At 43.2% G+C, this 135,134-nt stretch overlaps 6 protein-coding genes across 7 annotated transcripts; 2 read left to right on the forward strand and 4 right to left on the reverse strand.

The window, feature by feature from the left end:
• Positions 1-6,516: 6,516 nt before the first annotated feature.
• On the reverse strand, positions 6,517-9,105 carry LOC142951270 (NADPH oxidase organizer 1-like). The gene is made up of 7 exons (XM_076092765.1): positions 9,031-9,105; positions 8,862-8,934; positions 8,439-8,622; positions 8,143-8,351; positions 7,921-8,034; positions 7,470-7,587; positions 6,517-7,213 (listed from the first exon to the last, which is right to left on the reverse strand). Exons 1-7 carry the CDS (start codon positions 9,103-9,105, stop codon positions 6,517-6,519), a joined length of 1,470 nt encoding a protein of 489 aa, XP_075948880.1.
• Positions 9,106-15,776: 6,671 nt separating this feature from the next.
• On the reverse strand, positions 15,777-20,743 carry LOC142951663 (glucose-induced degradation protein 4 homolog). Of its 2 annotated transcripts, none has more exons than XM_076093358.1 (6): positions 20,354-20,743; positions 19,848-19,907; positions 19,397-19,504; positions 19,204-19,305; positions 18,977-19,107; positions 15,777-17,380 (listed from the first exon to the last, which is right to left on the reverse strand). In XM_076093358.1, the coding sequence occupies exons 1-6, from the start codon at positions 20,543-20,545 to the stop codon at positions 17,317-17,319; spliced, it is 657 nt and encodes a 218-aa protein (XP_075949473.1). In that variant the 5' UTR covers positions 20,546-20,743; the 3' UTR covers positions 15,777-17,316. The 2 variants fall into 2 exon arrangements, with proteins under 2 accessions (XP_075949473.1, XP_075949474.1); XM_076093359.1 differs by lacking the exon at positions 20,354-20,743 and adding an exon at positions 20,042-20,330.
• Positions 20,744-20,907: 164 nt separating this feature from the next.
• On the forward strand, positions 20,908-24,662 carry atpaf2 (ATP synthase mitochondrial F1 complex assembly factor 2). Its single transcript, XM_076092873.1, has 8 exons — positions 20,908-21,309; positions 21,424-21,468; positions 21,590-21,738; positions 22,021-22,118; positions 22,556-22,636; positions 22,772-22,884; positions 23,144-23,259; positions 23,787-24,662. The coding sequence occupies exons 1-8, from the start codon at positions 21,165-21,167 to the stop codon at positions 23,922-23,924; spliced, it is 885 nt and encodes a 294-aa protein (XP_075948988.1). The 5' UTR covers positions 20,908-21,164; the 3' UTR covers positions 23,925-24,662.
• Positions 24,663-24,923: 261 nt separating this feature from the next.
• tom1l2b (target of myb1 like 2 membrane trafficking protein b) lies at positions 24,924-37,248 on the forward strand. The gene is made up of 15 exons (XM_076093360.1): positions 24,924-25,015; positions 25,418-25,502; positions 26,201-26,279; positions 26,524-26,673; positions 27,471-27,605; positions 28,017-28,163; positions 28,757-28,873; positions 29,167-29,300; positions 29,472-29,523; positions 31,382-31,553; positions 32,264-32,390; positions 32,477-32,552; positions 33,436-33,495; positions 34,327-34,363; positions 34,509-37,248. The coding sequence occupies exons 1-15, from the start codon at positions 24,964-24,966 to the stop codon at positions 34,655-34,657; spliced, it is 1,572 nt and encodes a 523-aa protein (XP_075949475.1). The 5' UTR covers positions 24,924-24,963; the 3' UTR covers positions 34,658-37,248.
• A 6,770-nt stretch (positions 37,249-44,018) lies between these two features.
• On the reverse strand, positions 44,019-46,366 carry foxl3 (forkhead box L3). Its single transcript, XM_076094220.1, has 4 exons — positions 46,101-46,366; positions 44,759-44,927; positions 44,265-44,492; positions 44,019-44,222 (listed from the first exon to the last, which is right to left on the reverse strand). The coding sequence occupies exons 1-4, from the start codon at positions 46,253-46,255 to the stop codon at positions 44,019-44,021; spliced, it is 756 nt and encodes a 251-aa protein (XP_075950335.1). The 5' UTR covers positions 46,256-46,366.
• Positions 46,367-51,385: 5,019 nt separating this feature from the next.
• Positions 51,386-96,020, reverse strand: fam20cb (FAM20C golgi associated secretory pathway kinase b). The gene is made up of 11 exons (XM_076092890.1): positions 94,769-96,020; positions 94,350-94,525; positions 90,825-90,903; positions 58,463-58,555; positions 55,444-55,559; positions 54,572-54,752; positions 54,066-54,175; positions 53,833-53,914; positions 52,875-52,934; positions 52,524-52,674; positions 51,386-52,022 (listed from the first exon to the last, which is right to left on the reverse strand). The coding sequence occupies exons 1-11, from the start codon at positions 95,278-95,280 to the stop codon at positions 51,906-51,908; spliced, it is 1,677 nt and encodes a 558-aa protein (XP_075949005.1). The 5' UTR covers positions 95,281-96,020; the 3' UTR covers positions 51,386-51,905.
• Between the last annotated feature and the right edge of the window lie 39,114 nt (positions 96,021-135,134).

A 135,134-nucleotide genomic window follows, 5' to 3' on the forward strand; every position in this document is an offset into this window, starting at 1 on the left:
AAGTATCAGCATGTGATCAGTTGAGATGAGAATGCGTTGGCTCTGTAGCATGATGGTGTGATAGCGGAACATTTTTGTATTGCTTGCCAGTTGCTGGGTGGGTATTGTCTTGAAATAGCCTTTGGGCTTTTTGCAGGCACCTCACCTCACCAATATCACGGATGCAAGTTAGATAGGTATGTTCTGGGTGGTTTTAGTTGACAAGAGCTTGGCACAGGATTTTGGCTTTCTTGGCTTTTCCCTTCAGAAAATTCCAAACCTGGGTGGAGATGAATGATGACTATGTCAGGCTCTGAGTGATGCTGATTTCCAGGAACCCAAAACTGTTCACTTGCTCCACCTCAGCTCCATTGATGTAGACAAGGGTCTGATATCAACGATCAGCTCCTTCGTTTTGCTGATGTTGAGCAGTAGCAAAGTAGGAGCCAGGTATAGCCTGTGCCATTTTGTACACCCTTTTTGGTCACTTACGGTAATTGAGTCATGTGGGGTTGGGGATAGCAATGGGGATATATGCTGTTCCGTAGTTTAGTTTAGTGAATTTTTTTGCTGACCGCTGTTATTGCTATTGTTGCTATTATAGCTATTATCACTATTATCATTGTTTGACTCTGTTGATCGCCGTCGATTACCTTTGTACACCAAACAGAAAGTATTTTGAACGTTATTGAATGTGTGTTAGCCAGCACAAGAATTTGTTTGTTTCCTGCAAATAAAACTACAAAACTCAACCACTGGATCCTTGAATGATTGACGGCCAGCGCGTCCGCAGGTTGATCTCCCTTACTCAGCTTCTCGGTGACTAATTTTAAGTTGCCGATAGCCACCTATATTAATGATGGCTCTGCTCTATTCAAGTGTCCCAGTGAGTCACTGAAGCAGCAAAATGGAATTCAGCCATCATTCATTTTGTTATTTAAATCTTTGTTTTTCATACTTTTACAAAACAAATTTCTTCATTAAAAAAAGGCCTATGCCATTGAAATTATTTCAATCGTTCAAGTATTGTACATGGTCTCTGTTCATTGTATTTTACAAAGAGTCCGCAAAGCCCTCCTGTCCTTGGCAGTGCACATGCCATGCCAGTTTGTAATGTTGCCAGTCGAGATGCTCTCTATCACTCCGCTGTAAAAGTTGACAAGAACTTGGCACAGGAATTTGGCTTTCTTAAGTTCCCTTCAGAAAATTCCTAATGTCAGGCTCTGAGTGATGCTGATTTCCAGGCACCCAAAGCTGTTCAGTGCTCCACCTCAGCTCCATTGATATAGACAAGGGTCTGATATCAACGATCAGCAGTAGCAAAGTTTCTGGGAGCTGCTGGCGGCCGCATCTGCATGTGTCGCTGTTATTGTATGGTCATGCGACTTCTGAAAATACAATCAAACTAAGCTGCACCATAACCAAGTCATTGTTGATTATTATGTCTGATTTGATCCAATGTTTACGTTGATGAGCGGTGGTGAGACTTTAAAGCAGTTTGAATAAAGAATAAGTTTCCTTCAGGCTGCATAGCAGGATGTTAGAATGAGGTCAAATTCACAAGACATGATCCTACACCACCTAGAGTCCATTAGAGGGCAGCACCTGTTAATCATTTAGCAGGGACTTCAACAGCACTGCTCCTGCCAACAGCAAACGACTACCATCTCACTCTTCATCCTTAAATGTATCTGTTCAAAGTTTTGTTTAAATCTATTTAAATCCAACACTCACATACACCTATAAAGTATTATGCTCATTCTGTCCACAAAGAAATCCCTTCTAGTTCGTCCCTTCCCTTCTAGAGTAATTTTGGAAGATATCTACTTGATTTGTTCAACTGTCTAACTTGAGTCGTCAAATAGACAAGGACTGTTTTGCACCACCTGCATAGACCTGTGTGGACAAGGGGAACAATCACAGCGACAAATAATCCTTTTAATGTCCATGTTTTGTCAATTGTGTATCTACCCTTTAAATCCCCCACAGTATCATTTAGCATACTTGTGACGTAGGCGCGGTTGCCATTCAGCTGCAGGAGAGAGAGGTGTTGGGGAGGCTCATGAGAGGACCAGGTGAGTTGATTGGCACACCTGGCGCTCGTTGTCTAATCATTCTCTCGCCTTTAAATGCAGCAGCGTGCTGGACCTTTGGATGGCAGAGAAGCTGAGCTACCAGAGGCGCTTGGGCTAAAAAGAGTTGTATATTCGTGTTAAATGCTTACCAGAGTCTGCCATTAACAACATTAATCATTGTCGCCAATGAGGTCAATCTAACTATATGCCTCCGCGTACTTCACTCATGCGTTTGATGTCATGATGCAACTGTGGATCGTGCAATCCAGGAGACTCCAATGGATTTGTTATGTACCCAAGACTGTTTTTCTTGGAAGTGATATCATTCTTTCTTCTTCCTCCTATCTTCTTCCTGAAACTTTATCTACTGTGTTTCTTGTGTTGCTATAAAAACTTTCTGAAGTTTAGGATAAATGAACATTGGCTGTACCTGTAATTTTCATTAAATGCCACAGTAAACATGTCTATCTATCTATTTTTTTGTGAAATAACTTTGGTGAACAAAGACCATGTACAATACTTGACTGAAATATTTTCAATGGCATAGATAGGCCTTTTATCAATAAAGACATTTTGGCATGTCACAGTATGAAAATCACAGGTGTGAATAATAAAATGTACAAATGCTCACACAGTCAAAAATAGCCATGCACCGTTTACAACTGGAACAAAGTGCATCTCAACAGCTGTGAACTGGATCCAGGAAATATGGATATGTATTTATATAAATATAGACATATTGGTCCTATTTTAGCTGCCCTCTACTTGCTCCTAGTTACTTCTAGAACTGTTTTAAAATGTTATTCTTAACCAACAAACCCATTCATGGTCGTGCTCCATGTTACATTATTGACCTCTTGACTCACAAGGCTTTGGGATAACGTGCTAGAAGATCTCTGGTTAGCTAGCTCTGTGTCTGCTTTTAAATTACATTGAAAACACACACACACACACACACACACACACACACACACACACACACAAACACAGTCATGATACCATAGAGCTGGTTTGGTGATTGTAAAAAATCAAACCAGAAGCAATATATTCTCCTCAGCAGCGCTACAACGATGTACTGTTTGATTGATGATTCACCTCAGGGTTACTTGTCTTTCTCACAATAAAGCAATAAATCCTTTCTTTATGACGATAATGTCCCTCCTGGAGTAAACAGAGGAGTTACCGTATCCCCTAACTCTATTTCCTTTTACTGTGTGATAATAAATGATGATAAAAGTCATAATTATTTTCATATTTTAAAAAAAAAGAAAGAAAATAGCCACATTTTATTGAGCAAACAAGAGTAGGATTAAATGATGTGGTTGCACGAGCTAGTTCAACTAAATCTTCATTATTGGCAAAATGTAATTCTGTTCTGATGTATTGCACAATTCAGTTTCAGGTCACAGAGTTTGTGACACAAACAAGAGGCAAGATATCACAGAGGTTCAACATGGATTTTGTTGCCTTTATCAGATAAGAGCTAAAACAATCCCTTTTGGGAAAGCCCAAAACGCTGTGTCTGACCTGAAGCTCAATCAAACATTTACACATTTTCTTTAATCTAATTCCGCTTACATGCATTGTGTTCAGTGGTGAATCATCACTAAGGGACTTTTGGTAATGCTTTGATTGTTAAAACATTGGGATGTCACCTTTCAGCTGAGCTGATTCTTTGTTTGACTTTTTAAATCTCAAAAACCCCTCTGTTTCTATTCAACTATTGTGGATGCTGCGTTCATGCATAACTAAAGGGCTGAATTCTGAAATGCTTAAAGGTTGAATAGACTAGTAGGCAGGGTGTCCCAATTGTTGTGCCAGAGGCACACTCGAAAGCAAGTGTTATTAAAGAATGAAGATATTTTCTTTAAAGTTTAAAACAATTATAATAACATTGTCTTGTAAAACAAAAAAATCGCAGGTATGTCGATGTCTAACGTTACAATATTGTTTTAAGGCTGATTTGTGCATGACAGTCCCGCATTCAACGCAATGCTCTGTCCCATTTCCTCCTTGTTGATGGCATGTGACGCCCAAAATTTAACTTAAAACCAGCAGCGAAGTTGCTGCACTTGTTACTGCTCCTCTTGCCGGGTAGGAGCACTGGTTGCTAACCACTTTTCTGTCATGAAATGGCCCAGTATGTTTACGTAAACGCCATCAAAAACTTCTGATGATATATCAGGGTCTCATTGGGTTGTCTCATTTCATAGGGGAAGATTTCAACCACTACCCCTTTCAACTCTGTTCCACGGGGCCAGTCGAAAAGCGAGGGGCACTCAAAAACGAGGGGTTGGGGTACAAATAAGAAATGGGATTGGCCCTAAGTGTCTACGGACTGCCAGCAGCTCTAAGAGGCTGTACCTATAGGCACAGTAGTGCTTTGAAACAAGTTATACCATCAGTATGCTGACAAGTAGATGTTTACTCCCTGCAGCTTTGATCTTAGCAGTAAATCCTGTTGTGTTTCGCTGCTCAGGCCTCACCTAAACATACTTAAAATACATGTTGTTCTGCCAGCAGCTCTATGAGGCTTTACGTAAATACATGTTGACAAGGTGACATGCGTCACAGTTTTTGTAGCTCCAGTTCACTAGCAAGGACCACACCATCAATTAGAATTGTTTAACAGATTTATTGAAGGTAAACGGGATTGAGATGCGAGGCTTGAACTTTGTGTAGCTCGTCCTGTTAGCCGAATGAGTTGTGGGGAGCTTCGATAGGGAATCCGCCAAAGCACACGGGCACGGCAAACCCCCAAAACCCCATGTTACTTGAGACTAGATCAACCTGAGTTTAGATCTTTACAATGTGGGCGAATGTAGAGGAGGTAGCTATTTGTCCGAGCTCTACAAGGAAAGGGGACAACATTAATCAAAGTGATGGTATGAGGCGGAGAACTCGGAACATCTGAGGCACGCAAAAAAGCGGGCAAGAATGTAGCTTCTAAGGTTCAAGCAATGTCAGGATTATTGCATCCAATAGCGCCGAGGATTTTTGAACAGGCTCTTTGCTCAGAAGACCTGTGACAGTGATGTCATGGAATAGGTTAGATGGTAGAGATGACTGGAGGCCGGGCTCGGGTCACCGCATAAAGCTTTAGAGAAGAAGCCCATTCCACATAGGTAAGTTTGAGTTTTCTATGGCTATCCCTGAATGGGCCGAGGTAACGAAAACAGGTCATTGGACGCGATTGAACGACGGGACGGTTATGATGTACTGGTTGCGTCAAGGAAGAAGAGGACATTTTTCCGAAGCTGACCATGTGAACGAAAAGATTGTGGGTTATCGCCGATGAAGTTCTGTTGATCGATGACCGGCGCAAACGAGGTAGGATTTACGAGTTTAACGACAGCGTTGAATATGGAAGAACCGATGTTGGACAGGTGTCTGCAAGAGGGCTGACCTTCTGAACTTCTGGAATGAGAAACGAGATAGCAATGGCGTTGCAGCAGCCCGGACATGAGCTGCATCGAGAACGCACTAGTATGTATGAGGGTGCTGGATTAGGCAAAAATAAGATTATTTCTTCTTCAAGGACACTATCAACACAGTTAAATTAGCCAGTTTTGTCTCATCTGCATTATTGCAACACCTTATACTCGTGTCTTAGCAAAAATAGCATGCACCGTACCCACTCTTCTATATTCATTAAACAAGGACTTCTTGTAACTTAAGTGTAAATTGGATTTTATTGACATGTTGATGTTAAACTTGTGAACAGGTTATAATGCAGCAAATACTGTACATGAATATAAATAACAATACAATAAGTAACAAAACAGAAATGGAAGGTAATTAAATAAGAACATGTCCTTCCCCATCTGCTGACAGCTTGTTTAATACACCCATCATTTGACTACCTTCATTTGGAAATGGATCAAGAAGCCTTCACACTGGCATTCAGTCTATTCATATAAACTATAACATAGTGTACCAGTTAAATTACTGCTGTGAATGATGTAACAAATAAAAGGTGCATAATAATAAAGTGATAAATGATTGTTTTTTTCACCAAACAGGTCAGAACTTGCAGAACTGATTTCTATGTCTTAAAAAGTCTGATGAATGGTAAAGAAGGATACATAAAATACAGTTTAGTAAAACAAAACTTCTACTTCCTCTTCAACTCCAACAATCCACATACATTAACCCTTAAGTGGCATCAAAGTTATGGAGAATATTTGTTTACTTTTGCACGACAATGTCACGTACATTTTCTGGTTCTTGCTCCTTCTGACGCTTCACTGAAGCTACATTATTGTTATTATGGTATCTTATGTTTTTCAACATATATTTATCTTGTAAAGGTTACTATCTCTTCAATCTCTGGTCTGACAAAAACTTTTAAATAGAGATATAAACAATGCTGCACAAAACACACTTCACTGACTGACCCTATGGGGTCAAACTGGTTAAATCTGTTACATGAATACTTCATAAATCAAAGACTTGTGAATCCCTAGCGGCTGTGGATCGACTCTGGCTGAATGTGAAGCCGGGTCTTGGTGGCCAGGGCTGCCTTGCGGGTCATGGTGGTGCAGCGAGTCAGGATCTCCTCGGTTTTTGGTCTGGGTGGCATCCTGGGAGCCATTGAAGCCGTCTCACTTCCTTTGGAGCTGTCAGATTCAGAGCTGTCAGAGCTAGTGTTGGAGCCACGGCGGTCAGAGAGGATGAGATCAGGGTTGATTCTCCCACTGTCACTGACACTAGGCTGGGGGGAAGCTGCAGGACTGCCTGTGGGACTCTCACACAGCATGTCATCTCTTAAAGACGATTGGCTTTTTGAGTAGAAGCCGGAGAAGCTGATCTCGGTGCTTGTGTCGCTCTCGGTGCTTGTGTTGCTTTCGGTGCTTGTGTTGCTCTCGCTGCGTAAGCGGCCATCTGAGTTTGCGGTATCCCTCTCCGCCTGTACTTGCGACCAGGTCTCAGAGAGGACGTCCAGAGATCGGGCCTTGTAGAGACGCCCGGCCGCAGAATCCCGTTGTGGGCTGTTTTCTTCGTTGATGCTGGGTGGACGAGGAGCCTGAGGTTCCCTGCTGGTTGCCAGGTTCAGAGTGGAACTGTGCAGCTTTCTCTGCAGGCTGTAAAGGCCTAACCGTGGGTTGTTGTATGGTTGCAGGTTCATGGAGGGGACGTAACCTGCCTTGCCATTGAATCTGCAGAGGATGGCAAAGAAAAGGGAATTTATTTCAACTTTGTTCAGCAATTGCCAACTATGGCAACTCGATTAAGTTCAGAAATAACATTTCATCTTAACGCACGAAGAAATATTTGATACCGTGTATCATAGTGTGTTTTCGTGTGAAGATAATGAAGAGGCATTCAAGAACACTTCACCACAACACTTTGTAATGTGCTCCTTGTTCCTATTCTCTACTGTTTGCAATGTTGACAGATAAGATTGGGGTATACCTGATGAACCACCAGCCGTTGTCAGACTTCCTCAGCACCTCCACCACAGAGCCAATGGGCACTGACACCTCGTCATCCTTCTTAGTTGAGTAACTCCTCACGGCACAGTACAGGGCACCTAAAGGTCACAAACAAGACAACAAGCTCAGGAACTGCTGTACAGATACATATTGTCTTAATAAAAGTGAGTTTTGGTAGAAAGGAATAGATGCATGTTAACGTCCAGTGGTTAAAGAGAACTCAACTGTGGTAGTTGTTTTTAACAGCTAATCTTCATAGTAATATGAAGTAGATGCATCTGACATGCATTGATTTTCACAGTAATGCCAGATGATGTCACACCACTGTCAAGCTTACAAAGGTTCACTTCTGTAATCCAGCTTGTTAAATGAGATCAGTCTGTTCTACGTGCATTCTTGCTCATTAAACTACAACTGTGACTACAAGCAACACACACCTGCAAGCTGGAATCCAGCATCATCATCGTCCTCTCCTTCCGATAACTCCAGGTAGGGAGCAGGAAACCAAGCCAAACGCTTATCCTCGTTCTCCACCAGCCACCAACCTGGAGAGGAAATAAAACATACTTTCAGCATGACAGAAATGGTTTTGGGGGAAGCTCAAGGTTTTTGCTGCTTTTCAGGAAGGAACTGCATGAAAGTGAAGCACTGACCTGCAGGGTCTTTGATCAGGACATCCAGCTTCTCGTCCACAGCGACCTTAAACGGACGATTCTTGGTATCCTTTGTCTCGTGAGCAGCCACGCAGCGGTAAGTCTGGGTGACAATCGGGTGAGTGATGCTGCCTGCATGCTGGTGAGTCATATCACCGCCTCCTCCACCTGAGCCATCGGGCAGATCATCAGACATCAGGATCATGATGCTGTGTGAAAGAGAAGTCAGAGTAAGAATCAAGAGCTTCTATTAAACTATCACGTGACTTGACTTAAACACTGGCATGACAACCTACCTGTTCTTGGTGAAGTCTGGCTGCAGGTCGTGGTCTTTGGGCATGAAGAACTGAGTCACCTCTGAGCTCTGAGTCACAGTTTGGTCGCACTTCAGCAGCTTGTCGCAGTAGCTCTCCAGGAACTTCATGCGTTGGATTGATCGCTTGGATCCTTTCTGCTGGAGGCTGTTCCTCCTGGCCTGCCCTGGAGAGAGGAGAGGAAACGGTTTCAGGATTAATACTAGATTTGCTGAGAAGAAGATGAACATCATCTTTAAAGCATTTTTCTTCAAATAGGAGGAAAAGCAAGCTAAAACAAACCATGTTTGTACAGATATTAAACTGTTTTGTGTGCTATTCCTCTAATTAATTGCTATAAATACACAGTTGCTCACAGGAGACCATTTATAAACACCTTGTAACACAGAGTTGAAATAATCTTACCACTAAATTTGGGGATCACTCTGTCGTTTTTCCTGAAAGCGTTCATGTGAGGGAACCTCTTTTTCAGCTGCCCCTGTTTGGAGAAAAAAAAACACATCTGAATTAATAATTATTCCTACGATATAAACAGCAGACTGAGTACACCAAGTGGGAGTTTCTTTGGTCTTACATGAAATTTCTTGAAATTCTTGAAGGACCTGTAGACAATAACTTCAGTCTCGTCAGACCACAACACAGATATCATGAGCATCTGTGGAGAGAGAAAAATAAAAGATTTCAGACCAGAAACTTTACCACAAACACAGACATATTTAACACCTCACATAAGTAACAACTGAGGTCTTGACTCACCTTCATTTTTGGTGTGTCCCTGTGGACGGCTCCGATAATACGGGCACTGATTACAAAGCGTTGTTCACCGGCCATCGTCCACTTGTTTGTGTCTGAGCTCTCAGGATGAAAAGCTGCTCTATTGACCTTCAGTGTCTAGCTGAACTGCCTCTGCTGCTCTGCCAGATCAGAGAGTCTGCTGCGGTTTATATGTGCTTCACATAACGGAGGCGGAGTCGGAGTGAGCAACACCTGAGGGCTGGAAAAAAGGATGCACACATGCAGAGAGGAGTGGTCAAACAAGTGTAGCTGGATCTTCTGGCAGTCAAATTAACATCAAAGTCAGATGTCATGCAGGAGAATGGGGAGCTGGGAAAAGGTATCTGTCATGAAAAGAATAGATACTCGCACTACTAGTCACCAAAAAAACCCAGCTAATTATAAATTAATTGATTATTTAAACAAATGACTTACGTTAAATGACTGATAATATAGTTGTATTTGTTCATAATTTCATTTTTCATCATCAGTTGAAATTATGCTACATTTGATCCAAATGTGCCCCTATAGAGACTGTAGCCTAAATATAATAGTGTTATGTTGTTATACAAATATTAAAAACATATTTTGTGACAAATTACCAAAGTAACAGTGCATTCATATAAATAGGTCGAAATTTTGGAAAACCTGCTAATTCACTTTCTTGAGTTAGCTAACGACGATATCTGTACACTAAATATTAGATAACATACAGCCAGGAAGTTAGCTTGGCTTGGATAAAGAATAGAAAGAGTCAGTCTGACTACTGCACTGATGTTAGCTGAATGCTTTAACATGCTTTAAGTCAGCCTGCTCCTGGCCAAGAAGTCAAGTAGGCTACATAACCCTTCCTAAAAGCAATTATTTTGGCACAGAGCCAGGGTAGCTGTTTCCCTGTTTACAGTTTTTATACTATGCTAAGCTAGCAGTCTCCTGGCTGTAGCTTCATATTTAACGGACAGACACAAGAGTGGTATTGATCCTCTCATGTTACTCTCAACAAGACAGCAAATAAGAACATCTCCAAAAATGTTGACAATTCCTATATGATGTCAGCTGATCCATGGTTGGGGGTATTTTACTCATTTTTGCTGCGACATTTTTCAAACTTTTAATTTAATTTTAAATTTCGACGCACCAGTTTTTAAAAAAAAAACAGCTTTTGTTCACCCAGTAAACATGTTTACCTTTTAGTTTCTGAAGAATTTATTACATCAGCTGCTGTCTTTCTCAATCACTTCCCTGCATCTCCAGCATCCTCAACTCCCATAATTAAAAACTTTTTACACATGCAATCATTCACACTTGTCATCTGCCAGCAATATCCCTTATCAGGAAATAGTGTGGAGAGCCGGGTGTGTATGCGTACGTCTGTTGAGACTGACTAAATGGGCAAAGGTGAGCACGTGCCCATGTCTGGGGGGGGGGGGGGGGGGGGGGGGGTCAGGAGGAGCAGGTGTTTCTTCAAAGTGAGGATTGCAGGGGTGGACTAGAGTCGGAGGGGGTTATCCCGACCACTCATCAGATGGACGTGGGTGTGGAGTCCTTGTCTGAAGTGATGCCAGTATTTTATCGCACACACACTCACACAAGCACACACAGTGATGTGGTGTAAAAGGTCAGGACTGTCCAGCTTCGTGTACGACCCGAGGAGATGTCAACACCTGTGTGTAAAGCCACAAGAGGTTTCCACACTGAACAAGAGGACCGTGACTCTGGAATTTTGACTCTGGAAATCCCCACATCTTAAATATTTATTAATATATATTACATACAAACATACTAAGGATATAAGAAATCTTAAACATACTATATAATATTAAATTATGTGAGAATAAACCAGCATTTTGTCAGAAACCTGTACATTTGCATGAAAGTAATACTTTCTTTAATGAAATTGTCATGATTAACTTCAATTAAGAACAATAATAAGTTGTAAAAAAAATGAAAACATGAATTGTTTTAAGTTTTGGTGTAATCTAAATATTATATGGTGTCACCATTTCAAAATGTTTAGGTCTAGTTTTTGGGAATCAGGAAACAACTTTAATAATTTGTGTATGTAATGGGTTGTGATTCATTCTGAAGGAAGAAAACAATACTTATGGAATTATCTAAAATCTAGAGTCTTGGTTTAGCACATATAAGACTCTGTTGTCTGAGGCCGCAAAGAAATGAGACGCTAAATGAGATTTGATTGTGTGCATTCCTATGGGCATCAACACAGATCACTCATGAGGATCATTTGTAGGCTCAAAGATAATAACATTTTTTGTGAGGGTCAGTTCAGAGTTTAGCTATGCAGTGGGTGTCCGTGTGCCAATCATTGTATTACTGTGATAAAAAGATCTGTTTCCCAAAAAGACCTTCCTTCCTTTCCAAGAAAAACAACAACTTCCCACAAAGCACCCCAGGCACAGAGCATCATTTAGTTTGCTTTGGTCTCACTTCACAATCCCTTCTTTGTTTAGGTTGCCTTGAAACTGACAATGGAACTGACAATGGAATTGTCAGAAACTTCCCAGGTTCGTGGCTCATAGTATTTGTTTCCCTGTACGTCTGCCGGGCATTTACACAACACACAAATGTTAACATCTTGCAAAATTCACTGGCTGAAAACAAAAACTTTCCTACACTTTGACCATTTTAATTTAAACGTGACTAATTACAAACAAGGAGGAAGAGGCAAAAGCGCCTTCCTCGTCGTCACAAGGAAGTCATTTGTGTTGTGTGTTTGATTATATATGGACAGGTAATTCTTGCAAACTCAGCAACTCAGTTAAATGGAAACCAAACAGATGAGGACGTGACTTAAAACACGCTTCCTGACTTGCAGCACAGCCTCTAGCAAACATTGCCAAATTCTTAAGAAAGTAATAAAAACACTGCATGAGATGGAGTAAGATTGCCCAGCAACCTTTACACAGACATTAAGGACTGAACAATTTGGTGTTTGCCTTTGGTGCAGTTCTCAACTGGTCTCGCTGCGGGACCCACCATCACCCCTTAATGACAAGCCGCGAGCCAAATTTTCAACTTCGTTTTCAGTTTATCCGCTGCGTATTGATCCAACAAATGCCGCTTCAGTTTTGACGGCTTCCTACTTGCTTGTGCCAGATCCTCGCCGCAAAAAAACACACTGAGGTGTTTGCCCTCTTTTGTCCTCAATGTAAGAACATTCATATCTCATGTAGTCGGTGTCCTACTTGCGTTTCGCTCAATTAGCACACGAAAACAAAGTGTGTGGGTGTTCTTCTATACTGTGAAATGGCGGGTGTCTATTAGCATTACAAGGCATTAACGCCAAATACTGTTAATGAGTGTGAATAACTCCGCTGCATAAAAACAATCCCCTCCAATCCCCATCGCGAGCCACCAGTTGAGAATCACTGCTTTGGAGAACCATATCAAATCCAATAAAAAACAAACAGTTGATGGTGTTACATGTAACGGACAGGGCATATTTTTAATTAACATGCTTTAAAAAAAAAAAAAAAACATGCTGCAATCTGTGATCAAATAAACACGGACATATGAAAACAGGATCTGTTTTGGCGCACAGTTTGCCTCTTGTCAAGGGAATATATGATTCGATCACATGGGTACAATCTAACACAAGGTAATCGAGCCTGATGCAGCTGCTACAAGGAAGCTGCAGTCTTGGCACTAAACGTGCAACATGGTGGGAAAGCTTTTGATCAATGCCAGTATGGTAAAGTCTTTGGTAAATAGTGGTGAGGCGGGGTTGAACGTCGCCCAGTTGCACAGCAGACAGTGGGGCGTAAAAAGGGTGTGCAGCTTCTGAGAAGTGACGGAAGCAGTTGTGCGGCACTGAAGAGACCAGTGACTGGTACTCTATAGTCAGTGCCAGGAAATCAGATCTACAGAGATCTAATAACGTATGCACGACAACACCCAAGGTAAAATCTACTTGCATTATACACCCTCTCCGGAATGTGACTCACCCAAAATGCAATAGCCAAGGGATTCACAGTTGCTGTAAAAGTTTTGTATAGTAATGTTTGTTTTACTGTTATTTTTGATCTTATTAACCTTGTAATTTTTTTGGGCACATTCTTATCCTCTGTTAAAAGACAATCTTAATCAGACATCTGCATGTATTTTTTGTGTGTGTGTGTTGTACAACCTCTCACTCAAATGATTTCTTTTGTGTGCGACACCACACAAATATGAATCACTTACTTTTTGGATTGTGAAATGAACACACACACGTACTTACTTCCAGAAGAGGGTATACCTGCTCTTCTGGAATTTGTTTTCCTCAATTGAACTCGGTAGTAAGAGGGGGAAAGGAAAGTATGTTGCATGTTCAAAATGAAATAACTGCCTTAGTTTATCTGAGCAGTTCATCCAGAGATTGTTGAGGTGTGAAGATTCTCAGAGATAGGCAGGAGTAATAAAGACACGTGTCTTTGTGTGACAAGGCTCAGAATATGAAGGGGATGACTGGAGGGGTCAATGGGGACCATGCAACTGCTGATCAATTGTGATAATGTAAATACCTGATGTTCCCCCACCCTGTGAGCTGAGATAAGCAAGAGAGACACTAGATTCTTTGCTGATTCTTCTGCAGACTCTGCAGTCTGTATGACGATGAAAGCCTTCTCTGGCCAGAGAATAAATACTTTAAAGACAAACTTCTTTCCTCAATGTTTCTTGTTTCAGTATTTTAGGACTCACTCTGTACTATTGAATAGTTTTTTTTTTCTCCCCACCACAACAGTTCACGCATACCACATGGCTGCAACGTTGCCAGTTTGATTCCGGCTGGGGACTTTTGTTGCACGTCATGATGCTTATCATATTATTCATCATCTTGAATTAGCATGTTGGCAGCTGGCTGGTTAACACTAAGCACAGCTAAGTACAGGTGAGGGATTGTCATTAGTTTTAAAGGTATTTGCTCATATTGCATTGGACCAACTGAAAATGTGACTTGATAAGGCCGCTATATGAAAAGTTTAAGGATCACAAATTCAATTCATCCTAAAGGGGAACATGAATGTCTGAACCAAATTTCAAATCTTTCAATAGTAGTTGAAACATTTCACTCAGAAGTACAAATTCCGATCAGGGTGGCGCCATTATAAATTATAATTATAAATGTTAGAAGATCACCAAGGATTCATCATCTGGGAACCATGAATGTTTGTACAGAATTCTTTAGAAATCCATCCAATAGTTAGGCTAAAAACCCACAGGACACTTTCAATGTTAAGCGTTCAATACATTCATCAAATATGGCAACTATTGCAGAAAATTTAAATAAAGTACCTCAAGATTGTACATAAGTACAGTACTTGGCAGCATTACAGAAATACTTTACTAATCCCAAGATGTTCCTTTCTCTTCATTGTCTATTGCTTGTGACACTAGTGACAAGGAAGCAGCTGTCTCTGTGCCTAAAGTAACACTATGGAACTGTTATGTCAGATACAGGGTGTTTGGGGGGAAAATCGAAATGACTTATTATGCATTTAATAATCAGTGAATGTTATACATGTCCTCTGTACGTGTTTGAAGCTGTGTCCTCAAATGGTTTCGTGTGAACTCTCTGTGACACCAGGTGTCTCAGCAAATGTTTATTCTATTGACGGCCGAAAGAGCACTTCAAGCGGTTTACCCTAAACAAGCCATAATAAACCCGAAGAGGCGTCAATACTGACGCCTGGCTGATTTGCGATCACGACTTCCTGATTACGATAAAAGTGACCTTTGTTCTACAACGAATTGTTAAAGTGATGTTCCAGATACTCTACGCAGACGCCTGTGTGAAACGCAGCTAATGTGTTGTCCTTTGTGACGTAAATGACCCTGTGCCAGCCCTCTGCATGTTGTTTACTCAGTATGCATATCAGAGACTATGGAGACAGATCTCCGAGCAGCCTTGAGCTACATTTCGTATGTGATTCCACTTCCAACTATTATATGGATTTGCAACTCCATTATATGTAGTACAAATATATCCACGGTGCCCGAAGAATGAATCCTCACCAAACAACTTTGGTGATCTCTTGATTTTTTTTTTGCACAAAACGACTGTGGCTGCTTTATCCTCTGGCGCCACCATGTGGTTGACTTTTGTAGTTTTGAGTAAGGTGTCACAACTACTGGATGAATAGCAATGAAATCTGCTACATACATTCATGCCCCCTTCAGGGTGAATTGTACGCCTATTAACTAAACCAATGACTTTTCTTCTAGCACAATCGTTAGGTCAAGATTTCAGTTTGTTCAACACTTTGGTCACTGGTTTTAAATAAATGACTAGTAAAAATGAATGGCTTTCTTCCCAACAGCCTCAGATGTATTTTGTGTTTAGTGCTATTTAGCAGATTTACAAATTGATTAGCATGCAAGCATGCTGACCTAGGATGGTGAATATGGTCAACTTTGTACCTGCTTGACATGAGCATGTTAGCATTGTGTCATATTGTGTCGGCTTCATGCTAAAACAACAAAGATTGCGTGAAAGTTTCAAAACACCAGAGGGCGGTGCGGGGTAAAAAGGATTGTTATCGACTCTTCTTTTTGCATTCAAGTACACAATCAAGTTTATTAATTGACAGTGTTGACAAATACTTTGAATTGTTATTGAACTGCATACAATGTTTTAGACTTTAAAATGAGTAAATAATAATTAACTTGAGGTGTGTTATGAAAATATCACCTAACCACATTGGTCAAACAAGCAAGACACAGTGAAAAGGTATTTTGATATGATTTTTTTTAAATCCATTCTTTACAGCCACACCGTCAATCAAATCCAGGCTTATTCTCAAAAAAAAACACACTGTTATAATACAACTCTGATAAGCTTTAGAAAGATGGCACAGTCACGTGGGAAGGGAACATGATCAGGTAATGTTTTCACAGGCAATTTAACAAAAATATTTCCTTTTATTAAGATAGATTCTTTTTCTTTTCATATACTATGAGGATAGAATAAAATTCTGTCTCTGAAAACTGCAGGTTTTATGTTTAAAGAGCTCTATGTTGAAAGTGTTGCATAGTCGAGGGGACAGAAACGTGGGGATAGAGGGGATCTTCATTTAAAATGACAAATGAGGGAGTAAAAAGCTCTTTGTTAAATGCAGAGTGCAAAGTAAAAATACTTTTTTTTTTTTTTTTTTAATACTTTTAAGTGATTGTTTTGGCTCTGAACTCCCCCGTGCAGTCAAACCCTTAAAAAACGAGTTAAAAAGCTTGTCCTGCCACCTTGTGTACGAGGGCACGCAAGTGTAAATCCTGACTGCAAGCATTAGTAACATATAGTCCATGTTTGTGCAAATGTAACGCAATAGAGCAAAATCCACAGCAATCACATGTTGATAATAATCTCCCATGGAGTTGTATGAACAGGGGGGGGGGAGCTCGTTTTGCTTGTCACTCACATTGCAGCCTTTAAAAGTGTCACTCTGCCTCCATCATTTAGAGTAAAATAACAAAATATCATCTTGGCAGGCAAACAAAGACCCAGCTTAGCTCCAAAAAATACTGCCATTCTAGCTTATGGGCTGATTAAAGCTCCAATCAATCATGAACCCAAACTACTCGTGTTTTTCTTCCTCACAGACGCTACTTCTTTAGAGGTCGTGTCTGTAGGAGCAGACTCCTCAGAGGAATCCTTGTCCAACGTAGACGCTTCTAGTTGCAAAACAAGAAGGGGAATTCCCAACTCAGTTTATAAAGTGTCTCGAGATACTGCGCCAAGGGTTTTTTTTAATACCAGACGTTAAAACGAAAGGAGACCGGGGTACACTATGTGAGCCACACCCAGTCTCTGCTGCTGGTTGGAACTTTACAAGCTCCAGCCAGGGAGCACAACGGCTCTTTCTTCCTTTCTTCTCAACCATACATTCATTTGTCCGCTATCCCCGTCCACCGGTCAATCCACTGTCCGTCCACTTATTGGGAACATGTAGGAGTTTGCACTTCTCCACAGTCCAAAATTCTCATCCCTAGTCGTTCTCCTTTTTTTCCCCCATTCTCGGTAGCATCTGCAGACCTCCGCTTTGCCTCAAGTCTGTGTCCATCAAGAAAAGATCCACGATGCCGGCCGGGGTCACCGGAACTCATAGATGGCTGCACTGTGCTCGGGAACGTGGGTGAGGTTTAGAGACTGGTACCTGCAGCATAACAAACACAGTACATGTTAGAGGTACATGACATAAGCCCGTTTTCAGCTGTGTGACAAAGCATTTATCAGATAATCCAAATAGTTTGTGGTGGTTTATTATGTTTAAAAGGCATAATCCTTAAGATTTGTAATGAAATCAACCCCCATTTTTCTTACTTTATATTGTTCAGCATTTTCTCTGCATTGGCCATTCAGCAATTGCCTCCCTATATACAAGTTATCACTGTTAGTGGCGGACTCCGCCTCTCCCCTACTGGATTTAAACTGCCTTCATTATACGAGATGCATGTAACCCAGTGTAGTTTGATCTCATTTAGCCTTACTGGTTACTGTTTGCTTACTTAACACCATATTACAGCATTAAAAACATTCAACATTCACGGCGGGGCTTTTTTTAGTGGTAAGCCACCGGAAACACCATGCATTTGTTATCGTTCATCAAATATGCTTCTAAAAAAAACAAAACAAACCCTTTCAGCGTTTTTTTTGTTTTTGCAGAGTAACAAGAAGAGCAGCTACAGTAGTTAGTTGAAGAGCTGCTGTAAAAGGCAGACCACTGACCGACATATTCATTACAACTATGATAGTTTGTTTGGCTGCACAGTTAACAGATATAACAGGTGCTCTTCAGTTGTGTTTCTGCAGAGTGTTTGCTGCTGAATTAAACTGCACATGGGCTGTACAGAGGCGTCACCAAAACAACTGAACTTTACTTCTTAAAGAAGTCGCATTCAGTCCAGTTTGTCAAAAACAACCCCGAAATCAAAGGTTTTACTAGAATAAAAAGATGGACGTCGACATTTGAAAGCCATTAGTCAGTTATACTTGAGGAACAGAATGAATTGAGGGCAAACCACAGTCTGGACTGATGCTCATATTCAGCCTTTTCTTTATGTGTGGTTGGCAGAGTTCACCCCGGAGTTCCTCTTTTAAACAAGCCCTTTATAAGACCATAACAACGTTCCCATTGCACGGTTAATACTGTTTTCAGTCCTCACAATAGTGCTAAATGCCAATGTTATAGCAGGAATGACATAAGCGCTGGCTGTTAATAATTTACCACTTTTGGAAAAACCAACATACAACAGAGGGAAACAAAACTGCTTCCAAGCATTGGTCGGAGAAAGGAATACAATCAGAGGGCTTCTGTAACAATAGCCAGACCATTATGTGCAGAGGGAGTTGAAAGAAATGCCAAAGAATGTCAAATGAAATTGAAAACACTAAAGTACAAGCAGGCCTCAGTTTGCTTAAAGCCAGGCCTGACAACCATATTAATCAAATGCTACAAACTGAGAGTCAGATTGTTCTGCTTCATCCATATAAGGTTACACAGTCCAACTATGAGCTGTTCAAAAGGCCACATTCATCATACACTAAACATCTGAGCAAGGGGAAATTTGGAATTAAGGGCACCTTGACAGACGCTGCTGAAAGCTGGACATTTTTATCTGTTAAGGACTTTTCTCCAACCAGATTTTCCAGCTGGCCTGGGGTTTGATCCAGCAACCTTTCAGCAACAAGTCTGCCGATTCGTAAAATGACTCCGCTTCCCCTCACAGCGACTAGTGTTGTGTTGCGTTACCATTCGGAGCTCCTGTGATAGTAGTAGCCCTCGATCGTTGCTGTGGATTTCTGGAAGCATATGTAGTAGAATCCGGCAAAGGAAGCTCCGCTGATGTCTTTGATTGTGTGGTCGGGGACCAGGAACTGCTCCTGCGGGGACGGACGGGGGTGAGAAATAGAAAAGCTGCAGTTCAGAGGCGACTTACTACGACATATGGTCCACGCTCTATTTAGGCAGTAACTTACCTTCCACCTCATGAAAATATAGTCAGAGCTCTTCAGATCCTCGTAGTCAAAATCATCCGAGTTGAACGTCTTTGCATACTGGTAGAAAGCCTGGAACTTGCCCTTGACACAAAAAGTAAAACGGATTATGTCACGGGAAAACCAGCCTGCAGTAGAGCACCCGTGTAGGTCACGACTGAAGCTTTCGCCTTACCCAGTGCTTACGATCCACATCCTCATCCGCATCCCATTTACGGGTGAGAAACGGCCGCTTCCTGCTGATGATCTCCCCGGCGAAGAACGTGGTGAGAGTTGGGTATTCCTGCGACAGCGAATGCAACAGACACCTGTGATGTTATCGTTTGCTCTGGCACTGCCGATCGGATACATGCCGTTTTGTGTTTTCTTTAAAAGTGAAAGTATGTCACGCCTATTCTAAAGTCTGTCCGAATAGTGTTTCATCCCAAAACAAATTATAGGGTAAAATGTCACTTGTGCTGATAATCACTGTAGTCATATTATGATTTATATGATACTGTAACTTATTATATATAGTTTTGTACAGAATGACAGTTGAATCGTTAGTAGCACAACCTGACAGTATCCATAATATAAACAATTAGTGGCCAGACGCAGCTTAATAAAAAGGGAAACACTCCTCTCACCTCAGTCAGTCCTTTTATCTTCAGGTAGCCACACAGGTAGGAATCCTCCATGGTGACATGCTTACAACGAGAACACAAGAAACAACAGAGAATGTTGTTTACTTCACAGCTGTAGTTTCTTCTACATTCAAATGACAGCAAGTGGTAATCAAATCACATAATAGGATGTCATGACATAACTAATATCCCCTCACACAACACAGCCATACACGTGCAGGTTTGTAAAACTCCTCCAACAAATGCAGATACCAAACTTCTGTGAAGTCTCTATCTATCAGTGTTTTTGATGACACCATTACATAAAATGCCTCTTTGTGGTTGAAAGGTGTTGGTAGTAAAGAGTCGATGGCACTGCTATATCCACAGCTAGCGCGGCGAGTTACTCAACCACAGGGCCAGGGCTCATTGGGTTTCCAGCTGTCAATCATCACAGCGCCCGTTTGACAGATCATCAAATCCCCCTGACAGCTGGCCTGAATAGTAAATTACACGTTTAACAGGCCCACCTGCAAAACAACCTCAACGTCGTACGAGTTCCCTTTGCTCTTCTGGTGGCCCCTGAACTTGGAGCCGCTGTACAGCAGCGAGGTGACAACACCGGGCTGCTGGGTGTTTATCGGTGGCGGTGGAATAAGCGAGGCCGAGGATGCGAAGGCCGCTGCTGGGGAGTCGCTGACGTATCCAGCGGGGACAGGCATGGCTCCCGCTTGGCGAGCTGGGCACCGAACCTGGTCAATTGCCGTCCGAGCGATGGTCTCTGTCGGCGTCTACGACGAGGAGGGAGCGGACTGAGAGGTCCACCAACATTAAAATCCCCCCCGAATCCTCCAGAGTTTAGTTTACCAGGCGCCAAGCTTCCAGAAAAGTATGTGGACTTCGAGCAGCAGAATCCGCCCTTCTCATTGGCCAACAGAGTTCAGCTTGCTTACATCTTTAACGCCCATTGGTGCGAATTGCGGAAGGCTTTACGCGAATATCCGTCTGTAGTTTTGTATCTGTAGTGTTACAGTGCGTAAAAGCACTTAGAAAAACTACACTTCCCTGCTGTAAAAACTATTTGCGTCTCTTTCAAACACAGAAGGTCACACGCACGCTTCAGAACACCGGAGATGCTATTAGAAAGCCGAGGAAGAAATGTGCACCAGTGAATAGAGGTACAGCAACGTTATACAGGTCGCCAGTAACGTCACAGTATAAACAAGAGCTGATGCTAATACGAAAAACATTTACTCGTATACAAATGTGGCATACAACGAACTGAGGTCAGAAACGAAACGGGTAGCCTAGCCTGTCAGCTAGCTTTTCTTAAAAACATTCATGTTACATCTTCACAAAACTGCCGCTATGTTGAGGAGCCTTGTTAGACTTCAGAGCCATGTTGGAGGTATCCTCTCTCCCAGTCAAATGTGCCCAAGAAGTCAGCAATTTCGCTTTGCTCTGAATTACTCCTCAGCCACAGCAGGTAAGACACATCATCAATATGCATAATCTCTGTCTTTCTGCTGCAGCAACACATGCTGTAACTTAACCTTGCTGTGCGCGTGCCGACTGATGTGATGTGTTCTGCTGTTTCCAGAAAGAAGAAGATTTTATCAAGATGTCAGTATATCCCAAGGGGAAGGTAAGTGTCAGAAGTCACCAGAAATAGGTCGAGTATGGCAGTTCTGTGATTGATTGCTCTTCACTGTGAAGCTGAGATATGAGAGATGTGTTTAATTGTTATTTCCAATTTTTCCATTTAGGTGGTTTATATGAGATAAACCTAGACAGAAGAAAACTGAAAACACCAGGAGGGAAGCTGTTCACTGTGCCAAATGAAGCCCTGGCTATCGCCGTCGCAACCGAGTGGGACGCTCAAAGGGACACACTCAAGTTCTACACTATGCACCTGGTACAACTGGAGGGGGTGTAAAGCTTTAAAGCTTGATATTCTTTAAGACTGCTATATTCAAAGTTTTTTTTGCATGTGTTTTTTAATTTCATACACCATACCTTTGGAGCTCTCTCCTTGGGATGCATTTTAAGAATTGAGACATCTTTCAAGATGCCGTTCTGAAATTGATTTCCGGGTCACAGGCAGGAGGAGAGAGAGGAGACGAGAGAGTCCACTGGTAAAGGATATTTAACAAAAATGTAACTGACTGAAAGAGAAATGTTGGTTCTCTTCCTGCAGAGTACGCTATGCAACACAGCTCTGGACAATCCCACCCAACGTAACAAGGACCAGATGATCAGTGCTGCCCTGAAGTTCCTGGACACTGACACTGTCTGGTATACTACATATTAACTTATTAACTAAACCTTAATGAAATTTGCTTTTTAAAACTTGGCTTTATTGCCATGGATAACAACGATTACTTATTCTGTGTTCTGTACATCCATATATAGCCGGAGCTCATTTCTAACAACATCAACACAATGACAACATAGATATTAAATGTCTATTTTATTTTTTAAGATACACCTTTTCAGTTGAAAGGCCGTGTTTATCTGTAAGACAAAATCAACACAATGACAAGAAAAGGATGAAACAACACACGTCATATCATTTCATCCTGGACTTGATTGCTGCAGAAAAGATGCCGTCCTGCATTTTAGACAAGCTTGTCCACTTAGAATTTACATGTTGGTTATTTGCAGAGCTGTTTTTGAAAGTGACTTTCCCTGCAGTTGTGGCTTTAAATGTTACTGGTGTTTGTTTTGTGTAGTTACAGAGTCGATGAGCCCCACAGTTTGGTTGAGCTACAGAAGAATGAGTGGGACCCTGTGCTGCACTGGATGGAAAGCAGGTAACGGCAGCATTAGCTTTTGTCACAGTCGAGACATGTTAAAGCGATTTATATACCGATTTATAGCCCTCGTGAATGTAGTTACCATATTAAATCCTTTCCTCATTGTCTTTATTTCCCACAACTTAATTGCAGATATAATGTCACTATTGGCTCCTCGTCCAGTATTTTGGGTCCTGAGATCCCAAAGGCCACCAAAGACACTTTCCGGCAACACCTGAATTCTTACACCTTCTGGTCCCTGACAGGTAAAACATCCCCAAACCGATCCGAGATAAGCACTTTTAACAATTACGTGCACTTCATGATTTAGATGATTTAACTGTGGTGCAAAATATTATCATACATACTCTAATGACAAAACTGTGTTGATAGAAATGTTTTTGTTTGTGGTAATTGTAAATAAGTAATAGTTGTGTTATTAATAATGTTTGCATTAACAGTATTTTAATGAGCTTTAATTGTCGTAGGACAGAGCTATACAGTAATATGGTTTCTCCTGTGCAGGACTTGAGTATGTGATCACCCAGCTGAAGTCTGTTGTGCTGTCCATGGGGATGATTGACAGACATCTGACGGTGGAACAGGCCGTGCTGCTCTCCAGACTGGAGGAGGAATACCAGGTAGGAGAGTAGCAAAACGTTTTTAGCATCAACTTTATTATAGATGGTATCGTTTAGCGTACTTCTTTCCTTTATTAACCATAAACAAATGAGTCCCTGGTCAAGATGCTTGGTAGCCTCTATCTTGTGACACTGTTTATAGTGCTAGTGTTGCTCATAACCACGTTTATTAAGGAATCCCTGTATTTATTTTGCAAAGAGAATCTTTTATTCTTCAGTCAAAGTTTTCATTGGATTAAATGAAGAGCAGGCAAAAAAAACATGTTGGAGGTGTAATTGTAAAAGCTGAAATGGTTTGCTTTATTTTCTGGAACAACAGCACCCTCCTCTGTTTTCATCACATTCCCCATGGAACCTAAACTGGTAGCACACAATGTACAATGCAGTGAAGAAGCTGACTTTGCTAGGATTTGTTTTTTAAATCTCGCACTGCTGCATGCAGCGCCTTCAGTGTAGCAATTAAGCTCCTGCTGCTCTCCCTGCAGACAATCCTACTATTCTCTAACATGTGTTTCGCTCCTGCACAGATTCAGCACTGGGGAAGCGTGGAGTGGGCCCATGACTATGACATGTATGAGCTGAGGGCACGGACGGCAGCCGGAGCTCTTTTTGTTCACCTCACATCGGAGAGTTCGACTGTCAAACGCAAACTTATGCAGGACTGAGAGGAATAAGCTCAGACATAAAAGTCTCAGTGAGCACACCTCAAACTGAGAACACACCAAGCAGCTCAGTGTATCCATGCTTCTATATCCATTCAGACAAACAACTCATCCTGTTTGTTGTGTTTAGCAGTGACAGCTGCTTTGTCTGCGATCTGTTCATAGAGTTAATATGTGGCAGCTGCCAAGTGTGCCACCCCTCACCGAGTTTCCAGTCATCCGTAACATTCTGGACACTGCATGGTTTCAGGATAATAGTGACTAATGGTGTTGTCTGTTTGGTGGTGGAATGTTAATTCCGTGTCTGCTTTCGCTCTGTGCCACATTTGTATACTGACAAGCACACATGCTATCCTAACATCACACTATCCATACTCATTGTGCTGTTTAAAGGGTTTGGTAATGGTACACTGCAGGAGGTGCAAAAGGTGAAACATACTGCATTCAAATTATTTTCTGTAATTAAGATTGTCATCATCCAGGTTGTATGTATTTCGTCATTTTTAAGATTAAATGCTGCACACAGAAGACCTATTCATCAGTATCCTCTCTCCACTTCACAGTTAAGTTTCTGCAAAAAGTTTAATTTTTTTCAGAACAGAAGACTGCATCCTCATCCAGCAGAAAGTCTTGTTGCTTTTACGGTTGAAATGAAATAAACAATGTCTGTGCCCTTTCCACCTTCTGTAAGCTAAATGTCAGTAAAGATTATAGTGAATTAAAACACAAACAAGGCAAAAGTATACTTGCAGATGTCTGTCAAAAGTGTCTGTCAAAAATGTGTCTGTTGTGTGTCTATATAGAATCTATCAGGATGAGTGCTATAGTCATACAATTGCCTTTAGAGTTTTATTGATGCAACCTTTGGTGCCTTTTTATTTACACTCGCCCAACTCTCATGATGGATGTTGTAGCTGTCCAATCACGCCAAATGTCAGGATTTCCGGGCCAATCACGTTGCTGTGTGGGCGGGACCTTTAGGACGTTTCCTCATGTCTAACCGTCATCAACCCATGGGCTGACTTGTTTGTTGTCGAGCAAGATGGAGTTCCTTTTGGGAAATCCTTACAGTACCCCAGTGGGGCATTGCATTGGTATGTAACCAGATGTTTAAGAAGCGACACCTTGTGAAGTTAGCTGTGTATGTCCTGTGAAATGCATCAATGTCGTTTACGTGCTACCTTTAGCATGCTAACGTGTCTGAATGAGTTCTCTGCAGCTGGACCGTTAGCCGCCTAGCTAAGTGGTAGTTGCGGTAACATCTCTTGTCACTTTGATAGCAGCACATTTAACAAACTAAATGTCTGTTTTCTGCCGTTGTCAATCAGTGCTAAATATATATGAGATATGTTAAAGGGTGACTGATGCACTGACTGATGGAAGCTAACGTTAAGAGTCAGCTAGCCGCCAGACATCGTCTTATGATTGGTCTGCTGTCCTTTACTCAGACGTCTCTTTTAGCTTATTTTCTTAACTGAATACTTGTGTGTTTCCAGAGAGAGCCACCGATGGCTCTCTGCAAAATGAGGACTGGACTCTTAACATGGAAATATGTGACCTAATCAATGAAACAGAGGATGGGTGAGTACCGAGGGGGGGGAAAAAACAATGAATATCCTCATCTGTTATTGATTAACCCTCTTATATGCACTTGCTTTAGATAATGCATTGCTGGAGCAGGATATTTTATCAGAGTCAATCTTTTCCCCTTTTTCTTTATCTATGTCATACTAAGTGAAGACGCCCAGCTCTGGCACTGTAAGGTGGATTTATGCAAGGCCTCGTTGCTTATCTCATTCCTCCATTAACCTTGTACTGTATGTTTAAGCCGGTGTGTGGCGTCCAGGTCTTGTTTGTTTAGCGGGTTGTAAACTGCCTTTGCGGGGTCTAACCCTGCGCAGTGTGCTGTGTATCAGCGGTAAAAATAGGTCTGACTCAACCTTTTTCTCCCCTCTGGGGAATGTAAGGGGTGTCATACACAAACTGCTGTGAGGCTGATTTGAAAAGTTAATAATTACTGCCTTAGAGTTAAACATCCACTTTGTTCATGCAGAGATGTGAAAGGTCAAAGAATCATTGGCGTGTACCTGTGCCCGGTATTTACTTTTATGCAGGTGTGTCCATCATTCTGCCATTCAAAATGCCCCTTAAAGACCGCCGTCATTAAGTCAACTTGATAATTGTGTTTGTTCTGCTTGGAATTACTTTATCAATCCGATTTTAAAAGCTGTGGGCATACTGAACTATGCTATCCTTGTGTGCTTAATGTGTGTGTGCAGGCCAAAGGATGCGATTAGAGCAGTGAAGAAGAGGCTGAATGGCAACAGGAACTATAGGGAAGTGATGTTGACTTTAACGGTGAGTTAAAAGTGGGCAAGAGGAGGACAGCTACACTGTATTTACAAGCCACAGTATCAAAAAGAGTTATTCATGTAGTCTCGTCCTGAAATTAAGTGTTCTTGTGTTCTTTTGTGTCGCTTAATATGTATAATCTGCATTTCACAGATCATTTAAAACATGTCCATCTATGTGTGGGTTTCTAAACTTAGGATGCCTATAACAGGATTTATAGTGATAGTGATTTCTTCTCTGCATCCATCAGGTCCTGGAGACGGGTGTGAAGAACTGCGGCCATCGTTTCCATGTTATGGTCACTAGCAGGGACTTTGTTGATGGCGTGCTCGTTAAAATCATCTCCCCTAAAAACAACCCGCCCACAATTGTTCAAGACAAAGTACTTGCCCTGATTCAGGTAAGATAATTGGGGAAATTGCTTGCACGTTAGCATCGGATTTGGGTCAGTTAGGTGAAGTGGGGTTTCCGGTGTCGGTGTTTAGTAAAGTATGTGTGGGTGTGTTACGGTCCAAAAGGTGTCCTGTCATCCCCGGGCAGAGCCTCGGGTAAAGCACAGTGTCTCCAGGGCTTCAGCCAGGAGCAGCTCTCGTTACCTGTCACAGCTCGGGTAGCACTGCTAGACCCATGTGGGCGGCTCTTATTTCCGCCACTGAAACCATGTGACTACACTTTACAGCATGGATCCTGGATGGGGAAGAGATCCATTGTTGCTTGTTTGTCTAGTCATTAGGCGGGCCTGCTGGGAAAACAGTGTGGGAAAATGTATCGAACAGCACTCTCTTTACACAACAGCGAGAGTGTTGTTGGCGAGATGGGTAATACCCGGCTGAGCTGCAGACTGCGGTTGTGTTGAGCAGCGCCCTAACCACCTGTTTCAACTCTCAGTGGTTAGTGTACCTTTGTGAAAGTGGGCATTGTGTGCACAGTTAATAGTCCTAACAACGCTAAAGCAATTCGAAGTTGTTAACCTTCCCACTGGTGAGAGAAAAGAAGCCATGGAGCTTCGTGGTTTGCTGACTGAATGTATTCAAGGCAGACAAACCGAAATGATCAGAGAGCAGGCCTCTTTACCATCCTCACATCCCTTGCTTTGTTTGCTGTGTCAGCCCTCCCTTTACCCATTTTTTGTCTATTCAGTCTCCCTCTCATTCCGTTTAACTCTTTTCACTCTTTTCTCCCCCTTGCCTTCTCCAGGCATGGGCTGATGCGTTCAGGAGCAGTCCGGACCTCACGGGTGTGGTCCAGGTCTATGAGGAGCTAAAGAGGAAAGGCATCGAGTTCCCCATGTCGGAGCTGGAGACCCTGTCACCTATACACACACCTCAGCGGGTAGGAGGCGTCGTACTAAGTAGGGCTGCCAAACATGACGATTCGTTCTAAAAAAATAACACGTAGGTAACTATTAGAATATCTGTTATCTATTTTATTCCTGTCGCTCGCTTAGAAAGCACCACAATGGACGAATAACGGCTGAATTGTGACGTTGGAATGAGGAGTTATCTATATGACGCAGCCTCATCTATATCTATAGATGCTGTTCTTTGCCATTATTACAGCTGTTGTTGGATTATTCCTCATTCAGCTCGACCTAAAGTTAGTTAGTTAGTTTTTTTTTAACCATTTTTATTACTAATATATTTGCGAATTTAGAATATTTGTTGGCAGCCCTAATACTGAGCAGCTTAAGTGTGTACATATACAGTATAATAATACAGTATATCTTTTCTCTGTTGCTTCTAGTTGACTTCTGCTCCAGAGGGCGACTCCACCCTACATCAGTTCAGCACCCCTCCTCAGCCCACACCACAGGCTGTCCCACCAGCCTACACCGCCCCTCAGGTCCCCAACATTCTCGCCTCTGGATCCGTCAATCCTACACCTGAACAGGTACAGAGCTACTCTCATAAACACACTGAAACTAAACGGTTGGTTCACATTTGTACTCGCCCTGTAGCAACCTGACAGACTACATTTTCTGGTTTCTTCTTTCCCCCCCTGGGGATGAATAAAGTATATATCTATCTATCTTCTTCTTTTTGTCAGTGTTGAGTTTGCCTTTGTTAAGCTTGTATTCACACTACGACCATTTGGAGTGGCAGAAACTGGATGTTTTAACAGTTGTTTAATCATTACTTGTAGCTAGCTATTTCAACTGTTCATTATTTTGAGCTAACGTTAAGTATTTTAACTGTTTATGTGTAACTTCTAGCTATCTATTTCAAATTCTCTGCTCCTTTGCTGTGTAGTTTTAATGAACTTTTAATTACAACACATGGTGCATCAGTTTTGTTACAATGGACTCAGGATGATTGGCACCATGATTGGCACGTTGAGTTGAATTTATTAGTTGAGCTTCCCATGTACTCCTGGAGTACAAGTACCCTCAGTCTGGATCAACTGTCCTAAGCGATACTATTGGCTTCAAATTTGATACTTCTTCATAATATACTAACTGTAGATGAATTTAACTCGACACACAGATTTGCCGGCTGCGCAGTGAGCTGGACGTTGTTCGTGGAAACACTAAAGTGATGTCGGAGATGTTGACCGAGATGGTCCCAGGACAGGAGGATGCTTCAGACTACGAGTTGCTACAGGCAAGGAACCGTGTGTGTGTGTGTGTGTGTGTGTGTGTGTGTGTGTGTGTGTGTGTGTGTGTGTGTGTGTGTGTGTGTGTGTGTGTGTGTGTGTGTGTGTGCGCGTGTGCGCGTGCGTGCGCGTGTGCGCGCGCCTGTCAGTGCAAGCGTCTACCTTCAAATATAGAATACAACTAGTATTTTTAGTTGAAGATACATGTACAAAGCATTAAGAACAGTAACCTGAGACCACTATTTAATCCCCGTGTGTGTGTGTATGAATATATCCTCTGTGTGTGTGTGTGTGTGTTTAGGAGCTGAACAGGACTTGTAGAGCCATGCAGCAGAGGATAGTGGAGCTCATCTCCTGTGTTGCCAATGAGACAGTGACTGAGGAGCTGCTCCATGTCAACGATGACCTCAACAACATTTTCCTACGCTACGAAAGGTCAGAACACACAGAAAAAAAATGAAGGTTCATACAAAAAAGTATGCATTTCGAAACATATCTTTTCTCCAACATCATTGTATGTTTGCACAGGTCTGGTGAGGTAAACTCTGAGAGATTTTGTTATTGTTGTTTTCTTCCATGTTGTCCTTCCTTGATGGTGGCCTTTAGGTATGAGAGGTTTAGGTCTGGGAGGTCCTCAGCTCACAGTGTCAACAATGGGGTGAGTCAGCAGTTAGTAACTAATGTTCGGATCCGATACCTTTGAAACCTCTGAGCTAGTTCTTCTGTGTCATCTTTTTGCTCATGTTCTCTCACCCTCTGATGTCGGCACCTTTCAGTGTCAGTAATGTGGACTTGCATGTCAAGTGCTGTTATCTATCAGTGATTTACCAGATTTACATGCCTAATTAAATGGAAATCCAATAAAGACATGCATGCGTTTCCTTTCATTATAAAATGCAAAGCAAATATCACAGTTTTAAAATATTCTGTCTACAGTCAGTGCAGGCCTGTTGCATTTAAACCCAGTCCAGCAGGGGGAAACATTGCCTGTGACAACACAGGAGTCGATGCAAAGCACAGTCATTGCGTGTTGGTACGGGGGTTGGGATGATTGCATGTAGAGATCCACTAGTGTTGTCCATGCCAGAATGAAATACAACCAAGAGTCCAGTCAGAGCTGTGGAGCAGTGGTTTATGCCAAAAGGTGCTTTAGGATTCATCAGCCAAGAGACCTGACGGCTAGTTGCAGCGTCAGATAGAAGTCATTTTTTAACATCACTTTTATATGCCTGTTTTTTTTTTTACTTTTATCTAACACAGAAGCCTCACTTTTGTGCTGATCAGCTTCTATTTGTCATGCTTTGTCACAGCTGTACTGAATTACATTCCTGCCTTGCAATATTCCCTCAACTTCATGTACTCTATATTATATGCCTTCAGTAGGAGTCTCTCTGTCTTCATGCCTTTTTTTTTCCCCTCTCGTTTCCATCTCATCTCTGTATGCACCGATTCATATTTTCTTAGTTATACAACAAAAAACCAACATGGACCAAAAACATTGCCAGGAATCTGATGAGAAGCATGGGGGCAAGGATACTTTGTTGGAACATGCTTACCCCTTCATTGGGTTTCCAGTTAATCAGGCATGCTATATCTTCCACAGATATCATGTCATTACAGTGTGTCCCTGCACAGGCATGTTAATGGTATTCACTGTCTCTTCCTTTCTGTTCTTCTGTTTCTGTGGCTAGCTGAGACAGGCAAGTATGAAAATATTGTCCCTAAATGACCAGCCTCACCCCACAGCGACTCTTGAAACATGGCTAGATATAATACGGGCCCGGCCTCCACCTCCACCAGTATCCGTCACCCCCATATGGCATGTTTTGACTTTGCAGCCCCCCCCCCCCCCCAACAGCCAATTAAATGATAAAACCTGGAGGTAGACTGTGACACGAGCTTTAACGTGGCACTAAGTGAATGTGAATCCCTAGAATCACTGTCATGTTGTGTTTGCATTATCTCAAACAGTCAGGGTTTTGGATTTGTAAAATGGTCTTAATATATTAACTCCTCCAGAGCCCAAATATGGAACACTCCCTCCCTGCTGTATTCCTACCTTCTTAAGGGGATTGTTTTGTCCTAATGGATAACATCACTTTTATTGTTATTGACAACACATAATAACTCCACATAAACAGGTAAACGTGTCTCTAATGAAGAGCAACATTCCTGTAACCCCCTTAAGAAACAGGTTTTTCAAAAGGTTACTTAATTTCATGCTTATCCTCAGTTACAGACATTTTCATGCTCTCCTGAAGCTAACCCACATGTTTTCCAAGATTGTACTTCTTCTCATCATGAACCATGCCCTCATTTCCTTTTTACTTGAACCACAATGTTTTTTTCTTTGTTTTATTCTAGACACATACGCTATGTAACTCTGCCTTTTCCTTCGACTTCCACAAAAAGGATTTGTTTTGTTGCTCATGAGCCAGAAACCCATAACTCCTTCAATTTAGCTTTTTACACGAAACAAAGAGCTGTAGTGTTTCTCATCAGTTCTTCTTCACCAGGTCTTGAGCGAGGCTACGGAGGACAACCTCATAGACCTCGGCCCAGGCTCCCCGGCAGTGGTCAGCAACACGCAGAACTCAGCCGCCCCGTCCAGCTTGCCTCCCACCATCACAGCCCACGCAGCAAGGCCCTCCTCCCCGGCCACCTTGGCCTCCCGCCTGGCCGGCCTTGGTACGTGAGCCCGAACCTCAGTCATCAAGCCAAGCGCTCACTCCGAGATAACGACAATGATGTTCTTCTTCTGCAGCTTTCTATACTCAAATGTAATCGCATATTGTAGGTTGTACTTACTGTTAAGAGTTTCTGAACATATGTCAGACTTGGCTGAAACAAACCAACATGAGGGGCTTTACTAGATTAGCCTGCATGCATGCTAGCTAGCTAGCTAGCTATGTATTGATGAAGACAAACCGAGTCTCCTCAGGCTGAATGTGTAGTTTGTATAGAGACTACATCTGAAAACGAGAGAGACAACACTTTGGGAAATACCTGTATTTAACCTTCTTACTGATGGTTAGATAGAAGATAGGCAGTTGTAATGCTAAGCTAACTCTTGGCTCTAGTGCCATAGCTAATGCACAGATATCGGAGTGGTATTGATCTTCCTGTCCAAATCTTGGCAAGAAAGTAAATAAAAGTGATTTAAGCTATTCCTTTAATTACTGCACCAAAACATTTGATTGTAAACCTAATTTAGCCGCCAGCTGATTCTGCATTCTACCTCTAATTTAGCACCAGCAGTGTTTGCTGGAGGATATTTTCCTTTAGAGGATAGACTCTATTAAACAGTGAAATAGTGACTATTCCATTTACTTTGTTGAAGCAGTGGAGTTCTGTTTTTATGCGGTAGACAATCGAGTGTGTTGTTTTTTCCCCTCCAGACGTGGGCGCTGACAGTGTGAGCAGTACTTTGAGCTCTCTGTCGAGCTGTAAGCCTCCTCTTGGCCAGGATGACTTTGATGTGTTTGCTCAGACCAGGACTGGAGCTCTGCCTGAAACACGCAACACGTAAGGAAGCTATATTCATATGTTCAATTCGGAAAAATGAGGCAAAACGGGATTCTTAAAGCCCATTTTTCTATCTCTTGTCTTAGCGCGACAGCAGAAGACGGCAACGCCTCTGAAAGCCTTCCTCCCACTCTGGACGTCCAGCAGCCGACTGCAGGAGCGGTGAGTCTCAGTGACAGAGGCCTTTATGTCCAGAGTGGGCTTTAATTCTCAGTCGGTGTTTTTATAACCACTCAAAAAACATCTGTGTGTTTGTATGTGTGCCGTGCAACTGTACCAGACATTTCTCCTCACTGGTGCTGCTGGATGCGACTAATCTCTCAGTTAGTTAACAAAAGGAGAAAACAACTTTAAACTTTTCTTTTTTTTGTCTGTTTGTGATTCTAACCGAGCTTGTAGTTCTAACAGCAATGTGTTAAGTAATCGGGCTACATTTCCAGCTGTTTTGTTGTTGTTTTTGCTCAGTCTCAACATGCTTCCGGTGCATTTTAGTTTTTCAAGCATCCCAGCTGCTACTCATTCTGTTGTTTTTCATGCATCACTAACACAAGACAAAGATTTGTATCTTGTCAGTTGTAGTGTGTGCATCTTAACCCTGCTTTCACACTAACTGAACCGTCAAGCAGCAAAGGGAATGGCTGTAGCTAATCGGTTTGTTTTGTGTGCTCTGTGGGTGAAATGGTGAACCTGGTGGTTACTGGCCAAGGCGATCTGCTGTGCTGTAAGAGATGCTGTTGCCCTCACCGTTCATATTCTGCATCTTCACACTGCAGTCCCATCTTAATCAGCGTTTGCAAAGTGCTCAGTGTTTGTTGGTTTCTCCTGCATGTCAACGTGACCCATTGTCACGGTCGTCACTGTGTGATTTTGATCTCCATCTTTATTTTTTTCCCTCACAAAATACATTCTTAAGTTGCATTTGAGTCGACGCTGAAGTTCATTTAAGTCATATTTTCTGTTGTGTTTGGGGCGGGATTCTTTTTCTTTTCTTTTGTGGCATTGCCGCCCTCCGGCCACCTGTTGCCATCTTGACGCTGCTCCGTAGGGCGTCGGAGGCCAGTCCTCTGTCATGGATGACATAGAGGAGTGGCTGTGTACTGATGTGGTGAGCCCGTCATGATTTTTATTTCTGCCTGCAGTTCTCTCTCTCTCTCCCCTTCTCTTTCCTTTTCCACGCTGTTTTATCTCCTTATCGTACCTTCAAAGCCAGAAGGTATCACATTCCTTTAACATTACATTTCCTCACTTTCTGACCAATCCCACACTGATATCCTCGTTGACTTTAAGTTACTAACGCTGTGTTATGGGGACAAACTAACACCACAAAATAGTGTAAAATGAGCATGAAGGTTTGAATGCAGACGCGTGTTGCTGTGTGAGAGATCATGCTCATGAGAGATCATGGTCATTGCCATGAACATTCTGGGTTATGAATGACTATATCCATCTGGCTCCAACTCGAACAATCGGGGATGAAGTTTATTCTCCCTGCGTGAGATCTTTACCCGAGATCAAATTGTTTTTGTTAACATAACCATACCTTCGCCTTTTTTAATGTTAAGAAAGACGTGTTTGTGGCCGAGAATGAGCAGTGAAGCATTACAAGAGTTCATGCTCATTTGAACACAAATGTATGAGATGGTGTTGCGGTATCGAGTGGTGATATCTGGTTGTTTTGGTTGGGAAACAACTGGTGTATTATTATTAATTAAAAGATTATTTGCACAATTGTGGGTGAGTGGTAACGTCAGGTGAGTGGCTTCTTGTTATGTAATAAAACTGGTGAGTAGGAGTGAGAGTGTGGTGTGTGTGGTGATTTTGGGCACATGCACTGGATCAGAACTGAACTTGGTTTGCGGTGGTTTGCAATAGATTATGTTTAGCAGAGTCAACTCTCAGGTGTGACATTGTTGTCTTTTTGGGTTTTTTTCACCAGAAGGGGGATGAAGGTGAAGAAGGTGTGACGAGTGAAGGTCGGTCATAAATCTTTTTTTCCTCTAATTTCCCATCTGTTGATTTCCTGCTTTGTTACATTTCATCCACTTCGTCTCTCAAGTCAACATTCTCTTCCTCCTTTTTGTTTTCTTCTTTCTCCTTCCGGTGATCCAACACTTCCAGAGTTCGACAAGTTCCTCGAGGAGAGAGCCAAAGCTGCAGAGATTGTCCCCAGCTTACCGTCGCCCCCCAGTGGCGAGCCGGGTGCAGCGCAGGGAACTCCCAACCGCAAGAAGCCAGACAGGCCGGAGGACGCTTTGTTCGCCATGTAGACCTGGACCGTCTACCTTTCTGACCTCTGATCCCCCCCCCCCCCCCCCCAGCCTAAGACCCAAACCAGCCGAGCAGCATCACCCGAGGACAGACTGACCCGACACTAAAATACACCCGCCGCCGTTAGGATTCAACACTTCTTCATTACACTACAGATTTGTAAATGCTCTCCTTTATAAAAAGGGAATCATTCATGCGCTCCGTTCATTTCTCACAAGAAAGGGAAAACCAAGCGAATGGCCTGTTGTGATGGATCTCACCCACATGATGACCGGTGTCAGAGACTACGAGGCAGCAGCCTGCTTCCTCCTTCTTCTTCATGTGTGAGGAATCTCCCTCCACCTGTTGTGGACTGCAGAGCTTCATGTTGCAGCTAATCCTCAAAAAAAAAAAAGAGAGTTTTGTAAAAGAGAGTTTGGCTGTCATTATTAGTAGGGAATCAATTTCTTACCCAGAGCCCTGAAAGCATGCATTAACACCACCATTCTTCATCATGTAAGTTTTTACTACGAGCAGAGACCCCCGACAGAAACACTACGGTTGTTATTGCGGCGGAAGTGCCCATCGCACTACATCACATCACAGTACTGCACTGCACGTCAGTCCCAGTTGAATTGTAAATGTGTAAATGACAAAAGTCCAGTTTATTAGTTGTGTGTGTATATTTAAGCTACAGAGAAAGAGATGTTGATTTAATGTAGATTGTTTTTTGAAAAGGCTTTATCCTCCAGCTGCTTTGACAATAGGGATGTACCTCACTGGGGTCAGCTTTCACAAAGAGAAGGGAATCTATACATCTGATCATCTACAAAAAACTCATTTAAACGGAAGAAGAAGAAGAAGGGAAGATAGTTTTTGTGATTGGCATAATTGCGCACAACGCCAACAAATGCATCCTTTTACCCTCTAAATCACATGTTGTATATTTTACTTTGACAAACGTAACCACCGCTGTTGTTGTTGAGATTATTTTTGCTGAGATTTTATTCACCTAAACCTGCCGTCTGAACTTTTTGCAGGTAGTTAATTGCATCTGCTGTGTAATTATCCCTTTTTATGTAATCATGTAATCTTCTTTTGACTGAGCACAGATGCTCGGTGTCATGAATTTCCACGGGTTGAGTTCACAGGGAGCGTTCTTGTTGTTGTGAACAGAATCCCAGAAGCTGCAGAGACACACACGCTGTCATCGGTGGGTTTTATACTCACTGACTCTTAGGTTTTAACGCCCCCCCCTTTTGAGTAGATTGTGTTCTGTATGATTTCAGACCAAAATTGTGCTTTTCTTCTGGATGTGGGAGGAAGTTTCTTGGATAATTTGGGTTGTCGGTACATAATCCCGTCTTTTGATTTAGAATTCACAGCTTAATATCCAGGGATGTAACGAGGAGGCGATATCACACCACAAAAAGCTGTTCTATTTCTGTGTTTTCTCCCTCGTTTCTTTATGCTGACATCTTAAGAGGCCTGACCTTTCAACATGACATTTGTTTTCAGGGAATGAGCCGGCTGCAGACACCGTGCTACAAAACGAGACATTTTCCCTGTTTCGACGCCAACACGTGCAACATGTTACACAATCACCACGAGCTTAAAACAAGCGTGCACTTTGACAGCCGCGTTACCTTTCGACCTGTACTGTAAATCAGCTGACACTTAACCCCAGATGTAATTAAATGAGAACTGTTTGGAAATATTTGAGCTGAAGTGTAGAAATAATTTATTCAGAACTATTTTTTTTTCCGTCTTCAGATCAGTATTTTAAATCGTTTTATTGTGCAAAAGAAAAATGGGAAATGTAGAAGGGACGGAATGAGGAGTTGTCATAACGGTGTTTTTGTTAATGAAGTTCAGATTTTCCTTTTTATACATTGCTGCTGGCTAATGTATTTAGTGTTTTATGGTTGTATTGGTTATGTGGATATTCTTGGTTGAACATGTCCGTACAGTAAAAATATGGACATAAAATGAAGAGCGGCCCATCACTGACTCACAGCTGCAGGAGAACCAGTTCTCCCATTTATCTCATGAAGGAGACATATTTAAATAGTTTCACTCTGACGTGTTCGCACATGACGAAATGGATTAAGTTGGACACTTTAGACAAAGCATCAACATTGCACATTTTGAAAGGGAAACCTCTCCTTCCGTTTCCTTGTTTTGGTGTTCAGAGTGTGTGTGTGTGTGTGTGTGTGTGTGTCAGCTGTTCTGTAACGCAGAAACCTTTTTATCTCCGTTGATTGAAGAGAAAAAAAAAAAAAAAGAAGCTTACAAATGTGTGTTTTAAAGAATACATGTTGTTACTATCCTGTTTGATACCGCCCAGGATCAAGCTGCTTTATATCAGTGTGAGCTCCGTCAGTGGTTTGTAACTGAATCTCAGCGTACCCCAGACTTTGCCAGTCATCTCTGTTCTGCAGAGGAACAACGTGTTTCTTTGTACGTCACTGGATGATGTGAACAGAGATGCCGATAAGCGAGGCTGTGCTTTGTGAGACTGCTTCTGTCCTGAGTTGCCTCATCTCCCATTTCTCTTTGTGTTGTTTGACTTATGCATGAACTCTAATAAAACATTAGCAGTGTGTCCGCATCCTTGCAGTTTGTCTTTTATTTTTGCGGTCTTGTATTTCCTGCAGAATGTAAACGGCTATTTGCTGCACAACAATGTGCTGCTGCCACCACTCCAGTCCTCTCCTTGGCATACCATCCTTTCTCCTGGCTCCTTCTTCAGATGCTAATAGCTGAAGCTGACCTGCAGTAAACCCTGCCTAGAGGCCCACGGGCCCCTCACCAGGGGCTTCCCCATTGGTCCTCTGGAATCGCCTCATCCCACAATATGGCCCCACACATTCAGCCTTGGCCACTGGTGCGTTTTCCCGGTCAAAGGAAAAGAAAAAGAGGCGTGTGTCTGTCGGACAGTAGACTGGAATACACTAGTGCACAGGGTCCCGGTTTGACTCAACATGTGCTGGTTTTAAATTAGACTTTATAACCTATTTAAATTCATATTGCACAAAAGAGCTTGTGGATTTCTCTTCGAGAGGTAAATGGATGCTTTTATGTTTTCAAGTTAATCGCTGAAAGAAAATTCTAAATGTAATGTTTCTTTTTACAAATGTATTCTGTTTTTTTAGGATGCATTTAAATCTGGTGGCAATTTGTCTGAGGCAACATGTGCTGCTTGTTGGTGTAAACTTGTTACCACGACTACTACTGATAGTGAGACGGACAGAAATCTAACCTCAACACTGCTGAATTTGAACACATTGCTCATCTCTTGGCGAGCATCACAATAACTAACATTTGCATCTGTTGCAGAGGCCCGAGTGTGTGGAGCGGTTGGACTCTCAAGAATCTGAAATATAGAGCATCAGGGGGGGCGCGCCCCCCGACCTGCTGTTAGTGATCCCCCTCTCCACAAGCAGCTAGATAGCACACCCTGGTGGTTGGACTACAGAGCCTGATCACACACTTGTGAGTGTTCAAATCGAGAGGAAAAGGATCGTCCTTCCACTTGAACCATCGATAAAACTGACACTAGACAGCTTTATCACCCATAAAGCAGCTTAAAACTACTTGCAGGAATCACCACAGCAACCTCTGGATCCACCATCAAGCAAATGTTCGGAGTGAGTGTGGGAATGCTGGCCAGAGCTGTGGTGCATTGTAGTTGCATTGCATGTTATGCTGACACAGTGCAATGGATCTGCTTTGCAACACAGAACTTGATCGTATAACAACTCAACCGTGAGCACCAACAAGCAGGATCAAAGCATAATCCATTATTGTACAACTGACATCTGTTACTTGACATGAGAAGTAATCAAAATTGTAAATGCTACTGTTATTTTTAGGGAAATACAAAAAAAAAAGTATATATATATTCTGTAAGTGTGTAATGTATTCTAACTACTTTTAGAATAGTACATATATTGATTTATTTACTGTGTAGAGTGCTGGTATGAATATTGTGTCAATAAAATGTTGGGGGGGCATTTTATGGCTTTGATTAGATAGTTTGAAGTGGAGAGATGGGGAATGACGTCCAACAAAGGTCCCCGACCAGATGATGCGTTTCAGTTGGTGCCTAAAGCCAGAGGCCACCAGGGCTCCCTAATCATGTTTATATTTCAAAGAAATATAGACAATCACTGTTTAAATTTCTCCCAAAACTCATCACTTTGATTTTATTATTTCACATTTGACAACAAGTGCCTGTACTCAGTATACAGTACATTATATCTGCTGTAAGGGAATTCAGTGTTTATCTTTATCACATGATGTTATTACTTGGCTCTGCCTCCTGTATATCTAGTAAAGATTATCAGTAGTAGAGAGCAACTAAGTAAGTAAGTACATTCACTAAATACTGTATGTAAGTAAAGCTTTGAGGTACTTGTACTTTACTTGAGTATAATCAGTTTTCTGTTTCTTTATACTGCTACCCCACTACGATTCAGAAGCAAATGTTGTACTTTGTATTCCACTACATTTATTTGCTCATTTTATTTACTTTGCAGAATAAAAATATCACTTTTTTAGGATGTTTTGCTACAAACTATACTATTATTTTTTCGTAACTTTTTCTGACATACTATGACTTTTTTTCAACATTTTTTGGACATACTATACTATACATTTTTTATGCCTTTTTCACAAAAATTTTCAACATACTATACTGTGACTTTTTTCTGAAATTATTTAACATACTATACTATGAATCTTTGGACATTCCATACTATAACTTTTTTCGACATACTTTATTATGACGTTTTCCACATACTATACTTTTTTGTGACTTTTTTGACACACTATAGTGTGCGTGGTTTTTTTTTCATGAATTTTTTTGACGTACTATACAATGAAATTAAAGCGTGGTGGTGTTCCGTGAGGAGATGCAGCGACTCTAACCTGTCGCTCTGAAACGGTCATGATCCTGCCGGAATTCTGTAGAAGCTGAGTCTGTTGTTGGAATATTGATTCTAACAACCAAACATGAAAAAAACAGACATTTAACAGTTTGTATTCAATGTTTAAAGCTTGCTAACTCTTCCATTGCCAACAAGTGCACGCATATTTTAATGACAGCTGTTTATTGAGACATCTCCTTAGTTTCATCTCACTCCTTTACTTCATATGCACAATGAATGCTATACTCAACTGATTAACCAACTAAATATGTATCAGTGAGTAGTGCAAAAACCCTATGCAGGGAGCTAGCTGGAATATTGCTTATAATACTGACCGGTTTGCTGAAAGTGAACCGACGACACTGAACATCCCAGAGACTGGAAGCAAGTGACTCTTCTTTTTCCGCCCCCTGGGTGTGGAGGTCAATGGGTCCCTTGGATCATCTCTAACCCATTACCATCATGAAAATATAATAAGCATGTTAGTGACTAGTAGCATTAGCTATTCAGGAATAAGGGAGGCGGCAGGGCCAATGCCCCAACCTTTCTCCAATGAACACGTGCCTGCTGACATGGGACTCCTCGGGCGAGTGGCTTGTGTTGTTGAGGGAGAGTTAGGTTGGCGAGGGATGGAAATGCTTGTGTGTTTACCACAGAAGTTACTGCCATCAGATTGCATTTTCATTTTCACAACAAAAGAACGCGGTGACATGTGACACTGTTTTGCTTATTGATTTTGAATATTGTCCACTGTAAAGCAACGCAGAAAATGAAGCATCAACCACTATTTAATTTTCAAATAGTTTGAAAATTTCATTTTTTTAAAAAATGCATGTAGGTTGCATTGTATAACAGTGCATTTCAATTTTCAAGTTTGAATTAATATTTTGACATTGCCCAGCAGGGAAACTACTTTGAAAAATTAAATGTCAAACAGCTTTTCCATTTTCGTTTTATAGATGGTCATAGAGCACTCATACTAATGAAAATCGGATTATTGCAATTACATTTTTGAAATATAACACATACATACGAGGAAAAGGTGTGTGCTATTGTGGAATTGCATTTTTTTCAAGTTTACTCTATCTATCATTTTAATAAAGTCCCCTATGGGCTTCCATAGAAATCCAACAGGAGGTCAAAGGATCTAATCATGACCCTCTAGCACAAGGACCTTTCCTGAAACTCTACCACATGTGGAGCGTTGATTAAATGAGAACTGACAAATTTAAACAGATTTCTGGCAGATTTCTGAGTTATATTTTCATTTGAATGTCAAACCCTTTCTTTTATTAAATTTAATATTTTCCATTTTCTTTCTGGAAAAGCACTTCTGGTATTCCTAGCAGGGACATCCCTCTAACGGACAAAATGTAAACACGTCCACCAACTGCCATTGATTGACATGCCGTGTTGATTTTCTCATTACCACACACACACGCTCACACACTTGAAGCCATTTTCAAATAATAGCACGTTCCTGCCTTAAAGTGCACCTGCAGATGTGTGTGTATCAAAGGCCTCAAGCTATTCCGCTGTTCTTCATTAGCTGGTAGCTCATACTGTCTTTCCAGTGCAGATCATTCACACGCCTTCAACCACAGAGGGAGAAAACGCAAAGAAAACACCACACTAATATTTATCTTCATCTCCATAATCCCCACCACAGCCTCGGTGCAATCTGATCGCTAAACAAACACTCAAGATTAAATGACCTAATTGTGTTTATGATTTACTTTGTATCAAACGTTGCAGATCAATGGTTTCCCAATTTCTTTTACGCGCCATCTCTGCTGTTTCTCGCCCTGAGCTGCTCATTTTACCTGCAGCAGCATAATGAAGTCTCAAACGAAATAAATTCCCACACGCCTAAACGAGAAATAGTACTGCACATAATCATGAACAAAGTGTTAGAAGCATTAACTAGGAATGAAACCAAACGGATGAATTTAGAATAGTTATTTAATAGAGGCCATTCATCGGGACAATGTGCCAGTAGCTACAGTTTCATATATTCCCCGACAACATAATATGTGCATTGACTTTTCGGGCCTGACTGCTGCCTTGCTTTCTCTTTAGCTGCCTGAAAAGACTCCCGTAGCCTCGGAGCACTTTATGCTAAGTTAATTTACCCAAATATATCCGCGGCATCACGGCAGCAGCAGCCCCCGCTATTCAACATCAACAACTTTGTTAATGGAAACTTGCTGATCCATAAACATTTGTGCAGCCGCAGACGTTTGCTGGGGGGCAGTTCACACATGAATGTTAAAAACCCACAGATCGATGAGGGGCATTTGCAAAGGAGGCGTAAGGTGTGTTTAATTATAATTGCGTCAGGAGGTTTGTGTGTGTGTGTTGGGGGAGGTGTTGCCGTTAAGGCTTAGGCAGGGGCCTCTGTATTTAAATAGGGTCACATCTCGGCCTCACCTTGCAAGTGTTATGCTATATTAAATGCCACTCATGTTAAGTGCGTTGAAAGCCTCCTCTGATGTAGTCAAGACATAATATAAAGGTTAAATTGAAAAATGTCCTTTCAACGGCACAGGAACACGCTATGATTGATCTCCCTTGTACAGGCAAGGCAATGTTAGCCAGACCTCTGTTTCGTTAGGCCTCTTTTAAGTGCGTGTGTGTGTGTGAGCACAATGTGTTGTAATAATAAGGAGTGACTGGATTAGAATTTAAGTGTCAGTCAATCAGGATTTCAAAAGGTCAATGAAAAAAATTAGCAAAATGTTTGTAAAAGGTGGGAAACAACCGCTCAGTCAGAAATAGGACGAGTATGTCATTACAGTGTCAGCTGAGCCCAAATCCATACGACATACTACTACATACGGATTCTAAGCGTGTTTGTTTGTTTGCAATGGAAAAGTGCCTAAATGGAATATACTCAAACTAGACAGTGTAAATACTGTTTTTGATTGTGCTGTTGAGGCTATTCTGTGTGAGTGGTGGTGGTATCTTTAAAATAAAACATTGACTGTGTTGCATTTCCATGCTAATGTGTTAAGTATTAACTATTTGCCAATTATTATAATATACGTTTTTTTGTAATAGAGAAATCAGAGGGGAAAAAAAACAGGAAATGGTTCAATATATGTACGTGCCAAGGGGGTGAAACTGCAACTTAAGAATCACACTGTGAATTAAACTTAACGTAAAGTTAAAATTCAATTGTCTTTTTTTCTGTTCCCTGAGGGGTTCCTAGTATGGTATCACCACCATCCACTGTTAGATGTTCCTTTGTGTGTTGCATTGTGTTCAGTACAACTGTCCAATCAATGATCAAGCGGTTTTTAGTTTCCTGACTGTTTTGAATATCCTAAATGTTGTCGCTTTGGAATCGAGCCATCGTTAATATCGTTATCAACATCTCTGCTCTTCCTACTGTGACATGTCAAAAGGTCTCGTCTTCCTTCAACATTGTGTTCATCTGCTGGAGGAGGAAAGAGGAGGATGTGACTCTACCAGCATGGTTTGTGACCTCATGGGTGGTTTGGAAGCCAATCATGGTTCAATATGTAACTCACACATTTACATACACTGGAAAATGTACTTTTCAGTGAAGTAGGACTGGTATATCTGCATATATATATATATATATATATATATATATATATATATATATATATATATATATATATATATATATATATATATATATATATATATATATATATATATATATATATATATATATATATATATATATATATATATATATATATATATATATATATATATATATATATATATATATATATGTAGGGTCTGGATTTTTCAATTTGGGAGAAGGAATAGATGTCATTTTAGAATTTAATAAAACTATTAACAAGATAATTAATATTTATTTTATTTTTATCAGACGAAAAGAGTATTTTGTACACCCCATGTCTTAAACATGTCTTGTAGTACTGAACTCATTTATTGTGACATAAATCATATTTAGGTTCAACAGGCAGAATGACATGTCCAACCATAATATTCTGAATAAACTTTTCTTTTATGAGGAAAATAATCTCAATTATTTTTATAAGAAGATAATCCAGTGGAGTTTGTTTTTGAAAGCATTTTTTGACACGTCACATTTGTGCTCATGCCTCCTGTGTACATACATATAGAGAATACTGTAAAGCTAGTCTATGTCAGCACTAGACACCGTACACACAGTACAATGACAATATGAATGCTGTTCTGTATTGTTCACATTTGATCTTTTTGATGAATTCTTAGTCAGCATGATGCTTTCTTTAAGTGACTTTCTTCCATCTAGAATCCATCCCACAATACTGTACCTCTATACTTTGCTCCTCATTTACATTTTCAAGTCAGTAAAATCCCTTCTGTGGAGTTCCTTCTCTGACTTTCGATGTCCTTACAGTACTTCCCAGTTTTGGACACAGACGATAAAGGAAGAATAAAGTTCAGTCTCTGCTTTCCTCTCCTCTTACAGAGTCCAGAAGTGCAGGTTCAGATGTTGGGGCTCCAGGACATGTATGGGAGGCCCCGTGGGCCCTATGTGAACAGAGCCGTGGGAGGATCTGAACCCGGGCAGGGGTGGATCCGGAGTGGATAGGATGTAGTCAATGCTAAATTTGATCTCTGACTCTGGCTTCCCATGCTGGGTGGGGTTTGGGTTGAGGTGGTTTGGCTGGGGGCCTGGCCTCGGCCTCTCAGGGTTCAAAGGGCAGACGGTGGAGTCGGGTTCGGGGCGGCGAGCTGCGGGTACGTGCTGATTGCTGTGGCTTTCCAAAGGGTGGAAAGGGGTTTCTCTTGGATCACGGAAGCCGATTTTCATGTTCCTTCTGCGCCGGCGACGCCGAAAGTTGCCGTTTTCAAACAGGTCGAGCATTGATTCACAGCCACTGGCAAAAGTCCAGTAGTTCCCCTTTCCCTTCTCATTGCCCTCTGTACGAGGAACCTGCGGGAAATATGAAGAATACTTAACAAAGATTAAAAATATCACACAAACAATATGACTAAGAGAAGGAAATACACTATTACTGCTGGGGAAAACTAGAACAATTTCTTCTTCTAAATAAAAAGGTACAAATATAAAAAGGGACATATTACATCATTTAAAACAATAATAAAATGACTAAAATTCCCTTTAACAGGCACAGAAACATTTTGAATATCTTGCGTAACAGACATCATTTGCACACAACGCAGCGTGTTTGCGTGCACCTTGATGAAGCAGCTGTTGAGAGACAGGTTGTGCCTGATGGAGTTCTGCCAGGCTCTCTGGTTGGAGCGGTAGTAAGGAAACCTCTTCATGATGAACTCGTAGATGCCCGACAGAGTGACCCGCTGCTCGGGGCTCTGCTGGATGGCCATGGCTATCAGAGCTATGTAGCTGACACACAGACACACACTCTAATCAAGCAACACACCGTGTTAAGTTGAGAAGAGATAGACACGCGATAAAGACTCTTCAACTTTGTGTTTTGTTGATATTTGTGTCTAAAAATTGTGATAATGGGCAAATTCTACAAACTGTTTCCTTGAGTATATTCTCTCTTTTTGTCTGATCTTATTAAAGCTCAATATATGGAAAAGTAGCGAAGTGGTAACCCTTCCCTTTGCCAAAAACTGGTCTGAACAATCGGATGGAGACAAAATCTAGAAATTACCAATTTGCACTGTTATTATAGCAAATAAATATATATTTTAGTGATTTATATGTTGTATGGGGGCTGTGAGAACATATATATTCCTTTTGTTTAAAAAAAGAAATGTCTCAAATGTACAGCTGAGTATCTCAAATCCAATAACAGAAATCTGAATGGACGTATTTGGGTTTTGTGCGACACTAACAGTGCGGTCAACACAATCACAAATATAGAGTATATAAAAAAGAAAAATGTCATTAGTTCAACACTACATTTAAGAGCAATTCTTATAAATTCTCATAAACTAATAAAATGTTTTTGAGCTGTTATTAAAGAAACCAAACAGAATGGAAGGTTTCACATTTGCACTTTGATTGAATTCAAACTGATTTGTTTATTAAACAGATGCATTCGCCACATGAAACTAGACTGCTGTATAAAAAACACATTTACATTTATATTACGTTACACTCTGGAAAAAGTCTATGAAAAATCATGAAACTAAATAAATGAAAAAAAAAATCAACAGAATATTAAAAGAAAAAAAATCTTTCATTATTTATCACTGAAGGGAAATAATGAAAGTCTATATATCTAACTATGCCTCTTGAAGCAAGGCGTATTTGTGATTAGTTATATGTTTTTAGAGCTTCTGTATTATTCAGAATATAGGCCGGCACTTTGTTTACAGATAATCTGAACTAGGCTGCACTAAGGAATCTTTTTGTTTTGCAGACTGTCAAAGGTATGATATGCTCAGATAATACCAAACCCTGACCCAACACTTTTGAAAGGAAAAAATAATAACAATTTCTTTAAATTTAAAACCTACTACATGTATACGACATACTGGTAGACAACGTGATGTAAAACAGCGGTTTCAAAGTTACATTAAATAAAAAGAAAACGGTCCATACCTGTACGCGGGTCGACACATTTTCTTCTCTTCGTCTGTGCTGGAGGAAGGATATCCGTCTCCATCGTAATTAAAACAGTTGAAGGGGTAGTTAGAGTTGTCAAACATGTCTACACTTTGAGGAGTGGGATGTTGGATCCAAACCGTTTGTCTCATCTGACTCTCCTGGTCACAGCCCAGCAGCAACACCTTGTCCTGCCGCTCTGCTCTGCCACCATGCTCCGCTCAGCCAGCTGACACTCTGAGCTCTGCTTGGTGACGGCTGCCCCTCCGGCCCCCCTCTCTCCACATCGTCCCAGCTGCTTTCCAGGAACGGCTGCAGGTCTCAGGACTCAGGGCCAGCCCTCTGACCTCTTTGACCTCTTTGTTTTCAGATTTCTGTTATTTTATCAGCAGCACTGCACACGCTTTAGGATTTCCAAGTCGAGGCCAATTGAAAACCTGAAGATGGCCTCGTTCCTATATTTCTTTTGTGCAGACAATAAGAAAGTATTTAAAGTCCTATTTCACTTAAAACTTAAACTTACATGACAGACTACTGCATTTGAATTGTTGCATACTTGAAATAAGTTAAATATAGCCTTAAAAAAGTAGGTAATCATTCAAATAAATTATAACCGAGTATCGTAGAGGCAATATCTGTTTTGTTTGTGACAATGCTCCATTCTCTTGTCTTAACACCCGATGTTGTTGTTTTTTCAATTAAATCTTGATTGTGTAAAGTTACAAGCATGCTTACAGCTGTTAGATACGTTTAGTAGAAGTAGAAGGATGTTTTCCCTCAGAAGAGTAAAAATGTGAAGTCCAGCAAACAGGAAATGCTTAAATGCAGAGCCGGTGGGCTGCAGTGCATCAAAATGACCCGCGGCTACATGCTATAGCTGTTGGGCTTGGCAGGCCGAGCAGGGTACTTTGTTCCCTTTCATATTTGTATTTTCAGCAGCATACAACAACTCTGGGCTGTGGGGTATGTTTGCACTTGTTGAGCAATGAATGGAAGCCATCTTTGGTCAGTTTCCAGACCCCAGTCCAACTCAGACAGATGCCGTTAAAAAAAACGACAGACATCGTTCTTTTTACATTCCACACGTTCTTTCTTTCTTGTGAAAAACCTGGCGCTTACATTACCCACAAAGCAACATGCCAGGAGCTCGTTCTGTTGGAGATTGTTACGCTGCTGATGTAGCCTCGAGCCACTAGCCTCAAGCAGAGACGAGGCGCAAGCTGCTGTACAAAGGCCGGGTCAGCTCACTTCTTTAGAACTCCTCACCTCCAGAATCGTTATTTCTGACTCAAGTGACATCACTTGAGGTAAGTTATCAGATTTTCACATATGCAGTAGTCCCCTGTAAACCTTGTAAACAGACTCTGACATGTGGAATTAGTAGAGTGCCCTTTAACTTTGACTCGACTAAGCTAGTCCAGGCAGTCTCACAGTAGCAGCCTGGTTGTCAAACGGCTCCTCTCCCCCCACGTCCAGCAGGATTCTGGGTGGTCCACTGGGCCAGTAGGCCGCCTCCATGTTTTATTTTGCCTCTTTTATAGCCTAATCTCTCTAACTGTACTTAAAACAGCTATCCCCAAACCAACAAACAAGATCCTTTGCATCTTTGTTTTCTTTTTCTCTCCGTTGTGTGTGTGTGTGTGTGTGTGTGTGTCCACTCTGGCAGACGTTTAGTCAACAACGGGAAGTTTTGTAGATGTTATCTATAATGCTCTATAATGGCCATAAATTGTTTCCGTGTCTATAAAACAGGGGGATGTGTATTTTGAAGGGATCTAAACGGGGCAATTGGAGGTCTCCCCGTGAGGCGACAGAGGCCGGGAAAACAGCCTGAGGCCTACGAGGCCTCCGTGTGTGGCCCCGCTGGTGCAGGAGGAGCCTATAAGGCGCTATATCGGTCCACACAGAGACATTAAAGCAATTCTCCATTACTCCTGACTAATGAAGCAGTTAAAAGGTCAACGCAGTACTCTATTTTAGGTGCAGGCCAAATTTTTTTTTTGTGGCTTCATAAAAAGGTGTGGTGCATCTTGAAGCATGAAACAGAATCTGGATTAATATCAGTGGTCTCCATGTCGGTCTTGATCTTTTCTAACAATTGGTTTCTTCTCTCGGAAATTGTGTTTTTCGCGTATACAGGTAAAATAAATCCCATGAGAGTGGGAGTAACCACACAGGGCCATGACTACCATTAAGGTCTTACTTTAGTCTAGCAATAGAAAATAAAGATATGTAGGCCTTTCCTTTTGGGAAATAACTACTACAGGCAACAGAACAGAACAGGTAAAGGGGCATTCCACTGGTTTGACACATCGTGGTCCGTTTACTGGTCTTGGGAAGTAATAACAGTTGTAGAATGTCTTCTGCGGCATTAACCCCCGTGATGTTATCGAGGTTATCCCATCTTGGGCTTGAAGACTAAAACTATTTAACAAACAGCCAGTCTTAAAAACAGAACAATTTTCTGCCTTCCTCTTTTATCTTTACAAAATATCGTATTCCTCACTTCAGGGCCTCCGTATAGCCAGCATGTCTCAGCATGTAGCCGGCTTTTTAATCTACTCTACCTCAAACAAAACCCATCGAATAATCATTTTCTGAAAATAATTCAAAGTTGCTTTAGAACATTTTTGCTCAACCAGTACTACTATGTAGAACAACCAGTACTACTATGTAGAACAACCAGTGGTTGAAGTACTTTCACTCCAGGTATTTGTACTGAAGTACTAATTTTCAAAACCTATTTCTTGAGTAATAATATCTCACAGCTCTTCACACTACAATACAGTGTAGAGTGAAATACAGACAGCTATAGCTTACTCTGCAAAAATATTTGAATTAAAAACAAAAGTTTATAAAATACGATGTATGTTTGATTAAACTACCCGACAGGCATAAGATAGTTACAATTAGCACCACAATGACCAACTACATCGATACATCAATATAATATTATAACAAATAAAACACTCACAGTTGCCATTTTTATGCATTGAGTAATTCTATTTTTCATACTTTCAAGTAAAGTTTGCTGATAATACTTTTGCAGAGTGCTGGAATATCAGTTTTGTTCTTGAATGAAAGGACCCGATTACGTCCACATTCTACATTATTGGGTTAATATATTCCATGTTGTGCTTTTTAACCCGAACCACAGAGCAACATACCTGACTTCATTGAACATGTAGCTAACTAAGTGCTAAAATGATGTCTGGGCCTGTTCCCTCCCGACAAGAGAAACCGCTTGCTTTTTAAAAAATAAAACTGTAAATAGAGCAACAGAGAGAAGCGGTGTGGAGGAGAAGAGGAGGTCACCGTATCAGGTTGGTCTGAACTGAGATCAGATAAGCAGCACATGGCTCACTCCCATGACGAGGCTTCCTCTGGCGTCCTGTCTGCGGCCTGCTGCGGTGATTACAGCCCTTAGTTCTCCTCTGGTCACTCTCCATCCCTCTGATGGTTGTCTCAGACTTCCTCCATTCATAGCTCTGTATGCGTGTGTGTGTGTGTGTGTGTGTGTGTGTGTGTGCATGCATTTATGTAAACCAGCCAAGTAGCTTTTCCGGGGGCTGTTCTGTGAGGAAAGGTTATCAAAACACAACAGTGCACTGGGAACTGTAAACATGCTGGCACACAGAGCTGGGGCTGAGGGACATTTTCCTTTTGCACTGTACTGTGCAGCCATCCTCACTGCCAGCATTTACTGTCCAATAACAACGGGCCGAGTACACGTAGGATTTTGTGACATTGCAACAAGTTCGGCGCCAAATCGAGTTCCAGTTCGCAATTTACAGAAGTGTGAAATGGAAACGTCAAAACCTCAAAAGACTGGTCCTTTAGGACACATCTTGTGTCCGGGAGTTGAACTTCTGAAGTATCTGAAGAGGATCTGGAACAACGTGACATGAAATGACTCCTCATGAGAGATATCAAACAAACACTGGACGGGTTGAGAAAACAGAATACTGAAGACATATTTCAACATTTGGGAGAAATACACAGATCTGCTTTCATTTTGTGAACATTGATATACATCTCACGTAGAAGTATTTTTGCTTTAGCTGTTGGTAGATGTATTCCCCCCCCATGATGATGAAATATATAACATTAAACATGTATATTAAAACAAATATCCTTCTACTGCTGTTAAAAAACAAAGCACTATAATATTCTGCTTATTTTGTTTTATTGCACTTTTACCATGATGCAAAGAAATGCAAAACAATTTACAGAAACAATGAGTTGAATAAAAAAGAAAGAAAGAATCCTCTTCAGGTTGACTATGCCCCCCCCCCCCCCCCCCCCCCCATCCCATACGTCCATACACACTGAACTGACCTGACACAGGACTGTGGAAACTTAGACTGTGTAATAAAACCCTTATGGATCAGTTGGAGTCAGCACACACACACGTATATGTGGACCTCCGAATCTCACCCACAGCTCGTACCCGGGAGGAGTTCAAACCTTCCTGCTATGAAACCAGACATTCAAGTATTTCTATCATTGCACAGGCACTAGATTTTCCTACTGTATATATTAACTTCCAGCCAGCGACTCAATCGTTCACACCAACAGTTAAAAGCTATCTGCTGTTGGTAATGAATGAAATATACATCCTGAAAAATAATCTCTCCACAACAGCAACATCTGGACATCAAATATATTACAAAGAAACAATAATTTAAAACCATTCGTGTCACATTTTGGCTTTTGGTAACATTTATCTAACCTCATATCTGTTGCACTGAAAAAATAAAACAGAGACAGTTGATGGATTAAATGTTGTAAACGCGCTTGAATCGAACCAATTTTAAATAATGGAGGGTTGACTTTACTGAGAGGCACGGACCGGGCAGCTACTTTTTGCACGTGCTCAGTTTGCCCCCTTTTGGACAAATGAGGAAGTGCACCACTGTGATGAAAATTCACAGAAACCGATTGGTATTCATTTCCCAAATAATAAATATGAATTTGAATAAATACTCTCTCAAGTACAAGTAGCATTTATGGGAAAAAATTAAAAGACAAATCCAGGAGTAAACTTGCACTCCAATCAAATATCTCCATCTTGAATACCGACGATAAAAGCTGAATCAACTCGGCGGTAATCGAATAAAAAAAAAAGAGACTATGTAATAAAACATCATTTTGAGAATTAAGACAACAGGAAGTCAACCGTTACATCCTCCTCCACTGTGAATGTTCAACCCAAACACTTGCAATACCAACAATATGTATAAACACATAATTCAGCTTGTGAGGAGAGGGGGGAGGGGGCGTCGGGAGGTTCTTTACAAGTCTCTCAGAATTCACTGAATTCAAAAAAAAGGTCCTGAACAAGACAGAGAGAAAGCGTCTCTTGCCAGACTTTCATGGTTTGGTAGTGCTGCGGTGGGGGTGTCGCTATCCTAGAGTCAGGGTTGGATCATTTAAGGATTCTAGGTGATGTGGGGGGGGGGGGGTTGGTTGGGTTTAGTTTGTGATCCGGCCCCAGATCCATCCAGAACTCTTCGACGTCACCTGCGAGCATCTGTGCAGTTTAAGTCATTTGCACTCGTTTGTCAAGGTCCAGTCCTATCCAGCAGGCTTCCACTTCCAGACAGCCTATATGAACCTCAGGCAGACAGGCTTCCCTGAAAGTTCGACAAAAAAAACGAAAAAAAACGAGCCCTCTGAGGAATTCAGTACAGATGGAGCTCACCCCTGTGTTACAGGATGCCAGTTCATTTTTCAGAGAAAGACTCAATCTCCTAGCTCCAGGGAGTCAGTCCCACCTAGCTGCCAGGGCCCCCTGGACAGCTACCTCCGTCGTGGGCCGTTGTGGGCGTGGTCTGTCCCTTGGTACCCCTGGAGGTCGTCCTCTACAACGTAACCGTAGCCCTCCTTTTCAATGCATTCTGACAGCACATTGAGCACCTGGTGACAAAATAAATACAAGAGAGAAGACAAGAGGTTTAATTGTTGAATAGAGGAGAAAGCATTTCATGGACCTTTTAAAACGACACACAAATGACAGTTTTTCCTGGATGTTTACAGTTCTAGTGTGTAGTATGGAGCCGATCCCAGCTGACATTGTAGCCTGTACAGGTCTGACACATAGAGGACAGACAACCATCACTCTCGCATTCACACCTACGGGCAATTTAGAGTCCTCACTGAACCTAAGCTGCATGTCTTTGGACTGTGGGAGGAAGCAGGAGAACCCAGAGGGAACCCACGCTGACACAGGGAGAACATGCAAGCTCCACACATGTGGAATCTGTGCAGGCCCAGCCTCAAACCACAACAAGTTTGAGGGCTCTGGGCATGGAGCCAAAACGTTACAAGTGACGAAAGTGAAGACACAAAATTCCAACTATTTGTTTAGAGGCTCAAATAAAAAGGGCACACTGTGAAAAATGAGTACGTAGCACTGACCAGGCGTAGTCGCCGGTCCATGGCGTCCAGGTGTGGCTGGATGAGAATGGGACTAAGGCGGTCCCTCACCAGGGATTCTGCCATGAGCATGGACAGCTTGTATTCTTCCTTAGCCAGCAGCTGCAGACGCAAGTGGGTCGACTTCCTTACCCTGCAGTAAGAGAGCAGCCGGGGGGGGGGGGGGGGGGGGGAGAGAGTTAGTGTGGCATCATGCATAGTCATACCCATATGCTCGACAATACTGATAATGTGAATAGCAGACTAATCAAATGTGAAAATCCATGCTTATATTTAGCACTGGGCTCAATAAAGCCATAACGAATACGAGGATACCAGCGAAGAAGACCTCACCTGCAGCACTGGGTCAACGGCACCAGAATGGATATCTCATCATGGGAGTGCTTTCCAAAGCTAGGGAGAAAAGATAGCAGCAAGAAAGATTTAGAAATCTGTTTCCTGTGCTGCTGTTTGTCTGCATCTTTTATTTTGTAGAGTTTTTTGATTAGTGTGATTAATGTGCAGCAGCTTTACACTTCTGTTGTCCTGATCACTTCTTCTTCTTCTTCTTCTTCTTCTTTCCTCCCAAACTTTTCTTTTTCTCTCAGCTTTAACAGTTTATGCTACACATATCATTCATTTATTTATATGTGCATCGTTGTGTGCAGTTTCCTGCGTGTTTCACGAAAATTCAGGAGCGCATACATTTGCTAATGAAATAAGTGATCCTGAAAAACAAGATTTTTTTAGAATGATTTTCTTATGATTTATTTAAAAGACAATCCCCGTGGACATCCCCGATATGCTGCATGTCTCAACCATCGTCTACATCGTGTTACACACTTAACTGTGAGCTCATCATGATAAGATATCCCGTTTATGGATAATACTCTGCAATGCCTTAACGCATAATGATGAGCCTTCTTGGGGCAACGGGGTTACATCTATAAGATCTACAGTAGAAGTCTTTTCTGTGCGCTGCTCATTGTTTACAGTCCCATTAGCAACTGAAGATGTGAGACTGGAGTTGGAGTTGACAAGACGACAGATTGTAGCCGGTTTACAAGATTGCATCTCGGGCCGATGCGTTCTTTCGCCCTCTACACGCGGACGGTTTGCCTGCATTCAACCACAGCCTGCTCAAACACGATTGGTCAATAGTACACGGACTAAAAAACAGAAATCGGCTCGCTTCCGATGGCAAAAGGCAGAATCCGTTAATAGAGATTAGTGGAATAATGAATGCAGCGCATGAAAATCAGTTTGACAACATCTGCATTTCAACCTCTGGAGCTACGATGCAGTGGCTCACCCTCTGCCGTTGTCCAGGTGGATGATGACCGTCTCATTTCCAAACTTTTCGAATGTCTCATAATGGTGGCGATCCATGTTCCCTGTGTTGGAAAACAAGCAGCCACCGGTGAAACGGAGAGAGCACATGCGTGTGTGTGTGTGTGTACACCTACTGTGTGTTATATACTGGTAACACCACGTGTGTGTTTTGCACACAACAATGTTTTTCCCATTATTGACGGTGAAACTCACCCATGAGGAAGTCAAAGACGGTCATGTCTATGATGTCCAGCAGTCGTGTCCCGCTGTCATACGGCGGAGTCTGTTTGACTTCCTCGCAGTAGTCCGGGTCCACCTCCCATCTGAAGAATTGAATAACTTAATAACTTCTTGTTCACATTTCTAATTCATAAGAATTCATGCATCTGCTTTGCAAACAAATCACCAAAATCAAATTTGTTTTCGCCTTTTAACATGTTTGTTCCAATTAATTTTTCCCCTATCATAACAAAACTGCATATAAGTGCTTTTCTTCTGCGGCAGGTTTGTTTTATTCCATTAGTACGTCAGTGAGCTTTAACTTGATTTACATGATATCTTACACGCCACAGATCTCTTGCTCAGCGCTCATGAGTCACTGTCCCTGCTATCTGACAGCAAGTGTAATGACTATCCTCTGACAGCTGGGGCCGACAGTGAATCCCTCAGCGTCTGCTTCATTCAGTTAACGCTGTCTGAGTGCAGGATCGATCGCTTACTCTGCCTTCTTGCGCTTGTGGTAGGAGCGTCTCCACGGGTTCCTCCAGGTCTTGCGTTTGGCGAGGGCCAGGTCCGGGAGGAAGGCGGCCAGGGATCCTTCTATCTGGTCTGGTTTACCGCACAGAGCGTGCTCAGTGGAGCAGTAGTACGAACACTCTCCGTAGAAACACACGTTGTTGGCTGAGAAGTGAGAAAAAGAAGACGCACTGTTGTGGCTGCTTTGTCAAACCATTGTTTATAGAGATAAAAAATTGACAGTTAGGTATCTTCTATTATACTACTCAGTGTCATACTTAAAATGTGACCACACCCACTTATAATCCTTCTGAAATGCACACCACATCATTTTAAAGGCCACTTTTCCCCAAGATTGAAATTACCTGGAGACGTTCAGCGACTTGTAATAACTGCTGAGATTGTCAGTCATTTTTAATCCTGTGAAAGTTTTCCACGTGTATAATATGCAACGCAAAAGTTGCATCGCTAATTAACTGTCGTGCTTTGGCACAAGCTAGCGTCCCCTGATAATACTAATCCCGTGCAAATGAATATCACGCTAATTCAGGGCACAGAAGTAGCTTCGCTCTGCACTGTGAAGAAGGAAACTGTTCATTTTCGCTTGGCTTTAACTTTTGCTTGATGAATCAATATTGGTGGAGATGGCACAGATGGCATTTATTTATTTATCTTCTTCTGGGATTACCACTCTTGATTGATGCATTTGGGGTACACATGACAGGAATTTAAAAGAGTACAACTGAACCGACATTTGTGCAGCATTTTCATTCATTCTGATCTCGCTGTATTTTGAGTTTTTCCCCTCCAGATGCGTCTCTGGAAACCAATAACTCTGCCATTTTTCAGTGTTCACCTGGTGAAATGAAGAAGGTCCTCCAGAGCTTTTTGTCTTGTGTGACATCTCGTATCTCCTTCGTCATGTTGACGAGCCTGCCGGCCACAGGAGGGACGCGACGGAAGTCCAGGATCCTACAGGACAGAGACACATACTGAGGGGTTACATTCTGTCGTCAGAATACTGCAGGCTGTGACACAAACAGCTCACGGAGCCAGTTAAGATACTTCAACTCAATTAGTTCTTCACTATCAAATGAATCAAGTGATAGTTGTCTGCACATCCACGGTTACATTGCAAACAGGAACAGATAATACTGCACACTTTTAATAGCGTCAATTTGCCAATAACCCTGAAAATGTTGAAATATTGTTTGTTTGAGAGTGTTGAATGATCACCTACAGCGCTAGTTGAGTACCGAAGACCTGTAGAGTGTAGCAACAAGGACAAGCTCTCTGCAAACACAGGCAGAAAAGACACACATCCCCTCAGATAGGACTTGAACCCACAGTCCCTGGCTTAGGAGGCCAGCGCCTTATCCATTAAGTCCCTGTGGCACACAAACGTGGTAATGTGGCCTTATTATATTCATGTCATTCACTCCCACTGCCAGCAGGGGGCACTGTGACACAAGTCCTGACCTGACCGTTACGCCACCTGATGGTAAACATTTGTGTTGTTGTTTCTTTTTATGTGGATATCATTCTACATCAAACACATTTTCAACTTGCACACAGCTTCCCGGTCTAATATATTTAAAGATAAAGGTTTAACTGAAAGATTGCGTGACCGTCATGCCTATGTGTGGTCCCTGACGTCAATACCAGACAGCTACAACATCAGCAACGGGCTCTTTAAACATTGATAACCCTGACAACACTTAACGGCCAAGGCCTGAGGGCAGAGAGACGCAGAAAGAGAGACTAAGATTAAAGATGGGGCCAGGGGAACAACAGGAGAGAGGTACAGAGAGACATGGGAGAAGCTGCCGGAAAAGAAGAGAGCTGTTAACCGAGAGCCCGTCATATAAATGATGCCATCGGGTAGAGCGGTGGCGGGTTGAGTGAGACGGACGCACGCAGTCGTGTCTCTTTCCTCCGACACGGGACGAAGCGCCGCAAAGCACAGTCCGGCCTGCTGGGCCCGGGCCTGCTGCCATGCTGAAGGGAACAGCTCGGGCCGGCTTCGACGCACTTCATCACTCTTTTTCTTCCATCCTTGTCCCTTTGATAAACCGTATTCCCACGGTTGCCATTTTTGAACTTGTGTTGTTATTCAGGGCGAGGACAGAAAGGCCCGCTGAGAGCCGTGCACGAACGGTGTCAATCATCATTGAGCTGAAAAATGTATGAGACGCCAGAGGGAATTTGGAGCTATAACGGTTTTCATATTTTAAGGTCATATCGGGTCCTTGTATGTCTTTATATCGGCTCGCTCCCTTTTCCCCACCAAATGCAGCAACACCAAGTGCACTTCCCATTTAAATCCAATCACATAATTAATGATGCTTACAGCAGTGTAGCCTATATAAGAAAAGACAGCGGCTCTGTGTGTGTGTGAATACTGCTTTTAAAAGAGCCTGTGTGTGTGTGTGTTTGTGTGTGTGTGTGTCTGCGGGCCCCCTGGGAGGCAGTGTAGCCTAAGCCTCTGCACCACCAGCAGCAGCAGCAGCAGCGGCAGCAGTTCTGTAGCCAGGCTCTAATTTAGAACAGACAAAATAAGGAAAAAAAAATAAAGCGCTGCTTTTGGCAAACCCTGCCTGGCTTATATTTAGAATGGGCACAATGCCTTTGGTTTCCTCCTCTTCCCCTTAACCCACACACATATGCTGGGAGTGTGTGAGCGTATTCTCATGCATGTGTCTGTGTAGAGGAGGACCAGATGTGTAGAGGACTGGTGAAGAAAGCTGCTGCTAATGCAATTGCTGCTGAACTGTGTCATTGTGCCTGAAGGAAAAGCAGATTCAACATCACCACCCGCTGTGGCCTTCGTGTGTGTGTGTGTGTGTGTGAATGGACATGTATGCGAGTGACCTCAGAATCCTCTTGTATCACCAGCATTCACACCACAACACAAGCCCTCTGCTTGCAACAACATACGGCCACAGCGACGTCAGTTCGACTTTAATAGCGATGCTTAAACTTGACGCTTTCTCCGGCTGATCAGAGAGCCTCGTCAGGTTTTCTCCTTTCGTTAAAGTCTCTGGGGCAGGCAGACGGGCAGGCCAGCCATAAAGCGTTAGCCTTGTAAAGGCAGTGAAGTCAGAGAGCGTGGTGGTTAGCTAGGCAAGGAGGCTGCAGTCATAGTTCAGTCAGATGCTAGCTGTGGGAGGGCGGCATTCATTCGCTGTGACTCATGGCCTCTCGGAGCTCGCGGCCTCGACTGTGCGGGCCCCGGCTCACACCGCTCGCTGTGTTTTGAAAAAGAAGGGGTTTCCGAGGGACAGAAACGGTGAAATGGAAAATCTAATGAACAAATAAGCGCAGAGAAAATACTTGTTCGTGCACAGAAGAGAAATGCCTGCAGTCCTGGCTGCATTCATACACATCTGTATTATCATGCTTGGGGAGGACCTTGCAAAGACATATCTTAAAGCTTCACCGTAGAACGAAAGGTACCCAAGGTCTGGCTTGGCGTTCTGCAGGTTTTTGTCCCTCCTGGGTGGTTAATGAGCTGACACGGAGGAGAATCAAATTAGCAATCAGGGAGGAACACAAAACCTGCAGGACGTTGGCCCTCGAGGATGGAAAGAAGCACTTGGGCTTGAAGGAGTTAGAGCAGATTCAAGAACATTGGATTTATTCCTTGTTTAGTTGAAAATGTGTTGCGGACCGGATCCACTGCTGAACCTGAGGGTAGTGCAGCCACCCGGCTTTGACAAGGAAGAAGAATGCATGGAATTAAAAAGATGAGAGATATCTCTGGTTCTACTGCATCGATTTTGCCCAACGCGAGTCCAGCAGAGACCTACGTCATGACAACATGGCGTCCCAGGTAGACATGTACCACACGACTCTGAGACAGAATGTTGACTTACTTGTCCAGATGAAAGGCGGCAATCTCAGCGTTGTGTCTTTCAAAGTCAGAGAAATAGAAGAAGTCTGGTGGGGTCTCCTGCTCCCGGGTTTGCCTGCAGAGGCACAATGGGGGGGGGGGGGGGGGGGGGGGGGTAAAGCATACAGGTCAGGTATAACTGTCGTGCAAAGGCGAGGTTTTGACAGTCAGCAATATGCGAAAGGCTCTGTGTTAACCTGACAATGCCACATATTAAACTGGAGCTGCAAATTAGGATTATTTTCTTGGTCTATAGAATGTCAGTGATGCCACATCACAAAATCACAGTTTCATAAAAGTCTAGTGAGCAGCTGGTTAATATTTTTGCTTGACAAATTACTTAAATGATGAATCAATTAATCACAAATCGTTTCATATCATACACATATTTGTGTTTGGACTTCACAGAACAATGCAGCAGTAAGATGACATACTAACAGGAATTCCATATTCCTGATATTGGTCCATTGGATACAAATCAATCCATGTCTGGAACACATCTTCATGTCTCACTGCAGAGGAGCCCAGTCAGTGATAAAACCTCTTGGCTTTACACCACCCAACACTGCAAACAGTGTTTGTGGGCAATAACCAAGACACAATAAATACGTGTCCTTGCCTCAAAAAAAAAAGCCCTCGTCGCAGTTACGGCGGGTGTTTTGTGGGGCAACTACAAGAGGGGACAATCGAAGGTCAGACACTTCATCCTGAAGCGCCCACTCCTGTTCTCGATCTGTACCTATTTCTGCCCGGCTCTGATCCTTCCCCCCCCCCCCCCCCCCCCCCCCAAAAAAAACTGCTATTCCACACACATTCTGCCTTAAAGCTCTTACTGGAGGGAAAAGAGGCTCTTAAAGGCTTAAATCCCAGGGCTGATGGAGGATGGCCAGGATGGGGCAGGACAGACAGGACGGCTGGGGTGAAAAGGCAAAGTCAAAGGAAATAGGAGGTGAAAAGAGTCCCCGAGAGGATGCGGAGTATAGAAAATATGTTAATGTCTTTGACAAATACAAGGACAGCAGTGCAGTCCATCAACAAATTGCTATCTTTCTTCAGAGGAGCTGCATACGTTATTTTTCCTTTTATACACATTGCCGTCTCTTTCCTTTTTTTTTATTTTTATATTGACAACAGTAAATACTTTCCAGGAAGGCAGCTGAGTGTAATGATTTGGACTGCAGCCTCTGCCATTTCTGCTTCAGCTAGTTGAGGGAGGATGAGAAGAATGGAAACTATCTTGGCAACTTCCCTTTCTCTCCTCCTCTCTCGGTTCCCTCCGGATGCCTCTCTCTGTTTATTCTGCTCAAAATCCTCTATCTCACCTCCTCTGCTCCTCCGCTCTCCCTCACGCAGAATTGTTTTCTCTGCTTTCTTCTTAATACTTTATATCTGTGCGCCTCGCCTTTTCTCTCTCTCTCTCTCCGTTCCATCCGTCGCTCCCTTCCTCAGCTGGCTGGCTGATTGTAACTCCACAGCTGCGTGGCTGACATATGCACCAGTCATTAACTAACCCAACATAGAGCCCAGAAACACACTACTAAAAAAACTAAAATACCCAATTTCCTCCTCTCTTTATCGGTCTCTCTCTCATCTTTCTCCGTCCTTGATCACCGTACGAGCGTTTGACAGACAGCCACATGCAAAGTAAACAGAAAATGTATACCGGTGGTGTGATACATGTTGTGTGTTGTGCTTCGGAAAAGTATTTAGCGACCACTTTCACAGTAGACTGCTATGATTAGCATCACAATTAAACCCATTTCCCCTATCTATACTTCTCAGTCTCCTCTCTCCTCCTCATTCCACACGTCAATTGCCAGTAAAGGCCGAGCACCGTCTCCTGATTGTATCGCTCTCTTTTCCTGGATAGCCTTCGTTCAGGGACACGGCTCTCGCTCCACATCAAGGAAAAGTGTCTTTGAAAGCTGAGAGAAGTGTCTATTTACTCCAGTAAAGCTCAGCCCCCCCCAACAGGACAGTATCATTCAGTCCTGCATACAAAGTGACGACAACGGTTTCATGGACGGGGACAGTTGTGCAGAGTCAGGTCCTTATTTGTCACCAGGTATAAGGAAATTAGTCTTGGACCATAAACACAGTGATGCTTTTAGGAGAGTATAATATGTTACGTTTATATAAAGTGAAGTGAGTGTGAGGTGGACAGAATAAAACGGACTAAAAACGCCATGTGTAAGAAGCTCTTCACTCTCCATTGAGAAATGTTGTGCTAATTACCAGAACAGAAATCTGAAAATTGGATAAAGCCGAAATTCTAGTTTCATTTTGCTGAATTATTAGAGCTAAGTGTTTTAACGGAGGGAATTTTGGATATCTCTTTTTATTACCCCATAACATACTGTCAAAACCCATGCAAAAAATGTTCTTGGAAAAAAAATTAGGAACACCTTTTCTGCAAATTTACATTTAAATATGCAAATAAGGCATTGTCTAATGCTAACTTTTGGTGAATTTAGGAGAACTCTACAGACACAAATAGAGAAAGTAGCCTCAAAAACACCTTAATGTGTAATTGAGATGTTCTCTTTCCACTACTCTGAAAAAAAAAGGACATGTTATGGAAGCAAAACATCCCCAAAACTGACCAGTGTCTCCCCTTAAATGTTAAGCAACTGCCAGCAGCTGGTTGGCTTAGCTTAGAGTAAAGACTGGAGACGGGGAACCAGCTAATAGTGCAGCTCTCACTCGCCAGTATTTCATGACGGGGCTGACCGTACAGGAGTGTCGTCATGGAGATTTCTTGGGGGGGGGGATAAGCATGAGCAAACATTCTAGTGCAATGACTCACGGTCATTCCGCCTTACAGAAATCCACAAGCATACTTCACATAGTCCGAGTACATTGCTGTCTCCATAGGGGAGGACGCCACAATAAGCTGCTTTATTCATGCTTCTATCATTAAGCTGCAAAAACGCATCAAAACACAACTCGATGAGGCGTGGTGCGCGTTATGTGTCACTGCCTTTCTGTGAGTCAGTGAACGCCTGTGTGAGGGAAGACCATGTGAATACAAGCATGCGTTTGCATTGGAGACAAATTTCTCTTGCCGGTGGCCCGGCTGCACCGATGCTCTCCTCTCACTGAATGCCAGCCAGGAAAGCAGGAAGGCTGGATAGTTATCGTGATCCACATCCAATTTCAAATGTCGATAAAGTTATTTAGAGCATGGCATGATAACCCCCCCCCCCCCCACTGACCAGGAACTAAAAATAGTGGAGAAGAGGAAAAAGTGTGGCAGAGGCACTGGTGTTAAATAGGAAAGGATAACCAGGGAGAGGGAAGAGGACACACTACAAAAGATATCTCTTAGTGTTCTTTGAACTAACAAATATGCAGCTGTTACGTAACATTATGTCTGAATCCTCTGACAGCGGCACCTGAGCTCAGCCAAATCTGAGCACGCTCTGATCAAGCAAACCATTAGGGGCATGTTGTTTCAAGGAAGCTGTGCTGCCAACGTAGGGCAGGGGAAACATACATAAATGCATGACCACATTATAAAGTCTATAAATGTTTGAATGCAGTAAGCGCAGAGAAAACAGAGATGTTGGCTCCTCAAGAGCTACTCTTCCCATTCACTTTGGACTGGTTGAGCCTTTGAAATATTTACAAAACCACATCTGAGTTATGCTGAATGATAAGTAGATATCTTGCACCCGGCTGCCAGAAAAAGCATACATTTCTCTTTCCTCCTCTGCAAGGCACAGTAGAACTGCCAAACGCTGTCACGTAAGGACAGAAGAAATAGTGTATTTTTCAAATAGGGTTTGGTGGCGCCACTATAGCCAGCCGTCGACATCGACATCAGCTCTTTTATCAATCGGCAGCAGGTGAGACGTACTGAGCCGAGCATGCCCAGTCTGACCCTGGCCTTGCTGTAAACACATAGTTTACACTGGGTGGCCAGACAGTTTCTTGGCTCCGCTCGAAGCTCCGAGGGGCCCCAGCAGCCCAGTTGGACAGCGGAGGTCTATCGGCGATTGCACTGCGGTGTGAGACTATGAAGGTGAAAGAGAGAGAGCAGCATCTGGAAAATGTACCTGTGCATACAGTGCATAGCTGACCTCTGCAACAGCAGCGAAGAGACAGAGAGAGAGAGAGAGAAGTAGGGAAAGGAAGGAAGAGAGAATTTCCTGTTACCCTGTTATTAACATCAAAACAGGATAACGGTATTTTGCCTCAAGCTGCAAATAAAAAAATACACTCACTCTGTCCAGAGGAAACTCTGGTGTTGGTCACTTTCCCCACCTACAGTGATGAGTTAAAACCGAGAGTCATGCTCCTACACAGAACAGCTCAACACTAGATGTCTTGTCCCTTTGGTCGGCTGTGTGCAGTTTAGCTGATGCACTGTTTTTGCGGGTATCAAAATGTTGTTACTCCAACGATTCAGTATTAGTTTTCCACAAAGCTGTGAGGCTTCAAGGGCTGGATTAAAAAAAAAAGAATGGTCAAAATTGAAGCCCTTAGTGTTAGCCCCTTGTTTAGGTCAAGCTCCACAAAAGGCCACGTCCTACATTTCCCATAATGCAACGAAATAGCTTTTATTAGCTGTCCCCTGCCTGGTTAATACACATATCTTGTCCCTGCTTGTCAGGCAGGCTTTCTGTTACCAACTAGAACTAAACTGGTGGAGTGCTCCTTTAACTCCCTGCTTACAGTAATTGCAGCCTCCAACAACCTCGTTAGGTGTTAAATGTCATATCCAACTAAATTCTTAACATGTACAAAATGCTTCTTTTGGTTGAGCACTTCTGGATGCTCGCATCATAAATCCATGTTTCCCTTCTTTCAGTGTTGCATCCCAGTGGCTACAGAGTGGGGTCATCCATTATGAAGAATCCAAAACTTGTGACAGCTCAGCATTATGCATGAAGCATTTCACTGTGAATTCCTTCCACACAACTGAATATGCAGTGGGCCCTATTTTCTTCATGGTTCAGCCAGTTCACTTTTACAACAATCCTCGATCACGCTCAAGTATCTTCATCCAGGATTTCTGTTTCATCCGAGCTGGATTAATGAAAAACAAAACATCAGAATGTTGTTTAATTCGACTTTACATGTAAGAGTGAACATCCAAGGTGATGTATAATACCCAAAGTATCCATGTGACACAGTGCATTGGCATAAAGAGAGTTCTATCTGGTTTCAAAGTCAAACTGGCAATCAATCACCGTAAGCCTATAGTTATGGTCGTAGGCCACAGCGGAGGAGTACAGAGATATGCTGTAAAATATGAAAGGACAAGGGCATCTTCCAGCCCCAGCGGGTTCCCACCAAAGGGCTGACTACACACACTTGTCACACATCATCCGTCAAACCCACGGGCACGGCAAAGTGAGTGCACGCACACACACACACACCTATAATATACACAAATATAGGATCATAATGTACTGTACATGCACACACACACACACACAGAAGTAGCTTGAAAGGGTTTTTTCAAACCTCAAGAGGGGGTGGGTGAGCTGCGAGGAGGCAGGTAAGCGTTTAATGCATGAGAGGGTAAGATAGCGAATCCCATCTATGGGTCAACAAAAAGAAGAAAAGAAAAAAGAAAACACTACAGGGAGACTGGGGATGAGAGGAGGCGGTACATTGTTTTATCTCAAGCATGACGCATGTGAAGGTTGACCTTTTGAGCAATGACATTTAATAAATTGAGAAAAAAGCCTTTCGCTAGCATATGAGACAGGCGTACCTGCACGCTTTGCGTCTGATGATACTTGTTATCGTTTACTGGTGTCGCAACCCTCCGCTGTAATCGCATGTCTGCGACTGCGAGCAGGATTTGCCACACAAATGGGAAACCGTGACAGGTTGATTTGTACGAGTACGGTGATCTGCAGGTGGGACGCGGAGATGACATTTTGGTGTTTGGCTGCGAAAGGACGGACAGACAAAGACAGAAAGAAGGAAGGAAAGGAGGGAAGGATGGAAGAAAGGAAAGAAAGAAGGTAAGACAAAAGCAGGGAAGAAGAAAATAAAGAGGGGGGAAAACAAAAGAACAAGAAAGAATGAAATGAGGAGAAAGTGGAGAAAGAAAGGAAAGAAAGAAAGAAGGAAATAGGGAGGAAGTGAAGGAAAGATGAAGTGTAGGGGTACGGGGAAACTACTTGACAAAGATTTGCGCTCCCCAGATACATTTCGGGGGGCTCTAACCCTAAAGTGAGCATCAACTTCAGCCCCGGAACTTTGAAACAAAACATTGAATCATCAATCAGTGAATCATTTTTAATCGTTTGTTGTCTCATTCTACATATTCTCTGTATGAATTGTAATGGATTGATGGCGTATTTTTGCACGTAGACGGGCACAGTTATGTAGGCACGTGCACGGTTAAACACACACACCAAAAATAAGCCCCCCCCCCCCCCCCCAAAAAAAAGCCACGGTGTAATTTGAACACTACGTTAAGTGAAAAAGAGGATGGAAAAAAAGAAAAGGTGTAGTTTCCTTTCATGTCAACAACTGTTTTCATAGTTATCATCAACCCCCTATATTATCCACTGCAGACATAATAAGGGTTTCACACAATTTAACATTTATTTTGCTCATTTAAATGCTCAATTGATTATGCATGAAGTAACTCTTCATTAATGTAAAAGGCCTCGAGTAATATGTACTTCAACACTGAACACAACAGAGAGTTGTGAAACCCCACGCTGGTTATTTCAAAGGCTTTTCCACACTGACAACTACAATGTGGAAGAAAGACAACCCTCAACACTTGCAGCATAAAGACACCAGCTGATTTCAATCTGCAAATATCAGCTGCTACCTTCAAACCACAGTGTGTGGCCATGATGGGGGGAAAAAAAATAAGGATTTTTAACTAGCACAGCACAAACACCCGAGGGCTCTCTAAACAACCTTCACACCGTGATCCAGGTGTGGGTGTGTGTGTGTGTCATGTTTTTGTGTGTGGTTCGGGTTATGTGTGTGTCGAAGTTTCTAAGTGTGATGGCTGTCATTGCTCCCCGGGCACTGCAGTTCTCTTCATCCTCCTCCTTCTACTCCTCCTCCTCCTCCTCTTTTAGTCCCTTACCCCTTCAGATCCCAGGCCTGACATACAGAGAGACAGCTGTTTCCTTCCAGCAAGGCTCTCTCTCTCTCTCTCTCTCTCTCTCTCTCTCTCTCTCTCTGACACACACACACAGACGTATAAATGTGCACACACATTTGGGAGAGACAGATTAGGATAGACACAGGAGAGAGCCACAAATAGACATATAAAGGCTACACACACACACACACACACACACACACACACACACACACACACACACACACACACACACACACACACACACACACACACACACACAAACTAGCAAGTGATGGAAGTACAGAGAGCGAGTGTAACGACAACTGGGATCACACACACAAACACATATTGTAAAAACACCGTTACAACCGGCCTCCTTTCGAGAAATTCTCCATGGAAAACATCTATGTATTCATGTAAAATGCACCAATTCATCGACATATAACCATGATTCACATGCATCACAATGTGCGTGAATAAAGATAATGTCAATATGAGGAATTATGCAATGGAGATGATTTTTAAAAGAAACTGCATCCTGTTTCTAGCTTAGCCTCAGAGTCCTCGGGGGCAGCACCATGTAAATGAAGGCATCCCGCATCCTGTTGTGTCGTGGAGGCAGGAGGCATTTTTCAATCTGGAGGCGCTTCAAAAGAGACACGTGCTTTAGTAAAGAATAGCCTTAAATGAAAATCACCGAGCAAAACACAGCTATTAGAGGTTTAGCGCGTGGCAAGGCACCCTGAAGAGTGTTGGCTGTGACGGAGGAGGAGGGAGATGCCGGGAAAACAATGTTCAACTTCATTGTTATTGACAGGCTTTTCAGATGAAGGGAAGAGACGAGTGACAGACAGGTGAAATATGTGGGCCATTAGTTTAAGTCTATAAGTCATTCTCTTTGCATTAATCCTTTATGGAGAGGCACGCACATACAAACACACTCACAGAAAAAGGCCAAGAGCTACAATGCTCCAGCCTCCTCCTCCTCCTCCTCCTCCTCTCCCCCCCCCCCCCCTGCCTGAGCTGTTGCCATGTCGTCCTGTAAATATCCGGGGCAGATAAACAGGCCGTGAAGTTGAAGCCGTCATCTAAACATAATCTGAGACAGATATACCGCCGCCTCTAACAGCAGGAGGCCTCGTCCCAGCAGCTCACGTCCTAATACGGCGCCACCTCTATCTTCCTTACAATCTCTGGAAGTCTTTCTTTACAAAAAAAGAATACAACAACACATCAGCCCTTCTACCTCTCGCTGTCAGCTTCTCTCTCCATCTGGGTCTACCGCTCAGAAAAAATAGGAGCCTCCCAGGCCTGATGCTTTTATTATTTTTGGAGTATGCTTTCCGTGGTTTGACTGGGCGGACTGAGAGAAGCGGAGAAGAAAACCAGCGAAGCACTTCCAGGAGTTGTCTTTTCAGTGATGGAATATTCCGAGGAAATATCCAATCACTTGTCTCATTTCGTTTCAAAGCGAGCAGAAAACCAGGATGTTAATTACATTGTCTTGGATGAAAAAACGGAGTTTGGAAACGAATTCACAGTAAGCATTGCAAAACGCCTAATGCCATTCCTTCCACCTTCGGCGGTGGAGTGAGAGGGTTTTTTCAGAAAGACCGGGATGGCTGGATGGATGCCTCAGAGTTAAGTGAGTGGCAAAAATGAATAGAAGATAGATGAAATGAAACACGAAGGCACAATAAAACGTCCTGAAGATTTAAACGGAATCTCTTAACCGAAATGTAAACATGCATCATTGGATTCCCATATAAGCCATATATATACGAGGACAACTGAACTGTTTTCTAATCTCCATTTCTAAAGCAGAGGTGGATTCCACATGCGTGTGTCTCGGTGAGTGGGAAGGGGAGATGATGAATTTCTTCGTATGGCATAATAGATGATCCTTAATCTGCACCATTCATTCAGCTTCCAAACGAGCGGCATCAATGAAGCGGTGCCACCATCAGAGCAGCACATTGACCAAATAATCACATTATGCTATACAATTCTATGGACTGTGAATGCACCGACACTACAGCACAGTGGGCTGAATTGTGCCTTTGAAATATGTATTGTGATACACGGGTACAACTTTAAGGACATTTTGTCGAGGGGAGAAAATGAGATAATACAGTCCTTATGGCTGTGCACAGTTTGAGTAAATCAGAGATTTCTATTGAGGTGCAGGCAAAACATTGTAACCCCCAATTCCTTTGACGAAACAGTTACTATTGTACGGATTGAAAATGAAAATGTCAGTATTCTGATTGATTGAAATAAGGTGTTGTTATAGCGAGCATCTATCTAAAGTGGATGTATCCCAGCTAACAGCTCTGGGCTCTTCCACTGCCTGTTCAAAAGAAGTGGTATACCGTTTGAAAGCATAAAGTTTGCCATTTTGGCCGTCGCCGTCTTGATTTTGGAGCCAGAGATGACCATTTTTGGACGAGAGGGTGGGGCTTAGGAGGAATTAGCATAGCCACGCCTCTATCCTGATTGAGAGGTTGACGTGGTAGCGACCTGTCAATCACAAGGTAACCACGCCCTTAAGCATAATATCCTGCTTTATCTTTTATTTTACTCTAAATGGACCATAACTTACTAAATGAACGTCATGTTGGTTGACCATTGGTGACCACTTTAAACAGGCCATTGAGACTCATTTTCTTAATGGTTTTAATGTTTACTGAGGTGTAATAAATCAAGTGACAGTCTATGGACTGAACAAGACAAGACTGTAATCAAACTGGAATGAAACAAAGTTATCTTAATGTGATTCACTGCTTTGTTTCTGCAATTAGAAACAATAACCACCAACGAAATGTTCCACGACAGTAACAGCTGCAGTGATAATAAATATTAGATGATTCATATTGCAGTAAGTAAGACTTTTCCACAACGCAGACCGTTGGTTAAACAAGCTTTTCTTTTTCTGAGGCGGAAACAATTTGATTGGTTGAGTTTAACCTCAACGGTGGCGAGAAAGCTGCTCGAGTGTTATCATGAAGCCCCACTCTCTTGATGAACGCTAGACATTTTTTGATCAAGGTTATTTATTTGCCATTCAGGCTCGCCAGCTCGCAATCTGTGGTTTTGGCTGTGCTCATTCAGGTTCAACTCAAGCACCGAGATTACATCTGCTGCCCTCTGAGTATTGTTAAGATTCATTTTAAAATCTGACCCGCCGCAGCAACACTCATACATCTTAGTGGTAAATAACAAAAGAGCACCAAACAGCAGCAATACACAATCATGGTTCAGGATAGACAGTGAATGCCTAATCACATTCAATTATCCCAATCTGTCATTGCGGCATATTCGACTACATTGGAAGTGCTTCAAGTGTCAGTTTGTTTTAAATAGCCTCCATTCAGAGTGAGAATCTCCACTGGATGATTAGGGGACAGGCTAGACTAAGACTGATTGCGGTGGCCTTTCCAGGGCTATTCTGGCTTTGCTGAGTGTGTGCCTCCCACTCAACATTGATCCATCGACCCACGGTCCAGTAAAACCTCGCTCAGAGCAAAAGGTGAATCTCATTTCTAAACACACACAGACACACACATGCACACAGTCAAGCCCATGCATTACACACACAAACACAGACTAACAAGCATGTTGATTTTTGACAAGATTGATGTAGCCTCTCTGAATTCTCCTTGCGTCAACAATAGCCGGCCACTCGCGCTCTCCAGTGTGTGTGTGTGTGTGTGTGTGTGTGGTCGTGCACCGTTGAACAGGCTTTGTGACGACGTTGCAATCACTGCAGTGTAATTGGAATTGAGCAGCTCATCCCTGTAACCGCTCGGCAGGTACGGTCAGGAGAACGAATGCTGTTGTCTGCTATAATGAGATGCAGGTGGACGCCTCGGGGTTAAAGGTCAGAAATAGAGGACGTCAACATATTCCTGAAAAAAATAATAACTGCAAACCACTGTCAGGACGACCAAATGCACTGCTGCTTTTGTAAGTTTGGAACCTTACCGACGGCTCTCCTCACTTTCTTTAACCAGCCTTCGCTGTTCAACACTACTCTGCAATTTTCTCCTTCGTCTGTGAGCTCACTTACACCGAGCTTTCCTCTCCAGTGTGCAGCAACAAAAGCGTTTGGGACCGGCCTCGATGCAACTACATACAGGTCAGCTCTGTCATGGCTGTTCGTTCTCTCGCTTTTATTCTGCATTTCACCTCTCTCTTTCTCCCTCTCCCTCCCTCTCTCCCTCTCTCCCTCACATTATTAGTCCATTTGTGACTAAACCTGGAGGTTGGCGCATCTCTGTGATGGTGGTTAAAACAGGCATTGAAGAATTATAAGGCGGGATGAGGACTGGCTTAACATTTTACATGTCATTTTTTCTAGCCAACTGCCACAGCATGGGGGAAATCTGGCCAAAAGAATTAAGAGAGAACATCTTTTTGCAGACTGAGCACAGTATGTTTGTAGGGGGGGGGGCTCTACAGGTTTCATTTTCACATCACTACTATTGGATCTAGCCACCACTTATACTGCCCTATCTAATGTACCAGAGAAACTACTTTATAATGAATGAAAAGCTAAATGACTGACTAATCGATACATTGTTTCAGCTCCATGTTTTATTGTCTGTCGATCGACAGAAAAACAATCAGCAACTGAGTCATTTTGATGGTTCCAGCTTCTTAAATGTGCGAATTTGTTGCGCTTGTTTGACTTATAATACATTAAACTGAATATATTTAGGTTTTGGACTGCTGTTCAAACAAAACAAAACATTTAATGGCATCACCTTGAGTTAAAGAGAATTGTGAGGGAGATTTTTTTGATGACATATTAATCGATTAATCGAGAAGATGACCACCAGATTGGAGGCGATGACGAAAATAAAGGTTACGGGCAGTCCAAAAATGATCAAATACTTACTTTGACACCAACTTCTTCTATGGTGCTGTGATCACATGAAATACAACATCAAAATAGTACAAAGCAAACACAGCAGAGAACAGGAGAAACTCTCCAACATAAACGGAGAGGTGCCCGAGATGAAACCCAAAGCAATTACCTTTTTCTCCCCTCTATGAACAACAATTACTGCTAATTATCAGCTGCTCTGCCCTCCTCAGCTCCTGCCTTTAGCACTCAAAGCACGTAGCGCACATCCATCCGCTCACTTCTCAGGTCATTCTTCCATCTCCCGCTCCCTCTGCACACGCAGCCCTCATCTGCCGGTAACCAAAACAGCACAGGAGGATACCGGGGTGTCGCTGGGCCTGATGGGACGGCGTGAGTCCCGGCGCTTTCCATTATTCATGCCCGCCCTCCTCCTTGTCGCAGCTCCTCTTCTCCCTTTCCCTTAATCTCCTCATCCGCCCCCTTTGCTCTCGCAGCGTGCAATGGATTTATTAGGAGGCATTACCGAGAAGGCCTGGCGTTAGCGCGCTTCCATCCTGACGGACGCAATGCAGGAAGGAGAGGCCAGGAGGAAGAAACATAAGCGGGAAAGCAACAGCAACACTCGTGCGAGGAGGCAGGAAAGGGGAGGAGCAGAATGAGCTCTTTAGAATACACGTTTTATAATCTGTGCTTGTGACGAGACACACAATGGTTTTTTAATGAAGCTGTGTTTTGTGTAATGTGTTGTCATTACTTTTCTCCTTCCATTGTACCTGCTTCGGCCTCCTCCTTTCATTCAATCCGTCGTTCCCTCAAGCTTCAGGCCTGTCCTGCTACAACCACGGAAGACTCGTAGGAGTAGTTGCCTGAACAGGGTGGGTTCATCATCGCATTGCATCATGGGAGCGAAGGGTGGAGCCCCTGACTGTGCACACACCATCACGCTTTCATGACACACAGGGCGGTGGTGAGATTAATTTTCTTAATCTAAGCGGAAAACATCAATGACAACCAAGTCAGAATATCTCCATGCCAGAAACCGTTCATGGCCCTCCGTTTCATACATCTTAATGTCACGCGCGCACGTTAAAGCACGTCCATGCACGTGCACATACTCCCTGAAGCAGCACAGATGAGTCGGTGTGATTAACTGTGTGCAGATGTATGGATGTGCTTTTGCATTGGCAAATATGTCTATAGGGTTGCTAATTCATATGTATGCATTTTAGTGACAGACACACAAGATGTTATGTCGTGCCATCCGACGTACCCAGCAGAGACCCACGGCCTTTTCTAAGCCCATCAAGCGTCTCTCCGAGCTGAAAGACTGCGGCTTTTCTGTGCCAGCGGCAGCTAGAGGCTACACCACTGAGAACAAAGCCCCGGCTCTCTGAAACATCACACAGGCCAGCTCCATGCTAACCCCCAGAAGAACCTCTCCATCGCGCCGCCGACTTATCGGGCCGTTCCTGAATAGGACGCGCTAATAGAATTATCAGGGAGCAATGAAAAGGGGAGAGAGAATGGCAGCGATGTTTCTGTTGAGAGCGGATTTCTTTTTAGTGGAGGCGGCGGTCTCGCGGACATATGTTGTAGACATTGTGCAGACTTCAAGGCAATAAGGCCATAGCGGACACTAAATGGACTCCCAGGCAGAGAGTAAGAGCACCCAGGGGAGTCACATGCACATCTGTGACTGGGGAGCATGCAAGACAAGAGGAGAGGGAGAAATGCAAACGGCAGGAAATGCTGTTTCCAGTGAGGTTTGACGCCGAGTGAGCAGGTGGAAAATTTCAAATTTTCACAGACACACATGCTACCAGCTGTCTTCCACACTCACATCTTCATGCTGCTGTGTGCGTGTGTGTGTGTGTGTGTGTGTGTGTGTGGCCAGAACAGTCTGACTGTCTGCAAACAGCTGCACATGGCCGATCAACGCTTGTACACAGCACAGAACCTCACCCCGGGGTCAATCAGCTCAGCAGCGTGACACAGTGTGGTTTAATAGTTTACACTGCACCAGGGTGCTGTCTCACACTATGACAACAATTAGAATCATCGTTGTCAGAAAGTGCCTACGGTCATTTTAAATGCATTTACAGGCCGCGTGTATGTTACATAATGTCTGTTTCTTACACGTGTTTTGATTTAAAACATTGATAAAGAAAGCCAATCATAAAAACTTTCAAATTAAGAAACGTAAGTGTTATGATCGAAATTTTGCCACAAAACTTCTCTTCACAGCAGGTCGGGACATCTCTGCCGAGTTCAGCTTCCTCTCTACAAACCGCTCGCTTGCTGCCATTTAGCAGACAGCTCTGCATTTCTGCTCTCGACTCGTCATTCATCAATCCTGCGCGCTGAGAAGATTTCTCTGCCAGCGTCAATAATTTGTGCAAATGAGGCAATTTTACAGCACCTCAATAAGAAGGGACAGCGTGTTCTTCTCCACTGCAGCCCTAATTTGCAACAGATAAGATGGGAATATCGTCACGCACATATCAAGACGAGTGCAATCTCTAAATATTCTATTATAGATTTTCTTTTTCCGAAATGAATAGAGTGAAACTATTTGTGCTTAAATGTAGTAATTTCCTTTAAATAGACTTTTCAGTTGTAAAAAAAAAAGCAACTCTGTAGTTTATATGCAGCTCTATGTTGTTATGTGCAGGCATTACAGGCTGCCATGCTGAGCTTATGACACACAAACGGCTCCACTGGGCACAGGCTCCCATTGTGAACTGGGCGGATAACAACATGTCTGCACTTTGAGCACATGATGAGGTTTTATATGACACACCTGGGGACATGCACATGGCAAATTGGAAATTTGGTTATCCAAACATTTAAAGGAAGGCAGAGCTAATCTCGTTGGCTGAGATGAACCTCAGCAGGCACCGCCAAAACACCACAGCTGTTGAGCTAATAAACGACATCGCTGAATGAAACACAGAAAATAACTCTAATCCAAAATACACCTTTTGTTTTTATTCATTAACGTGGCTGTGACTTACGATTATTTTCTCAATTATTTGCTTGATACTTTGGTCTATAAAACAGTGAAAATCATGAAAAATGCCCAACACAATATCCCAGAGCCCAAGGTGATGTCATGAAATGTGCCGCAAAGATGATATTTAATTTACCACAGTGCAAGATCAAGAAAATCTCACATTGAAGAACTTGGAACTATCAAATGTTTGGCTTTTTTGCTTATAGGCCAGTGTTACTATTTTGGTTCACCTGGACTAATTAGTCTCTTATGCCTAAAGTGCATTATTGGTGCATATCAGCCAAGCTGAAGACTTTGTAAACTATGGCCCCGAAATCCTCACATTTTAAAAAAGGATGCAAAAAGCAGCAACTTTACTCCTAAAGTCAAATATTATATTTCCACAAGGCACTCCGCTCTCCATAGATACCATGCGTCTTGTCTTGTTTACACTACGCACATGAACACAGGTGCGCAGTGGAAGCTCTTTCAACAGTGAGAATACACACACACACACACACACACACTGCACACACACACACTGCACACACACACAAAATCAAACACACCCGGACTGAACACAATGTCTTAGAGCAGGTTGTGTTAGAAGCTGTGTCTACAACCAGCTGCAGCTTCATGCCGTGAATCTCTGCTGCTTCAACAACAGATCAGCAACCCTTCTGACTTCAGAGGGTGGAGGAAGGACAGAGATGAGAGTGGAGATCCTGTAACCTCCCTAGTAACCAACCATTATCCAGATATAAGGATGAGAGGGTGTGTGTGTGTGTGTGTGTGATTGGAGGTATGTGGTGATTGGATGATGCCCGTGTGCCCCCCCCAGAGCCACTCTTCGTGCTGCAAATGGCCCCGGCTGCATGTAGATGCCATCAGATTGCCTCTGATTGGGGGCTGAAGTCATCCCTCTCCTCTTCTTGTCTTTCATGTTGGCTACATTAGTGACAGGAGAGTAATCAAAGCTGCCATTAATGCCTGGCCATTTCCTCTGCCCTTGCCGCACAGGCCCACAGGGCAGGACTAGGCTTCCACTCCACTGAAGTACAGCAGTGGAGGGGGCAAGACGGCTAAAACCTCACAGCTAATGGATTTTCCTCATTTTCTGAGGCTTGGGACTTCAAAGGAAGAACAAAAAAAACAAAAAAAAAACACAGATTTTGGATGGTAAGAGTAGTGATTTGTTAAGAGTGGTAATTTAGAGACAAAAGGGGATCTCTTTTAATCACCATGACCTCAAGTCAGTAGTGTTTAAAGCAGCGGCCCATCTTAGACCATGGCTGTTTATTCATGTGGAAGCCCAGGTTCAGATATATAACAGTCCATGCTATGTGGCTGCAGCAGAGATAAGCCTATCATAAACTTGAACTTTTCAGAGGCATTCATCTTCTTTGGTTCTCTAATGCTCACTAGTTGACAGTTAGTCCACGTACCTCCAAGTAAAACCACAACTACTTAAAAGCAAGAAAATATAAGGAGGCGTATCTGTCCCTGGGCTTTACAAGCACTGTGGTCGGCCAAGAAGAGAGTCCCCAGTGTGTTGTGCGTCCTAAAATACTGCCGGCAGACAGTATGAAGCCCACTACATTGAAAAGACACTTGGAAACCCACCGCCCCCGATCATTCACACCAGTCACTGATCGATATAGGAAGAGGAATGTACCTATGAATAGGAATATGATTTTTTTTAAAGAATATGATCCATGCACATCTTGTTTATTATTCAGTTTTAAAGAACCTAAGAGTTGGGTGAACTACATTGTGGCGCTCTTGTACGTCACAAAAAGCTTTTATTGAAAGCAATCAGAACAAAGTGAATCCACAGCAATCATTGCTGGATGTGTTATCTTCTTGTTTGAGAGAACCTGCTGTTAAATGTGGGGAAATATATACGTTGTTTGCACTTAAAAGAAATTGAATTCATTTTATTTACAAATGAATATGTCAGAAAGCTATTTTCATGTAGTAATAGGAATGTGCCTGTAATAGGAATGTGCATATGAATGTGATCTATGCAGAGAAAGCACTGAGGAACTTGCACATCTTGTCTTTGTTCATTATTCTATATGTAGGATTCTTTAGTTTCTTGCACACTAATTCAGTTTGAAAAACCTGTTAAATGGGGAAATGTAAGCTGTTGCACTGTTCCTAACTTACATTTTACTTGAAAATATATTCAAGAATGTAATGCAATTAATATGTCTGAAAGCACGAAAGTTCAATCTTTTTGGAAATTGATTTTATTATTGCTATTTGTTTTGTGGAAAAGTGAAGTGATATGTACTTATTTCAGAAAGAAAAACGAATATGTTATAGCATTTATATATTATAATGCAATTAATTCAAAACAAAGAAGGTACGACCCATTTGGGGTGGGTGGGGCTCGACAGAAAAGGTTTGGGAACCACTGGTTTAAAGGAATTCTTCACCCACAAAATCACCATTTGTAAATCAAACAAAAAAAGTCTTGTTGAGTTGAAGTAAATGGGGGCCGTGTTTAACAACAGCGAAACATCCGTTTACACACTTTCTCACAACTGGTGCAGAATGAGCCAAATCTCACTTATCCAGCCGTATGCTCAGCACTTCCCAAACACATGGATCTCCTCTGGAACCGTCGTAAACACGGTCCCTATTTACTTCAATTAATCGAGGGTTTACTCCGTTTCTTTTAACTCGGGAAACGAGCGAGAAAAACAAGTTTTCTTCAAGACTTCAAGGCAACACGGGCAGAGTAATTGATCTACAGATGGTCAACACCGGCCGCAATTAACATGGATTGATTTTTGTTTTCAAACACAAGAAAATAACTGCTGCATTTTAATGAAAAATTCACTAACCTGATTATGGGTACCACGATTTATATAAATGTCATGAGGAGGGGATGAAAGGATTTCCCCCCCTTATTCACCTGTAGCACCTCGGCTCATTCAGAACAGACAATGAAGACGGAGAGGAGATGAATTGGACATGGGAAGATAAACCATTCATACATCCGTTAGCAACGTCCCATTAAATCCAGTTGAAGTGGCTCATTCTGCCATTCGGCAGCGCTTCATCCCGTCTGCCTCCCACGTCGTCTCCATCTCTTCTCGCCCTCTTTCTGTCTCAGAGTCAAACTACCGAGGTGCATTTTCTTTTCTTTTTTATCATGTGGTTGCCGTGCACAATTTCATTTAACTTCGCCTGAACTTGTGAGTTTTCCTTTAAATCAACCCTGGCTTCAAATCACCCGACATCCACCGCTGCGCCAGTCTCTGGCATGAAACATGCATCTTGTCCCGGCCCTCTGAACATGGGCTGCAAACGTGAGTAATTAGTAATGTCACCTCCCTCCCCTCAAAATTCTTTCATGTCTGGATTGAAATTTATTGCTGAGACAATTAGTCGAATTACACAGTTTGCCGCCCGGCTAAGAAGGCTGTGGCATGCCGCCGGAACAGGACCCAACTTGTGTTTCTTCTGTGTGTCTCCACCACTGGCCTCACATGTTACTGCAAAAGCAGGAACAACAGATTGTGTAAAAATGTGCACTGATGTGATTTGGCAACACGCAACCGGTAGGTGACTAGCATGTCTGATTTATGACACGCAGATCTCTGCGGATCAGAGTTCACGCCTCACAGCTAAAGTAATACACACACACGACAAGAACGGAGGAGAGGAGCGTTCAAGTATTCGACTGTCGTTTCTGGAGAGAACCGCTGAGGGGCAGCGAGTCTCAGAGCACCGACTGACGACAAAGAAACCCTGAGAGGCGGGGTTAGCGGAGCGAGAGAGATGGTAAAAGGAAGAAATAATCAAAGATGGGTGGTGGAAGAAAAGAAAAAAAACAATGTCTCTCAGCAGGACACAAATCAAGGGATTTGGGAACACTTAAAAGTAAAAAAGCAGCGAATGAGAAAAGGAGGAGGACCGGCATCGAGGTCTGGTGAGCTGTGAGTGACTGCAGCCAGGGCCTGTGGTGTCCTGAAATCTAAGGGCTGTGTCTGGTAAATTAGTGGGTGGGGCACATGGTGGCTGTTGATAAGCAGATAGAAAACAGAGCTCGGCGCCTATAAATACACTATAAATACACATAGGGAAACCCGGGAGCCATGGGTCGAGTATGGCAAGGGCGCAGAGGGATGACGGGGAGGCTGCTGCAGAAATATTCAGGGGGAAAAAAACAGAGCGAGATGGATAGAGATAGAGATAAACTACAAGTGGGAGAGGGAACAAATCGGATGGAATGAGGAAGGTATCCAGGAGGTTTAACGCCAAAACATACAAGCAACCAACTTTATCAGATCTCACTGGCACCATGAGTCCCCAGTAAACCAAGGGAACGGCCGCTTCTTACTCCTCCAACCTCGGAGGAAAACAACCCCCGTTTTTTATTGCACCACCGCTATAACCTCACAAATACGAGAGGAAGCCGAACGGATGGTGGCTGCTGGAAAGTACAATACAAAACTGACCTTGTTAAGCATTTATAAAGGACCGTCTGGGAGGCTTTATGAGCAGGGAAAAAGCGAGCTTTGAGAGAGGGGGGGGGGGGGGGACAATAAACAACAGATTCAGATTTTCCATGGAGGGCTGCGAGAGTAAGTAGAGGAAAGAAACTCACAGGAGAGGACTAAAGGGGCAGCGTACAATGAGCCGGTTTCTCCCAGCAGAATCGCTCGTTTCATATGGCGTCGCTGGGGACAGCGAGAGCAGCGCTCTCTCCTCTCGCTTTTTCTATTCTCCCATGACCAGAGACGGCGAGGTGTGGCTGGAGGACGAAGGAGTGATGGTGAAAAGGAGTGACGGGGAGAGAAAGAGGGACAGAGTGAAAAAACAACAACAGGGAACTGGCCTTGGGAGGGTTAGAAAAGAAGCAGAGAGGGGAATGAGGAAAGGAAACAGCGAAAGAGAATGAGGATGAGACGCAAAGGAAGATGAAAGGTGCTGAGTAAATGAGCCAATGAGAGTGTGATCACGCCCCCCTCCCCCCAAGTCTGTTTATAAGATATGACTTGAGAAATCGTGAGAGACATTTTTTCACGTCTCCAAACAGAAAGCTCAGTGGTACGCAACTCCGTATGTCTTCTACTTCAGCAAACAAAAAAATTGCGGGTAAAGAGGGAGAAAATTGCTGAAGCCGACCGACCATCGAGACGCAAACTTAGTTCTAGTTGCATCTCGCAGCACTTACTAATGACGTACACACCATCACAACTCCATGCACATTTAATTCAGGGAATAAAAAAAAATACATGGCAAACAAAAAAAATATTTCTTAAGTCTCTTGCACTTATCTGCAGCTCTACCATTACTGCGCTGCAGAATAACCAAGTGAATATTGCCTGAGAGCTCAAACTAACTGCTTTTAATGTTTCCTTACACGGCGTGACAGACGTGAAAGCCCCTCTTCAGACTGACTAATAAATTACGAGTTGTACTCTCACACTATATTTAGGAGCGGGAGTGTTGTGGATCTGGTGCATGCTGCATGTTTAAGTGGGCCCGCCTGCTTGAGTTGTTCCTTTCGGGGAGGACGTGTGGAATTAAAAGGTGAAAGCCCCGCCCTGTTCCAGACGCTGGGCTGTGATTTTCCCGGATCATTACTTTGAATGATGAGACAGCCACGCCCCCTCTGAAGCTAGCTCGTGCTTGGACAAGAACTGAGGCTCCAAAGCTCATATTTGAATAAGCGCTGGACAAACACCATAGCTGCCCCCCCTCCCCCCACACCAACGCTGCATTGAGTTAACTGAACACACAGCACAGCATCACAGTTGGTAGGAAAGCTCTCGCAGCACACTAATCCGTGCCATTTTGCCAAGCTGCTTTCTCCTCGCTGTGCCTAACAATGCCGATGTCACTTTTCCTCTCTCGCTCTCTTTTTTTTTTGCGAACAACAACAAATCATAATCCTTTGGTGAGCCCGACCATATGGTCTTTTCTTTATCCTTTCTTTATCCACACCCCACTGACATTAATAATCTGTCGGACCGGGGAGACGGTATCGAGGCAAAACACTCCCAATATTCAAATAATCGCACCGTCGTTTTTGTAAGAAACTTGATGCTCTCATTGAAATTGTTATTAAAAAAACGTCTTTGATTGGGCAATATCTTAGTGATGAGAAAATGATCATGCTTTCGGACTCTTCATTTCAAATTCAGTTCTAGTCTTTGAATGAAGAAAGGTCTGTAAGCTCTGAAAGACCCACTGTTCACTACCTGCAGACAACTAGCTAGGGGGCACAGTGGAGCATTTAGCAGCTAAACAGGCGTGTATTTCCCTCAGGAGGTGGTGGGAACTAAAAGAGAGCCGAGAGGAGAGCGAATATTGGACTAACATGGATCAGGTAGCCAGACACACGACTCCAAATGGATGGTTATGTTGCTTCGTACCTGCTGGATACGAAGAAACAGGCAACTTTAAAAGTTATTTTTATTGCAGGTTTAAGGTAGTGTCAGTTGCTGATGGCTGTTTGGCTGCAGGCTAGCCATCCTATGTTATAGGCTAGCTAGTTAGCCTAGCTAAGGAGTATTCAAAGTGCTATTTTAGGTGCAGATTTTGCAGCAATTTGTGGTTGAAATTTAAAACAAAACTCAAAATGAATAATAATGTTGCTCCTTGTCTGCTGGTTGTGTAAACATGCCACTATTTTCAAAAATGTTAGCCCTATATGCAAATACAATAACATACAATGTTGTGTTGCATTGACCTCGATTGGCTAATAACATGAATTAAAACTGCTTTCAGTCTGCACACATTCAAATATCTTCGCAATAATCTTAAATTTCAGACAAACAAGTCATTCACAAAGAGAAAAAAAAGATTTGTTCTTTAGTAATTAGATTGTTTGGTAAATGATGAGAAAATAATGTGTTTCTGGTTATTTCTGACTCATTATATAACGGTTCCTATTTGAGTCATTATATAATCTGCTATTTTCTCTGTTTGTTTCAGCAATGAGTACATTTGCATCTCCTGCCAATAAAGCACGAATAAACTGTAATGAAACAAAACTGTTATACACAGTTAAAATTAAAGTGTGCTAATAAAAGATAAAAAATACTCAACTCAGTCTGAGTACTTTACTGAGCCACTTAAGCCGCACATCCCAGCAAGGGAAACTAATGACATGCTGTCATTGCTTTTAAATGATTGCTCATCTCTACGACAACCAGAGGTGTTTGAGCAGAGACCGACCGGTACATGCAACCTTTTCCATCCCGCTTCAAGTGAGGCAAGCCATTCATGTTGGGACTTGGTCGCTACGGGTGGCGTTTTAATCTTCCCATCTCAGGTTGGTTGCATCACTTGTTTTGACGAGCCAATCTCCTTCTTTTCCTCTGAAGAGGACGTCAGTGGCGAAGCTCGGGGGCGATATGCAGATATTGAATTGTAAGAGCAGAGCTTTCTACTTTAATCAGGCTCATACAGTATGCAGCGGTGTGGAACAGATGTTGTTTAATCCGCATCTATACTATAGCCAGAGCGCTGACAGCTGTGGTTCACACACCACCTCTTTCCCACCGTAACCTTAGTCGTCGCTCTGCTGTTTGCTAATGACGTATCACAACATGCCCTCATAATACCAGGGGAGCAGGGAGAGAAAGCCTAATTAGACCAAGTGTCCATTTGCCGAGAGGGAGAGGTGGAGGGTGAGTTGAAGAAATGAGATAAACGCAGTAAAAAAACAGGACGCCCCAAAGACCTCGTGGTGCTATAATTAAAGCTGACAATCAGGAATGTTAGAGAGCGACGGGTGAACATGGTATTTTACCTCCTGCTTCATTACAGTCTAATCATCCCCCCCCCTAAGGTGTTTTCCCTGACACTAACTACAGCTTATAAAAAGGGATCACTTTTTGCCAGCGGGACGGTGCAAAGAGACGAGAAGCTTTAATAGCTGGTGAAGGTGAAGACAGAATGTAAGGAGGAAGATCACAAGAGAAGCTTTGCACAACCAGACTGAAGCTGCACCGCCCCATAAAACGCTGGATACTTCTTTAAAACTAGAGCTGTCTCGCCCTGTGGCAGGATAACAGACACTGTGTGTTTGCTATGAACCGCAGAGCACAGCTGTTTCTCCGGGCCATCGCAGCTCTCAAATCAAGAAAAGTGAAAGCACCAGTTTTTTAATACAGTAACCGTAGGTACTGCGGATCAGGGCTCCAGACTAACGGTGTCCCGTCGTCCTGGGGGCGATTAATCCCGTCACGGATTAATAAGAAACGCACAAAAACCAGCATGCAAAGGGTAATAAAGGAGTATATGGTTAAGTACATGGGATTTATTGTTTTGTTTTTTACCGTGGTATTGAATTGGGTATCCAAATATTGAGTAAAGAATTTCTGGTATTGTGACATCCCTATTTCAGAGCCTCTCTCTTTAACTGCTGAATCAAAGTACATTCTATCTCAGTATTTAATTAGACGAGCGACTTTCACAAGTTCACATTTGGAGCGTTTTCATCAAAGTCTGGGAGCGTTTACAAGTTTCTTTGGCTGGAACATTCCGGCTCAAATAACCGAACCGAGGCGAAAACCGCTTCTTGCGAGACGAGCGTGGTGCCGTTTCTTAGACGCGAAAATGTATCCGAGCCAACTGCAGGAAACAACCCGGGTTTGAATGCTACCCGAAGACAGAATTTGACATTTGATAGTCGGGCAAAACAAACCGCAGTCAGGACTGATCTTCACGCTCATTTATTCCTTCAAATGTTCTTTAGCAGAGAAAGTAAATGAGTCTGTGGTTCTTGGGTAAAGTTAAAAAGGACTCGAGTTAGATTTATTTAGATCCGGCTGCCAAAAATCTCAAGCCTTTGTGAGATGACAGGTTTCCAAAACTCCAGTGAACGAGCCAGTTGTGACTTTTGTTAGGAAAGTCTTGGTTTGCTTGTTATCATGAGACTAAATGAATTAAACGCTAAAATGTACAAAAGTCAACAAAGATTGACCCCCAAAAACGCAGCTTATGTTGATCAGACAAATCTTAAGCTATAGAACAACAATGAGGTTCATTTTAGCCTCATGAATACTCAGTTTGTAACATGAGCTAAAGTGGACGATGTTTCCACTTAACTCAAGTATTCAATAAGAAAAAGAAATACATATGTAGTGTAGTGCCTGCGAAGACATATAGTGTAAAGGCTCATTTTCCAGCCATGAAACACCCTCTGTGCCTCTGCTTTCAGCATCTGGTCCTCAGTCAGAATGGCGGCGCAGAGGGCCGGGCCCAGGCTAGATGAATAAATGTCTGCCGCGATCGTCACATCAGCTGTTGAGGTGTACTGTGTTCAGACAGAGAGTAAAGCCCGCCTTTGAGTGACAGCCCCTTCAAAAGCAAAGAGACAAGATGACAGATGTTATAAAGGCCTGCGTTCCCACAGAAACACAGGGCCGGATCAGATTTTCTGAATAATTAAGCTTCATTGTTTGTTTTTTTTGTATTATTATTTCTAAGAAACAATGAATGAGTTTATCAAGGATGAACCGCGATTGTGAGGGGCCGGGAACTGAGACTGCGGAGAAATGGCAGCACAGCCTTTCAAATGCATGCCTGTGTGTGCGCGCGTCTGGCACACACAAACAAGCTTGAGCGCACACACACACACACACACACACACACACACACACACACACAGCAGAGGAATTTAGCCGAGGCTTTGATATGCAGATTGGATGCTGGCTTGTCATTTCTGCTGGCTGCAACGCTGCGTTATCGTTCCTTCAGCACGCCATTAGAGCTGATAACATTTACCTGAAGGGGGCAGTTGACTGATAATATCGTCAAGACATTTCTGCTCCTGGAAGGCCTGAGCGAGGGACACGTGAAAGTTGCCACAACAGTATCGCTGCCGAGTAGCGCTCATGTGCACACAAACACACACACACACACACGGGTGTACAGATCAGCACAAAAAGACAAAGAAATTTGACCACTTTTTGTCTCCTACAACTAGCCTACAGTATAAATACGGAGACCGTTTGTAGGTCAAAAATCATCAGAAGTGGCTGTAAAACAGTGACACACACACACACACACACACACACACACACACACACAGTCACTGAGATCTCAATTGCAGCGGTCCAGAGTGAGGAAGTCTTGGGAAGACTGAATGCTGATGTTTTTATAAAATAAATAGAAGAAAGGGAGTGGTAGAGCATCCAACCGACACGTCAAACTAAACGATCGTGCTAATCAGCTACACTGATTAAAACTGGCACCGTCTCTGACGTTATTTAATAATATCTATATTATACATAAATCCTGATGGATGATTACTGTAGATGGCAGAACGCCAACACTGCATTAACAGATTACTACCCCCCCCGCCCTACTAGACCGTAGATTACTTGGATAAGCATCTGTTATTGCGTGCTCACAGCATGTTGTTGTATAGTACGGTCGGCAATAGGTCTGCACTGCTTATTGTCCATTACCATGGTAACTTCAGCCCCATATTAAGAGATTAATATCAGAGTGGGCAAGTTTACTCTTTAATTTTCATCACAGGGTATTTCACAGCTGCTTGGTAAATAGGTCCTCAACCACTTTTACATCAGAACATTGAATCAATTCCACATAGAAAGCTAGAGGGAGGTTATTTAAATGATGTTCCCCGCATAGAGAGACAGTTTATTATAGTTTGGTTAGCCAGCGATGAGTCTTTCCGTTGGTCACTATTTGACCAATGGAACACATTCATTTCACCCACTAAACAGGTTTCTATCTTTAAAGAGAAGGTTCCCAACCCCGTTTGGGGCCTTGAATAAAAAGCAATGATTCATGGGAACCAGGCCACTGAGTAACACAGTTTACATCAATGCCCTCCGGCTCTGCCATGTTCCGATATCGATGGTTTCAGCTGTGCTACTTTCTACCAAAACTTAAGTGAATAGAAATAGAAATGAGCAGGTTCATTTGACAGCACATTTCTAACTTTGTGAATCTGGCACAATGGCAGCTTGGTCTAAACTCTAACTTGTCTCACGAATTCAAATCTATTTTTCTAACTTTTCTGACAAGCAAGTCATTTTAGCATCTTCTAGCAATGATGCTCTGCTCTATGCAGCGATTCTGCTCTTTTCACCAGTTCACCACGGACAGTTACATTAGGCCTGGTATCCAGTGTCAGTGAAGCTAATTATAACTACATATCTAAGGCTCCGTAGCATGAGGGGGGATGTTACCATTTTTGCTTCATCACTTTTCCTCAAGCTCTCTCACTCTCACTCTCTCACACACACACACACACACACACACACACACACACACACACACACACACACACACACACACACACACACACACACACACACACACACACACACACACACACACACACACACACACACACACACACACACACACACACACACACACACACACACACACACACACACGATGGCCTGCAGTGTGTTACAGTCTCTGCAGGGAAGACAGTAGGAGGTCAGATAACTGAGCCTCGGGGCTCCATTTGATCCTATGCTGCACTCCGAAAGCACATGTGATAACTAGCGTGTGTGTATTTTTTTTAACCGAGCACTTTAACACATTATTTCTCTGTTCCTTCGACAATTTCGCTTGAGCACAAATAATACCCTGGTGAAACAATTATAGTCAAATATAAAGTCAAATCATTAAGCAGAGAGCAGTGCAAAGCCCTAAGTGCTGCAAAATAACACATCACACACACACAGTGGTTGTAATTTTAGATCCTGAGGTCAGCCAGTGCGTTTACGGGCGATTACAACATTCTGCTATTATTCATTATCCCCGAGTGCACTGTTTAAGATCATGAGCACGCCTAATTGCATTTACAGTCTAGGTAGACTCATATTCTGAGCTGGGAACAAAATATGATTTGTTTATTTGTGAAGACAAATTGTGATTGTAATTTGAGAGTGAATAAAAAACGCTTGTAACAGTTACATCCTTTGCTTGAATTAAAAGCGTGTAATGCATGCAAACACATTCTCAGTGGCTCCTCGTGGATGTGCCAACTATTGAATGCCACAAGCGGAGAGGGTTTTCATTACTATATGTGCTGCATATATCCAATTAGTCTTGTGCGTAATGCTTTACGTCACGCTTCAATCCAGCTGCAGAAGTGTGAGTTGCACCGTTTGCAGATATGCGAGCCAGCAGTTTGGGGGTTAACATGGTACTTTCTACCCCCCCGCCCCCCCCCCCCCCCCCCAGCTCTGGCGTTGCCACTGCGCTACTGTGAATTTCCTCTCTTTCCAAACAGAGCTGCACTCATCATCTGTGCTCTGAATGACTTGTCCTGAGGCGCTTCATCCCTTCATTTCCCGACTCAAAGTCAAAGCACAGGCACAGAAGACCTTGTGAATAGAATATCACGCAGCAGACAGGCGCACATGCACACACTGCCGACAAACAAACAACCGCACTGACAAAATGTATACAAAGAGTGAGGGGCAAAAGAACGGAGGTCAGTCCACAGAGGGGTCCGTTTGTTTGACATCCTTTTGTTCAGCACCACACGGGAACAATAGCTAGATTGTCCCGTCTGTCCCGTCTTTCATCGGCCGCTCAGTCTTTTCCTTGTTTGTGAATGAATCTTGGCAGCTTAAAGCGAGGATAATAAGGGGTTTCGTTGAGACACGCCCTCCCCATTTTCAGAAAAATCTCACCTCAATCTGCCACGTCTGATGCAGCTCGATGATACAACATCCAACTCTTCTACGTAGCCACTTCCCCCGTTTATTTCTCTTATTCAACACAGACATTTCCTCCAGGCCGTGTCACTTGTGCTGCCGTCGATACGTTATTGACACAAACAAGGTGACATTATGTTGCTCCCCTCTCTTGTCTCCCCGTCGTGTCAATCAAAAATTACTCATGGACCCGACTCGGCACAGATATAGATTGCTCAGCGGGGAGGAGCAGCGGAAAGAGCCCGCTATCTCTTCTAGGAATACTCGGATTGATTTGTGTGCGGCTGAGCCAACAGTCGGCTGATTGACAAGCGATACAATTAAGTGGAAGCGAGAAGGAACGGAAGACCATCATTATATCAATCATGGGTTCTTCTACCCGCCTTCCTTCGTTGATCATCTGCGCTCATCATCTAATGGGCTGTGTGCGCGCCAAGACTATTTTCACTGGAAATATTACAATCATTGTTTCCCCAGTTCACACCAGCACGAAGCTATAATGACGGGCAGACACAAAGAGACGAAGAATATCAAACCCCGTCTGTGTTCTCTACCCACACTCGGGTTCAAAGTATACAAGGCTACAGCTGGGACTCAAACGCACCGTACGGCGCAGGTCTATTTCGGTACGTAACAAAGGTTCCTGGTGGACCTTAAGGTATTCCTGTACATGCACACATTTTCATTGCACTGAAAAGTGCAGAGACATGTCTGACAGCAAAAGGCACAGTTTGTGTATTAGTATTATTTGAACTTGAAGGTAAGCTTTTTAAAAAAAAAAGGTACAAAATGTTTTGCACTGGAGCGGTCTTCCCAAAGGGGCTGTACCTTTTCAAAGAGCAACATTTTTGTTCCCACCGAATGGGCTGCCAGTTGTGTCTTCAGCTCGAGCAATTTTCTCAAAGCTGCAGACAAAACAAATGGTGGTAATTGGTGACCCTTTTGGCAACGTAGCATCGAGTTAGAGAATGCGAGTTATGATCGAGCGGGACAGTACGGTCAATCAAAAAGCAGAGAGAATAAAAGCTATGATTGTGCACCCGCAGCGATGTTAAGCCTCACGAGCAGCAGCGAGTCTGTGGTGTACTTTTTTTTTTTTTTTTTTGGGAGCTTCACCTGTCAAGCAACATAGCAGTTTCCCTAACCCTGTGATTGGTGGAGGTTGTCGGGGGGGGGGGGGGGGGGGGGGGGGGGGGGACCAGCTGGGAACACTACTCGACACACAAGAATTAAACACGCTGTACAAGAATTGGTGTCCCTCAAGGTTATATTAGATATATTATATTAGGCTCTTTTTATTTAGTACAACCCAACAGTCCAGGGGGTAATATTCTGAATGTATGCAGACGACATTCTAAATAACAAACTGCATCTTTACTTACAGTAGCTATGGACAGCAACACATTCAACGTGTTAAATATTTAGGTGAGATTGTCACTTCTCTATCATCATTGTTGTTTGGTGTAAATAATACAGAAATGAATTTCCACTTGGTTGAAAACTGTAAGCACAAAGACTAGTTTCATTATACTTGCATTTGCTAGGTTAACCTAAACGCTGTTTTGATAATGTTTTTTCTTTATTATAATTTTTATATTGAGTATATTTGTTCCAGCAAACCACTTAATTTAACAGCAATATTCTTGCATATTCAACTTGAAAAACACTAGCTGAACCAAAAAGCTCTCTTGAGCACAATTGCAACTATTTTGTTGTTGTTCTAGCAAAGCATCAATGTGCATTTTTGTGTGAAGTCATGTGAAGGCCCTGCGTCTCGTCAGCCAACGGCCTCCGTGCTGTATAATTTGAGGGGTTATGTCAAAAATCGACATGTTTTTTAGCCACACGGTAGAGTCTCCCATCCTGACAGCGCTAAGTGTTTGTTTACAGGAAGAGAAGCAGGAATTATGGAAATCCCACAAATTCAGGGTTATTTCAGTCCTGCCCACAGGCATAACAGGACGCAGAGGATGACGAAAATGATAAATGAGCTTGGTCATCAGACTCAGTTTCAGTCAGGTTACACTGCCGCTGTTGTGACCGAGAGCACAACCGTGATGTTTTCAACGGTCTACTTAAGCAACACAGGGCTGGGCATCAGCTGGGGTTTTGAGTGCCTCCCCTCAAAGCCTCTGTGATCTCGCAAGACCTGTGGTCTTAACAAACATCGCAAAACAAGCCTCGAGTCAGATTAGACCAGTTAAGAGAGAGGCTATTCCATGTCTGGAAAACGGGACCGCAGACAGCAGCTCAGTGGGCTGATTCATCTGTGTTACATCATAGTGTACAGGTACTCTAAGCCATCTTGTGGTGTCTCAATACAGTGGAAGCTGACTCAACCAAATCGGGAAATCATGCTGAGGGGTGTTGTCACTGGACCGTTACATACAGAGGAGCCCCCGCCACCACAAAACCGAGGCACTGGCCATAGCATGTGATCATTCTCTCTCTCTCTTTGAGGCAAAAAGACAAAAAAAAAAGGATCGATACAGCAACCCTGTAAATGGATTTCTTCTTCTGTGCCATTCATTAAAGAATGAGCGAGAGAGAAAAACAAACAGAGTATAAGTGAAAGAAGGGGGGGGGGGGGGGGGGGTGATGGAGAATACGATAAACAGAGAGAGAGAGAGCAGGTTTCCACAGATATGGATGGTTTGAGGGTCGATCGTTACCCAGACACCGTGTGCATGCCCGCCCGCCCGCCCGCCCTCGCTGCCTGGCACACATTTCCATTAGAGTTGAGAGGAGCCGAGCAGAAGAGCACAGCCGGAGAAGCCTTTGATCTCTCAGCCTCTGTCTCTTTGATGCACCATGTGGAAACACACCAGCAGATTTGGGAACTAGGAGATGAGGTTGGGTGTTAAGTGGATGTGTGCGCGCTCGTGCGCGCGTGTGTGTGTGTGTGAATGTTGGCGTGTGTGCATGTGTGAGGGAAATTGTAGCGGGAATGACACCGCCAATCTGTCAAGACCTTGATTGCAGTCCAAATGAGCATGCACGTGCACGCGCACACACACACACACACACACACGTCAGTATTGGTTGGCCTATTTTGTTAAAGTCAAGAGCATTCAAGCAGAAAGGAATGAACCCCCACACACACACACACACACACACACTCTTGCCGTTATTCAGGATTATCAAACATCACGGCGGCTTTGACAACCACAACTGTCAAGCAACAGATTTACATCCAACCCCATCACCCCGTGCTTTTCTCTGAAAATGTCATTTCACATTTCTGTCTGGGTTGAGATTCAGGGCAGCGCACAGAGATAATCTGTGGATTTTGACTCTGCGCACGTATCGACGACAATCTCTGCCCACGTCTCTCCTCCTTACCCTCCCATCTTCTCGAGCCCTTGACCCCTCCACCTCGCTTCTCTTCCGCCCCGCACTCCTCCTCTCGCGTCCCACCCCTTCCCTCCTCTCGCCTCACTCTCATCACTCCTCTTTACCGACCTGTCAGGATGATTTCAGGCCTGTTGCGTCTGTCCTGACTTAGTGCGGTACAATTGAAGCCGTAATTACAACAGTCTCTGAATAGCTTCTCCTCCCACGGAAAAACCTCGCTACCTCTCATCCACAGGCTTAACCCCGCTCTCCACGCTGACATTCAGGGGCCAGACAACATTCTTATGTAGAAAACCATTAACCGACAATTAAATTATAATCACCATAACAAAGGACGGGTGACATTTAAATCCACCCATCGAGGAGGGATTAGGAGCAAAGAGCATTTCTCTTGGGATGTGTTATCGTCTAAATATGACAGAGTGGATAAAGGATATGTGAATTAATCAAAAACAACATAGTATCTACCAGTGGGGCAGTTTTTACGACTTGGTAGACTTAAGTCGAGCCAAGGTGTATTACAGGGTGTGCCGGGGTAAGCTTAGGTATAAAAGAAAGTGTAGCTTTCGCTCCTCTTCCCCTCTTTGTGAGAGACATTAATGATAAGCTGTAGTTCACTGCTTGGATGTTCTCATATCACTACTAGAATAGGATTCAGAAGGAGATGAGGGAAGGAACATAGGTGTCGGATCACAAAGCTCACAGAAATTACGTCTGGCACTGTTACAGAGAGCTGCGAAAAAATAATGACAAATATGTCGCCCCCAGGGTGAGCAAGAGTGATACCTGAGAGGCTGCTGCCTGTGGGTGCTAAGCCAAAACTGAAATACTACCTTCAACGAACACACAGTGGTATTTTTCCAATATGGGACTTCAGAGAAATCGCATTTGGCTGACTAGTTTGATTGGTAATGATCAGACACAGCCAGCATTGCCTGAGGGCTGAGGACCTCCAGCATGGCCACTAAAGGATGTGCCGTGTCACCTGAAAGCCCCGTGGGGGGAAATGCCTCGTCAACGCTTGGCTCGGACACAGCGGAACGATGTCGGCCTTCAGTCGAATATCAAGGTTGTGCTGAAATGAAAGCAATTTGATATAGCCAGAGACGAGAATGAGGAAATGAGATTGATGCTGTGTGGAGAGAGTGAGTGGGTGGTGGGATGCGAAAAAAGGAAGTCGTTGGAGCTAGAAAGCTGCATCGCTGGTGTTTTATGCTGAAATGCACTCGAGCTTTAGCATGATATGAAAGAGATTGCTTTTTCTTATAGAGAGGGGGACCTGACACTGGCAGAGGAGGACAGATGAGAGAGGGCAGTTCAACCAGAGGAACGGTGGAGCTCGAAGGAACTTTAAAAAACACATACAACACTTACTTCATGGGTTTAAAGAGAGCCTGGCCGTAGTTCTGGAAGGTCATGATGAGCTTGAGCTGAGTGCCTCCAGACTTCATTGCTGTTGAAGTGAAACAGACAACACTGCCGTTAGCAATACATTAATGCCACTATGGATATTTGTTGTAACGTAAGGTTTGGTATTAGTTATAGACCAAAGAAATGAGCTGTAGTAGTGGGCTTACAGTTTGTAATTTGACAATTTAGTTTTAAATACACACAAAATAAATGGCCAATTTATTAGGTGTTAGCTCGTTAGTCTAGCAGATTTTCAAAATTCTGACTAGCCAAACTTGAAAGCTAATTGAAAAGGCTGCCGATTGTCCAACGTCATAATGAATGACTGAATAAAAGTCACTGTATTATTTTCAGCACATAATCTCAAAACCCAAAGACATGTTTTACGTTGTCTGCTTTGTCCAACCAGCTGTCCAAAATCTTAAAAGTTGAAAATAAAATAATATCTAACGGAGTGAACCTGCAAATCCTTACGTTTGACAAGCTGAGACAAGTGAAATGTGCGTAATTCTGTCTAATAGATGGAGAATTGCTATTGTGACCCTGTATTTGTTAAAAAGCTGTCCATGTTCAACATTTCTACTGTTTACTGGCAACTGTCAATCAAAAATACAAATGAAGCATGGTGGGGAAAATGCGAAAAGAACAAGTTAAGCATGCTAAGCACGGTAACGAGGCTCCAGAACTTCCTCTAAATGAAGTAACAAGCGCAGACATTCTGCATATAAAGCAACCAGAATTGTGTTGACCAGTAGAAGGAAATAAATAAAGCTCAAGAGATAAGAGACAAACCAAAAGTCCATATCCACATGACACAATAGCGCTATGTTGTCATGTTAATCGTAATGTAATATTTACTGACATTGATTTAATTTCCACTTAGGAGACATGTCATTGTACACCTGAAGCCTGAAGCTTCATCCGCCATGTTGGCAAAGCACACCGATGTGCATGCGAGCTCGTACACAGCGTGTGCGTAGCCATGCGTTTGTGTCTCGAGTCTTTGTGAGTGTGCCTGCGCTCTTAAAAAATAAAAAAAAATAAAAAATAAAAAAAGAGTGCTGATGTCACAATGTTTGTTTGATGGGAAGGGAGAGTGAGGGGGTGAAGGACAGCCAGTGCTCGCCGATGCTCTGTTCCTCCGCTGTTTACTCTCTCTGTGTATTCTCTGGAGGGTCCATCTCTATCTCTCTCCGTCTCTTTTGTGCTCCTATTCATCCTTCTATCCTTCATGTTTTCTCCCTTTTTGCACATGATAATGCATTCTAAAAGGCACTCGTGGGACCGGGCTGGGGCGAGGATTATTCACGGCTGAAATACAGCGAAATTTGCACACACAAAAAAGGAGAAAAAAAAAAAAAGGGGGGGGGGGGGGAGCAGAGCAGCCACCGTTCCCGGTTCTTTCTTCAGCTGATCGATTCGGGGAGAAGTGTTTCGGTGGTCTTTTGCCAAAGGACAGCCTTCACAATCAATGACCTCATTTATTGTTTACATATGGGAATCATGAGAACAAGAAAAATGTTGAAAGAGAACAAAATTACAAGTGAAAGAATCAATATCCGTCTGACCTCACCTGCTGAAGAGCGTCCCTGTGGATGTTTGGAGGCATTTTAAAATATTCTTAACTGTAATTGACGGGAACTGCATACAGGGACCATGCAAATTATAATGTTTCACTTCGTCCTCCACTCACAGTAAACAAACCACGTTTTTAAAGAGACTTCATGTTGGGAAAAATGTTAACCTCAGTCTTTTTTTTTGGTCTCATATAAATTACTTTTATCATATCTGCTGCTTATGCCAATGCATGCGTCCCCTCATTGATGAAAGTTGCTCAAAAAGGGGTTACGGTGCACAACACATGCGAGCACTATCCTCGAGTTTAGATAATATGCAACTGCTATTGGCTGCTGTTGGTATTCTGCTGTTGGCCTGTGTTGAGGCTCTGTAATTACTGAGCCACCATGTATTTAGCTGGCCACAGACGCTGAGAACTGCTTCCTCTATCCACCCAGCTCATGAGACAGAAAGCAAAGACAAAGAAAATCAAGAGGACATCTTGAGTAGAAAGACCGGAAAGAAAGGAAGGAATGCTTCCGAAAGTGACCAGACAGGGATGCTGGTTCGAACAGCTAATCCTACTCCCAGATAAGCATTTAATCGTTTGCTAAAAGGCCAGAAACGGTTTTGTTATTGGCAGATGAACCTGAAATCTGCAATCACTTTTCACAGCGAGCGCAAGATGGGCGACCTTGAGTCGACACGCACTCTTGGAATGTGAGAGCTGGACTGAGCCAAAAAAAGGAAAGAAGACAATCTCCCGAAAAAGAAAGAAAAAAGTAGAAATAGATTCCAAATAACTGCTCCAGCGTGAATCATCGCCTCCGTTAGGTATCTACGTGCACTTGCAGCGCGGGCCTTTTGTTGGCCTTCTGCAGAAGGATAGATCCACCGTGCACCTGTCAATCAAATAAAAAGCCACAGCGTTCGATTGGAATCGAACCTGTGATGTGCAGATACAGGATTTGCAGCGAGACCAGGTGTTCTGTGGGGATGCATGAGAGGTGGCGGCGGCGTTTAATTATTCCCTTTGTCAGGCAGGAGGAGTGAGCGGGCCGAGCATGTTCAGCTCCGTCATACGACAGCCTGACTTCCACCTTTGTGCATACTTATGGAGTGTGTTCATGTTGTCAGTGCTTGTGGCAACGAGGAGCATGGTTGTTCTTTACTCAGCAGAACCTCCTCTCACTCTTAACCAGTGGACCCCCGTTACACACTCCACTTTGGTTTCCTGTTAGAACGACACTCTGTTTCCCACCCAATTGGGCGGGTAAAACTTGTGTGGCGCGTACACGGCTTGTGATCATTTGGGCTATTTTGTGTACCATTTGGGTCGTTACCCCTGACGAAAATGTATAGATAAAAACCAGAGTGCTCTTTTTTTCCTCTCCGGGTGTTATGACTGGTCCTGAGATGTCATTACAGTCACAACTAGGCGGGAACCTTTCCCAAAGAGTGCCGATTCAAATTGTTGTTTAGTTTGAAAAAAAAAAACGCACTGTTTGAATCCTTGTAAGAGCTCATGTCTGTTCATATAAGCGATGTCTTTTTACATTTTGTATATGTTAACCACTTGTTGGAGATGATTTTTTACCTACGGCAACCATGCGTTTTGGGTTCACCTGATTAAACCAATCAAACATCTCCTGCATCTTCTGAACGCTTTATTTTTGCTTCTTCATACCAGGGAGGATCTAATGGAGCACATTTCTTTCCAGCATCATGGGACAAACCCAGTAACATCAGTTATCAGCATGTGCCAATGCTATTAAGATAAAACAATGTTCACAAAACGGTTCTCTGCAGTATCGGCTTGGTGTCTTCAGAGTAAAAGTGTAATTTTAACCCTCCATCTGTGCACTGAAGCCCTCCTGCTGGCTGCTGTTGCTGTCCAGCCCCCCCCCCCCCCCTCTGTTTCTTATGACTCACCGACGCTGGTGATCTTCTGGGTGACCAGGTCCTTCAGGAGAGCGTCGATGACCGGGTTGTGTCTGGAGTACATCTCGTATCGATTAATCCCAATGTGAAAGCGGAGCCAGTTGGGGTAGGAGTCGGCCGTCAGCTCCCCTGTCGGGCTGAACTCATCCGTGGTGCCTTCGTTATTCCTGGGGAGAGCAGAGGAAAAGGTGAAGGAGACAGAGGACTGGCAGATTGTTCTCATGTAAACAGTGACAGGTGTTGCGCAACAGCACATCATCAGCACATGCAGAGTTACGGTAATGTGATTGCACAGAACTAAACTCAAAGCCTTTACATGTGATCAAATCAGAAAACGTTTAGCTAAAGCTTCTGTTGCATTAAGAGTTGATTTTGCTTTCAAATCGGACTTCACCAGCTAAACGCTTTACCATGCCTGATCCTCTGCCGCTTTGGGGTCAAATCTGATGTCCGTGTTGACGTTGAACAGCGTGTCCTCGTCTGTCAGGGGCGGCAGGGACCTTTTATACAAGGGGTGGTCGTAGAGAGCAGACAACCTTGAACCCTTAAGCGGCATGTTCTTGGTCGCTGAGGCGTCCTGCAGGAACTGTCTCTTCCGGTCGCCGCGTGGCCCGAGATGCTCGAGCCTCCGGAGAGCCTGCGTTTTGTCGGCCGCGGCCGGGACCCTCTCCAGCGAGTGGGAGGACACGTTCGAGCTGGGCTCGTTGCTGAAGTCCTGGAGGATTCGCAGCGTGTGCTTGTTAGGCCAGCCCTGCTTCCCCCAGCTCTTGGGCTCCTCGCTCGGCGTGTGCGAGCACGAGCAGCCGCCGTTGCCGTGCCTCTCCAGCTTGGGCAGCAGGTCTATCATGATGTGCATGGAGCACGCGATGAGGAACACCATGAGGATCAGAACCCGGAATTTGCGCAGGAGGATCATCTTCATGGTCTCCCGTTTGAGCAGATGTGAGTATTTACTGCAAATGATCAGCACGCAGATGAACAAGCTGACTACATCGCTGATGATGTTGATCAGACTAGACGCCAATCTAATGAAATACACATTAAACACGTAGGACCCATCTTCACTTGCCGTCTTGAGTAAAGAATTCAGTGTTCAGCCTTTGTTTTTGTTTTCAACATCAGAGTCCTGCTTTATGCGCGAGGGAAGGGGGGGGGGGGGGGTGTCCAGGAAGGTTTCAAAAGCGCAACATCATCCGCGAGCGTCCAAGTAAAACACGTTGAGTCGGTTCAGACCAACGGTGGATTTGCGCAAGCCACATCGTCTTCACGCCGCCGCGCTCCTGCCGACCAGCGAATATTTCAGAAAGGACAAGCGAGTATGATCCAAAAGCAGCTGCGATGGGCGAGAGGGGGGTTAAACGTGCGTGTCCAAGAGGTTCGAGGGCGCGCATCGGTCTCACCGTGCAACCTCGATCCTGTGCGGGGAAGAGCGGCCGTGGATCAGCTGGGACTTCGGTCCCGGAAAGAAAAAAAAAAATGTAGTACGGAAAGTGCAAGCTCTTCACATCTTATAAGCTCTTCGGGAAAGTCCCCGAAAATAAAAAAAAGTAGCGATCCAGGAATGCGTAATTTCTGTCACATCAAGTCCCGAATAATCACCCGAGGCGATCCAACAGAATACACTGCACAGGTAACAGGAGACCGAGAATACTCCCGCTGGGGACAGGCAACCTCCAAGAGTACAAGCGGGATAGGAGGAGAATGCACTTCTTGTAGCATGTGCGAATCTGGGTGGGTGTGTTAAATATGATGATGAAGCGAAGACTAGATCCAGCCTTTGCGCAGCGTCACTGTGCACAGATTGGCTGAGGGGAGAGACAGAGAGAGACAGACAGAGAGAGAGAGAGAGAGAGAGAGACAGACACAGAGAGAGAGAGAGAGAGAGAGAGAGAGAGAGAGAGAGAGACGCTGCGACCATGTGAAGCAACTGCTTGTCTGTATTCCTCTCGGAATAAATCCTCCCTGCACATCCCGGCTGCACAAGAAGAGGGCGTCTTTCCACTGGCCAATATTCAGCCTGGGTTACACCCAGCAGCAAAGCGCCCCCCCCCCCCCCCCCCCCTGAAATTCATCTCCTGGAATCCCTCTGAAACGTCTCCTCCGAGACAGCAGTCAATCCATCGATGATACATTAGACAGGCCTATTAGACCGCTCATCAGTCTGAGGATCCAGCTCCATCCTGCACGGCTGCCACTCAGCACCAATCACATCCTCAATGAAGTTCAAAGGCTGCATGAAATGAAAACCACAAAACACCTTTTAAAGCCTTCGAAAAGGCAAAAATAAAGGACTAGAGAAATAAACTGACTCCACACCTTTTTTTTTTTTTGCTGCTCTGACCTCTAACCTATATATATACACCACGTGAAGCACACACACCAACCCGCCTCTCTCCAATGTCCAATCAGTGCACTAATGTTTCTTTTTTACGGCTAATTGGCACAGCATTACGGCTGCATCCATGCTTCCTGGTGGCTGTAAATAGGCAGTAGAGAGAGTAATAAACTGCTTGCATTTCATAGTATGGCATATATGCATGAGTAAATGATCATGCTGTCTGTGATTACCTCCCTAGATTAGTTTATAATTAAAAAGAGCCCAGAGAGAGAGAAAAACAGAGAGAGAGAGAGAGGGGGGGGGGGGTGTCTCTTGTACTAACGGAATAGATTTATAAGAGAGAAGACTAGAGATGGCTTAAGATGTTTACCCAGTGGAACAAAACATTAGTTGTGAATGTTAATGAAGCCGATGTAGAGGCAAAATTAAAACAGCAGCATAGAGGTCTTCGCTAATCTGAAGGTCTGTGTGTGTGTGTGTGTGTGTGTGTGTGTGTGTGTGTGTGTGTGTGTGTGTGTGTGTAGTACACTGAGCAGGAAGAGATTGGTTTACAACAAGAAAAATGCATCAGGTGTCAAGTGACTAACAATGGATTCAGAGCTCCACTGCATTGACTTTTGTGTGAGAAACAGAGCAAACATTGTTGCATCTCTGCTAAAGGAACGCCTGTTCCATGGCAGGTTTCCATTCGTTAGAGCCACATGACCACTGACATTTCAGGGCCCTTTAACAGTGACTAATTCCCAACAAAGCAAAAGGTCCATCGGATCGCCTCCTCTTGGTGTTTGATGTCGGTGATAGTGCGAGCGCGGGAGACAAAGTGATGCTTGTTGCCCGTCCAGATCTCACGCCAGCCACTGTAGCCTGTGGCCTACTGGCCTGGGGTGAAACAAGCAGAGATGAATGTGTATTGATGTCAGTCAGACATGGATCACAGCAGTCGATGGGTCAATGGTTCCTCACAAGGCCCCGTCCTGTGCAATTGTAGCCGAGCTTCTCAGCATCGAGGGGATTGTCTCGCACCGTCTGGCTGATACATCGACACTTTTTCTTTTCTTTTTTTTAACTCTCATTTTATATGCTGTCAAATGACATTAGAGCTTCAGATCTGGTAATTGAAGTGGACTTTTGTGAGATGACAATTTGCAACTCCAAATGAATAATCTCACTCTATTACTGGGCAGAAATGCAAGCTATCGTGACATAGAGCAGTGTAAGAAAACAACAAATCCACAGACAGAAGAATCAAACTCCGTGATTACCAGTGTCCAATTCCACCCTTTGTGTGCAACATTCACATTTTCTTAGACCGAGCCTTTTTCTTTCTTTTTTTTTTGACAGAGCTCCTTTTGATCGTAATCTGCGACACAACAGGCTGATTGAGAAACGGCATCCTCCAATATCCCGTGTGACAAACAGCATTAAAAGCACCTAGACCTTGCACAGACAAGATCAGGAAGAAGAGGAGGAGGAGGAGGAGGGCAGGGCATCCTAACAGATAGCTGACTACAGCACAGGACGTAAGTACACACGATTTATGTCCTCTACACTTCACAGTGTCTCTCAGTGAGATAGCACAGGGAGGATAGCAAGATAGCGCTATCCGTGCTCCTATCTGCACTACCACGGTGAAGGGTGAGCTTTGCTACTGTACAAAGTCTGCCAAAGAGATTCAAGCAAGAGGTGATTCAAGTGGAATTGAAAAAAAAAAAATGACGTTTTTGTTTTGTTTGCCGACATTCTATATCTAGACACACCTCTATTTAGAGTAAATAAATGAATGGGAAACTGTTTTATAGCATATCATTTTGTTCTTGTTGCCATTTTCTTCCTGGGTTATTTTATCTTAAGTCAGGACTTTACTTTTTCAAGTGTGGTTGTGTCCCAATGGTGTGAGTTTATCATTTGGAAGTATCAGGAAGAGCTTAATGCATTTAAAAGAAATATGTCTCGATTACGTCTCAATTTAACTTTAAGCAGCCCGGGTTCAAATCCGATCCGTGGCTCTTTTTCTGAATGTGGTCCCCAGTCTCTCTCTCTCTCCCCTTTACCGTCCGTCCTGTCTATCTAATACAGGCCAAAAAAAAAGCATGTACACAACATTAAATTGAAATGTGAAAGTCCCCCTGAAGCTGCATGGTAGTAAGACGCTGGCAGCTGTTTAGTATTGTACAGGAAAAGAAAGTGAAGGCAGGTTGGCCGGCGTACTGAGGCGTCGGCCTCTCTAGCTTCACATCCCTCCACTGTTTCCGCCTCTCACACATCCCTCCGTATGGCCGGCGATCCATATGTATTGTCTGAGTAAATTAATTTGTCTGGATCTGCCCTTGGCGTGACCAGGGCTGAGTGGAGAACAAGACTAATTTCCATCCCCGAGCGGAGCTGCACTCACTGCATCTGATGCGGCCCATTTGAATAGATATTACAGATAACGATGCCCTCTGTTGGCCCCAATAAGCCTCGCGCCGCTCCCGTTGCTCCTCCGCCTCCTCGACCCTCCTCCGCTCGCAGCATCCTCCTCCTCACCTCCGTCTCGGGTTCGGAAGCCAGATGTGTAAACACAAACACAGACACGTTCAAATTGTCAGGATGATCACTTCGGTTAAAAACAACCACAATCACAGAAGACCTGGTGGCGTGTTTGAAATGCTGGTTTCTGCATTGCTCTCACCCGAAGCGCTTCTTATTGTATTCTCGATATTGTTTGTATTCCTTTGTTGGCCCTTTTCATGCATTTCCTTACAATGTGTGAATGAATGATGCGCCTTTTGTTTACACAATTATCACTTGTGGGGTGTCGGCACAAAGCAAGGTTGACATTCTGCTTGATTGCATATTAGGGATGTGTGAGAGAGATGTGTTGTCTTCGTGATCATTACTTTGTTCTTTATTTACAGAAGGACTGAGGTTGGAGACAAAAAATAATTGGCATCTAATTTGGAAGAAATGTGATTTATTGTTCTTGGAGATGATACCCGAGGGCTTAAAAAAACAACACATCTTGGCAGCTCTTTACAGATCAGCAGCTCTACAACAGTAACAGTGCATCTACAAAATGTACAATGTATTCCGTCATTATTCATTATGACTAAACAGTTCAATTAAAGTGGGCTGTTTTGTTCTCATTAGTATATTCACAGCCAGTGAGTTGAAGCTACCTGCAACCCATATTTTATGCCAGTACAATGTTTAAAAAAAAGTACCACAAATATGATGTAAAAATGTAAAAGATATATATAGTACAATGAAATGTCAAGAAATCAATGTTTCACCAAAATATCTTTTCTTGCAGGGTTTAAAAACATCTGTGATCCATCATGAAAGATTATTACAAAGACTACAGAACAGCCATGAACACATCAGCCCTATAGAATAGTTGACGACATATTGCTGTCTGGACCAAAGTGTTGGACCGACAAACCAGCATTCCTAGAGCCATGCTGCTAGCATGGCTAAAGCCCCGGCAAATTAAAATAAAGGGACCAGTTTTAATCCCAGTTTGAATCCCAGTTCATTCCAAACCTGGACTTAAGCAGATACAATCACTTCCTCATTTTCGGTCAAACCAGCAACCAGCAAATTGATTTCCTGATCCCACCATAGAGGGATTGAATGACGGGCCGAAACTAAAACACAGGGAGGTCCTGAGCGGCCTACAGATGACCAAATATCAAGAAAAAAGGCACGGTAGGAAGGATGCATCACTCCCCTTGAATCAGGACTCTTAAGTGGTGATACAGGCTCCCCTGGGCCATCGCTTAAAACATCTTAAAAGCCCAGACTGTCTGTGGCTATAATAAGGTGTTATTGAGACGAGTTCTCCTGACCCTGTCTGCCTCCCTCTGCTATCAGACTGGGAGGCCGACTCTCCTTGCCGCTCCACCTTGGGTTTATTTTTAAGTCTGTCAGGGAGGTACACGATCAGCACTATACTTACCCAGGTATACGGCTTGTTTGGCTTGCGTGTGTTCAAACTGAGTGCGTACAGCGCCCTGCGGAGAGGGAGAAAAAAGACGAGCACTGTGTAAATGAGTGTTTTGGGTTTGTGCAGGAGTGTGTGTGTGTGTGTGTCTCTGGGTGGATACCTGGGTCACTAGGTACAGTGATCAGCGTGTTTTGGGGCAGCTGCATCCAACTAGAGGCCAGTAATCCTATAATTAGAGCTTGGGTGGACCACTTTAATGAAGGCTGGCTTGGATGGATGCGTGTCCCTGTTTGGATCATTTGGGTACAAGTCTGTTTATTTTAGAGTGCGGCTCCGCCGACCGCCACGCCTCCCCTAGCAGGCCGCTAAGCTGGTCAGGTCCCGATATAGCAGCGACCCTCAGCACCCTCCCTGCTCCTCAACAAATAACAGTCATCTGTTTTCAATTTGTTTGTTAACTTTTACTCCGATTGCCTGAGGTGCTCCCTGACCTGCAGGCTGACCTTTAACGTTCAGCTGCATCATGAAGAGACTGGTTCATTTTAAAAGGAATAATTCATATTCACCCAATAAACATTTTTGGGTGATGCTTATTCGCTTTCTTGCTGCAGTTAGATGAGAAGATTTATGCCACTCTCGTGTCCGTGCGGTAAATATGACAGACCGAAATACGACGCGACTTCCTGGAGTCAAAAAGACTCCAGAAAAACCACAACAAAACAACAGCTGTGAGAATTAAAAAAGAAATACAAATGACCTTCCTGGCTGCAGCTTCCTGTTTTCCGTATCGACATGACAGTGGCATTGTTCTCTCCATCTCACTCGAGGCAAGAGAGCAGACAAATGTCAGATTGTTTCTCTGTGTGAATTCATTTTGTGTGCATTTGTGTTTGCAAACTCGGCTCACATTTCCCCCTCAGGCACAGACTAACTTCTCTGAATTCAATCTTTAGGCTTTAAGCTAAGCTAATGTCTTTGTTAAAGCTAAGCTAAGCTAACCATCTCCTGGCTGTAGCTCCGTGTCTGATTGACAGATGTGTGAGAGGTATCGATCCTCTCATTCATCTTTAGGCAAGCAAATCAGTGTATTTCTCAAAATATGGGCAACAAAGGTTTCAGAAATTAAATTGTTACCGTAAGCAATGCTGGTGCTGAAACGCAATGAGCGGACAACAAATAAACAATATTTTGACGATGAATTAATCCTTTGAGCAATTTATATGTATGTGCTGTAATTCGAGCAATTTTCTGCATTTTCATATTGTAATCTTAATTTTAATGAATTGATAGTTTTTGCATTTAAAGGGACAAAACACTGACATACTACATATATGTGCAGTTATGAAATGTTAGACAGCACTAATCTTTCAAAACAATAGCGTACAATACAAAAAACAAACCGATTTAAAACTGACAAACAAGCAAGCAATATTAAAGCTATTGGCTTTATGTAATTTCCAATTCATCATAATATTTAGTAGTAGTGTTTGTAATTAATACGGGGTTATTCCATATATGGCATGATGGTAAAGCTGCCCAAAACATAATGCTGACAGAGAAACAGTCTTTGCTATGTTTGGATAGAATCTTCTCAATCCATTTCCAACTGGCAGCTTCGCTCTTCCATCTGTAGACACAAAACAAAGGGAATGTAGCAGTACAAGCAAGATAATGTGAACCAAAGCATTTACACCAAACCAGACAGATTATTCAATGATGACAATAGTCAATAGTTGCAGCCTAACGTTCAGTAATTAATAGAACCTGAAATTGCTTTAATTTAAAGTCTTTTCTGTGCATTGAATCCCACTTTTGAGTACATTTTAAATGTAGAATGTTTTACTTTTACCTATGCAGAGTTTTGCATCAACTCCACTCAGTTCAATCAATAATAATAATAATTTAAAGTCGTCTTACTGCATTGGACTTTTAGGATCTGGTACTTTTCTCAATCCCTGCTACACTGCTTTACTCTCACTCTTACAGCTGTACCTTTCATTCTGAACACTATCTTTCCACATATTCAATTTCATGCAAATATTTGAATTAATCACTGTAACCACGAATAGAGTTTAAAAAAAAACACTTATCTTGTGACATGCTCCTTTTGCTAAACAATTTTTTGCCTCCTCTACACTTTTACATGACCTCTTTCACAGATACCATCTCACAAAAATCAACATTTATATTAGAACACTTTATGGGTTTAGTGCAGACCGCCTCCACAAGTAGAGGGTGTGCTGCGAGAGCAAGGCCTCGTGTTGGGACCTGAAAAGTATATTAACATCCCGACGGCTCGAAAACACTGAAAATCTCACTATTAATCCAGCCGCCTGCTCGGCCGAGACATGTTTGGGTTGCTAAATGCAGTGGGAGTGGGGGCGTCGCTCTGCAGTAAATCTCAACAGTTATGACAGCCCGGCTAAAACAGAGCTAAATGGAGACGGATCCTGAAGTCGTTAAGTCATAATGAGAGAGAACGGGAGATATCTCAAAGAGTTGACTCAGGGCCAACACCATTAGGAGAATGATATATGAACCTATTCCATCTGGGATCTTAACTCATAGTGGACAATGCACACACACACACACTAACTAATTTATACCAGCGGTTCTCACCTAGGAACTCTGTCTCTCTCTCACACACACACACACTCACGCACAGGTCTCCTGACTGCTGACGTTGCAACTCGTGCCTCCCTCTTCTTGGTTTGTCTCAGCCTCTTCATCTTCTTCTCTTTTCAAAACACTCCCAACTGTAGACCCGTCATGGGGCTTCCTCTCCCCTCATTATGTTACTCACTTCTTCTTCTTCTTCTTCTGACTCACATTATCTCGTCCCTGCTTTCCTCTTCTCCTCACTGCGCGTCAACAAAGTCCCGCCGCTGTCAGCCAGAAACACACGAGCTGTGTGCATGAACATGAGGTTTGTAAGAGGTAGCGGGCTCTACTTGGCAATGCTGCCCTGGCTTCTTAGTGTTATGCTTGTGTGTGTGTGTGTGTGTGTGTGTATGCACACACTGTGTGGGAGGATAGCCAGTCATGGCGACACAGTGAAAGAGGCACTTGTCTTTGTTTTTCCTGCTGGAGGTACAAGTCTTGCTTTAGACTAGCGTGCAACCACAAATCCTCCACAAAGCCACCAGAGGGATTTCGATTGATAAAGTGTATTTTCGAGGGTATTTTCTTTCAGCGAGTTATTGTGCTTCTGGGCCATAAAACCGTCCAAAAAACACTTTACAAAATGTCATATTGTAGCTCCTTTTATGATCTGTTTTATATGCCAGTGCAGCTAAACGGACACTACATGATCAATGATGAATTTATCAACACTAAAGCATTCATTCAAGGGTCTGTTTTTACTGCCAACATTTTTATCTGAGTACTTGCTGGAATGCTGTTGTATCCAGAAAAACGCGTTGCGTTTACGAGTGCCTTGTTACAGGAAACTCTAGTATGCGAGGAAAGGGGGATTTACCTTCTTTGGTACAGTAATTCACAAGGCCAGCAGATCAGTGGTGTGTGTGTACAGTAAGTGGTGAGTGATTTAGCAACAAATCTGACCCCAGTCCAACAATCAGTAAAGCTGCCAGTATACTCAGAACAGCTTCAGAAATCCCCCGCACCTTTCTGACCTTTGAACGTCTCTTTCTAGCTCTCTTTTTTCATCCTTGACACAACCGTTTCTGTTAACAAACAAGTTGTGAATGTCTTCTAGGAGACTGAATATGTGCGCTGTTATCTCTCTACGACGGACAACACATCGTACAAACTACTTATTTTCAAGCAAAACCAATCCCTAAAGGTCTTTAGTTCCGAGTGTGGATAACTCTGGTTTTCACGGTCGTTCTTGTCGGCGTCTTTTTTGTAATCTTGACCAAGTAGGTCACATTTCTACCTGTTGTTTATGCTTACCTCTCAACTAAGTTCTGAAAAGTGAAGCCAATGGGGAAGCCTTAAACTTGCGTTCTTTCTAACGGCCATCAGGGGGCGACTCCTCCGGCCGCAAGAATAAGTCCCATTGTATAGAAGTCTATGAAAAAATGACCCTACTTCTCACTTGATTTATTACCTCAGTAAACATGAGTTTATGGTCTCAATCGCTAGTTTAGAGTCTTCTTCAATACAGCATGATGTTTATTAAGTCGATTATGGTCCGTTTAGATTAAAGCATAAAGCAGGGTATGCTTTAGGGCGTGGCTACCTTGTGATTGACAGATCGCTACCACGGCGTTGTCCCGTCTGGGAGTTGTCCGCGTTTTTGTCTCGCATAACATTTTGGTCACCTAAAAATGTCTTATTCAGCGTTCGGTTGCACTAAGCTCCACACTTTCGTGTCACTTCTGGTCGCACTTTGTAATCCCATTTTTTAAAAAGGTGCTATATTAATATAAATATGCTTAAATGTTAAAGTCGGCCGTGTTATAGAAACACACACGGAGCAGTGACAGAGAAAAAGGGCACGGTTAATGCGATAGACACAGGTTGCTGTTCTGACACCAACAGAGTGTTAGATGCCCATCTATATTCACGCCGATCAAAAGGTCAACGCGTTGCTCTGACATTCTCTACTCCTCTGGAGCCCGTATCACGCTGCCGGGTTGCAGAAATGTTATTGTATCGGAGATGATAGCTAGACGAAGCCCAGTACGGCACAGGAAGTGTGTATCCTGAATGGAGTTTCCATGAGATTCTGAGAGGCTTGACCTTTCAGTGATAGCCTCAATGTGAGGTACTTTCCCCTCAGGGTGAAAAGAAAAGGCGCGTCTGCTGTTTTCCTCCACTCAATGGGAGCTTTATTGAACGTGGGGGAGTGAGAGAAAGGAGGGCGGCTGTTTCACCCCCTGCTTTCCTTATCGAATATCGGGCAAAATTGCGATAAAGTCTGACCCTCATCCGTTTCTCAACCTTGGGGAGCAAACAGGATTTTAGTCTTTTACAGAAATAGTCTCACCATGCAAATGCATTAGGGACAGCAAGTGTATTAAGGATAGAAAGCATTCAGGGTATGGGCCACGTTCCAATGTACTCCCTAATGCGGGGCGATATGAGCCATGAAACATTCATGCCTCTATTTCTGTGCTTTGTGCATCCATAATTTTATTGTTTTTGTGATTTTATACAGCAGCTTACAGGATCTTGCTTTGTGACAGCTGCTGCAAAATAGGCATTTGAGGATGTGATCAGCTGGAGTAAAAAAAAAAACTGCAAACCTTGAATTATTATTGCCTTATAAATCATATACATCCGACTATATTACCGCTAATACTAAATGGACAGCGCATGCAAGATCTCTGACGTCTGTTTGGCTTTTTAAAGGACGTGTTGATTGAGCTTTACACAAAAACGTTCCTGTCTTATTTCCCTCCAGACTGTAGTGACTAAAGCCCCGTGTGCTTGTGTACATGGAACTGTTACCCTTAACAGATCAACATGCACCTTGTGATCGCCCCGCTATAACACACAGGACATGTCGTCTGTGGGTTTAAACTTCACGTATATAAAAAATAATGTAAATGTCTCAGTGTGATAGCAGTTATTGTCACTTTGAAATGGTTTTATATGCTCAGGGTGTAGAACTCTCTAAACCTATAAAAGAACTATATAATCCTTGCATTTCATTTAAAGCAGCAACATGTTAACAAGCTTTGAAATGAAACTGGTGAATTAGTAGTTGTGCTCAAAATATGTTTTACTTGATCCAATTCAATTCAACATGAAGCCGCACAAACCGTTTGTCCCCCCCCCCCCCCCCCCCCAAAAAAACAGAGGCCCTGTGTCTTTGTGTGCAAAGACAAACGCGCTGCTGTAATAGGTGGTGGTCTGCGGTGGCCTGGGCAGGTGGCTGGCCTTTATTGCATTAGACTGATGACGAGCGAGAAATGCCAGAGGAGCCGAAATAGGCTCGTTTCCTGCCGCCTGCCAGTGATTTCCCAGAAAGAAAAGGACAAACCTCTGAAGTATGCGAGGTACAGCATGGTATGAGGGAGGGGATAGAGGTGGGATTAAAGGTGCAGCCAGATAAACCTGAGGCAGACATGATGCTGGTTAAGTCCGTGCTTGAGAGAACATGAAGGTGTGGGGGGGGCACAAAGTATGAATTCAGTATCAGCATTTCTTGATCCTTTATTCTGACGTCAAATGGCGACACAATCCAAAGGTAATTTATGACACAAAACAAACACTAAATCCTCAATTTTCTGTTTTCCTCAGATTACCATGCGACAGTGTGCCTCGATGATTTCCCTCTATCTGATTCCCTGTTGCTGTAGCTCCCACCTGCCTGCTTGGGCTTTTTTTTTTGCCGGCGTTTTGTTTGTGCCCTGAGAGCAGCTTAATACCTGTGGCTGATCCTAAACCGGTAAAGGCTTTCTCTCAGGCCTCCCGCCGCATCTCATTTTCTTACACTGACGGGTTCTTCACAGACAAGACGCAACCGGAACACTAAAAGGCAAAGATGAATACCGGGTGTTAACAAAAGGTGGGTTATTGTGAGCCACCAAGGTCTCCAAGTCTGTGCATTACAAGGATGGACAGATTCCCGGTCTTCTTTTGAATCCCAATTGGTCGCAGGAGGCTGCAACTGAAACCAAGGCCTCTCCGACTGTTTGGATGATTGTGCATCCATCTAAATATCAATGACTGAAGAGCTCCTTGCTCTCCATCGATGCAGATATACGGACGGCTCTGCGGCTTGTTTGTTGAGCATAATACATTCAGGGCCCTGTTGTGTTCTACGTCACAGACTTTCAAAGAGCCTTGAATTCAAAGTAACTGCCGACCGCGTCCAGCGTCTCTCAGAGCAATGGATGCTGTGCCAAGGTGGACATGGTGGAAAGCCAGCCTATTTGTAACAGCCCTCACCTAAATGGATAGCATTGAAAAGCAGAGCCTGTGTACAATGACAAATCCAAACCAAGCGTAGATGTACTCGGCGGCCAGTGATCACAATCAAGCCCAAAGACACTAATACCCTCCGTCTCCATCCCTCACTTACTTTAAATTAAAGAAAACAGGGGAAAACAATTCAGGGCCTCTGAATAGATTGCGGCCAAATGGGGGGAAAAAAAGTAAATTGGATTAGTAGTCTTCAATCATTCAATCACACTATTGATCCCCAGCCAGAGGAAATATCTGGAGGGCTGCTGCAGTATCCAAAGTGGGATTGATTGGGAAAATGGGACAGACAGGAGCTGATTTAGTTGATGCATCCAATCACTTCGAAGTTCAACAAACAAACAGTGGCCTCCGAACTCTGTTCATCCCTGAAATACACACACACACACACACACACACACACACACACACACCATTTTAAGTGAGACTAGGGAACTTTTTTAACTTGAGATAGCAGGTTCACTCTCTTAACCTGTTCATTTCTAGCCCTAACCCTCCGAAAGAAAACACCAAAACATCAGACCCAGCTCCATAAAGCGTATGCAGCATACTTATGGTCTCCTGTGAAAGGTAAGAAGCTAAGGAATATGAATCTATAGTAAGTGAACCTAGTTCTATTTCCATTCCAGAGTAAATGGAGATGTGGTTAAGGAAAAAATACAAATTGTATCCTCGCTTTGTATAAAATCAAAATTTCAAAGGTAATATCACCATTATAATTAAGAAGATGGCAAAAATACACATAAATACAACATTTATGCTACAATTTATATACTTAGACAGTCTCCATGTTTTGGCCATGTTTACATGTTGACTGTTTACTGGCAGTTTTACTTCAAAAAACGACTTATTTCCATATAGCCATGTTACAAATATCAAAAAAATCTCAGAAAAACACTTAAATATCAATAAACACAATGAATATTGATCAGTATTCATATGACCGAAGAGCTCCATGCTATAAGACAGATAAATGAAGAATGAAAGGGCCCACAGCGCTAGAACATATCAGGGGATTACGATGGTACCACACTTGTTCCAGCCTGTCGCCACCTGGTGGCTGCATCTAGAAGTACTAGGAGCTAGAAGTGTCGTCTTAGCCAATTTGGCGGCCTGACTTTTCTCCAAGCCGGAGTCTGCGACTCTCTGGATGTTTGTCATTGCTGCTGACATGTAGCAATAAAACTAAATCTGCCGTTTTGGGCGAAAATGCTATTATACTTGGAGAAATACTTTGATAAAAATATAGATATATGTCAGGGTGACCCAGCTGAAAGCGGATGCTCTGTGTTCAGGCGCATTAGAATATAAGTGATCACCTTTACTGTGGAGTCATTAGTATTCCTATTGTTTCTAACAGTGATAATTCAGCAGACAGTGGTGTGTGTGTGTGTCCCCCCCCCAACACATCTAATGTGACGACATATCAGCACTCAGCTGTCCACAGTCCGGCCTCTAGCTTCAAATGCAACACTGCAGAGATCAATAAAACACTCGCATGCTGAAATATGTGTCGATTTCTTAGAATCTGTCTCCCGAAAATAGCAGTATGATCTACACATGCTGGTTTAGAAAGCTACAGCATGCAACGTGTGCTTGTGAACACCACCAGACACACAGACGCACTTTAAAATGACTGACATTGGATGAATTTGTTAGGACTTCACATTACTTAACCCCGGATGCCGGCTAGAGAAGCTCCTTTAATTCAAATGAGAAAGAAAACCACTAAATGCAGGTTTTCCTGCTTGACTGCGGCACACTGGCCTGATTGGACTGATGTAGGTGATTGTGTGGTGAGGGGAGCCAATCAAGGCCAATTCCAGGTTTAAAGTGTTCACTGGAGTTTGGTTGAAACTACATTTTGAACTTAAGACACACCCATTCAAACTAAACCAATTAAATTATCTTCATCAAATGTCTATGATCATATAAATGCAGCTGCACGGGGGAATGCATATTTCTTTGATCAGAGGAATCATACAAGCACGTATTGTATTGTTTTTCTTTTTTCAAAACCACGTCGGATACACTAACAAATACCAAAGTACCATTTTTCTAGGAGAGTGTTTAGTACAACGCCATGAAAACATAAAATACACAATATAATGAAACAGATGAATGTAAAAAGCTATCGTAACGTAGACCCTCCACCTTACTTGCTTTCTCTAGAGCCAGTGTTTGGTTTGTTCCGCTCTCAGTTTCAGGTGATTATACACGAGTGAAAACAGTTATGAATACTATATTTCATTTCTAATCCACTCACTGGTCCTTTACATTGTGGTTAGATCATAATAGTAGACAGCTTCAACTGTGCCAAGACAGTATTTACCTCCGTCACCGAAAAACAGTCAACAGGGCATTAAAATCAGAGTATGTTCAGTAATATGAAAGAACAATCCATAATCCTCTCAGTGAGGTTCACATTAATTGTAGAATTGATGCCAAAAACTGGTGTAAGGGCTTATACCGCTTCAGCATCCTGTTGTGGTTGCATCCCTTTCATTTCATTAGACCGCTGAAAATGTTTAACTATGCAAATGATGCATTAACTGATCACATGTTAGCTATTTTGCATACATTTCCATAAACAGAAATCTGAACATTGGATAAAGTTAGATTCAAAATTCTCGTTTCATTTTGTTGAAATATTAGAGTCAAAGGTTTTGGATATCTCTCCATCAGAGAATACTGTTTTAGGAATAAAGTGTTACCATTGTGCATCTTAACTAATACTGTATATCTCACCATGAAACGTCCCCAGTTGATTACTTACATTAAAGACAATTTTTGTTTTAAATAGAGAAAGTGTATTAAAATGAACACCTCAATGTCTGAGGAGTTTTCTTTCCATCGGTCTGAAAGAAGACGTGTTATGGAAGCGAAACAGCTCAAATGTTTTTGCTCGCATCGTCTCGCCTTGAAGCCGGAATACAACAGAAAGGTTTACTCTCGGGGTGATACATGGCCCTGCACGATACGGACACAACAACACCGCTCTGCTTTGCTTTTTGGCCGGAGAAAAGGGCCTTTTAGCCTTTGTGGTTGAGCAATCATTGAGTCACTGGTATTAATCAACAACCCTTATCGACCACACATCAGGTTATTTTGTTCTATGGGGCAATACAAGTCTCACTTGTTGGTGCTTTTAAGGAGAGTTAAATGGTCCTACACCATGACACATCTGCCAGATTCCATTACACTTTCTCGAGTGTTTCCTGTTCATTACCGTGTATACAGGGGGCGGCGACGCTGAGCGGTCGAACCAGTTCAGCTGCCGTCAAGTTCCCCTCTGCATCTGCAGCCCTTCTCCTGCTCTTACTGTGTCTCCGATTTTTGATGAGATTTTTCTGTCTTTTTTTTAGTTATTTCTTTCACATTTGTCCCTGCCTCACATCTTCCTCTCTGCCCCGTCTCTCTTTGCCATCTATGACATGCCTCATTTCCATCCTCGCGACTACGAGTGCGTGAGCTGGTGGTGAAAGGAGGAAGAGACGCATTAACTCATCCGATCTGCTGGAGGGATGCTGGACATGAATGTGCCTCTTGACAGTGTATGATACTTACAGCACCACCTCAACACACAGATCAGACATCCTATTCATTGATTACTTGGTGGCTTTGAATGAAATTGAACTTTAAGGCCTTTTTTCTGTCGTGATCTTGTCCAGTGGGGACGTTCCAGTAAAAAAAAAAACTATATCTCTACAAAAATCCATTCTATGGTTTTACTCTCAGGAAGTGGATTATTGATCCTCAGACAGAAAGGAGTCCAGAGAGCTGATGTGCATAACTGAATTAATAAAAACGTCAATTTCCACCTTAACTTACGCAGCGATTGCTCAATTTATTGCTTCTGAGTTTGCAAAAAACAAATCAGTTTGCAAGTTGCACGACCTGCAGTAACCAATTTTTTCATTCAAATGGAAGGTAGACGCATTAAACCTGTGGCGTATGTCATTTGACAGATAGACGCATTGGGGATTGTGATAACATACATGAAATATTGCCGTCATTATTAGGCACCGAGCACGTCTGACGGATGGCGCACATCTGAAAGTGGCCGTCGCCGTCCTATCTGGGCAGTCGCAGATTAAAATGCAAATGAGGCCTTTTGATCAACAGCAGCCCTGCCTGTCAAGCTAGCCTTTCAACGGATCGGTTCGTTTGTCCAGAGGATGAAAAATCAAACTCCCCGGTGAGGAGACCTCTTAGTTGAATCAAGAGATACAAATAGTTTTGTCTGTTGCTGCCAGTGGTTGGTTGCTCACCTCCTGCGGTGTCCAGATATTGATTTAGCCTTGAAAAGAAAGACAGAAGAAGAAGGTCTTTGACGGGAAAGAGGGATTTGTTCAAGAAATCCCAAATGGAGATGAGTTTCAGAGGAGAAAAACTGGCAACAATCAGCAAGCAGAGAGCGACAGCGGAGAGATTTAAGCCTGAAGGAGAAGCAGAACAGAGAGGAACTGCCAAGACAGAAAAGGAGGCGATTGAGAGGGAAGGAATTAATATATTCATCTCGAGTTGAAAAGGAACAAAGAACAGATCTTTGATGTTTCTCCATCTCCACGGTTACAATGAAGAGTATAACTTCATTATGACTGACAATAGAGAGAAGAATGGATGGCTTTAGCACGTGGCTATCATCATCACCGAGAGCATCTGCTGCACAGTGTTAATATGAATGCTGATTTCAAATTGGTCCGCGGAGAGTCATTTCTCAGACAATTTCCCCACAAATCCTGTTCCAGCACGTCTATGCCTTCCATACATCCAGCGGTATGCAAGTGCATCCGCTTACGTGTCAATCTAAATATTTCAGTCGCATCCCCTCCAGCAGAATCCATTTCATTTCATGTGCACTTAGTGTGGCATATATACGCGCCGTATGCGGTGCCATCCTTCACTTAACAGGTTGTGATGGCCGTAGCCATTCCCAGATGAAAGGACACATCCGCCTCGTTTAGGAAACTAGCTGTAATCTCCTCCCGTCTCTCCAACGGCAAACACTGTGCTACATGAATGCATGAGGTACTGTGGCAGAGGGACACCACCATTTATACTGTGTGAACTGTGAAAAATATTCAGTTTGGGCAAAAAAATTCAGAAACTGTTTTATCCTCTTTTGAAAAATCTTGCAAAATAGCTGCAGTATCACTGATATTATCTTACACCAGAAAAGTACAGAGAATTCAAACGTTTGTTCTTCAAGGAGGTAAAAATACAGTCAACAGTCTCACCCTACGCAGGTTAATTGTGTGCCCCTACTGTACTTAGAAACTGGGTTTGGGTGTTGGGTAAAAAGATGTCACTAGGTTATCAAACTGGCAGCGTGTACAGCTGAATTAAACCAAAGACAGCACCTGAGGGCTCAACTGTACATTCTGCTATCCTGAGACTGTCCCTGCTTGTTAGACCGATACTTGTCCACAGCCACACTACCAATGACGCACTGCACCTATACATAGTCCACCACGTGTTCACACAGTCAGCAGCATGATCACCGTGTCACTGAAACGCCACTTTATTTCCTGTAAAGCTACCGTGTTGCGAAATGCACAGAAGGTCACCCATTCATTATTGTCAGCACCGGCGGTCCAACACTGTGATGCACTGGCTCATTTGGGGATGCTCGTGTTGTCGCTGCTGCGGGAAAACCTGCTTCGTACGGCAGGTTTTCACTAACAATGAAGGATCGTGATTTGAGGAATCTTGGGTTCAACAACTTCTTCAAACCTCACTAAATAAACTGGAAAAAAAAAGTTACTATTTTTACTGCCTGAACATTTTCTTTTCACCTAACAGTGACAATGTCTCAACATTAATTGAAGGACTCCACACTCACCTGTGGGATGTGTCAATGTCAGTACAATGGCCACGATGCAAACACACATATATATATATATATATATATATATATATATATATTCCTAAGCACAGTGAAAAACACTGTTAGAAGACAGTTCCTGCAGCGTCTGAGCCATCTCTAGGACAAAGACCTAATCAGCGTCCAAAAAAAAGAAGAAATAATAGCCTTAATTATTGGCATTTAAAAAACTTTTAATAACACCTCTTCAACACTGTTGGGACGAGGGTCATGAGGAACATATCCGCTCCAAGTGCCCCTCCACTGCACATTCAACAATGTCTCATTTATCTCACTGTGCTCTCCTCTTTAACCATGCAACACTCTGAGACGGTCTCTGGAGGCCTAATAGATGCAATTAGCAAAAAGAGCTGCTCTATAGTGTGAGTATCAAGGCACACATGACGCCCAGACCCTCCTACACACACACACACACACACACACACACACAGGCTAGAAACCTGTCAGAGGGAATTGTGGCCCTAGTGAGCTGAGTGAGAGTAAGATGGAGGGAGAGACAGACCCAGCAGGCAAAGGCAGAGTTTCTTGTGTGTTTGCTAATAATGTTGGGCTGTGGGTGCCAAGCTTGATTTCATTGGCTGTCAAGAAGAGGACCACTGGGCCTGGATTAGCACTGGGTATATAGAGGAAGAAAAGAAAAAGTCTGTTTTAACAAAAGGCTGTTGTATTATTTGATTAAAAGTAGCTCCATTAGCTCCGTTTAAACCCCTTTTTATTCATGCATGTTAAATGTAATCTCAGCCATGGTGAACAAACAATTGGCTTTTAGAAGGCCTCTGGCACAGATTTTCCATAATTTAAGTTTAATTAGTTAATCGTCAGTGTTTCTAATATACAGTGAAAGAACTTGACACGTCTGGATGGGATGACGGATGTTATGTAATCAGATTTTCTGATTTGTTGACCCATCATTAAATCAGTTAATTTGCTCCTTTGTTTGCTCAATTGTGCATGTGCACTATACGCATGCATGTGCATTAGTTAGCCTAACGTATGTAAATGTTTATTTATTCAGTGCATTTTTTATGACACGTCAGCTATTGCATCTGACATGTTGTGCCCCTTTGACTGCAACACTGCACAGAGAAAAGAAAGAAAGATCTCCAAAACTGTCGTTATGACGTTTAAGTGTCAATTGGCGTCTAATTACAATGAATACGTAAATATTTCACATATATTTCACATATGTAACAATTTTTATGTTCGTACGTCAGACTTGTTATCAACCAGTTAGCTATTTACGCATTCAGCAGACGCAGAGCAATATTGATTCGGGGTTGTGTTTCTGGCCCCCAAACGAATGTAAGTGTGATATTCACTCTCTACCAACTCTTGAGGAAGATATCTGGCTCTTTAGCTGGTAAATGCTCCACCATCTTCACCAGCTGGTTGATACATATTTTGCTAGTTTTACTTGTGAGTTAATGTATTCTTACTTCTCCAAAGCAGTACTGTAACAGAGGCAGCAGATACACACACATTACACTCAAATAGAGTGATTTAGAGTCATTTATCAGGTCTCCAGTGCAGTCAGTCTTTGCCACAATCATCGGTCTGGACAGAATCTGTATTGGTCTCAGCGTGAGCTGCAGCTCTCTCCATGAGGACAGCTGTCAAGGTCTTACATAAAGGAGACGGATAGTGTGATAGATGGGAGGAGAGCGGAAAGGATGATAAGGAAGGAATGAGGAGAAGTACCAGGATGAGAGGCTGATGTCCAATTTCTCTCATCCTGAAACAATTGCCGTTCTATAAACAGTGCTTGACAAAAGGAGAGGAGGAGGAGGAGGAGGAGAAGACGAGGAGAGAGATGGAAAAATAAAAATAAAGAAGGTGACAGGTGCTGCGACAGAGAGGGAGTCGGTTTAATTGCTGTGACAACCTCACCAGGTGGGTTTGAAACAGGAGCTGGGAGGAGAGGAGACGCAGAGAGGCTGATGGGGCCAGAACAAGGCCCAGTAATCTAGCAGAGAAACTCCTATTATCTGCTGCGCTGCCTCGGAGCCCAGAGCCCGATCCCTTGGGTACAGCTTGAGCCTCTCGTCAGACACACACACACACACACACACACACACAACTACACACAGGAGAAGAAGCAAGAGACACACATGCAGCCATGCAGACAGACAGGTAGACGTGCAGACAGGCAGGAGGGGCAGGTCGGCTCCACGCGCAGGCACCCAATGTCCCCGAGCAGCTCGAGATATTGCTGCTCCACTGAACAGCATAATGACAGTCTCTTCTACTTCACATGGGCCGGCCCATGTGAAAATCGACTCGGAGTCCGTCTTTGCTTCACTTTCATCGGGAGAATACACTGCGGCGGGGCTCTAAGAGGAGCAAACATGGGAGTTGATGACTGCGGGGCTTAAGGAGGGGACGTAGGGGATGCAGATCCATCTCCTGACGAGGCCCTCACTTCGCTCCACGGGGAGCTTAGGATCACTTCCAGCTAGTCGTTGCTATGGCTACTCGGTCAAACCGGCTCCAAAAAAAGTGTGAGTTTCAGCTCCGAGCTCGCATGCAATACCACGCACGCACTTACACTCAGTTGGTCACTCCTCACTTCGTTATCCAGGCGATTCACAAGGAAATTATATCATCTGGCGCAATGATGCAGACTCCTGAGTGTGATAGCGTGTTTTATTTGGCCTGATGGGATGGCAATTAGCCACGTAATTGATGGGCAGCCTATCACACAAGGCTAATTAAACGAGCATTCACGCTGCAGTAACTGGGCTTTTTAGTTCAGAGAGCCAATCAACCAGTTTTGGTTCAAGGTGCAGAAAAATATTGGACTGTACGGCGCGCCATATTCATTTTTTATCACGTCTTTTCATTTATTTTAATTGACTTTACCCGGATCATCACTGCAGCCCTGTTTGGTTTGAAATATTTGCCTTTTTGAATCTCTGTTTACCTGGATGTGCATTTGCTTACAAGGTGGAGCTGTGAAATTAAACAATTAGGCTGTAACCACAGATAGGTGAATGTTACTTTTTCTTTGCTTTGTTTGAATAAAAAAACGAAATTCTGTGCACAATGCCTGAAGGCCATTATTTTTCATTTTCAAGATTGCATAGTGGCTATTGTGGTTTTTAAATTACAGTAGTTGCAGGATAGTGTGTGTTTTTTTTTTTTGTGCAGCATTGACTCAAACTTTTAATGCACTATTCATTAATGTGCTTCTTCAGCAGATAGTGCGGAGAAGATAACCTCAGTCACTCACAGCTATGCCTCCTCTCCTTTTGGGAGGGAACCGAAAAAGACAAGAAAGCAATTATATCTCTACCGCCACACTCGTTTTCAGGTACTCTCTCTCTCTCTCTCTCTCTCTCTCTCTCTCTCTCTCTCTCTCTCTCTCTCTCTCTCTCTCTCCCTCTCTCTGTTCTCCCAGGCTGATGACAAATGGAGGAAGAGGAGCAGAGTTGCAGGTGCTGATGGCGTGTGTGATGATGCTGGTGGTGGTGGGTGAGGGGGAGCGAGATCATGCTTCATTTCAGCTCATGTTACGGTGGAGGAGCGGCGCTGACCACAAGCACTAACAGTTTCTAGGGCTTTTAGCTGCCACTCTTCGCTCCTAAAATCAGACTTAATGGATACATTTTGGAGCGACGCGGCAGCCGGTCACACTCTGCTTCCTGAGATCTTATTCTGGTTGAGCTATGCACCTTTCCTGCCCTGCAACCGACCCTCTAGCCGAGTGTCTCAGTACCCACAAAAGTAGCTGAGATCAAAATGAAGGCCAGTTTCGAAGATGGGTGTGGACCAAGTAAGGACGCTGGAGGTATGAAGTTGGGAAGGGGCCATTGGTCGCCCCATTGTTACACTCCTGGACCTATTTGGGCGTTGTGGCTGGTCGTAAGATGGTCTCTAGTTACCTTGAATGGTATCTAGTCACTCATACTGTATATGTCTGTATAAATTGGACATTTAGAGTCAGTGAAATACAAATTATTTGTTTCTATGAAAGTAGTATATAAGTTTACACGCAGGTTTTTGTTTTTAGTTGTACACTTAACAGTATTTGGTCCAAACTGTAAATACCAATAATGCAATCGATTTCTCACCAGTGAAAGCGCCTCCGACAAACAGTTCACCAGGAGGCGTGAATTGTTGCCATCGACCGTACGGGCAATTTTATTGGTGCAATATTTGTAATATCGCTCAAATCGTACGAAACCATCAGTGTGTGGGCTTCGTGAAAAAGGAAAAAAACAACATTCTTGCAACAACATTCATAGGCTATGCAGCATGACGTTATTTTGACAATGTGTCTCCTAGCAACGCCAGCTCTCAGATGTCAACCATTACCACCATTTATCCCATTTAGGAAAAAAAGGAAAATAGGTCCCATTTCTTCAGTAGGAATTAGTTTGAATGAAAACTGTTCACACTGAGGTCTGTGGATTATCCCAGGTAATGGGGACATTGTTTCTGAAATGACATATTACTGCTGAAGTTTTGGTGAATTGACCATTTAACCAATTATTCCTGTCAACATGGAGTGCTTTGAGCTCAGATATAATGTGATAAAAAAACTCTGAACGATGTCAAGCCATCAGCTCAATTTGACTGAATAGATCAATCACTTCCGCTACAGGAAATGAGTTATGTTGTCAAAAATAATGGCAATAGCATCAGTAATAGTGGTATATGGCAGTAATGATGCCTTATACCAACAATTCTAAGTCATAAATATGATCATAATACCTTTCGAGGTCATGTTTCACAGTTGCTCATATTTTCCATGAAGGTGTGTGAGGTGGTCTAATGAACATAATGGCTGGAGAGCGTGGTTCTGGCTCGTCATCACGTCTCTATGGCAGCTCATTGCTTCCAGTAAGGATGCATTGTTGTAGACTGAATGCTCCTCTCAGACAGAGGCAGCATACGACCATCGTACTGCTGATCCTGAAAACACACTCGCAGCGTTGAGAGAGCGTGGCAGACATTCAGAGTGGAGGCGTGGCAGCGCAGAGGACCAGAAAGCAACCGTAGTGTAGAGTGATGCTGAGCAACGGTGACTCTTGACCTCGTGAAGCATTTCAATCATTGCTCGTGATGATTGTTCTTTTAAGACATAATCGAGCAGGTTGACAGCAACTTCTTCAGGTTTGTTGACATTGCTGCCAGTTCAGCTCCTACTTGTTGTCCCACTGATGTGATTTTCCTTGTTTGTACCTGACAAACAAGATCCATCCCATTCGTCCTTAAGAGGTGCAGCAAACATTTACAGAATGACGACACCCATATCCGTGATGCAGAAAATCTCTTGTCCCTCTAAGATGAACCGGTGGTTTTGTGCTAAACTTGACTTAACAGTTAGTAATGGATGCATAAACCACTACTAAAAAATTTAAAAACACTATATCTTTAGGTACTTAAGAGTACAAATGAAGAAGAGTTTAAATTCAAAAGACATCAAAAGCTGAAATGCCTGTTTGTTTGTTTTAGTCCTTTGCCGCTTTAATAAAAGGCCTTTTATTTATTCATACATGTACACACAGACAGGCCTAAAAGCCACAAGTATTGATGAGCTCCGCTAGCTCGGCTAATAGTGGACTGTTACAAACAAGCAGCAACAAAAGCAGTCGGTGTAGTTTAACGGTTTAGTTTGTCACGTATCTTCAAATTTGGAAAATCGTTATTAACTTAGCTGCTGGCTGAGACAAAGCAGCCCCCCCCCCCCCCCCCCCCCTCCTCTCTCCATCTACCAGCAGTACCTGCAGGCAGTGAATCACATCAGCAGAGGGAGGTGGACAGGATGATTGACCGATGTCTGAGCTCATCACGGTTTCTAAACTTCACTCAGGAATTATCTAGTGCTAATCATATTTGATCATATTGACATTTTGGATTTGTTTCCTGTTAGATTTTGAGTTTATATTTTGACTTTGCTGTTGTAAACACCACTGTTGTTGCTCTAGATGTGTTGTTTTGTATGTTGTATGTTATGTCTGCATCTAGTGGGCCATCATGATACCAGCACTATGCATGATAATATTCTAATTCCACCACAGGAGCGACTTAATAATCTCTGCAATTAGGTAGAAGAAAAATATGTGCACATATCTGTATCGGCCAAAATGAATTGGAAAATATGGCATTTCAGCAAAAATCCAATATCATGAATTGTTAATCCGTAGCACAGCAGATACCAAGCATTGGGTTTATCATGCCGACACGGTGTTCATGTGGCTCAAACAAGAGCAATATGCTGCATTTAAAGAGTTTGGAGGATGGTGGCTTTGAACTTTCAGAAACCAAATACACACGAGAGAAACTTTAAGGAATGGATTAAACTGTGTTTATCTGCTGCGTATGTCCCGTATGCCCCGTCATTAATAACTGTGGACAGTTCATTGGGTTTCTCATCATCAACCTAGAACACTTGTATGATTCTTAGTGAGTTCTGTACACGCGAACAACTGTAGCCCGTGGCTGAGATTACAATGTGACTTTGATGGTGAACGTTAATAATAGTGAACGAGGTTTTCTGGCAGGAGAAGATGCTCGTCGAGAAGAATCGGCCTATTGGATGCTGACGATTCAATCGCACGCCAATACTGTGGAACACAAAGCAATCCTCCGAACAGCAGCCCCGCGTTGTAGACGATACAAGATATCGTACACTTGTACATGTAACGGGAGCCGAGTGCTTTTCGTATCTGCTCGAACAGTGCAGCGATATTCTGCTCCTCTTAGCTCAGAGAGCGAGAGGGGGGGAGAGGGGGGGAGAGGGGGGCCTGGAAGACTGCCTTTCTTATTGAAAGGATTTAGGAAAGCTGAAACAATGACTAAATTAAAGCGATAGTCTTTTTTCTCTCTCTCTCTCTCTCTCTCTCTCTGGCTCTTCCACTCCTCTCTCATCTCGCTCTTTCCCTCCATCATCTTTCAATCTCTATCTCTCGGTTTCTTCTGATTGATACACCCATTTCACAAAGATTTCACGCTCGAGAAATCCCAAATGGGTCTCCTCTCATGACAAACAGATCAATTTTTATAGACTTGAAAGTTGCTGGTCTTGAAAATTGTTTGACTATCTTCAAGACACCGCGGACTTTCTCTCCCTCTCTGGGCTGCCTCTGAGGCATGGTCCTCATTTACCGTTCTTGTGTCGGTGTCATGAACCTTTTATGAAGTTGCTAATATCCATCGCCCGCCCGGATACATTTCGCACAAATCTTTCACACTCAAATGATTTCGCAAAGGTGAACTACAAAATATGTCAAAAGGGGCCAGAACGCCGCATATGGAGGAGGCTGAAACTCTAGTTAAATATGCTGACACAAAGACCGACATGATATGCTTTATGGTCTGGAGGAATGTAGTGTAAACAGCAGGTGGCTGAGCCTCTGAGCGCTGCTGCTGCTGCAAAAAAAGATTCTTCTAAGAGATCCACCTGCCTCTTTGAGATACCTTTGGCAGCGTGGAGTCACACTTTAGCCTGCTAACATACGCACACACACTCACACAGAACTGAACCCGCATGCACTGTGCAAGAAATGCTCCAATGCAAGAGCACGAAATATAAGCACAAAAGATACCTGCACACACACACACACACACACACACAGACAGAAACAATGTAATTAAAATGCCCGTGTCTCCACCTGCAGTGATATTCTACAGAGCAGATTTTCACTGTGAGTCATGTCTCTGAGAAATGCTTTGATCACAGCGGGATCTTGCGGTGGCAAGGTGAGAGGCACATTTACATCTCATTCAGAGTACACAGCAAGGTGAGCCTGCGTGGCTTACTGCTCCTTTCTATGTGTGTGTGTGTGTGTGTGTGTGTTTGCTTGCTTTTCACTCACTATATTATGTCTCCTCTCTTGCGTGTGAATGCATGCGTGTCTGCACCAAAGCCAACAGGTTTTAAGGAGGCATTCTTTTAACAATATGACTTAATGCATGCATGTGTTGTGTACATAAGCAGGTAAAATGTCCTCTCCCAGCAGGCCTCATAGGATGGAGTTGTTCTTCTCAGTCTCAATATCTCCCTGAATTATTTTTAACTGTATCGGTTGGTTATTCTTTTGCAAGCCAAGTAGTTTTTGTGAAGTTGGCACTTTCCTCTACTGCCATGGTGCCAACATTTCCTCCCACTTCAGACTGCACACTCAGTTGTTTTCTGATCCAAAGAAAACCTTGCAGAAAGAAGCCCTGGATTATAAAGGCTCAAATGACTTACCCGATGTAAATACCAACAGCTTAATGAATTAAATATGGACACGGTGTAAAGGAAATGAGACAATTGCTAATATAAACGTGCCATTTTTTTACAGTATCTTACTCAAGGGCATTTCTGTGCCGAGACCGAGTCAAAGCGCAGGTGTGTTTTCGTGTGTGACTCTTTGCAGAATGTGAGCAAACCCCAATTTTCAGCGCTGCAATTGTCCATCTGTCTGACTAACACAAGAGACGACAGAGGCCTCGAGTGTGTGTGTGTGTGTGTGTGTGTGTGTGTGCGTGTGTGTGCGTTGCGGGTGACATCATTTACAAGTCTACTAAATCCCGGAGCAGGCAGCCACATAAGCAGCCAGAGTGGTGGATTGTGCTCCGGAGAGCAATGACTAGTAACACCTGATGGGGGGGACAGTAGGTGGAAGGACAAGTTGAGGTTGATTTACTCGTCGGCAAACAGCGGAGCTGAGACGTCAACATGTCTAAACTTTACGCATTTTGCATTCATCTCAGGGAAATACACAAATCCAAAGAAAGAGGAGAAATGATTACAAGAGGGAGGTAGAGACGGACAAGCAGCTAAATGAAGGAGAACGTTATGATGCGGTGTTACCTGGCATGGAGGAGCAGGTGCAGAGCTCCGTGGTGGCCGTCTGCAGCCATCCAGGCCTAATCAGACCAGGTAATGATGCACCGCTCAGTTTGTCCAGTCCCAGATGGGCCCAAAACAGGTGAGTCTGATTAATCAGGAAGCAGCTACACAGCTCCGATAAACACCAAGCAGAGAAAAACAAATCACATCACTTTGATTGTTGTCAGCTGGACAGGATGTAGCTCATCCACCTTTAATCATTTCTGAAATATGTTCCTGTTCGCCTGCATTAAAATCCCCTCAAAGAGTTTTGTGGTTTTGTCTTGAAGCTTTTAAAGCATAACTTTGGAACATTTCTGATACTATTCTCCCATCATGCAAGTTGGTTCTGACAAAAATGTCATCAACTGCTTCACAAGCCGCTGACACCCGATACTGTCCTTCAAGACCAAAGGCGCAGCAAAAGTCACACAAATCTTTTCAGCACATATTCTTCTCATATTGTCATGAGATGCAGGTTATTTTTTTTATATAAAGCACGTCTCCAAGGTTGACAGCCTACATGGCATATCAACAGCAGCGTTTCATTTTTTTAAATATTTAATCAGTTTATCCATGAGCCGACAAGAGCCGAGGCAGTGGTCAATGGTCAAAGGCATATCTCGTTACAGAGCTAACGTCGTTATGTTTAGGAGACGGTGTTTCTTAATGATGTTGTGCTGTACTGGAGAGATGTGCACACCGGCATGCCCAGCTACAGGCAGGCACATGTCAATGATTTGGTCAGGATCGACTGGTGTGATGGAGAAAGGTGGGAAAACAAGGAACGGGTCGAAAAATGAATAATGTTTGGTATACAAACATCGAATAAGATAGTTACGGGTTAGACGCAGGAAATTAAGCAACATGTCACACAACTCATTCGCTATCATCCAAGTCTCGTTTATCCAGAATGTCCTTAAGAATCAAAGGAACACTTATTCATATACAAACGGTAGTATAACCATCTCAAGTGGTGAAGGTAGTATGTTGCCACACTATGTATGCATGTGAGGAAGAGGAAAGCGTAGGTTGTGACACATGGTAAGATGAAGATTATGAACAGTGTCTATTTTCTGTTTTATAAGTCAGTTTGTTTCAAAAAGGAAAAATAAACTATTTTCACAGGTATAGGGTTTTGGGGGAAATAAAATGAAATACAAGCTTTCAATGAATCCTCCCCGCACTGTTCATACACGGGTATCATCATCGTGCAGATATGACTCCTCTCCATTTTCAAACGATTTTCTGTCCTGGTTGGTGGATAACAAGCCTTCCATTATCTCCCGAAACTCTAGAGCTCGACCATAAATGACAATTTCGCCGATCAATGCGGTAATTTCATACAGGAATACACAAGGAGTTACAAATGGGGGTTATAGGAGAGAGTAGGGGAGTGATGTCACATTTTATCCCCAAGACACAGGGGATAAAAGCAGACGTCACAGGATCTGTCTGGCGGCGGCGGAGTATCAGCAGGAAAATGGACAACTGGACGTTTATCTGCTGGCTGTGATGTTTGGTGTGGATGCTGACGGAAGGTTCAAGGACGACTGCGACGCCACGAGAGAGTGGGGACTGAAAAGGGGCGGGGCGGGGTGGGTGGGGCTGATGCATGGGATAGGAGGGGGGAGGGGGGACAGAGCAAGGACCGGATGAGATAAAAGAAACATAACGAGAGGGAGAAAGGAGGAGACAGGTGCCTCAACAGCGACTGGTCTTTACACATTTACCTGTGCCTGCCTATGCTGAGGGGGAAAATGGCTGTTTGATTCCATTACACTTCTATTACAGCTGTAGTTAATGGCTGCGTCACGGTCTATTAACTGCATTCATCTTTGCCTCTGATATATATAACAGGACATCAGCGTTGAACAAAGACAGATGGCTGTGGCTCCCTGCTTCGCCCGTTACAACTCGTACCTCTTTTCCATGCACGGGATGAGGTGGAGGACGCGCACACACACACACACACACACACACACACACGTAAGACACTCAGCACAAACACACACGAGGCCTAAATTGTAATATACTGTAAACACAGTAACATTCATCTTTCTGTCCTCTCCACACTGACATAGACGTCAGTATCTGTGGGATCAGAAGATGTATTCATCTACGCGGGGAGAGAGATATGCAGTCTACACGACTGACTGTTTGTGTTCGCACACAGAACAATCTGCGGCATCATTCACAGCTCAATTCCAGACTGCTGCTGATATCCGACTGCTCTGAATGAGAGCTCTATTCCACTACGTCAGCTGCTTCACATCGTGCTGAAAGGATGCAGAAGAGAGGTGTGCAGTAGATATTACGGGCGTTTACTCAATCCAAACACTGAAACCTTTTTTCTTCTCTCGTGTGCTAATGCTGGTCGGCTGCAGGTAAACGCCAAACCACCTAAATGATAAAAGCAATAGTTTAAATATTTCATTTCTCTGCTCCGCAATAGATGTGAGAAAGACAGGGAGTCTCCACAGTGGAAGAATAGGTTTAATACGTCTCACGTGATTTTGATTGATCCAAAAACGGAGGAAAAAATGATTTCCTCCTCCAACACAAAAAGGAGAAACCATCTCTGTTCAGACTCAGGATGATAATATTATGAAAAGTGGTGGGTACGTTTTTTGGCAACTAGTAATTTGAGCTCCGTATGACTCCATCTAATGTCTCTGTGCAGCTTAGACAGAGTGAGCAAGTGATCTCCAGCTTCCATAATCACACTGAGCAACAAAAAAGTGACATGGCATTTGCTTATTGCTGTGGTAACGCTGCCAAATTTCAGGTCGAGATATCAAATACACCTTGAAATCACCGTTTCGGTGCCCTCACTGCTACAACAAAACAAGAACTAGCGTCCAAAATCTCAATTTGCTGCACAATATAGTGAGTGAAAAAGAGAGGACGCAGCCTAAACGACGGCTACGTTTCCAACATGGAGTTGAAAAACTACAACTAATTTCTAAAACATCCAATCAGCAATAAATCGGAGAGGGGGGGGGGGGGGGGGGGAAACCCTTCGCAGACTTTCAGCAGCAGTGAGCGCACATCTGTATCTGTATGAGACAAAGGCAGACACGGATAAAGAGCTGCTTGCACGTTTAGTTAATTTCATGAGGGGATTATTGGTGGTCTCGGCGGTGCCTTCAATGAGTCGAGGCTCTCGCTGCTGCTCTGCTCCCTTCTGGCTCTCGCATTAACCTATTTAGGGCGGCTTTTAGGCCTCTCCATCACCCCTATACTCTTTCACAATTTATGAGAGCTGAATCGATACGGAGTGGAGCACCTACATGAAAAATGGTTCACATCAAAGAGAGCCCCTCCTCCTCCTCCTCCTCCTCCTCCAAGAGATATCACTCTCCGAATTAATATAACCTAATACACAACAGAGACCCCAGACCCCACAATAACACGTCAGCGCCCAGAGGCTAATACCCTGTTCGAGGCGTTTTATTTTACCCTTCCTCCTTCCTGCCATCGTCTGCACCCCCGTCATGAAGCTTAATCAAAAGCTAATTGTGCTTAAAAACAATGAAATAACTCATAGCACGGCAGCCTGTACAGAGCTTATTGTATGAGCCTCCTGGCAAGAGTGCCCCAACAAAAATTATATTGTCACTTACCTATTAATGAAGACAAGTTTGCAGGCACTCTTTGGTCTATTTTAATTTATATTAATTCTCTGTCAGCCCTCGTTATGGGCATTATTAAACTGCATCCGGAAGCAAAACAAGGCTTTTGACCCGAGCAGGAGTTGAAATAAATCTCTCTCTATCATTTAGCGGCTGTGAGCCGGCAAAATACCTTCACGAGAAAAAAAGCTGGCAGAGGAAGGTACGTGAGGAGAATACATAAAAGGAAGCTGACGAGAGTTTGCAGAGTTTTGAATATATTTAAAAGTCTCTGTGCTAACTATGCAGATTCAAAGCACTGATCCAAAGCAGGAAAGAAAGTAGAATACGCAAGACAACTTGTGTCGCATATACTGCAGTCACACTGTTGTGCCAACCTAGTCTGATAACATACCTTTTTCACAAGACAAGGCTGCACGATATGAGGAAGCTATGCCATAACGTTGTTGAATATTGTGAAATAAATAGATATTAATGTGTACTCAGGTCTGCCTTTCTGCTGCTTTCAATATAAAACAGCATTCTGATCCAGTATCAGGTCAGACTGGTTTAACATAGCATTACTACCTATTTTACTTACATATATTAGCAAGTTGGTTTTGTGAGTTTGCTAGTTCAGCTTACTACTGTAGCTCGTGTGGTGGAATCCGTTATGTGTTTCCACATGCTGTTTGAATACATTCATACATATTTCATGTGTACGAGTACATTTCAGCTATCTAAGTGACAAGTCAGGTTTTACATGAAGCAGCAAATAAACTCAGTACAGAAGAGACAGCGGTATCCATTACTCCACCCACACTAGCCTTAGCCGACCACAATGCAGTGCGACCAGGGGGTCGCGTTGAATTTTTAATAAACGATACACCACAAACTGCTGTTTCGCTCTTACCATTCTGTCACAATTTCCCCCCCCCACGCCTCCTGCACTAAAGTAACACATCTATTTCAAACGTTGTTTCAGAGGAGGCCGTGGATTAAAAACTCTGCATCACAACACCGATTCTAACGGAATTAATGGGCAGCGATGGGCTAATGAGGCTGAAACGCCACCATTCCAGTCAATTTATCCAAACAGTTGGCCCCCTCGGTTCACATTGCAGTCACGTAAAGCGCAAAATGTACCGCGTAGCTCTTGATGGAGATTCTCAGAAAGCTCAAGGTTTTCACTGTGAAGTTCACTGGACAATCACTGCAATGTCATTAGCGGATCCCTCGGCCCCTAACCGAGACAAACCAATCCTCCGACTCCCATTCCAGGAGGAGGGGCCTGCTGCTAAATGATGCGTTGGCTCTCTGTGTGGCTCCGTTGGCTCGTCCAGAGCTTCTGGTCGGTGGAGAGTGGCTAAGCTGCCATGCTGCACTGCGAGACCACCCGTCTGTCTGACCGCTCGTCAGCTGAGTGCCAGAGCGTTCGACTACCCGAGCGCGCCGACCCGTCTCTCTTCCCACCTACTTGTGCCGACGGCGGTCTGCCTGCGTGAGTGAGTCACATCAAGCGACAGGATCTATTATCGACAGCGGTTTTTATTTTTGGAAAACCATTAACGCGGCCTGCTGTCACTGCTGTAAATGAAACGGTGCAACGCTAAAGTTAAATCAGCATCTGGCAGAACGTCTCACCTAAGACGCCGCGTGAGTCACTGGAAATCATTCCTTTCTAACTTTTTGTCCTTCAAAACCAAAGTTATTAACTCCTTTTAAGTTTACTGCCGATACGGATGGACAGTCAAGGTGAGAAGCTCAGTGCCACTGTGATAATCAGAGCGCGGGAAACTGGCCACAGGCAGCGCTGAAATGGTTCTCTCGCCGGGGTAAAAAAATTGCATGTGGTGCATTATTATTATTCCTTTATTTGGCCAAAAATGCTTTGTAAAGCATTTATTGCAGCGAGAGGGAATAGCAGATGCATTTCTCACTGGGATCATGTGCAGCAGCGCTTCTTCCCCTGCATGCCGTCTCTATAAATATTCAGGCCCATGGTCCCGGGGTCATGTCGGGCGAAAGGGAAAGCAGTGGTTATTCAAACAGTGTTCTGCTGGTGTGTTGCAAGAGGTTGATATAGGTCATGTTGACTGAATGGCCCCTACAGCCCGCCTCTCTACTTCTCCACATCATTTTTAAAAAGTGCCCTCTGTTTAACTCTCTCCTCTCCTTTCTGAACTCTAGGAGACGATATTTACACAAGCCAGAAGCACTAAATCCCCTGTAATACAGCAACGGTCAGAGCCAGTCTGTATGCTAAGCTAACCAGCTGTGGCGAGGAAATACTTGTCATTTTTTGACAATATAGTTTTGAAGACAAATAGGATTAATGTTTATTAGTAAGCTAGACATATTTGAGCTTTACACCGAGCCGGGCTTGTTTGTACTTTCCAAATCTTTACATTTTTACACATTTTCTCTTCCACCCCGTTTTGCTATTCCTTTTATTTTCCTGTCCGTCCTTAATGTGCAATATGTGCAAAAATGAAGTTCCAAGTTATACAAAACTAGCATCACATTTGTCTGATATTAAGTTTGGTACTTCAAGCTGCTTTGAAGAAAGAATTAAACGTATATCAAAAGACTTATAAGTTATAGATTCAACACATGATGCATGTTGTAACTCTGGACAATGTCTGATGTTATGCTTCCAGTTATTCCCATATTAACCGTTCCTCAGAATCTACTTCTGACCAAGTGTTTCTTCTTTCCTTCTGTCCTTTGTCCCTCCGTCACTCATCTCCTCCATCTCCCTTCTGAAAGCCCCGGCCCGTTCAATTAGCCATCTGCTTGCCCGGCCGGCAGCAGCAGAAGCGGTTGTGACCGGCCGCTTTGATGGTGCGACCCCGGGGATCAGGGCAGGTGAGTGGGCTGCAATCAGGCACTTTGATTACTCCCTTAACCACTGCAGAGCAACCAATTTACCACAGGGTTACCACTGAACCTATTAACCTCTTAGCGCGCACAGCCACCCCGCCACAAAATTGGATGCTGGAGGACGGATGTAATGTGCAATTTTCTAATGGAAATCGTGTCATGTGTGCCCTTCAGGTGGAGCAAAATAACATCTGGAGGTGGTGTGTGTGTGTGCATGGGACTCCGGGATACACGGATACAGTCATCAACGCTGTAATCAGGAACATAATCCAAGAGATTAGTGGCACTTCAGTCTCTTTTCCTCTCCGATCCTCGCATTTCATTTTCTGTTTCCGTTAACTGATAGTGTTTTTTTGTGATCCAAAACTCATTAGATCATGGTTTCTTTTTACTGCAGCAGAAAAAGTCACACATATGTATACACACACACACACACACATATATATCCATCTCCAACATGCATCAGTGTACGGTCCGAGAGTTTACCTCTGTGTGTGTGAACGAGGTCAGTGAGAACAGTAATTAGCTGCTGGTAGGGCCCACTGATTACGGTGTTAATTGTTTTTTTCCTATGCACTCTTTTCCTATACATGCTTTTCAACATTTTGGGGATTATTCGAATGTTCTCAGCTAATTAAAATATTAAAAGATAAGACCAACACTCCCTAATGGTTAAAAGTGACACTGTGTAGTAAAAATGAGTTATTATTACCGTCACAAAAGCCGAATAGCAGATTGACGTCATATGATAAGCTTACAGGACAGAAGGCTACGGTTTACATGGTTATTCGGTGAAATGTTTACTCCAACTGTGTGTAAAATATTCCTCAGAGTCGGAATGAGCTCACATTATGGTGTCAGGCCCACTGCGATGTTAATTAACGCAATGACTCAAAATGAAAGAAGACAAAACGAAAAAAGACTTTCCGTGCCATTTTCCTGCTATAATACTGGAAATGATGGCGCTACTGTGAACAATTTCAGCTCTACTTTGGAGTCAATTACATCAGGCTACACTCCAATGGGATAAATGAGCTCTCAGAAGAAAGGGATGTCAGGGGGGGGGGGGGGGATGAAAGAAGGGAGGAATATGTTGGTTGCAACACAGACCTTTCTCAGATCAGTGCTGTGTGAGATTTGACTCAATACAAGATTAGCTTTGAATGTTAGTGTCCTTAAATCCTGCCTCTACACTGCTTTAACGAGGCCCTGGAGTAATGCAAGAAATATAGCTGCCCAAGGAGTGTAATATCTTGTGGTGCACATTAAGGTTTCAAAGCAGCACAAGTGGTTTGCTTGGAGTGATCATAGGAAGAACTGGAGAGTTTAGCATTAGCAGTGATGCAAAAAGAAGGACTGAAAACAGCAGCACCTTCAAACTTCATGTCACAACTCAGCAAATGCAGGATTGGACTCAAACGCCAACAAAGCAGGCAGACAGGACAAAGTCAGATTCAGAGTGTACCTGTATTATATACTGTATATTCATACATGATATATCAGCTATTAGCACAAAGACTGGAAACAGGGGGAAACAGCTAGCCTGGCTCTATCCAAAGGTAACAAAATCAGCCAAAAGTGAACCAATTTATATGTCGTTTGTTTAATCCATGTAAAAATGATGTTGAGGGATTATGTGCCAGACTATTCCTTGGCTGAACCCCATGTAAAAACCCCAAACTGTTGTTTTTACTCGTCGGTTTTGTACAGATTGAACAAATGAGATACGCAACGTGTCATTTAGTGAGCTTCAGAAGCTCCTTTCCCCTGTTTTCGGTCTTTGTGATAAGCTAAGCTAAGCAGCTGCTGAAGGTAGCGTTTACGATCACAGACATAACACAGTGGTATCGATCTTCTCATCTAACTCTCAGCAGGAGAGTGAACAAGTGTATTTCCCACAATGTCTAACTGTTCTTTAAAAAGCACTCCGTCTCTAACAAGCCCCTGGACTTTTCGGAAGTGAATACTTAACGACTGCAGTGTCTCTTTAAGATCTGCATGACAAGTGCAAAAGTAACCCCCGAGCTCCATCAGGTCACGCAGGTGAACCTCAACACCTCTGGAACACAACTTCAGTCTTCAGAGTGGAACTCTGTGCGTCTGACCTCTGACCTCCCTCCACGTGCAGCACAGAAATAGATCAAGCTCGGGCACTCGCGTATACCCTCATACATATGCTATCTGGGTGAGTCACACTTATTAACTCCGGAGCATCCAGGATTATATATTGGCATATGATTCAGACTCCATCCCCTGTCTGCATGTCATGAATCCATAAGTGTCTCTAATTTGGGACGGGGAAAGGAGAGCCGGAGCAAGGTGACCCCGGCTGTGTTCTTAATCATCAGCTGGTCTGGACGAGGTTAAGAATGGAAATTGGTTTGGCTCTGTAGTGAATCTATTATCATATCTGCTCACCCTTGCGCCCCTCCTTCTTTGTTTCTCATCTCTGTTCGACACCATTTTACATCGCGCTCGCTCTCCTTGTCTATCCGTCTCTTCTTTGTCATTCATTCTTCTCCCCCCCCCCCCCCCCCCCCTCGAACACTCACTTTTTCTCTGTGATGTAAAAACTGCCTCAGCACATTGATAATGGGATTTATTCAAATAGCCCTCCTTAAAGTGAAGGACGTTCTCTGCGACACACTGAATCGTGTAGGTGTCTGCATTCTCCCACTGGTCTGTATAATCCTCAGGACGATTCAAAATCAAAAATCACACACTTCTTTTGTATTTTTGTCAGCGTTGTCTCAATTATCAGCTTCTGGCAACATGCTGCGAGTAAGGAAAATAAGACGTCCCTTCTCCATCCACTCACACAAACTGAGAGACAGTTCACACACACAGCGTGAGGTTTCTTTTCACTTTTTGGTTCATTAGGAGCCGGTCGGAGTGACCGACTGCCTGTGGCTTGTTGATCTAATTAAACCATCGCGTCTAATTAGGAGCTGCGTCGCGGCTCAGTTCACAGCCGTAGCATCACAAAGATGGAGGATACACTGTAAGCAATACAACTCCTGTGCTCCGTCTGCCACGCGAGTACAGCGCCTTTGTGGCCATCGCAAAGGAAGTGAGCGCCTATAGCGGCGGCAGCAGAGTACATGCGTACATTTAGTACGACAGAATATGTGTACTATGTGTACTTGTGCCTGATAATCACCAATAATCCATCCAGCATGATCATTGATGAAGGATTAGGGTTCCACTCTTCCCCCGAGTTTATCATACTTTACGATTAGTAAACAATAAACAAAGATTTAAAAACAAAAATCACTAAATCAATGCAATCAAGCAAATGAGCTAATTATAGCATGTGAGGGAAATCAGAAAATTGCTGAATAAAAACCTATCTGTGGGCATCTGTAGATTTGTTCACACTGATTAGGACTTACATGAGGCAAATATAACACTGATATTTTAACATAATCATTCTGATAAGAAGGAAAAGACGTGACGCAGAGCTGCAACTAACTATGATTTAAATTTTCTATTAATCTGATTGTTTTCCGATTTATCTATCAATCATACATGTCTCTGAAATGTCAAAAACAAACAGGGGGGAAAAGTACCGCTTCACAACTTTCCCAGAGCCCCAGGTGACACCTTCACAGACACAGCCAAACAATAACAGAAGGACAAACGATCAAGATCCCAGCTGTTTGTTTGGCTCATGCAGATGTTGACTGAGGAATAGAAAACCTTGGGACTCATCACACTCAAACAGCACTTCAGTGTTTGTGCAGAGCCGGTAGTACACGGAGGGGAAAGGAACAGCTCTGTCCCAACTGATGTCGTCACATTAAAACACACGTCTCGCACAGCGAAGGCATCTTCACTTTCTTGAGGAGTTTGTTCCCCCCCCCCCCCCGCAAAATCTGAGGCGCCTTCTCCGCGAGGACTTTATTTATCGACTTGGCACTTCTCGGAGGTGATGTTCACCTGAGAGGACGTCTCGGAGAAGTCTCGAGTCCACAGATGTCAGCAGTGCGGGGGTTTGTAAACAAAGAGCTTGGCAGGAAGTGGACGGAGCGCAGAGGGATGTTCGGTGTCAAGTGGAGGCCAGAGACCACGTGAACCTTTCATCGCCTTAGGAAAGGTGAGGGAGGTCACGTTACAAACTGTAACCACTGTGGGTGTTGTTTTCGCTCGATAAAACCAATCATGTTTTAATTTTTGCTTAATTTGGGGTCTTCGGGGCTAATGGGCGGTGAGTTCATCTTACGCCTCACTTCTGAATGACCCAGGAATCCAAAAACTGGTTTAAATTGTTCGTATTTAGCTGTTTATGCGACACTGTGTTTTGCCCGGGTCCAGACTTTTGCATCCGCCCACTCCTCCGAGTTCCAGTTGACAAATTCCTCTGGCATCGTGACATGCAACAATAACAACAACCCATGTGGACCACTACGGACAACACGGACGCCGCTTTCGAGGCTGTTCTAAATTGATTAAATGCAGTGATTGCTGAACTCTGCTTTGATGCTTTTAGTGCGATAGCCAGTTAAATCAATTGCATGACTTAAATCAAGGAGAATTATCAGCCTTTTTGCGGGGCGGCTTTTTAGCATCTTTCAGCGTTTTGTTTCGGTTTAGCAGCGACTCCGTTTTTGATTCACAGCTCCCGTTTGCGTTGTTTCCAGCTGCGGTAAGTTGTTCTTCGCTATAAATCTCTGATAATCCCACTGTAGGCTACCTGCCCAGCACCAAGCAGCAGACTGACAAATGAAGCAACTAGCTGGTAAACACAGTGACACATTCATCAGGTAAAGAGATGGATATTTCCCTCAAGAGCTGGAGAGCCGGAGGCCAAAACAGAGCTGAAGGGAGAATGAATATACTTGGGCGTACGTTGGATACATTTCCACCAGGAAAGCCTGCGACATGGATGAGAGGTTGCTTACTGCCATTTAAAGCCTTTAACTGTACTTCCATTCATTTAGTTAAAATGGTGCATGGGGTGTGGTTTGCATCACCGGGGGTTGATTTGAACACATAAACATTAAGTTACAGTGTAGCAACGCATTGGAGAAGCGTGAACGCACATTTAGAAATGATCACAATTAACCCATTCATGTCCGGACTACATTAGAAGTGTCTCATTATCCAAAGTGTTTTCTCTGAGGGGATGATTTCCCATTATGACAACTTGCTTGCATGATGACCATGACAAAATAGCCATGCTTGAAAAATAAATAAATAAATAACGTGATCACATGCAGGATGATGATACAAACGGATGCTACAAGAAAGGCGTCACATCCTAACCATCCGTCACACAATTTACCAATTTCCTACTCCTTCTGCCACTGAATGAGCTGGAGTCAGGGAGAAGATATCAACAGCAGGAAAGAACATGATGCACTGTAATTAGAGATTGAGCGAGATGAAAAGAGAAGATTTGCTCTTTGACACAGGTCACCCACAGAGAAACACAAATACTATCTAAATGTCATCAGGCCTACTGTAGCTGCGGAGCCTCGTTTGAGCATGTACACAGTGAATTCATTATTTTTCATCTATTTTTCATCTGGGCACCATCAGAACTCTGTCAAAGGACTGTGACTCACAGAAGAGGAGAAGATTGGAAAGCAAAAGTAAAAAGTCACGGCCGAGGAAAGTGTTCGATTTCTTCCCCTCAAACAAGAACTGCTCTCCGGAGAAACAGGCCAATATTAATTTGTCTGAGAAAATTTTCCACGATGATCAAACGGCACAACCTCTTTATACGATATGACAAACTGGGAGATTTAAAAAAATAAAACATCTCCTGCTTTATCGCTGCTCCTCCTCGGACACGGTGGCTGAAGCTATCGGAGCGCAGATCAGTAATTACTGCAGGTTGTCAACAATTTATCACCGAGGTCCCGTGGGCTCCGGCGCAGAGGCTGGGTGTGATTGCGCACGTGCACACTTCGCGCATGCATGAGCGCGTCGACAAGTGTGGACGCAGATGCATGGAGGCTCAAAGACACGCGTGTCAGTACATCACCTCTCTGTCCTTCATGATAACGCAGAGTGCCCTAAGGAAGGTTTTGTATGGCTCTTTTAGACACACACACACACACACACACACACACACACACACACACACACACACGTGGAGTAGCCAGCAAATTAGTTTCTACAAATATGTTGTTGTTTTTTTTAAATTCTATTAGCATTTGTTTTGCAGGTAAACAAACCTCTCCCTTCTTGGCACTACACAGCATTAGAATATAAAACGATTAAACGAGTTCTCTTTTAGCCTTTGATGTGTATTTTACAGATGCATATCTATCGAGTTTAGTTATTTTACACTCTGAGGAATAAACCGGGTGAGGTTATAACTGCTGCCATCAGCTGTCAGCAGCTCATTGAAAATAATTCAGTTACAGATGTTCAACAACCATCCATCATCAAACAGCTAAGGTC

Source organism: Anarhichas minor, unplaced genomic scaffold (genome assembly GCF_050575085.1).
Source record: "Anarhichas minor isolate MPS153535 unplaced genomic scaffold, ASM5057508v1 ptg000017l, whole genome shotgun sequence".
Taxonomy (NCBI): Eukaryota; Metazoa; Chordata; class Actinopteri; order Perciformes; family Anarhichadidae; genus Anarhichas; species Anarhichas minor.

Excerpts from the sequence above, each read along its gene's own strand:
- LOC142951270 (XM_076092765.1), bottom strand. The coding sequence starts at position 9,105 with ATGATATCTGTGTTGTGGTCTGACGAGACTGAAGTTATTGTCTACAGG. Across the intron at positions 8,352-8,438 it reads CCAGACTTCACCAAGAACAG|CATCATGATCCTGATGTCTG; the intron begins GTAGGTTGTCAT and ends TCTTTCACACAG. Across the intron at positions 8,035-8,142 it reads CCTGATCAAAGACCCTGCAG|GTTGGTGGCTGGTGGAGAAC; the intron begins GTCAGTGCTTCA and ends TTTCCTCTCCAG.
- LOC142951663 (XM_076093358.1), bottom strand. The coding sequence starts at position 20,545 with ATGCCTGTCCCCGCTGGATACGTCAGCGACTCCCCAGCAGCGGCCTTC. Across the intron at positions 19,908-20,353 it reads ACGTTGAGGTTGTTTTGCAG|CATGTCACCATGGAGGATTC; the intron begins GTGGGCCTGTTA and ends TCTCGTTGTAAG. Across the intron at positions 17,381-18,976 it reads TATCACAGGAGCTCCGAATG|GTACCAGTCTCTAAACCTCA; the intron begins GTAACGCAACAC and ends GTTATGCTGCAG.
- atpaf2 (XM_076092873.1), top strand. The coding sequence starts at position 21,165 with ATGTTACATCTTCACAAAACTGCCGCTATGTTGAGGAGCCTTGTTAGA. Across the intron at positions 21,310-21,423 it reads TTACTCCTCAGCCACAGCAG|AAAGAAGAAGATTTTATCAA; the intron begins GTAAGACACATC and ends TGCTGTTTCCAG. Across the intron at positions 22,637-22,771 it reads CTGCACTGGATGGAAAGCAG|ATATAATGTCACTATTGGCT; the intron begins GTAACGGCAGCA and ends ACTTAATTGCAG.
- tom1l2b (XM_076093360.1), top strand. The coding sequence starts at position 24,964 with ATGGAGTTCCTTTTGGGAAATCCTTACAGTACCCCAGTGGGGCATTGC. Across the intron at positions 26,674-27,470 it reads AAGTACTTGCCCTGATTCAG|GCATGGGCTGATGCGTTCAG; the intron begins GTAAGATAATTG and ends TGCCTTCTCCAG. Across the intron at positions 29,301-29,471 it reads ATTTTCCTACGCTACGAAAG|GTATGAGAGGTTTAGGTCTG; the intron begins GTCAGAACACAC and ends GGTGGCCTTTAG.
- foxl3 (XM_076094220.1), bottom strand. The coding sequence starts at position 46,255 with ATGAGACAAACGGTTTGGATCCAACATCCCACTCCTCAAAGTGTAGAC. Across the intron at positions 44,928-46,100 it reads ATGTGTCGACCCGCGTACAG|CTACATAGCTCTGATAGCCA; the intron begins GTATGGACCGTT and ends TCTGTGTGTCAG. Across the intron at positions 44,223-44,264 it reads GCCCCGAACCCGACTCCACC|CCAAACCACCTCAACCCAAA; the intron begins GTCTGCCCTTTG and ends CCAGGCCCCCAG.
- fam20cb (XM_076092890.1), bottom strand. The coding sequence starts at position 95,280 with ATGAAGATGATCCTCCTGCGCAAATTCCGGGTTCTGATCCTCATGGTG. Across the intron at positions 58,556-90,824 it reads GCTCTCTTTAAACCCATGAA|GCAAACCCGGGAGCAGGAGA; the intron begins GTAAGTGTTGTA and ends GTGCCTCTGCAG. Across the intron at positions 53,915-54,065 it reads CGTCTTTGACTTCCTCATGG|GGAACATGGATCGCCACCAT; the intron begins GTGAGTTTCACC and ends TTTCCAACACAG.